The sequence below is a fragment of the Xenopus laevis genome, chromosome 7L, assembly GCF_017654675.1.
Source record: "Xenopus laevis strain J_2021 chromosome 7L, Xenopus_laevis_v10.1, whole genome shotgun sequence".
Taxonomy (NCBI): Eukaryota; Metazoa; Chordata; class Amphibia; order Anura; family Pipidae; genus Xenopus; species Xenopus laevis.
In genome coordinates, this window is record NC_054383.1 from 114,086,643 (window position 1) to 114,230,821 (window position 144,179).

At 39.0% G+C, this 144,179-nt stretch overlaps 4 protein-coding genes and 1 long non-coding RNA gene across 5 annotated transcripts; all 5 read left to right on the forward strand.

Moving 5' to 3' along the window:
• Positions 1-9,628: 9,628 nt before the first annotated feature.
• LOC121395617 (hemicentin-2-like) lies at positions 9,629-28,155 on the forward strand. Its single transcript, XM_041569578.1, has 6 exons — positions 9,629-9,698; positions 19,808-20,062; positions 23,646-23,774; positions 24,058-24,131; positions 25,885-25,917; positions 27,897-28,155. Exons 1-6 carry the CDS (start codon positions 9,638-9,640, stop codon positions 27,942-27,944), a joined length of 600 nt encoding a protein of 199 aa, XP_041425512.1. The 5' UTR covers positions 9,629-9,637; the 3' UTR covers positions 27,945-28,155.
• Positions 28,156-49,297: 21,142 nt separating this feature from the next.
• On the forward strand, positions 49,298-52,219 carry LOC121395774. The gene is made up of 3 exons (XR_005962670.1): positions 49,298-49,419; positions 51,462-51,523; positions 52,186-52,219. It is a non-coding gene; the product is annotated as an uncharacterized LOC121395774 (long non-coding RNA).
• A 7,611-nt stretch (positions 52,220-59,830) lies between these two features.
• Positions 59,831-78,463, forward strand: LOC121395502 (carcinoembryonic antigen-related cell adhesion molecule 1-like; the record flags this gene model as incomplete). Its single annotated transcript, XM_041569072.1, has 8 exons — positions 59,831-59,900; positions 62,800-63,150; positions 65,674-65,940; positions 67,752-68,006; positions 70,270-70,398; positions 72,599-72,663; positions 76,976-77,008; positions 77,536-78,463. Coding segments are annotated over 8 exons (1,218 nt in total), but the record flags the coding sequence as incomplete, so codon positions are not given.
• Positions 78,464-94,665: 16,202 nt separating this feature from the next.
• LOC108695894 (carcinoembryonic antigen-related cell adhesion molecule 1-like) lies at positions 94,666-110,906 on the forward strand. Its single transcript, XM_041569579.1, has 8 exons — positions 94,666-94,728; positions 100,797-101,147; positions 103,258-103,524; positions 104,247-104,501; positions 106,640-106,753; positions 107,221-107,285; positions 109,467-109,499; positions 110,337-110,906. The coding sequence occupies exons 1-8, from the start codon at positions 94,668-94,670 to the stop codon at positions 110,382-110,384; spliced, it is 1,194 nt and encodes a 397-aa protein (XP_041425513.1). The 5' UTR covers positions 94,666-94,667; the 3' UTR covers positions 110,385-110,906.
• A 21,217-nt stretch (positions 110,907-132,123) lies between these two features.
• Positions 132,124-139,454, forward strand: LOC121395503 (carcinoembryonic antigen-related cell adhesion molecule 1-like). Its single transcript, XM_041569073.1, has 4 exons — positions 132,124-132,181; positions 134,372-134,716; positions 136,858-137,124; positions 139,327-139,454. Exons 1-4 carry the CDS (start codon positions 132,160-132,162, stop codon positions 139,452-139,454), a joined length of 762 nt encoding a protein of 253 aa, XP_041425007.1. The 5' UTR covers positions 132,124-132,159.
• The last annotated feature ends 4,725 nt before the right edge of the window (positions 139,455-144,179 follow it).

Below are 144,179 nucleotides of genomic sequence, written 5' to 3' on the forward strand. Positions count from 1 at the left end.
TCCAAATGCATAAATAAAAACCTTTAAAAAGAGAGATAATTAAACACAAACAATAGTTAAATTGTAATTGTTTTTATTAAACTGAAAAGCAGACCCAATCACATAGGGGAGTTTGGGAAAGGGAACATGTAGTATGCTTGCACTCTGTATTCTCTGTACTCTCTGTTGGAATTTAATACTTCTCTCTGAGGCATTTTTCAGCTGCTTCCTCCTCATTTTCAAACTGTTATGTGCGCTTGAATGGCGTACTTTGTATTTTAGGTGGAGGGCTTTGTATTCTCTCTAAAAGAAGAAAGGGAATTTTTAAAGAATTAAATGTGAATTGTTGTGACAAATTCACTTAGGGTTGGACTCTGCACCCATCTGCTGGCCATACAGCCTGAGCTCCCCACTGATCTTGCCCTCCTCTGGTGCCAATTGAGAGGATGGTTATGTGGTGGGGACCAGAGAGGGGGTTTTGGCTGGGGCAGGGGCGGTGAGCATGGAAGGGAAGGCGAGGGCCCCCCTGTGAGCCTCACTGGTCCGACTCTGAATTCACTGCAAATCTACACGAATTTATCAAGGCTGTAATTTATCCTTAACATACAATTATAAATATAATACAATAGAAACAAATCAATGTTTTCTCATTCTCCTCATTGCTAAGATGTTCTGTTTGTTGGTACAGTGTACACAGACTTTTGTGAGGAGGGCTTTGTATTCTATCTAAAAGAAATTAATAAATGAATATGATAATATTTTTCAATATCTTTTATTCAACCCAAATTTAATAGAAGAATGAGAAAAATGTATGCCCATTTTTTTTAGGATCTTAATCTCTGCTATTCTTAAGAGATTTTAAAAAAATCTCTTCCTTCTTTACCTTCGCTTTCCTCATCACTTGAAGGTGGTCTGAATTATTGTAGGTATGGGGTATGTTGCTTTTTCAGAGGGTTCTTCCCACTTTTCTCTGTAATAGAATGGGAATTTATGGTCACTCCCTGAGCAGTACTTATACAGGTATGGGATCTGTTATACAGAATGCTTGGGTTTTATGTATAATGGATCTTTTTAATTTGGCTCTTCTAGAAAATCATAGTAATAATTAAATTAACCTGATAGACTGGTTTTGCCTCCAATAAGGATTAATTATATCTTAGTTGGGATCAAGTACTGTTTTATTATTATAGAGAAAAGGGAAATCGTTTGTAAATTATTTGGATTATTTGGAGTCAATGGGTAAGGACCTTCCTGTAATTTGGAGCCTTCTGGATAAAAGGTTTCCGGATAACAAACCCCATACCTGTAGTGGCTTGATATTGATAACTGCTGAGATATTGATTTGAATGCCTCCTACAACAAAAAACAACTGGTGCTCCCTGCGGAATAACCATTATTGTAATCACAAGTGTAATATAAAATCTTACACAATCAGTTTTACTAAGAGGCCCATTTATTAAACTTTGAATTTGTCAAAGTTTTTATGAGGTAGAACTTGAATATTTAGACGGAAAAAAAAAGCTGAAAATACTCCATCTCAAACCTGAAACCACCATAAAAAGGGGGCACAGGACACAGAATATGTTGATCACTCATCATGTAGAACAGGTTGTCCAGGTGCACCAACCCCAGACCCTCAGCTTAGGGAGCGGATAAACCAGCAACATACGAAAAGTGGGGTGTCGGACACTCAGAAAGATTCCACAAGGGCTGCCAAAAAAGATGTTAAAAATATATTTATTGTAGATTCATTAAAAAAGAAACATTGGCCCTACGCGTTTTGTGCCCTCCAGGGCACTTAATCATGGGCTATCATGATTGAGTTCATGATTAAGTGCCCTGGGGGCACAAAACGTGTAGGGCCAGTAGAGATTCTGTTCCTTTTTTAATGAATCTACAATAAATATATTTTTAACTTCATTTCTGAGTGCCCAACACCCCACTTTGTCGTTGCTGTTTAAGCCTTTCAAGGTCATGTAGAAGTCAATGGCAGATGTCCCTGAAGTTGTTTCTTGACATAGTGATCTGTGCTGGATAACCTGATAAAGTCTGGGTTTTCGCCTGATTATGCGATAAAGTCTGGTTTTTAAATTATTGAGAAATAAATTCAGTTCATTTATGGGAGTAAGGTTGATTTTATTTAAAAAAAAAATTGATTAATTTGAGTTTTAGTAGATAACCCCCAAATGTTACGTGCTGACAGTATCTCCACAGTCAACCACAGTCTCTCTTACCAATGATAAACTCCATTTAAAGGCCAGAGAGAACTAGTGCAGTGGACTCCAGGTTCTGGGGAATTCTCAGTGCACCTCATGCCACCACTAAATGACCAGCTATATCTTTCCATTATGGTACTTTTTATTTTTAAGGGTAAAGGATTATTAAGGGGCCGATTCACTAAGGGTCGAATATCGAGGGTTAATTAACCCTCGATATTCGACTAGGAATTAAAATCCTTCGACTTCGAATATCGAAGTCGAAGGATTTAGCGCAGATAGTTCGATTGAACGATCGAAGGATAATTCCTTCGACCGAACGAGTAAAACCTTCGAATCGAACGAACGATCGAAGGAATATCCTTCGATCAAAAAAAGTTAGCCAAGCCTATGGGGACCTTCCCCATAGGCTAACATTGACTTCGGTAGCTTTTAGATGGCGAACTAGGGGGTCGAAGTTTTTTTTAAAGAGACAGTACTTCGACTATCGAATGGTCGAATAGTCGTACGATTTTTAGTTCGAATCCTTCGATTCGAAGTCGTAGTCGTAGTCGAAGGTCAAGTAGCCCATTCGATGGTCAAAGTAGCCCAAAAAAACCTTCGAAATTCGATTCACTCGAAGTTAGTGAATCGGCCCCTAAATGTTTGGTATCATGAGAATTGTCTCTGAGAATTATCAGTGACTAACAGTTGTGGTTATGGTGCACACACAAACAATTACTGCCTAAAACCACGATGTCTGTCTCTTGTGCAATGGACCTATTTCTGTTACCATACCCACAGAGACTGTACAGATTGAGGAAGATAAATCTAAGTTGTATTGCTCACAAGCAGCTCAATAAGCAGAGACACATCCCCTGTGTCTAACAGAGAATCAGCTTTACGTGAATAGACTCAATGCCCAGAAATGATCAAGCAGTGGAGACTGGGATAGAAGGTGGAAATGTCCCAATGGGGATTAGCTGCTTGGTTTCACTGGAACAATGACCCTGTTTGTATGTCTTGGTCTTTCTTTCTACCTTGTTATAGTCTGACTGGTTACTCTGTACTCTTGTTATAGGTCAATACAACAATGAACCTCTCCTGGGCTGGACAGGCGGCTCTGTTCAGCCCAAAGTGAAGGTTTCCCAACCCAGCAACAGCACAGTGTATACAGGAGATATACCTTAAAATAAAGCAGCTATATAAAATTAACCAACTGCATAAAGGCTATATGAGTACTAACTTATTATAATTTCTTTTCTGAACTTTAACTTTTTCATTAAGTGGACTTCTACTCTAGTACAATATTACCTTCCTGGGACATCATTGTTAATGAGCAACTGATCCTTCTTTTCTGTGATAGATATCACAAATATGACATACTCGTTTGTGAAATTGTTATGTGGAACAGCAGATCAATATTCAAAACTTTCTCCATATCTAGTTATAATACACAAAAGCCATGAATATCTTGTAAATTATATCCCTATAAACGGTGAGTTCTGATGTCATCAGTTATAAAAGGTGAGTTCTGATGTCATTTCTGTCACATGACTCACTGAAACTTGTGTATTATAATAAAGTACCCCCAGTTGCAAAATATGCAGATATTAGAAGTCACCTCGGAGTTCCATGACCTGTATAAAAATACTCGGCCTTCGGCCTCGTGTTTTTATATGGTCATGAAACTCCTTGGTAACTTATAATATCCTTATAACTTACAAGAGGGGTTGTATTATTTATATTTTTTTTGTTATTATTATTTTACTAACGGTCTTGTTTGTGCACCAGCCACATGGGAGTGGCTACTAAGTCCAAAGGGAGGGGGTATTTTGGTAAAGGTAGCTCTACCTGGGGTATAAGAGCTCTTGGAGAAGGTACATAGGAACTGAACTGTGCTAATCTGCTGTCAGGGGCACCCAGCGGCTCGCCCTTCTGCTTCGGCGCTGCACCCAAGATGGCAGCGCCAATGGCCGCCACGTGGGTTGCGGCGCTGGTGCATTGACGTTGGCGCACACAGTGTCGGACTGGGCCGGCGGGAAACCGGGAAAAAACCCGGTGGGCCCCGGCCCACTTGGGCCCCCGCCGGCCCAGTCCCGGTCCTAGATTGGCCCCCGAACGGCAGTAAAAGTTTTTCGGCGCTGTTGCGCATGCACGCGTTGGGGCTGACGTTCGCGCATGCGCATTGGGGCTGACGTTCGCGCATGCGCACTAGTTTTTGCGCATGCGCACGGGGCCCCGAGGTTCACAACCCGGTGGGCCCCGACTGCGCCAGTCCGACCCTGGGCGCACAGATGTGTGATGTCATTGCGCTTGCTAGTGTTCCTGGGTGTGCCATAATTCCTAAATTGCTGATTACTGGACTTATTACCCTCTGCTTTGTTCCTGACGACGATCCTTGCTGCCTGCCTTCTGAACTTTTGCCTGAATTCCTGACAACGCTTATTCTTAATCCCTTTAGCTACCGTGAACTGGACTTTGTTATCAAGTGCTTTCTCTTTGGTCCAGACCCCGTCTTCTGAGCCATAAGGCCCTGACAGTAATCAGTAATTCAAAAATTATAGCACACCCAGGAACACTAGCAAGCGTAACATATAATCGGGTATTGAACCCATGACATCACCGTCTTTTTATTTTGAATTTCACGTGTTGGCCATGGGCGATGCCATTTTGGATGTGGCACTAAAGCGGAAGGTAACACCATTGGGCGCTCCTGACATCTGCATTTGTTCACCCAGAGTGAAGTGTGGGCTGTGCCAGGGGTTGCATAGTCAATACAGGTTCCCTAGGGCAGGGTTATATTGCTTGAACTGTATTTGCATATTCCTACATTTTCAATATTATATAAAGTTCTATTGTTTTACAGCAAACTGTGTGGTTTATGTTCCTAGTGGAATCCCCCAGACGTGCAGTGCCCACTAGGCAGAGGCACTGTACTGTAAATCTCAGTTCCCAGTATCTGTCATGAAAAGCAAATTCAGGGCCCTGGATTGCAAAGATTTATTGCAATTTAAGAGATTGTATCAGCAACGGGTTACACTAGATATCAGTGAATTGAATAAATACACATGTATGTATAGATAGTAACATTTTAGATTAGAGCTCACTGCAGAAAAATTTCCCCACTTTCTTTTAATTTCTGTTTTTTTTTTAGAGTTGTATTTATCAAATGGTGAACTCTAACTTTCACTCATTGATAAATATGATTGTTAAAGGGATACTGTCATGGGAAAAAAAATTTTTTTCAAAATGAATCAGTTAATAGTGCTGCTCCAGCAGAATTCTGAACTGAAATCCATTTTTCAAAAGAGCAAACAGATTTTTTTATATTCAATTTTGAAATCTGACATGGGGCTAGACATTTTGTCAATTTCCCAGCTGCCCCTGGTCATGTGACTTGTGCCTGCACTTCAGGAGAGAAATGCTTTCTGGCAGGCTGCTGTTTTTCTTTCTCAATGTAACTGAATGTGTCTCAGTGGGACATGGGTTTTACTATTGAGTGCTGTTCTTAGATCTACCAGGGAGCTGTTATCTTGTGTTAGGGAGCTGTTATCTGGTTACCTTCCCATTGTTCTTTTGTTTGGCTGCTGGGGGGGAGAAGGGAGGGGGGTGATATCACTCCAATTTGCAGTACAGCAGTAAAGAGTGATTGAAGTTTATCAGAGCACAAGTCACATGACTTGGGGCAGCTGGGAAATTGACAAAATGTCTAGCCCCATGTCAGATTTCAAAATTGAATATAAAAAAATCAGTTTGCTCTTTTGAGAAATGGATTTCAGTGCAGAACTCTGCTGGAGCAGCACTATTAACTGATTCATTTTGAAAAAATTTTTTTTTCCCATGACAGTATCCCTTTAAAATCCAAAGGAATTAATAGAAAATGGGTGATTTTTTTTCTGTGGTGAGCTCTAATCTCACATTTTGATAAATCTGCCCCTAAATGACTGACTGACTATAAATCTTCTGTCTCATATATTCTCACTCTCTGACCTGCTCAGTCTTTATTTGCCAGTTAGCTGATGTCATCAGTGTTTGAAGCCCCCTAGGTCAGGGTCTATAATGTCTCCAGAGGGGATTTACTTTTCAGGCCACCCCAGGATTCTAGCTGCTTTAATTGTCATTCCAGACCTTCAGTCAGGGTGATGCCCCCTTCCTGTTTGAAAATCCAGAAATTATTATCCATACCCTGCCCAGAATGGTCAGAAATGATCTATAGTTTTAGCCAAAATACCGTATATGGCAACAATACAATTATCCAACAATTCTGATGACAAGTCAGAGGCTTTTTAATGTAGTTCGAGCAGACCCAACTACCATATTATGTGACCTGAAGAATTTAGCTGGAGAGGACTTGAAATTAATAACACCTTTATTTTTTGACAACTGGTTTCTAATATTAATACCATTACACACCAATATACTGGAACTTTTAAAGGGTGAGTATTTAATGACTGGTTACTCTGGCAACAATTCAGCCAACGAAGTGCAGATGCACACCTGGTCCCTCTTTAACGTTCACGGTGCATTTGTAACCTGTTTGGCTTGACATTAAACACGGGTAATAACCCTTGAGCAGATTACATGTGCTGGAGTACTCTATTTTGTACTCTGGCAACAAAACATTTCTAGTTTGCCAGACACACCTCTGTACCCAGATCAGGTTTTCTAAATGGGCAGCTGAACATACTAAAAGAAATCTAACAATGTAATAATCCTACTGCAAATAAGAGCTCTGGCAAGTGTATGTTTGTTTCCTAAAGTGGCATTCACCTATTAATAGACTTGGATACAGTACTAAATGAGTATCTGTTGTGCCATTGATGCAGAATACTCACCGAGATCTCACAAAGAACATTTCAGAGGTACTGAGTGGGTAAGTGGGGGTAATGTAGTAAAAGGTGCAAAATATGTGCAGGTCTAGTAACCCATGGCAACCATTCAGCAGATAGAATTTATAGGTCACCTGTTTAAAATGTAATATCTGATTGGCTACCCTGGGTTACTAGACATTGGCAAACTTTGTTACTCTTGTCCCGGATATGTGTATGACGGGAAGATGGCAGTCGTAGGTATGATAAGTAGATGCACAAAGTTCACAGTTATTCTATACAAAACAACAAGAGTGCTTCCTAGTGCTACATGGTTCCCATGCTCCTCCCTCTTACTGCTCTTCATGCAACTGGGCACTGCATCAGAGTAGGTGTGGCCTCTCAGAAATATTTCCTTTAGAAAGCCTACATCAAACCCTGCAATGTGCATAGATAACTAGGTGTATAATAGGGCATGGTAAGCACAAAGTGCAACAAAGCTTTAATAATTCCTTACAATTCCAATAGTATACATATCCATACATCTACAGCTCCTTTATAATATAGACATAAATAGTGGTAGTGAAAAGCTGCACATATTATTGCAACACATACATATATGTATTATTTAAGCTATTAAAATATTTATCTCCTGTTTATTAATGCAGAGCCAATGTCACTGCTACAATTACACAACATATATTATCCATATATGTATTATACCTACAGTAGAAAGCATCACATCTTACATCATTTATTTAGAAAGTGTGTAATAGTGCTAAACTCATCACTTAAAGGGATCCTGTCATCGGAAAACATGTTTTTTTCAAAACACATCAGTTAATAGTGCTACTCCAGCAGAATTCTGCACTGAAATCCATTTCTCAAAAGAGCAAATAGATTTTTTTATATTCAATTTTGAAATCTGACATGGGGCTAGACATGTGACTTGTGCCTGCACTTTAGGAGAGAAATGCTTTCTGGCAGGCTGCTGTTTTTCCTTCTCAATGTAACTGAATGTGTCTCAGTGAGTGTTGTTCTTAGATCTACCAGGCAGCTGTTATCTTGTGTTAGGGAGCTGCTATCTGGTTACCTTCCCATTGTTCTTTTGTTTGGCTGCTGGGGGGGAAGGGAGGGGATGATATCACTCCAACTTGCAGTACAGCAGTAAAGAGTGATTGAAGTTTATCAGAGCACAAGTCACATGACTTGGGGCAGCTGGGAAATTGACAAAATGTCTAGCCCCATGTCAGATTTCAAAATTGAATATAAAAAAATCAGTTTGCTCCTTTGAGAAATGGATTTCAGTGCAGAATTCTGCTGGAGCAGCACTATTAACTGATTCATTTTGAAAACATTTTTTTTCACATGACAGTATCCCTTTAAACAGTATAAATACTTAAAATATATATATTTTTTAAAAAGTACTAATTATTTTCTATTTTTCAAAACCTGCCCACTAAACCTCGAAAGATCTACATTTCCAAAGTTATTTCCAAAATGATGGAAGAAATGGCTTCAAATCAAAATTGATATCCATACCTTTTTGTCACACAAAACATTCACTTTGATTCCAACTTTAATAATTGTAAAATCTGCTCTATACTTTTCATTCACTTTATCTATTCAAAACCTGCTAAAACTCATACTGTTTTACTATTTTTTAACCTATTGGGAGCTATTATGGCAGCAATTGACTTAGCCTTTTCATTCACTATTAATGGCTTCATCTTTAGATGTTTTGAAACAGGGGAGATGACAGTCATTGTGAGTATGGTAGGAAGACGGCAGTCAGTATATAAAGGTGGCCATAGACGTTACGATTTTTAAAAGATCTTTTAGATATCATAGGACCAAGCTTATCTTGAAGGATCGTTTAAGTGTACAATTTGTCCATCATCAAAAATGACTATTTCAAGCGATATTGTCTAGTTGAAGCAAGGAAAACTGTGAGTAGCTGCCTACTTGACCCTGCAAACAATTGGACAATGAATAGGTTTCACTGTGAATGATGAAAATCTTCTAACCTGGCCGACCAGTTTTCTGACCGATGTTTGATGAAAAATCTTTAGATGAACGATCGTTTGGTGCTCACTAACCTCATGATCATTTGACGGATTTGTTGGGTGAGATTAAAATTGGTTGTTAGGGAGAAAAAAATGTTTTCTCATCGTCATTAGTTGTGACAAGTGACATAACAAGAGTGTGCCAGGGACAGGGGCGATCCTGGACCCTCCGCCGCCTGAGGCAGCAGCAGTTGTTGCTGCCCCCCTCCCCCGGAAATTCACTCTTAAAGTACCAGGAGCAGCTTTTTTGCTGCCCCTGGTACCTAGTGGGGCGCTGCCGCCTGAGGCGACAGCCTCAACTCGCCTCATTGGTGAAGCACCCCTGGCCAGGGACCCCACCAAAAGAATATTCAGAGGGGTCCAGCATGTTTGAGCTGCTCTGCCCTCCCTCACCACAACCCCCCTTTCTCGCTGCAAGGGGGGATTTTAATGCTTTAGAAGAATCAGACCCCACAGCCTCCGCTCTACTGGTTCTATAGTTAGGTCACTGATTGTGACATGCGAGGAAAGGAAGGAGTTAAATTGCAGATTAAACAAAAAATGAAGCCAACTTCCTCTTACTGTTAGAGAGAGAGAGAGAGAGACGATGGCCAGAGGGAAAGTAACAGGAGCCCAGACCCTTTGCATGAGGGGATATCTACTCACAGGTACAGTCACTTATATTACTCCTCTCTATATACACACACTTTGTATGCCAGACATAATAAGTATGGAGAGCTGTCTGTTTAAAAGCAGGATGTCCTGAGGGCAATATCTTTCATTCTATTATCATTTTATGATGTACGCACGTATATATGATACGCTTACCCACATTTCACATTTGGTTGCTAACAAGAGATAATAAAATGTATATCAGCAATATTGCTATTCATTTTAAATAACCAATTAACCCTCGATATTCGACTAGGAATTAAAATCCTTCAACTTCGAATATCAAAGTCGAAGGATTTAGCGCAAATACTGCAATTGCACGATCAAAGGATTTTAATCCAACGATCGAAGGAATATCCTTCGATCAAAAAAAGTTAGGCAAGCCTATGGGGACCTTCCCCATAGGCTAACATTGACTTCGGTAGCTTTTAGATGGCGAAGTAGGGGGTCAAAGTTTTTTTTAAAGAGACAGTACTTCGACAATCGAATGGTCGAATAGTCGAACGATTTTTAGTTCAAATCCTTCGATTCGAAGTCGTAGTCGTAGTCGAAGTAGCCCATTCGATGGTCAAAGTAGCCCAAAAAATACTTCGAAATTCGAAGTTTTTTTACTTCGAATCCTTCACTCGAATTTAGTGAATCAGCCCCTATCTGTTTAAAACAAACCATAAAAATATACGCCAACCCTTAAAAATGGTTCTGCTGGCTGCTTTGACTAAGTAAGACTTAGGGGCAGATGTATTAAGGGTTGAATTAAAATCCTTCGACTTCGAATATCGAAGTCGAAGGATTTTGCGCAATTCGTTCGCTCAAACGATTAAATCCTTCTAATCGAACGATTCGAAGGATTTTAATCCATCCATCGATTATCCTTCGATCAGAAAAAACTTGCAAAGCCTATGGGGACCTTCCCCATTATTGGAGGGACAGAAGTCTGCAGGGGTTTGAGGGACATTTAAGCTTAGGTAGCTTTGCTGGCTAGTAATCTACCTTCTACTGCAGTGCTCTGTATGTAGCTGCAGTGGGCAGCTGTCCTGCTTCTGATCTCATCTGCTGACTGCTGCAATAACAGTAGTCCTTGTAAGGACTGCTTTTATTTATTTTTTTGTTGTTTTACTACTACTACTACTACTACTATAAGAGCCCAGTGCTATTAGTCTAGCAGTGTTGGGGAGTGGGACTGGTGTGCTAATCTGCTGCTCCTAGTAGTTCAGCAGCACCAACTTTAATTTTTTTTTTTTTAATATTCATTTTTTTTTTATTTTACTTTTTTTTATTTTACTACCGCTGTAGTAGTGTATAAGTTGACCTTTTAGGCATTATTTGCCCTGTAGGCATTTTTTGCCCAGTGTGTTATTCAACCAACTGCCATCTAGCTGTGTGACCTTGTTCACATTCTGTCTAAATATCCATAATATTACCGTCTCCAGAAAAAACACCGGAGTGACTTTTTTCAAGCAGCCATAATATATTTTACGTAATCCGTATCCATCGCTGTAGTAGTGTATAAGTTGACCTTTTAGGCATTATTTGCCCTGTAGGCATTTTTTGCCCAGTGTGTTATTCAACCAACTGCCATCTAGCTGTGTGACCTTGTTCACATTCTGTCTAAATATCCATAATATTACCGTCTCCAGAAAAAACACCGGAGTGACTTTTTTCAAGCAGCCATAATATATTTTACGTAATCCGTATCCATCGCTGTAGTAGTGTATAAGTTGACCTTTTAGGCATTATTTGCCCTGTAGGCATTTTTTGCCCAGTGTGTTATTCAACCAACTGCCATCTAGCTGTGTGACCTTGTTCACATTCTGTCTAAATATCCATAATATTACCGTCTCCAGAAAAAACACCGGAGTGACTTTTTTCAAGCAGCATTCATATATTTTACGTAATCCGTATCCACCGCTGTAGTAGTGTATACGTTGACCTTGTAGGCATTATTTGCACAGTGTTTTCTTCAACCCGCCATCTAGCTGTGTGAGCTTGTTCACATTTTGTCTAAATATTGATAATATTATCGTCTCTAGAAAAACCACTTGAGTTACTTTTTTTCAAGCAGCATTCATATATTTTACGTAATCCGTATCCACCGCTGTAGTAGTGTATACGTTGACCTTGTAGGCATTATTTGCACAGTGTTTTCTTCAACCCGCCATCTAGCTGTGTGAGCTTGTTCACATTTTGTCTAAATATTGATAATATTATCGTCTCTAGAAAAACCACTTGAGTTACTTTTTTTCAAGCAGCATTCATATATTTTACGTAATCCGTATCCACCGCTGTAGTAGTGTATACGTTGACCTTGTAGGCATTATTTGCACACTGTTTTCTTCAACCCGCCATCTAGCTGTGTGAGCTTGTTCACATTTTGTCTAAATATTGATAATATTATCGTCTCTAGAAAAAACACTTGAGTTACTTTTTTTCAAGCAGCATTCATATATTTTACGTAATCCGTATCCACCGCTGTAGTAGTGTATACGTTAACCTTGTAGGCATTATTTGCACACTGTTTTCTTCAACCCGCCATCTAGCTGTGTGAGCTTGTTCACATTTTGTCTAAATATTGATAATATTATCGTCTCTAGAAAAACCACTTGAGTTACATTTTTTCAAGCAGCATTCATATATTTTACGTAATCCGTATCCACCGCTGTAGTAGTGTATACGTTGACCTTGTAGGCATTATTTGCACACTGTTTTCTTCAACCCGCCATCTAGCTGTGTGAGCTTGTTCACATTTTGTCTAAATATTGATAATATTATCGTCTCTAGAAAAACCACTTGAGTTACTTTTTTTCAAGCAGCATTCATATATTTTACGTAATCCGTATCCACCGCTGTAGTAGTGTATACGTTGACCTTGTAGGCATTATTTGCACAGTGTTTTCTTCAACCCGCCATCTAGCTGTGTGAGCTTGTTCACATTTTGTCTAAATATTGATAATATTATCGTCTCTAGAAAAACCACTTGAGTTACTTTTTTTCAAGCAGCATTCATATATTTTACGTAATCCGTATCCACCGCTGTAGTAGTGTATACGTTGACCTTGTAGGCATTATTTGCACACTGTTTTCTTCAACCCGCCATCTAGCTGTGTGAGCTTGTTCACATTTTGTCTAAATATTGATAATATTATCGTCTCTAGAAAAACCACTTGAGTTACTTTTTTTCAAGCAGCATTCATATATTTTACGTAATCCGTATCCACCGCTGTAGTAGTGTATACGTTGACCTTGTAGGCATTATTTGCACACTGTTTTCTTCAAACTGCCATCTAGCTGTGTGTATTATCGTTTCCAGAAAAACCAACTGAGTTTTTGTTGTTGTTGTTTTTTTAAAAATAATGCCAGGCAAAGGCAGGCCGCCACGCAGAGGCCGTGCTAGGGGCCGTGCTGCTATGCAATCCTGTGGCCCTAGCAAATTGCCCAGTTTTAAAAAGCCAATGACCCTGAACTCCCAAAATGCTGAAGAGGTAGTTGACTGGCTTACACAGCACACCCCATCCTCTACCGTTTCTAACTTTACCACAACATCCTCCTCATCCTCCACTGCTATGGCCACCCCACGTAACACTTCCTCCACCACCGGTGCCCCTTCTTCACTGGAGTCAGAGGAGTTATTTTCCCATGAGTTTCTTGAACTGAGTAATGCGCAACCATTATTGCCAGAAGAAGATGAAGGAGATGAGGACCTTACACCAGATTTAATTCTGGCAGAGAACACGATAGAGATGGACATAATGAGTGATGAGGAGGAGGTCCCCGCTGCTGCTTCCTTCTGTGATGTGTCAGAAGAAATTGATGCATCTGAGGAGAATGATGATGAGGAGATTGATGTTTTGTGGGTGCCTAGTAGAAGAGAGCAAGAGGAGGGTAGTTCAGATGGAGAGACGGAGAGTCAGAGAGGCAGTAGGAGAATAAGACTTAGAAGAAGCAGGGAGGACAGCCCGCAGGGATCAGTAGGGCAACAACATGTATCGGCACCTGTGTTCAGCCGGCCAACGCACCCGCCATTGCCGCCAATGCCGCCAACTTCTACTGTTACCGCCAGATCGCACACTTCCAAAAAGTCAGCAGTGTGGGATTTTTTTAATGTGTGTGCCTCTGACAAAAGCATTGTAATTTGCAATGAGTGCAGTCAGAAACTGAGCCTTGGTAAGCCCAACAGCCACATAGGTACAACTTCTATGCGAAGGCACATGAGCGGCAAGCACAAAGCACTTTGGGAGCAACACCTCAAAGGCAACAGGCAAACTAAAAGCCACACTCCTTCTGGTCCAGCATCTTACTGCTCTACCTCTGCTCTCCTTGACCCGTCTGAACCACCCTCCACTCCGCCTTCCACCTTGACCACCTGTTCCCATTCCCAGTCATCTGCCACCAGCCAAGTTTCTGTGAAGGCCATGTTTGAGCGTAAGAAGCCAATGTCTGACTGTCACCCCCTTGCCCGGCGTCTGACAGCTGGCTTGTCTGCACTCTTAGCCCGCCAGCTTTTACCATACCAGCTGGTGGACTCTGAGGCCTTCCGCAAATTTGTAGCAATTGGGACACCGCAGTGGAAGGTACCCAGCCGCAATTTTTTTTCTAAAAAGGGAATACCACACCTGTACCAACATGTGCAGAGCCAAGTTACCGCATCTCTGTCACTTAGTGTTGGGCCAAAGGTCCATATGACTACTGACGCATGGTCCTCCAAGCATGGTCAGGGCAGGTATGTCACCTACACTGCCCACTGGGTGAACTTGGTAATGGCTGGGAAGCAGGGAATGGGTAGCTCAACAACAACAGTGGAGTTGGTGTCACCGCCACGGATTGCACGCGGTTCTGCCACCACCTCTACTCCTCCATCGCTCTCTACCTCGTCTTCTTCCTCTTCTTCTTCTTACTCTGCTGCTGGGTCCTCCTTCTCCTCCTCCACACCTGTGCACCCCCAGCTCCCCCTAGGCTATTCGACGTGCCAGGTACGCCGTTGTCACGCTGTCTTGGGGATGACGTGCCTGGAAAGCAAAAACCATACCGGATCTGTACTCCTGTCATCTCTGCAGTCACAGGCCGATCGGTGGCTGACCCCACACCAACTGCAGATCGGAAAAGTGGTGTGTGACAATGGAAGCAATCTGTTGGCAGCGTTGAGACTGGGCAATTTAACACATGTGCCCTGCATGGCACATGTGTTAAATTTAATAGTCCAACATTTTGTCTCCAAGTACCCAGGATTCCAGGACGTTCTCACCCAGTCCAGAAAGGTGTCGGCCCATTTCAGACGTTCCTACACAGCCATGGCACGCCTTGCTGACATTCAGCAGCGCTACAACATGCCAGTCAGGCGTTTGATTTCTGACAGCCAGACTCGCTGGAATTCAACGCTCCTTATGTTGGAACGTCTGCTGCAACAACAAAGGGCCGTCAACGAGTACCTTTTTGAACTGGGTGGTAGGACTGGATCTGCAGAGCTGGGGATTTTTTTCCCCCGTTACTGGGTGCTTATGCGCGATGCCTGCAGGCTCATGCGACCTTTTGAAGAGGTGACAAATATGGTCAGTCGCACCGAAGGCACCATCAGCGACCTAATACCCTTCGCTTTCTTCCTGGAGCGTGCCGTGCGACGAGTGACAGATGAGGCTGTAGACCAGCGTGACGAGGAGCTGGAAGCGCGCGATTTCTGGTCGGAATCACCAGAACGAACCCAGGCACCTGCTGCAACGCAGGGAGAGGTGCCAGAAGTGGAGTCAGAGGAGGAAGGTGGCTTTGTGGAGGAGGAGGAGGAGGACCAACAGGAGCAGGCTTCCCAGGGGGCTAGTGGTGACCTTTTGGGGACCCCTGGTCTTGTACGTGGCTGGGGGGAGGAGACCGTGGATGATGCAGTCCTTGATAATGAGGAAGCGGAGATGGATAGCTCTGCATCCAACCTTGTGAGAATGGGGTCTTTCATGCTGTCATGCCTGTTGAAGGACCCCCGTATCAAGAGGCTTAAGGAGAAGGACCTGTACTGGGTCGCAACGCTACTAGACCCTCGGTACAAGCATAAAGTGTCAGAAATGTTACCAACATACCACAAGTCCGAAAAGATGCGGCATTTACAAACCAGCCTGCAAAACATGTTGTACAATGCTTTTAAGGGTGATGTCACTTCAGGAACTCATCAACATTCCAGGGGCAGAGGTGCCAGTAATCCTGCCACGAGCGCACCTGCAAGGACAAAGCCCTTTGGCCAGTCTGTAACGTCAGACATGCAAATGTTTTTCTGTCCAAGGCAGCGCCACAACCCTTCTGGATCCACCCTCAAAGAACGCCTCGACCGGCAGGTAGCGGACTACCTGGCATTAACTGCAGATATCGACACTCTGAGGAGCGATGAACCCCTGGACTACTGGGTGTGCAGGCTTGATCTGTGGCCAGAGCTGTCACAATTTGCCATGAACCTCTTGTCTTGCCCAGCCTCAAGTGTGCTCTCAGAAAGGACCTTCAGTGCAGCAGGAGGGATTGTAACTGAGAAGAGAACTCGCCTAGGTCACAAAAGTGTCGATTACCTGACCTTTATTAAAATGAATGAGGGGTGGATCTCGGAGGGTTACTGCACGCCGGAAGACTTGTTCTGACTTCTATGCAGCTGTCCTTCTCTTCAAGCCTCATGACTCCACACACAGCTGTCCTTTAGCGTCCTCCTCCCTCCGCCACCGTTACAAACTAGGGTGCAAACCCTACTGGTTTAATTTTTTCTGGCCTCTGTGCTTCAGTGGCTGCAACCAAAAAACTGGGCAAACAATGTCTACAAGGTCAACGTATGGCAAAAAATGACTATTTTCAGCATTTATATGGCATATTTTTTCTGGCAACTGTGCTTCAGTGGCTGCGTCCAAAAAAATGCATATTTTCTGCATTTATATGGCATAATTTTTCTGGCAACTGTGCTTCAGTGGCTGCGACCAAAAAAATGCATATTTTCTGCATTTATATGGCATAATTTTTCTGGCCTCTGTGCTTCAGTGGCTGCAACCAAAAAAATTTATATTTTCAGCATTTATATGGCATAATTTTTCTGGCAACTGTGCTTCAGTGGCTGCGACCAAAAAAATGCATATTTTCTGCATTTATATGGCATAATTTTTCTGGCCTCTGTGCTTCAGTGGCTGCAACCAAAAAAATTTATATTTTCAGCATTTATATGGCATAATTTTTCTGGCCTCTGTGCTTCAGTGGCTGCAACCAAAAAAATTTATATTTTCAGCATTTATATGGCATAATTTTTCTGGCAACTGTGCTTCAGTGGCTGCGACCAAAAAAATGACTATTTTCAGCATTTATATGGCATATTTTTTCTGGCCTCTGTGCTTCAGTGGCTGCGGCCAAAAAAACTGGGCAAACAATGCCTACAAGGTCAACGACGTTGACCTTGTAGGCACTGTTTGCCCAGTTTTTTTGGCCGCAGCCACTGAAGCACAGAGGCCAGAAAAAATATGCCATATAAATGCTGAAAATAGTCATTTTTTGCCATACGTTGACTCAACGTATATGGCAAAAAATGACTATTTTCAGCATTTATATGGCATATTTTTTCTGGCAACTGTGCTTCAGTGGCTGCGACCAAAAAAACTGGGCAAACAATGCCTACAAGGTCAACGTATGGCAAAAAATGACTATTTTCAGCATTTATATGGCATATTTTTTCTGGCAACTGTGCTTCAGTGGCTGCAACCAAAAAAACTGGGCAAACAATGTCTACAAGGTCAACGTATGGCGAAAAATTACTATTTTCAGCATTTATATGGCATATTTTTTTCTGGCAACTGTGCTTCAGTGGCTGCGTCCAAAAAAACTGGGCAAACAATGCCTACAAGGTCAACGTATGGCAGTTGTTTAAAGAGAACAGTAGATTACTAGCCAGCAAAGCTACCTAAGCTAAAATGTCCCTCAAATCCCTGCAGACTTCTGTCCCTCCAATACAGAGCAGTATCAAGCAGATTACTAGCCAGCAAACTTACTATCATCTGTCCCTGAAATCACTAACAGCTCTCCCCCTACACTATCTCTTCCAAGCACACACAGGCAGATTTTTCAGATACATTTTTGCCCTTGATCCCCCTCTGGCATGCCACTGTCCAGGTCGTTGCACCCTTTAAACAACTTTAAAATCATTTTTCTGGCCAGAAATGTCTTTTTTAGATGTTAAAGTTCGCCTTCCCATTGAAGTCTATGGGGTTCGCGAACCGTTCGCGAACCGCTCGCATTTTTGCGCAAGTTCGCGAATATGTTCGCGAACTTTTTTTCCGACGTTCGCTACATCCCTAGTGGGCAAGAATGGAAGGTTTAACCTTAACCTGGATAGTTAAGGTACTGCTGAGGGGTTTTACTCTGGGACACCATTTGTACTCTGTTGATTTTTGTTAAAAGGAATTCTACCATGATTGTTATGGTGTAGTCATTATTACTAAATCAAATTGTTTTCATTGAAAATAATCAATTCTATCACTTCTACATGTTATTATTGACCCATTAAATGCATTGTATTAGTAATATTGGTCTGTAAGAAGCCATCGCAGGTCATTATGGCTAATCCTATGCCAGCACTTCACATTGGAACTTCTTTCAGATAAGCTATTGTTTCTCCTACTCAATGTGTGTAAAGGAGCCACAGTCAGCCTTGGGTGTTTTACTATCGAGTGCTATTATAACATCTAAGGTTAGGTGGGGCATTTTTTTTGCAAACAGATGTAAGGGAGCTGTTATCCTGTTACCTTCCCCTTGTTCTGCTGACAAGCTTCTGGGGTGGGGGTGGAGGGGGTGATATCTCTCATCTTACAGTGCAGCATTAAAGAGTTACTGAACTTTGGAGCTTATAATACAGTATAAATTAAAGCAGGTTGCACTAGCAGACTGGCAACCCATATGTGCAGAGAAAAAGATTTTGCAGTCACACAACTTGAATTTTGTTCTATACAATACATTGTACACAAATATCACCCCCATACCCCAAACAATTTTGCTATTGTGAACATTTTGTAAACCCTTTGCCCCTCACGCAATAGTAGGATACCGATTGCAAATTTTATAGTTTGCGATAGTGCTCAGTGTATGTATTAAATAATGAAAAAGTTTGCTACCCACCACGTTCAAGCAGGTCTTAAAAGTTCGCAGTGCGCAATTAAGATTCGCAATGCAATAAAAGCCTCATGGCAAATATTACATTGCAACATGCAAATTTCTATTCTTATTTGCAAATTTTATTACACCCCCCCTTAGGGGCAAATTCACTTACCTGTGGAGATTCGGCAGACTTGCCTTCGCCGCACTTCGCCAGGCGTAGATTCGACATGGCTGTGCAAAAGCGAACATCCGAAGTTGCGCAAAAGTTACCGATCGTTTGCAAAGTTGCGCTAGCGATGTTTCTATCAGCAGTTCGAAGTTACGCTAGCGATTGGAAATTTGCATAAGGCGCGGAATTTAAGTTTGAATGGACGTATATGCTGCAGCAAATACATAACACTACACAAGCCCAGGGAAACTTAATAAAATGATATAGAGGTGTTCTAATGCCCTACACATGTGCCCAGTGTATATTTTAGGTGCCATATGTTAGGAAATGTGAGGGTAAAGGTGGGCACCCTAAAAAAAAAAATATCAGACTTTTTAATCTATCACCATATGAAAAGTAAAAAACGCCAGCGCTTTTTGGGGAAAATTTTTTAACATTATTTTTTCTAACTCATATCTACTCTATTGAACTTCGCTTGCTATGACCTGGAGAAGTAAACACTTGTGAAGGAGGTAAGGTTCAGGAAAAAAAAAACGTAGTAAATTTGCATAGTTTTGCCCCCTTCGTCAGAGTGCAACTACGCCAGCGTTAGGGTGCGAAGTTGTGCTAGTCTATCTACATCGCTAGCAAATTTTCGCCAGGGTAACTGTTAGTAAACGAACTGCCATTTAGTAAATTTGCCCCTTAGTCTTCTGCTGTCGCTAATTAAAGTCCAAGGTCTCAGAAATATCTGAATCTGTAGCTGTTTCTTACCCAATTCATTTACATTCTATTTTTTATTTATGATAAATGGGATCTTTGCTTCATTGCACTGGTTTATGATATGCGGGTCTCTTGTTATTGCAGATGGTCCAGAAAATCTGAGAATTACAGGTCCGCAGCAAGTGACTTCTGGGAACCCCATCTCATTAGATTGTTCTGCTGATTCTGTTCCTGCGCCAACCTACCAGTGGAAATTAAATTGGACTGTTTTAGAATTCCAGAATAACAAACTGAACATCCAACAGGCCACATCTGAGAATGCAGGAAATTATACCTGTATAGTGACTAATTCAGGGACAAAGCTCTCACGGGAAATCTCTATATATGTCACTGTGAATGGTAAGTTCTGATACCTGTCACTGCCCTCCAGCATGTATACAGCATGATCATTTATCCTCCTTATTCTCCATGCTGTCTCACGATTACTCTTTGATTCTTCTGTTTCTTTCTCTAGTCTTATGAGCACTACAGTCATAATCTACAGTACATTGCCAAGATTTACGGGGGAATGTAATAAAAATCGCTAACGGAAAAACTATTCGCAATGCGAAAAGTTATGCCTTTGCGCGAACAAATTTTGCTTTGTGCGAATTTAATATAGCTTTTGCGAGCCCGGAAACTGTTTAGCGACCACTTCCGACAGTGAAAGACCGTTTGCGAATTTTATAGTTTGCGCCAATGCGCAGTCAATGTAATAAAACTTCTTAATGAAAAAGTCGTTATGTTTGCTCCAAAAGATTACGACACCTTCAAGCACTTCTTATGAGTGCGCAATTAAAATTCGCAATGCGCAATTAAAATTCGCAATGCAATAACAGTTTAAGGAACAATATTGCGAGATGTGGATTTTTAGTCTTATTGGTGCGAATTGTTTTGCTCTTTGCGACTTTTATTACATTCCCCTGTTAGAGTCTAATCTGCCTTCCAGCCTCTTACATCTGGCTACTAGAATTCTTATGCTCTCGCATGTATTAAAGTTCCTGTGTCAATTTCACAGTATAAATGATCATGTAATAGCTCCCTTCCTTCTCTCATCTGTTCATTATACAGACAGACCTTAAAGCAGGGATCCCCAACCTTTAGAACCCATGAGCAACATTCAGAAGTAAAAGGAGTTGGGGAGCAACTTAAGCATGAAAAATGTTCCTGGGTGGTGCCAAATAAGTGCTGTGATTGGCCATTTAGTAGCCCCTATTTGGATTGTCAGGCTCAGCCTACATTGAGGCTCTGTTGGGCAGTGCACCTGTTTTTTTTTAGGCAAAACTTGCCTCCAAGCCTGGAATTCAATAATAAGCCCCTGCTTTGAGGCCACTGGGAGCAACATCCAAGAGGTTGGGGAGCAACATGTTACTCACAAGCTACTGGTTGGGGATCACTGCCTTAAAGGAATTGTTCAGTGTAAAAATAAAAACTGGGTAAATAAATAGGCTGTGCAAAATAAAAAATGTTTCTAATATACTTAGTTAGCCAAAAATGTAATTTATAAAGGCTGGAGTGGCTGGATGTCTAATATAATAACCAGAACACTACTTCCTGCTTTTCAGCTCTCTTGGTTTCCACTGACTGGTTACCCTGGCTACCAGGCAGTAACCAATCAGAGACTTGAGGGGGAGCCACATGGGTCATAACTGTTGCTTTTGAATCTGAGCTGAATGCTGAGGATCAATTACAAACTCACTGAACAGAAATGTCCCATGTGGCCCCCCTTCAAGTCGCTGACTAACTCAGAGTTATAGAGCTGAAAAGCAGGAAGTTGGATTCTGGCTGTTTTATTAGACATCTGTTCACTCCAGCCTTTATACATTACATTTTTGGCTAACTAACTATATTAGAAACATTTTTTATTTTGCACAGCCTATTTATTTACACAGTTTTATTTTCACACTGAACTGTTCCCTTAAAAGTACAAGTGTATATATAACAACCAATAGTGAAAGTATAATATCTATACAGTGTATCCCCCCATCGGACTCATTTGCACTGTAAATATTATTTCCCCTTAGCATCAGTTCAGTGTTTTTTGGTTTTGGAAAACAGGTATGGGGTATCCAGAAAGCTCTGATTTACAGAAATGCTCTCTCATAGACTCTATTTTATCCAAAGAATAATTTCTTTTTTTGCTTGATTTTATTGGTTTTTTTCCCAATTCGATTTATTTTATTTATAAATAAGGCAAAATTGGGGATGGGCTTTTTTATTTAAATTATGAGATAAATAAAGAATTTTAGTAAATGACCCCCTTAATGTTTATTAGTAGACTTAGGTATGAAGATCCAAATTATGGAAAGATCTGTTATCCAGAAAACCCCAGGTCCTGAGAATTCTGGATAACAGGTCTTATACATGTAGATGCAATATATCACCTCAGTGCTTGAGATTTTTTCATAATTTTTTAATATATATTTAAATTTCCAATTAAAACATATAATTAATACTTGCAATAACATCCTACGTGTTTCATGCCTGTTCATGGCACTTTCCAACTGGTGGTGCAAATGAAGGAGATTGACATTTGATCAATATATGTACAAATTACAGCTCTGCTTCAGTAAATGTAAATTTTTAAACATTTCTTAGATATTTTAAAGGAGAACTAAACCCTAAAAATGAATATGGCTTAAAATGCCATATTTTATATACTGAACGTGTTGCACCAGCCTAAAGTTTGAGCTTGTCAATAGCAGCAATGATCCAGGACTTCAAACTTGTCACAGGGGCAGGCCTGGACTGGGAGTCAAAATAAGCCCTGTCATTCCAAGTAAACAGAGGCCCAAACAGTCTCCTACCAGCCCAAACAGCCTCCTACCAGCCCACTATATGGTAACTTTCTATGGAGCCCCTCTGGCATTTGCCAGAACCCACAGATTGCCAGTCCGGGCCTGCACAGGGGGTCACCATCTTGGAAAGTGTCTGTGACACTCACATGCTCAGTGGGCTCTGAGCAGCTGTTGAACAGTACCATAACTAGAGAGGGACGGGCCCTGGTGCGTGACCCGCAGCCGGGCCCCCGTCCCCCTCCGCGCGGCCTGCATTTCAGTGGTGCACGGGCTGCTGGGGGGCCCTGATGGGGTGCGGGCCCTGGCCTGCTTGCACCCCCTGCTCCCCTGGTAGTTCCGCCACTGGAAGCTAAGCTTCGGGTCGTCACTAATTATCGAGCAGAAAATGAGGTTGGTCTGTAATATAAGCTGATGCTACAGGGCTGATTATTAAATTCTGATGCTAATTGCACTGGTTTCTGTGCTGCCATGTAGTAATTATCTGTATTAATTCCTAATCAGCCTTATATTGTGACATTTCTATTCTATGTGTACTGTATATTGTGAGTGGATCCCTAAGCACAGTAAGTGACAGCAGCACAGAGCATGTGCAGTGATGCAGCAGAAAAGAAAATGGGGAGCTACTGGGGCATCTTTGGAGACACAGATCTTTACTGCTAAAGGGCTGTGGTTGCCTTGGGCTGGTACAGAAGCACAAAACATAATGTACAGCATTAGCTACTTCTTTAGTTAAGCTCATTTTTGCAATGTATTTAACACACACATTAAATTAATTTGCTGTTAGGATGGCAGGTCTGGTCGGGCTTTTTGGGAAAAAAACTCAAAATTTATATATTATACCACCACCAACCCGACATCTCAAACCTGTTGAGGTCATGTATAAGTCGATGGGAGATGTCCCTATCCCAATTTGAAGTTATCATGGTCTGCACTGGATTTAGCCTGATAATCTGAAAAATGCGGGGTTTTCGATCTTGTCGAGTCTTTCCGCAAGACATAGTGGTGCATAATTGTGTACCATATTTTGTGATACACTTTAATGTATAGAACCAATAAACAATATTGCATTTTGTCATTTCTCACAAATATATATAGCAAGATAGCTTTTTTCACCAAATTGTTGCTATTTGTGTTCAATCTCACAGATAATGAACCTCATTCAGAAAACAGAGCTGTCATTTTAGCCGCCATCGTCTGCAGTTGCATCTTGGGTGCTGTACTCATCATCTGTGCTACGTTCCTTATTTACAAGAGATATATTCTTCCCATGAAAGGTGAGGCAGTAGTAAACAGGTTGGAAGTAGCAGCCAATCTGTCATTGGGAAAGTATGGGAAAAATTATTTCCAAAACCAAAAATTATACACAGACCAAGAGAATAGTCTTATATTGATTTTACTTGTAAGAAGAAGAATGTGATTTCACTTTCAAATTCAGGATTTAGATCATTACACGTGTAGGTCCATTTATGCAAGGTCAAATTGTAGTGGTTTTAGCAGTCTTGTTAATTGATGAACATATGTACTTATGCTTTTGAAATAATATTATCCATCATTTAGGACAATTAGGACAATCAGGTGACAGAGGAGAGGATCCATCCAGAATATATTATAACATTTCCAACATTTCAGAGGTAAGTAATCAGTGTACAGGTAGGAAATGCTTTGTAATACATAGTACAAGGCATGTTTCTCTATACTATTTACCATTGCCCCAGGACTACTAATAACAGTTGGGGGCAGGGTCGAAGTAAATTCGATCGAATTTTCGAAGTAAAAAAAATTCGAAGTAATTTTTTGGATACTTCAACCATCAAATGGGATACTACGACTTTGAATTTACTTCGACTTTGATTTGAAGTAAAAATCGTTCAGATATTCAATCATTCGATAATCGAAGTATTGTCTCTTTAAAAAAACTTTGACTTCAATACTTTGCCAAATTAAACCTGCTGAAGTGCTATGTTAGTCTATGGGGACCTTCTAGACCATTTTTCTAAGTCACACATCAAAGTAAAATTGTTCAATCGTACGCTAAAATCGTTCGAAACGTTCAATGCAAACGATTTAATCATACGATAGAACGATTTTACCTTGATCGTTCGATGGCTAAATTCAGTGAAAAATACTTCGATATTCGAATTCGAAGTATTTTAATTTGATGGTCGAATTTCGAAGTATTTTACACTTCGAAATTCAACCCTTGATAAATCTGCCCCTTGGTGTGGCATTAGAACAATTTGCTTAAATGTCTTCCAATTTAAAAATGAATGTTTAGCATTTCTTTTGAAAATTAACCTCTCACAATAACGTGGAAACCATGGATTCCTGTGCAAAAAAGTTTGTTGTTGCAAATCTCTCTTTCTGTTGGGTCAATGAATGCAGAGTAACTCTTCCAACACATTACTCATATCTGTGTTACTCTATCGAATCCCTGCTTTAATAGAGGAAATACAAGCAGAGTAGACAGTTACCCTTCCAGTTATATGTGACTTGCGAGCAGAAAAATTCTTGTAGTTTGGCTTCTTCTTAATTGATAAATACAATCAGAACTTGAACATTGTTTTGCCCCCCAACTTCCTACGATACTTGGGGGCCAATTCATCAACTTCGAGTGAAGGAATAGAAGAAAAAAAAACTTCGAAGTGATTTTTTGGCTACTTCGACCATCGAATGGGCTATTTCGACCTTCTACTACGGCTTAGACTTCGAATCGAAGGATTCAAACTAAAAATCGCTCGACTATTCGACCATTCGATAGTCGAAGTACTGTCTCTTTAAGAAAAAACTTCGACCCCCTAGTTCGCCACCTAAAAGCTACCGAACACGATGTTAGCCTATGGGGAAAGTCCCCATAGGATTGCCTAACTTCTTTTGGTCGAAGGATACCGGTAATTCTTCGATCGTTGGTCCTGAAGGAATTGTGGTGGTAATAGAAAGTGTTAATTATGTGAAAGCAGTTAGGTAGAAGTCACTGTAAATTAGCTATGGTCACTGGCCTCCAATACCATTGCTTTGCAGTTTTTAAAAAACTATAGTTAAAAGGATGTGCAGGCATCATTCGATTCCCCAAAAATATTACTTGGGGATAGGCCTCTCTTTTAGAGGTTCAGTGTATGACCATTTCCCTTCAGCCATTCGGAGCTCTCACGTGGATCAAAAATGTAATGGGGATATGGGTGATATTCTGGATACTTACTTATCTGCTTGTTTTTAAATAATATTTAATGACCCTCTATGTAGAAGTTTAATACACATGTTGTAATTGTTTGTTGAGTATATTGTATATGTGTCTACCAGTGTCCCTTGTTGTCACTGCATTATGTTCTCCATAAATTGCTAAAGGCAATATCTTTCTACCTTTCCACCTCATTTCCTTATTTTTAGGCTCATCCTGCAAAAGAAGAGAATCCATACATGGTATGTTACCCATATCTCTGAAATCCCATTTAACTCTAGACAACTTTATAATTAACCCCTGCAGTTTCTGGTCCAGTACCGTCTCCTGACAAAGCCACAGTCACTCTGTTGGCAGTTTTCTATGTATGGGTCAATGTTTGATGAGGCAGCCTGGACTAAGCTGTGCTTTGGATAAAGTCCCTGGTCACTGGGTTTGTGCAGACCCCTCATGTCATCCACGCTAGAATCATCGCAGAAAACCTGACGCGTTTCGACCACCGCAGTGGTCTTCATCAGGGGCAAAAAACGTATAAATACAAAAATAAACCAAAAGGCAGGTCTTTCGGTTTATTTTTGTATTTATAAGTGTTTTTCCCCTGATGAAGACCAATGCGGTGGTCGAAACGCATTGGGTTTTCTGCGATGATGTACGTTTTTACTGACATGATATAATAAAGTTTGACTTTTTATACAAGTCTGAGTGTGCAATGCATATATTTATTTATATGATACTTATCAGGAGGCTTTGAGTGCGCCTTTTGTGAACAAATGGTAACCATGGTTGCGTGTGTCCTCTACTTCCTACTTCTAGATCACATGCGGCCCCATGGCAACCCACTCAATTTGCCTTACACAGTTTACAAAATCATTGTACATAAAATATATAAAAAATATATAAAAAAATATATTAATAAATGAAGCTTTGTTACTACTTTTAAAAGCACGTCCTACGTTTATCTTCTTAGCATGAAACAAACTAAACTGTTCTAAATCATTTAAATCTTCTATACATTTCTCTACATACTAGGTTTGACACTGAGCTATAAGGATAATTGTTTTTTTCTTTTTTTCTGGGGGGGGGGGTTTATAAGCAATAATTGTTTTGCCCAAAAGCAATATTAACATTGACAGAAAGCTAATTTTATAGGAACGCTCTTAAATTTATATCTACATTGAGACCTTTAGGTGTGGATGTTTCTAACAAATGTATCCACTTGATTTCACATTGTAGGGTTTTTTTCACCAAATCTCCACTTATTTTTTATTTTTTCTATACCCTAATATGTTAAACCTGTGGGGTTCATTTTATGGAATTCTTTAAAATGTTTTGGAAACACTATGATTTTCCATTTCTTTTTTGATATTATTTACATGCTCCCGGATACATTCTCGTGTTTGATTTGTTTTGCCTACATATTGAAGGCCACAAGGGCATTGTAGGCAATACACAACATTCTCAGTTGTGCAATATATATATATATATATATAATACACAAAAGCCATGAATATCCTGTAAAATATATCCTTATAAATGGTGAGTTTTGATGTCATCAGTTATAAACGGTGAGTTCTGATGTCATTTCTGTCACATGACTCACTGAAACTTGTGTATTATAATAAATAAAGTACCCCCAGTTGCAAAATGTGAGGATATTATAAGTTACCTCGGAATTCCATGACCTGTATAAAAACACTCGGCCTTCGGCCTCGTGTTTTTATATGGTCATGAAACTCCACGTTAACTTATAATATCCTTATATTTTACAAGAGGGGGTACTTTATTCACTATATATATATATATATATATATATATATATATATATATATATATCAGAAAAATAGGTGTACACTGGGATTTTTGAATGGAACCAATAAATATGGAACCAAATATGGATTTTTAATCTTTTCAAAAATCCCGTTGTGCACCGATTTTTTTGACTATTGGATAATAAAGCTATTGAAGGTAGCACCAAGGTCTGAATTTTTTGGTAAACGGAGTGTATTACAGCTATGGACTGTGTATATATATATATAATGAAGGTAGATATCAGCACTCACGATATGGTGGTCATGGTTGCCTGGATGCTGTCCATGGTAAAGATATATAAAGTTGCAGAGATGAGGCCGCACTCGCAGGTCTTATGAAGAGGAATCAGATTTTATTAGGCACGACTTGTTGATTTATTTTAAAGCGTAATGACTTTACTTTAATTTTTCAGGGACTGGAGCACCCGTCTCACAATACGTACAGTGATCTGAAACGATAATGCAATACAGATAATTCATATCAAGTATCGGTGTGGAAAACACTCACAAAAGGATTATTTTCAGTATTCAAGGGGAACTAAAGGCTGGCTAAAATGAAATCACGTGCTGAGCACTTACAAGTTGAACATTTTGCGAGATTCAATATACCTCAATGCTGCAAAAAGCCAGAATCCGCCATCTCAAACCTGTTGAGGTCACGTACTGTATAAGTCAATGGTAGATGTCCCTATCCCAATTTGAAGATATCATGGTTTTCTCTGGGTTTAGCCCAATAATCCAAATAATTTGAGGGATTCAGGAGAAAAGTCTGAAAAATACTATGATTCTGGTGTTCGCTCACTTTTATCGAGTTTTAGCCCAATCTGATTTTTTCAAGTTATTTTAATGATTAATAATTGTGGATGGGAGCTTGGTCAAGCTTTTTTTAATTAAAAAAATGGGATAAAATGCTATTTTAGTAAATAACCCCCAACCCCTAAACTTGGCGGAACCTGTCTTGTTGAAACCCTCTTTGCTCTTTGTTTTTAGTGTGTGTGGTATTGACATGCATAAACTAAAAAAAGCTGTCTGAGGCATTTAGAGAAAAGGTTATATATGCATATGAGTTGGCAAAGGATTTTAAAAAATTGCCAGACAATTATACCTCAACCAATTCACCATCAGGAAGATCATTTCAAAGTGGAGACAATTACAACTTACTTACCAACTTATTCACTTACCCAGGCTAGGACATCCCAGCAAGTTTAGCTTGAGAGTAGAACTCAAAATGCTGAAAAGAGTCTAAGGGGCCGATTCACAAAGGGTCGAATATCGAGGGTTAATTAACCCTCGATATTCGATTGGGAATTAAAATCCTTCGACTTCGAATATCGAAGTTGAAGGATTTTAGCGCAAAAAGTGCGATCGAACGATCGAAGGATTATTCCTTCGATCGAACGATTAAATCCTTCGATCGAACGATTAAATCCTTCAATCGAACGATTAAATCCTTCTAAACGAACGATTAAATCCTTCTAAACGAACGATTCGAAGGATTATGGGGACCTTCCCCATAGGCTAACATTGAGTTCGGTAGCTTTTAGATGGCGAACTAGGGGGTCGAAGTTTTTTCTTAAAGAGACAGTACTTTGATTATCGAATGGTCGAATTGTCGAACGATTTTAAGCTCGAATCCTTCGATTCGAAGTTGTAGTCGAAGGTCGTAGTAGCCCATTCGATGGTCGAAGTAGCCCAAAAAACACTTCGAAATTCGAAGTTTTTTTACTTCGAATCCTTCACTCGAAGTTAGTGAATCGGCCCCTAAGAATTCCAGAATTTCATCATGCAACCTACAGATAACTTCATTAGTAAAGTTCAGGAATAAGAAACAGGGCAAGACTAAAGTTTGTCCGTAAACACCTACACTGATAGGCCCATTTATTAACATTCTTTTTTTAGTGTTTTTAGAGGTTTTAGAAACCATGAATAAACTCAATGGGGCAAAATTACTAAGTGGCGAAGTGGGCTTTTCTAGCAAAAATTATCCAAAAAGACAATTCGCAGGGACCGAAAAAGCTCAGCGCTAGCATAGTTTCGCCAAGCAAATTTTGACTCTTTGACTTCATAGTCTGTTTCGCCAGGTTATACCTGGTGAAATGATAAGATGAAGCTACATCCTCAACATTATTTTGTAAGCGACATCATATCCTGAATGCTAAAAAAGTCATAAAAAAGACAAAAGCTGGTGTTTTTTGTTGTAACTGATAAAAATATGTTTTTTTAAATGTTTTTAACCATTTGAAGCTCATGCCATATCTGATTTAGGTGTCTAGGACAACAGAGGATATCATTTGTCTTTATTTTACTTCCTTGGACATTTTTAATATTAAGGGGTAGTGATGGGCGAATTTATTCGCCAGGCACGAATTCGCGGCGAATTTGCGCGATTCGCGCCGAGCGAATAAATTCGTCAAAATTTTTTTTTTCCGAAAAACGGACGCCGGCGTAAAAAACAGGCGCCGGCGTCAAAAACGAGACGCAAATTCGCCCATCACTATTAAGGGGGAACTTCCAGCAATTTCACCAACACTCACTAATAATTACACATATATATGACCTATATGTACCCGCCATATTGATTTGAATTTTACTGAAGTTTCGCTAGGAAGAAAGTAACACTAGAGAAAATGTGCTTAGAATTGTCAGTGCTGGCAAATTTTCGGTTGTGCGTATTATGGTGAAGCCTTCCGAGGTGAAAATTTACCCTTTAGTAAATTTGTCCCATTTTATCTAAAACCAAGAATGTCATCTAATTTATTAAAAAAATTAGAATATAAAAATTAGGTACCAAGAAAAAATAAACCACCGAACAATGCGCTAAAAATACAAATTCCTCGAAAATATCTAAAAATGTTAGTTTTTTGGAAAATAACTATGGAAAAAAATAAAAAACCTCTAAAAGTCTGATTTGATAAAAATGGTCCAATAGACTCAGCACAGCTCCCACTCCCACTTCTATAGGACCTCATCTTTCACTTGGCAATTTTATTATTAGAGTTTTTTTTATACTTAATAAAAGTCCTATTTTTTTGAGTTTTTAAGAAATGGAAAAAAACCCCACAAATGTTTAGAGATTCTTGAGAAAAATAGAAATATGAATGTCAGTAAATAGGCCACAAAGAGTTCAGCAACAATGGGCTCTTGAGAGGCAAGGTAAAGTTATTTGGTCTTAGTACCAGTATCTGGCAAAAAAACAAAGAGAGCATCTCAACAGAAGGACCTGATACCAACTGTAAAGCATGGTAGTAGAAATGTTATGGTTTAAGGCTACTTTGCTGGCTTGAGCAACTCACAATCTTAGAATACACTATGAATTCTTTATGCTTTATCAGCCAAAAGTGGACCATGCATCATGACAATGGCTCTAAACATTCTAATAAATCCATCCAAGAACAACTAAAAAATAAGAAATGGTGGGTACTGGAATGGTCAAGTCAAAGCATGGATCTAAATCCCATCAATAACCTGTGGGGGTTTGAAACAGCCTGCACATGCAAGAAACTTCTCAAACATCACACAAACATTCTGCATGAAAGAGTGGGAAAGAAATCTCCCAGTTGATGTTATAGACTGGTAGACAGTTATAAGAACTGTCTACCTGAGTCTGTCCCTGCCAAAGGGGGCAAAACCAGATATTAGAGTCAATGGTGTACTTACTTTAAAGGGATACTGTCATGGGAAAATTTTTTTTTTCAAAATGAATCAGTTAATAATGCTGCTCCAGCAGAATTCTGCACTTAAATCTATTTCTCAAAAGAGAAAACAGATTTTTTTATATTCAATTTTAAAATCTGACATGGGGCTAGACATATTGTCAATTTCTCAGCTGCCCCAAGTCATGTGACTTGTGCTCTGATAAACTTCAATCACTCTTTACTGCTGTACTGCAAGTTGGAGTGATATCACCCCCTCCCTTTCCCCCCCAACAGCCAAACAAAAGAACAATGGGAAGGTAACCAGATAGCAGCTCCCTAACACAAGATAACAGCTGCCTGGTAGATCTAAGAACAACGCTCAATAGTAAAAACCCACGTCCCATTGAGAAGGAAAAACAGCAGCCTGCCAGAAAGCATTTCTCTCCTAAAGTGCAGGCACAAGTCACATGACCAGGGGCAGCTGGGAAATTGACAAAATGTCTAGCCCCATGTCAGATTTCAAATTTGAATATAAAAAAAGGATCCCTTTAGCTTCAAAGTGAAGTAAAATATTTGTTAGTTTTAGTAAATTTTTCATGTTATTTTTATTTGTTTAATTACATTACCTTTATTTTTATATAATGTTTGAATGAAATTAAAATATCAATATGTCTACATATGTTAAAAAAGGAAAAACTTTACATTTACTTACTTTTTCACAACTGATTTGATGATCTGCATATTGAATGGCGACGAGTATAGATGCAAATTCCTGAACCATAGGGGTGGTTAAAAGGGGTAAAAGGGGTTTTAGGGATTCTGTTGCGATTTTTATGTGCGATTTTTTATGTAGTTTTTGCTTCTAAATTACACTGTTTACACTTCAAATAAATCACTTTACCATATAAAATGTTATTTCTAAACACGTGTTTATGTTTTATGTTGTATTATTGGTGCGTTGGCAGCCATCTCAGGTCATTTTTCCTGGCCATGTGCTTTTCAAAAAGAGCCAGCACTTCATGATGGAACTGCTTTCAGTTATTGTTCCTCCTACTCAATGTAACTGGATTAGTCGTAATGGGATTTTTACTGCTTTTTGGTCTTCTGTATTCTCTGCAATGCAGGTGTCAGGGAGCTGTTATCTGGTTAAAGGAACTGTAACATCAAAAAAAAAAAATTCAAAATTTGTTAGTATACATCGAAAAATATACACCAAGACAAATAAAACTTTAAAATTGCAAAGCCTTTATTAAAAAATAACTCACCGAGACTCCACTTCCTATCCATCCTCAGAAAAGGTGACACGGCGACCATCCATCCTGTGGGGCTCGATTTCTCCTCCTGGCTATTCACTGACAGCGTGGGAAGGAGCAGCATAGCCATGGGGCACAGCCAGTCAGAGGAGCAAGTCAGTCGCAAAGCACTTTCCAAAGCACTGGGGACATCAGATCCACCACCACCCACATGCCCAGCAGCTCAGCCCCTGCCAGCCCTGCTCCCGCACCCTCAGCCCCCCCTGCTGAGACACTGGCGCTTTTTTATGTCTGTTTTTCTGAGCTTCCACTTCTCCCATCCCTGGGAGATGGGTAGGGGTTATGGGTATACCATTGTCTCAGCACCCCTCGGGACCCGCTATGACAGTGGAACGTATTTGGGCAACTTACAGATGAGCACGGAGAATCCGAGTCAGCGCGCTCTTTAGAGTCCCTGCGGCGGGGTTGCGTCTCATATGAGCAGCTGAAAGATCTAAGCGCTGGTTCGGGTTCTCTGCTGCCACCAGGGGCGCTTCGCCAATGAGGCAAGTTGAGGCTGTCGCCTCAGACGGCAGCGCCCCACTAGGTACCAGGGGCAGCAAAAATGCTGGACATCGCACAAGCATAACTCCATTTTGCAATGCAGCAACTGCCGGCACGCCGAGTTTCTGGTTATATCAAAGAGATTGCTGATTTCTTTGGCCATATTCCTATTTCTGTAGCTGTCGCTGCAGTGATCACTCAGAGTGCCGGCAGTTGCTTACAACAGTTGCAGTTGGTTACAATAACCACATGTGAGCACAACTCGTGCAATAAGATTTTAAACATACCCAAGTCATTAAAATCTTAATGTCCCCGGATTCATAACCATGTCCATTGTGAGACCACCCACTCAAACGACCTTATGGGTTTCTAAATGCTAAAAATGCAAAAAAATTAAAAATGCAAAAAAAATATTTTTTTTTCCCGAGTCCAGAATCATAAAAAATTTGAAAAAATTATAAAGAATATTAAAAATTAAATAAATACACCTCCATATATGTGTGTGGACATCTTCATATTTGTCCGTCAATTAGGGGCCGATTCACTAACTTAGAGTGAAGGATTCGAAGGTAAAAAGCTTTGAATTTCGAAGTTTTTTTTGGGCTACTTCGACCGGCTTATGGGCTACTTCGACCTTCTACTATGACTTCGAATCGAAGGATTCGAACTAAAAATCGTTCGACTATTCGACCATTCGATAGTCGAAGTACTGTCTCTTTAAAAAAAACTTCGACCCCCTAGTTCGGCAGCTAAAAGCTACCGAAGTCAATGTTAGCCTATGGGGAAGGTCCCCATAGGCTTTCCTAAGTTTGTTCGATCGAAGGATATTCCTTCGATCGTGGAATTTAAATCCAATTTAATCGTTGGATTCGAAGGATTTAATCGTTCGATCGAAGGAATGATCGTTCAATCGTACTATCTGCGCTAAATCCTTTGACTTCGATATTCGAAATCGAAGGATTTTAGTTCCTAGTCGAATATCGAGGGTTAATTAACCCTCGATATTCGACCCTTGATGAATTGGCCCCTTAGTCTCCATCTGCCAATTACATTACCAAAAATGACGTCCATCTGCCAATCTTAAAATGTTGATATGTAAATAGAGTACTTATACTAAAAATGTAAAAACATAAATATGAGAATAAATAAATATATATAGAAATAGTGGATCACCGGAGTAGTAAGATCAGTTGGATAGTGCCATAAAATACAACTAAGTTTGGAAACATGAATAACGTTAGGGTATTAAGCATAGTGTCAGTGTAGATGGAAACAGAGATATTATAGTTATTCACAAGGAAGTAGGAGGAACACTGCATTCTATGATCGGGAGATGTACACTGAGGGCCATTTTTAGAACATCTTCTCAACTTTTAGCATATGAGTAACACGACCACAAGGTTTTTTTTTTAGTATTGTGTGTCTATGTAGGGGAATGTTACAATGTTGCCATAAGAATAATGTGTTGCCATAATGACTAATGTATTACATATTGCTTTGTTTTTATCTTTACTCGCTATTGTGATTCTTCTTGGTACAAAGTATTTAGATGTGCACATGGGTAAGTTTTTTAATTTTATGGATTATTCACTACAACTTCAGTGGGATGTTTACATGAGTCGCTGGTTTTATGACGAGTTATGCACAGACATCATCTCTGCCGTTTTCCCGCCAGTATGTGTATTTAAGCCAATTTCACTGCTTGTAGGGTACTTTGAGAAAGGCCCTAGGGGGGCTGAAACATTAGTCCATACCTTTATAATAAATTATTACTTATTACTTTTAAGACCTGTATAAGTACAGGCATGTATACAGCTTTTTTTGTGAGTGCTGGCATTCCTTGGATTTTATTTTGATTTTATATATATATATATATATATATATATATATATATATATATATATATATATATATATATATATATATATATATATATATATATATATATATATATATATATATATATATATATATATATATATATAGGCACCAGTTTGTACCAGTTATTTTTGAGTCAAATGAATATCACGTTTAAGAAGCCCTGATAAATGCATTGTAGGCAAATAAAATTCACAGTGTAATAACTGTCAAATTAAAAGAGTTATATGCAAATTTTGTGCTAAATGTTTTCATCTGTGATAACATTTCTCCCTTTGTTAATAGATGAACTGATAAGAATTATTGTGTTATGACATTTCTTACAAAATATATCGCTAGACATGCTTTTTAACTAGATTTAACTAGAACATTTCTGAAAATAATGTAGTTGGATGAGTCAACTTTCACTGATAGCAATATTGACTATCATTGACTTACCATCTAGGTGTTAAAGGGAAACTGTCATGGGAAAAATTTTTTTTTTTCAAAATGCGTCAGTTAATAGTGCTGCTCCAACAGAATTCTGCACTGAAATCCATTTCTCAAAAGAGCAAACAGATTTTTTTATATTCAATTTTGAAATCTGACATGGGGCTAGACATTTTGTCAATTTCCCAGCTGCCCCTGGTCATGTGACTTGTGCCTGCACTTTAGGAGAGAAATGCTTTCTGGCAGGCTGCTGTTTTTCCTTCTCAATGTAACTCAATGTGTCTCAGTGAGACATGGGTTTCTACTATGGCGTGTTGTTCTTATATCTACCAGGCAGCTGTCATCTTGTGTTAGGGAGCTGCTATCTGGTTACCAACTTACCTTCCCATTGTTCTTTTGTTTGGCTGCTGGGGGGGAAAAGGGAGGGGGGTGATATCACTCCAACTTGCAGTACAGCAGTAAAGAGTGATTGAAGTTTATCAGAGCACAAGTGACATGACTTGGGGCAGCTGGGAAATTGACAATATGTCTAGCCCCATGTCAGATTTCAAAATTGAATATAAAAAAATCTGTTTGCTCTTTTGAGAAATGGATTTCAGTGTAGAATTCTGCTGGAGCAGCACTATTAGCTGATTCATTTTGAAACAATTTTTTTCTCATGACAGTATCCCTTTAAGCACCAGCTTTTTATGTTGTCTACCGACTTGTTGACTATTACCTGGTTTGTCTCCTGCTCTGCAAGATGCATTTAGCAATGCATTAGAGCCCACTAATATTATATAGCCATGAAACCCTTTAGGTGACTCTAGGCACTTACATAATGTTGTAAATTCCTTTGCACTATTACATTTATTTTATTACAAGAGATTTCATTAGCAATAATCTGGCAAAAAATATTTCTCACAAAATCAGTATATGGTAAATTATATTAAAAGAACGTGTAAGTGAAGCACACAAGCGAAATTAATGGAAATATAAACTTTTGCTGCACTTGGAATCTATTTTATTCATAATTCAGGACAAACAGGTGACAGTGGGGGAGGACGCATCCCAAATATATTATAATATTCCCAATGCTGCAGTGGTAAGTGATCAATTTACAGGTACATACTGCTTTAGTGCATAGCACATACATGAATACCATTGCCCCACAGATAGATTACATATAAAAAGATTTTTGCTGTACTTTTCTAGAACACTATGCAGTATATATTGGGTCATTGACAAAATAAGTAAAGGGGCTTGGGTGTATTCTGAATTCCCTTTGTCTGTTGCCTTTAAAACAATATAATAAATGATGTTTTATAGACAGTGATGGGCGAATTTGTCCCATTTCATTTTTGTGGAAAAATTTACGAATTTCCCATCAAAAATTTTCAAATGCGAATTTTGATGCCAATGTCAATTTTGACGCTCACGTTAAAGTCGATGGCTGTCCAAATAATGTTGACGCGCGACAGTTTTAACACCCGCGACTTTATCAATGGGTGCCCAATTTTTTTTTTATGCTGCCGAATTTTCGCCGGCAGCGGAATGCCTGGCGAATTTATTCACCCATCACTAATTATAGAGTTATAATGTCCAAATAAAATTCACAGTGTAATAACTGTCAAATTAAAAGAGTTATATGCAAATTTTGTGCTAAATGTTTTCATCTGTGATAACATTTCTCCCTTTGTTAATAGATGAACTGATAAGAATTATTGTGTTATGACATTTCTTACAAAATATATCGCTAGACATGCTTTTTAACTAGATTTAACTAGAACATTTCTGAAAATAATGTAGTTGGATGAGTCAACTTTCACTGATAGCAATATTGACTATCATTGACTTACCATCTAGGTGTTAAAGGGAAACTGTCATGGGAAAAATTTTTTTTTTTCAAAATGCGTCAGTTAATAGTGCTGCTCCAACAGAATTCTGCACTGAAATCCATTTCTCAAAAGAGCAAACAGATTTTTTTATATTCAATTTTGAAATCTGACATGGGGCTAGACATTTTGTCAATTTCCCAGCTGCCCCTGGTCATGTGACTTGTGCCTGCACTTTAGGTAAGTAAGTGATCAATTTACAGGTACATACTGCTTTAGTGCATAGCACATACATGAATACCATTGCCCCACAGATAGATTACATATAAAAAGATTTTTGCTGTACTTTTCTAGAACACTATGCAGTATATATTGGGTCATTGACAAAATAAGTAAAGGGGCTTGGGTGTATTCTGAATTCCCTTTGTCTGTTGCCTTTAAAACAATATAATAAATGATGTTTTATAGACAGTGATGGGCGAATTTGTCCCATTTCATTTTTGTGGAAAAATTTACGAATTTCCCATCAAAAATTTTCAAATGCGAATTTTGATGCCAATGTCAATTTTGACGCTCACGTTAAAGTCGATGGCTGTCCAAATAATGTTGACGCGCGACAGTTTTAACACCCGCGACTTTATCAATGGGTGCCCAATTTTTTTTTTATGCTGCCGAATTTTCGCCGGCAGCGGAATGCCTGGCGAATTTATTCACCCACCACTAATTATAGAGTTATAATGTCCATTTTACTTAGGATTTGTTGATTATATAGTATGTGTCAGTGTCTCTTTCTTTCATTAAATTAAGTTCTGCATGAAACACTAAAGGCAATTTCTTTACACTTCTCTCTCTTCCTTTTTTAGGCTCATCCTCCAAAAGACGAGGCTCAGTACATGGTAAGTTACCCATGTCTCTAAAGGGTAACATGGTGGTGCACTGTCTAGAAATGCTACCTTGCAGAAATAGGGTCCTGGGTCAATTCCAGCTGGGCATTATGTGCAAAGAGTGTGAATGTTCTGCCTGCATGGGTATTGATTGGGTGCTCCCGTTTCCTCCCACATTACAGAAAGATGCAGGAAAGTTAACTGGCTCTTTATAAAGTTCATTGTTATTAAATTGATGGTCCATAGTATGTAATCTCTACTGGGGTAGGGACTGATGCGAATGAATATGGCGGTGCTATATAAAGCATAATATTGCTGATATCCCACTTAACAAACCATAACCATATAGTTAAGTCCTGTAGTTTCTTAAGAAACCTTTATGCAATGTGAGAAGACACCTGCCTTTAAGGCACTGTGTGAAACGCCCATAATCTGATACAAAGTGTTTGGGTGACAGTCACAAAGCCATGAACTGCCTCAGATTTCTTACCATTCATAACTTTTCCACCAAAGAGACCTAAACCAAAAATGATCTAATAGGATCTAATAGATTTGAGTTGTGGGGAATACACTATTGTATGCACCCTGGGGTATCCATTATCCATTATGCTGCCCTTATATATAGTTCCAAAAAAGATACTGCACTAAATTTGAGTTATACACTAAATGGTGGTGTGTTGGGGGTTTCCCTATTGAGAGTCTGGGGATTTTTTTTAAAAAAAAAAGCTTTGTAACTCTAGGCAGTCTTGTTCAGTGGCTAATAAAACACTTAAAGTGCTGGCTTGAATAAAAAATAACTTGAGGGATGAAATATAATTTTGCCTGTTTATAGGTCTCCGGTAAGGCTTCACCTTGAGTATGCAGTGCACTAGTGCAGTTTTGGGCTCACGTCCTTAACCTAAAGAAATAGGGGAGAAATGTTGTACATTTTGTTTTGGGCTTCTATACCAGCCCAAAACAACCTCAGCCAGGGTCAGACTGGATCATTGTGGGCCCACCGGGACTGCAACCAAAAGGGCACTCCTGGCAGTTCCCAGGGGCCCCCCTCCCAACTTCACATACACAAACAGTGGCCGGCACATACATGCGCGAACAAAGTCTTGTCACTAATCAGGGGATCAGGTCTGGCCCAGTCCAACCCTGACCACAGCCCTTGCTTGCCCCAGCTGCTGTCACTTACTGAGCTTAGAAACCAACACACAAAGGTCTGATTATTATTACATAGCACCTCAGAAACCAGCACAATTACCATAAGAATTAATCTTCAGCCCTGTAGATTTATATGACAGACAATACTCATTTTCGATTTTCAACAATCCCTAAGCGTAGCTTCTTAAAGGAACAGTTCAGTATAAAAATTAAACTGTATAAATAAATAGGCTGTGCAAAATACAAAATGTTTCTAATATAGTTAGTTAGCCAAAAATGTAATGTATAGAGGCTGCAGTGACTGGATATCTAATTGACAGTAATAGCCAGCACCCAGCTTCCTGTTTTGCAGATCTCTAACTTTTAGTTAGTCAGCGACTTGAAAGGAGATCACGTGGAGCATGTTCAGTGAGTTTGCTTTTGATCCTTAGCATGTACGTCAGATTTCAAAAGCAAATGGTTATGACTCCCTTCAAGTCAATCATTGGCTACTGACTGGTAACCAATTAGAGAGCTGCAATGCAGAAAGTTGGGAGCTGACTTTTATGTTAGTTTTCCAGTCACTCCAGTCTTTATAGATTACACAATACTGGAAGCATTTTTCTATTTTGCACAGCCTACCTATTTAACCATTATTCATGTTTACACTTACCAATAAGTATGCACATGTCCCAAACCAGGGATGGACGATTTAAACCAGTGTCGGACTGGCCCGACAGGACACCGGGGATACCTGGTGGGCCCCTGCCGGGCTAGACCCCTCTCCAGATCTCTGGAGGCGCCGCACAGAGCCATCCGCGCATCGCCTTCTGCGCATGCACTTGGCACCAAACACCCAGGCGCCCAGGCACCTTCATGTGCGCGCATTCACTGCGTTACAGTAGGGGGGCGGGGGGTCGAAGGGGGCCCTAGACAGTAATCCCAGTGGGCCCCTGATTCAAACTATGAAGAAAGACTGTCAAGGTTGTTTTCTCTTGAAAAAAAGACACTTGCAAGGGGACATGCTTACTCTTTACAAGTTACATTAGAGGACATTATAGACAGATAGAGGGGGATCTGTTTTCCCATAGAAGTGATCAGTGAACCAGAGGCCATCCCTTTAAACTTGAGGAACTTAACTTTCTATTAATTAGATTAATGCCTAGATTAATGAATTAGATGAATGCCTTTAAGAGTTGCTTGGATTATAACATCCAAGGCTATTGCCATCTTAAAATCTACAGGTACAAGTTAGTATTTGTATTGGTTCTGTATATATAGTTTATATATGTGAATTAAAAGGTCTGTATAAGCAGTGCCAGTTGCAAGAGGGCCCAGGGAACAGGGGGGACCAAAATACCCGTGGTCTGCTTCCCTACCAGCAAACTTTTTGCATGCCGACTTTAAGCAGGCATGCAAGTGAGCATATATATATATATATATATATATATATATATATATATATATATATATACATACATATACATCCTGACGACGGTTCAAGGAGAACGGAAACGCGTAGAAGTGGGGGATTTTGTGAACATTCAATAAATAGAATTTACACAATATATCCGTGAGTGCTCCTAATATTCTCTATTTAATATATATATATATATATATATATATATATATATATATATATATATATATATATATATATATATATATATACCATACTTCATGAAGAATCTGCACTCTTAGGACTTTTAAAATAAAATAATCATTAATTAATTAATTAATCTGAGATTGAAGTTCTGTTAATAAATTCTTATTTTATTTTATAAGTCCTGAGAGTGCGAATTCTTTGTGAAGTCTGTCGGAAATATTGATGTTTCTGCCCTCAGGCATGTCGGCTTTTCCTGTGATTTTTAATGCACCTTTTCAGTAATTCACAAGATAGCTCTATGGTGTTGTTGGTCATTTTTTCATTATCTAATTTATTTACCTTGCACCTGAGGCAAACTCTAAAAGCGGAGTGCTGCCCACATGAAGGCCAAATGCTTTAATACAGGTCATAGAACTCCGAGGTAACTTCTAATATCCTCATATTTTACAACAAGGGGTACTTATCCTATATACTAAAGTTCAAGTGTCTCTGCGTCCAGTCCCTGTGTCCGTGGAACTGCACTACTGTGCATGTGCATGTTCTAGCGCCCGTTAATTTAACGGGCTTAATGTCTAGTTTATTATAATACACATGTTTTAGTGAGTCATGTGACAAAAATTACATCACTACTCACCGTTTATAACAGATTACAACACTACTCACGGTTTATAAAGATATAATTTACAAGATATTCATGGCTTTTGTGTATATATATATATATATATATATATATATATATATATATATATATATATATATATATATATATATAGGCAACATGTCTTGTCTGTATTCCTTGTTTCCTGTGCTCGGCTTTCTGTATTGGTGATTGTGGCTGTAGAGAAACATTGCTTCTAATGATAGCTGTATGTAGCTATGTGGTGACAATTAAATAAATGATGTCTATACCACAACTTTAAGTGGGATATTTTGTGCATTAGTAGTATGTTACAAATTTCCATGTAACCTAATATATATATACTAATATAACCACAATAACAATTACAAGAATATAATAATTAGTTCTTTTGTGTTGTTTTCTGCAAAAAGATTGGTAACTTTCATTGGACAGTACCAATACTTAGTACCAGAAACTTTGGAGTGGAGTAGATGCTAAACATACTTTGCTGCTAGGCTATTGATAGAGTTACTGTTTATAGATATTCTGTATACAGAATAAACCAAACTAGTGGAGAGAATAAAATGATCAATTCAGACTCACTGCAACTTAAAGGGCATTTAAAGGCAAAAAAATAAAATCCAATTTTTACTTGCTTTAATGAAAAAGAAACCTATCTCCAATATACTTTAATTAAAAAACGTGTACCATTTTTATAAGAAACCTGACTGTATGCAGTGAAATTCTCCCTTCATTTACTGCTGTGGATAGGAATTGTCAGATGGTCCCTAACTGCTGAGCAGGGAAACAATCATACTTATGAACAGCAGGGGGAGCTCCCGCCTTACTTCAGAACTCAAGCAGCTTTGTTTATGACAATCCCTAAGCAGCCCAGACCACACTGAGCATGTGCAAAGATGTTTAAATTATTTGTTTGATTAGGCTTGTGGTGCAGTAAGTTCATGTTTATATTTAGTATACAAAATACAGCATTTCTAGCCTTATTCTATGCTAGACTTTACATGCCCTTTAAGGAACAGAAGAATACAATTGTGTTGCTTTCAGTTCAGTGTTCTGTCCAACTTGAGGCCCATAAGGATGAATAGAGGAGAACGATTCCGCACACCAGGCCGTTTAGTAAAAGTAGAAAATCTTTATTAAATCATGGTTAAAAATACATGCTGTATCTTCCGCTTGACGCGTTTCAGGCTCAGCTGCCCTTAATCATCATGCTTATGATTAAGGGCAGCTGAGCCCGAAACGCGTCAAGCGGAAGATACAGCATGTATTTTTAACCATGATTTAATAAAGATTTTCTACTTTCACTAAACGGCCTGGTGTGCGGAATCGTTCTCCTCTATTCATCCTTATCGTTCATGGCTTGGGACGCCGAATTTCCAGCACCCGAACTTGGATTTATTGTGCCGGCTGCCTTCTAATCAACTTGCGGTGAGTCGGAGCGGTTCTCGCTCTCCTTAATGTTATCAACTTGAGGCCCAGCCATAGGCTGTACACTATCACTTAAGTCTCTCAGAGACTGTCCATACTCACAGTTCTGCTTTCAGACTATCCATGTTATGAATAACTTGGAAGGCTAGAGAACATCATTTTGTTTTAGAAGGATGACTGTACCCCTATATCAGTATTGTCCAATGTATTACATTAAGAGGTATTTTTTGACAGGCAGACATTTTCACCAGCTGTCGCCACAAAAAAACACGCATAAAGACTAATATGTATTGAAAAGAAATATAAGGTCAATTGACTTCACTGAAGATTTTTGCGAATTCTAAGCGAAATGGAACAGATTCACCCATCACTAGTTATTTTTAATTAATCCATTTATGGTTAGAATTGGGAGGGCCTGTTATTATAATACAGTAAAAAGCCTATAGTCAAGATCATTTAAAGATTGATTCCCCAATTTATGTTGCCAGTTAACACTCCCTGATATCAGACAAGGATACTGAGTGAATATTATGGCTAATGCAAGGCATTTATTTACATGTGCCATGGTCAGTATAATATTTAGGTCAGTTTAAACTATGGTCAATTTAGGTCAGTTTCAACTATGGAAATCATGTTGCAAATTGTTATTCAATAAGCTCATCACCCCAATGACCACTAATATAATTCATTTATGTTCTTCTTGTACACCCTTCATGTACTCAAAACCCCTCACCTTCCTTCAGAATTCCATCGTCTTATGCCAGTAGGTAGGACTGAATACCCTTCTCCTAGAATGGGGGGGGGGGCATAGAACTTTGAGTAAACTAATAATGACAGTCAGTAAGACGAGGTGGCTGTGAATGACACTGGGCACTGAGGGTCCTTTTTCAGAATACTGTAAATTGCATGTCTCTTCTTCTTATCATATAAGATTGTATTCTCATTGAATTAATAATACAGGACTATACTTGTCTTCCAGTCTGTGGGCAAACGTAAATAACCTACAGTCTTTGGTGCTTTTACCTCCTGATCAAAGACCAATAGAGCTTACGGATGTGCAAAGGTTTCTTTCCCCGAAAATATTGTTGCTTGGTAGAGAATTGTGGCAAAGGAACGCCCAGACACATATAACTAAGTCCAAAGCAAAATTACATTAGGGGAACCAAAACTTCAGATGGCCTCGTTGACAAGCCCCTGAAATAGCTGATCAGTCAGAGACAAACTGTTCCCCTGCAGATGTAAACCCTTCTGTAAATCTAGGGTCTCTGTTCCTTATTGTTATACCCTGCATCTATGTGCAACTTTTGTCAAAATAATGAATATTCATTATATTCATCAATAACCAGGTTTTCAATCCCAGGCCCCTTGTAGGAAATAGGATGATACCTGGAAATACACTTGGGGACCTGTTAAACCAAACTTGTAATCTTGGGAAACAGAAAAAACCCAGATTAAAGGTTGATTATATGCGAATGATGGATTTCTTTTCAAGGCTAAAAAGGTTAGGCCACACTCATCGACAAAGTACAGTGGGCTCCAGGTTCTGGGGAATTTCCAATGCACAAAATTCAAAAATAAAATTACCACCCATTTCATGTACAATTTTCTTTCTCTTAAAGGCAAGTCTATTTTTTGCTATTTTTTTCTCACTGAATATTATCAGGGAAAAGCAACCAGAAGAGAATGAAAACTGTGAGTGAGAAATGTCAGTGACAAACAGTTGTGGTTATGGAGCACGTAAGCAATTACTGCCTTAAACTTTTGTCTCTTGTGCAATGATCTGTTTTCTTTCAATATAACCACAGAGCTTTAAAGCAGCACATGGAGCAGTGACAGCTTTTGTCCATATTTAGTTATTACTATTTGCTTCACACAGGCAGTAGTTTCAGGAGATCTCACAGATCTATACAGGTAAATAACTGGACTGGTCACAGTATCTGTTATGTGGCAACAATCCAACCTCAGGGGTGACAAGTCGGGGGTCATGGCTGTACCTGTGACATGGAGTGACAACAGGCTTTTCCATTTAGTTAAAGGAGTCTCAAATTAATAAGACGTCTTATATTTTTTTAGTTATATGAACAGAAATTTATATTTGTTTAAATCTGTGTAACTTTTTTTCTCATGATTGAAGTTGCAGGGTGAGTTTTTAATGACTCTGGCTACTGATCATTAAAATAGTTAATTTCTACTGTGCTGGACACACCTCTACAAGCAAATTAAGTTTTCCGAAGGGAAAACCCCAGCAACATGGCAATTGAGCAATTGCAACGTATCCAAAGAACGAGGACAATGTAATGCAGAATATTGCAAATATTAGCTCTGGCAAGTGCAAATTTGTTTCTTAAAGTGGAATTCTCCTAATAGCAGACTTATGACACAGAACTAAATTATTATCTGAATGGGACAGGCAACCACTTAGCAGGTAGCATTTTGCTGATGTTCTTTTTGCCACATGAAAGTCCTGGGTGCAAACTTTTATACTCGGTATGTTTGTTGATGAAACATAAGTTCTGCTGAACCTGGTGATACTTTTATAACTTTGTATAGAGAATAACAATTCATCTTCTTTTATTAGCTTACAGGAGAGGAACATATGTCAGGTACAATTAAGGCAGCATTGTTTGTCCTGTTTAAAGTGATACTGTCATGGGAAAAAAAAAATTCAAAATGAATCAATTAATAGTGCTGCTCCAGCAGAATTCTGCACTGGAATCCATTTCTCAAAAGAGCAAACAGATTTTTTTATATTCAATTTTGAAATCTGACATGGGGCTAGACATATTGTCAATTTCCCAACTGCCCCAAGTCATGTGACTTGTGCTCTGATAAACTTCAATCACTCTTTACTGCTGTACTGCAAGTTGGATTGATATCACCTCCCTCCCTTTCCCCCCCCCAGCAGCCAAACAAAAGAACAATGGGAAGGTAACCAGATAACAGCTCCCTAACACAAGTGTAAGGAAATCCGCTTACCCTGGTGGTCTAGCGGTGTGCTCCTGGCATGCGGGGGCGTCCGCCGTGTCTCTAGCAGGGACGCCCGCCGCCTGCATCCAGGCGGTTCCTGTGCCGGCTTCCCTTAGGGCGTGCGCGCGGCACGCTTACATTATTTAAAGGCGCATGCGCGCTGACATGTGGCGTCAGCGCGCATTGGCGCGAAATTCAAAAGTATAAAAAGGGGAATTTGGTTTTTAGCAAATTGCCCGTTGTAGGTTCAATTTAGCTTGTTCCTGGGTGCTATTACTTGATTCCTGATATATCTACCGTGTTTGACCTTTTGCCTGTCTGTTAACTCCGAACTCTCCAATCTTGATTCTGCTAGTCTGTGACTATTCTGACATCTCCAATCCTGACCTCTGCCTGTCCATTGACCATTCTACGCTTTCTCTATCCTGATTTTGGCCTGTCTGATTACTCTACTGCTTGTGCTGGCCCGGCCTGCCTGTTCCTGTGGCTTCCTATCTTCCAACAGCCTTGTTGCCCCATTGCCTGCCAGAACTTATGCCTTGCACCTCTCGTTAAGTCCAGGTGGCATCTGAGTACGCCGAGGGCTCCTCCCGAGGCCAAAGGCGGTCACTTAACTGGTGAAGTCGAGCCGAGACTAGGGTGCTTGGCCTCTGTTCTGGTGTAGGGATGTAGCGAACTGTTCGCCGGCGAACTAGTTCGCGCGAACTTCGACTGTTCGCGTCCGCCGCAAGTTCGCGAACGTCGCGCGACGTTCGCCAATAGGCGTTCGCGTCAAAATCGGTCGCCCATTCGACCATTCGATCGCTAAAATCGAACGATTTTCGTTCGATTCGAACGAAAATCGTTCGATCGAACGATTAAAATCCTTCGATCGTTCGAATCGAACGATTTTCGGATGATCGAAGTTCGCGAACAGTTCGCGAACAGTTCGCAAATTTTGCCGGTGTTCGCGAACGGCGTTCGCGAACACATCGGCGGCGGTTCGCTACATCCCTATTCTGGTGTAGGGTGCCGACCGTGACAACAAGATAACAGCTGCCTGGTAGATCTAAGAACAACACTCAATAGTAAAAACCCATGTCCCACTGAGACACATTCAGTTACATTGAGAAGGAAAAACAGCAGCCTGCCAGAAAGCATTTCTCTCCTTAAGTGCAGGCACAAGTCACATGACCAGGGGCAGCTGGGAAATTGACAAAATGTCTAGCCCCATGTCAGATTTCAAAATTGAATATTAAAAAAATCTGTTTACTCTTTTGAAAAATGGATTTCAGTGCAGAATTCTCCTGGAGCAGCACTATTAACAAATTTCAATGTTAATAAATCTGCCTCATTGGGCTTCTAAAACAGAGCAGGACTGCTTCTCATCTTTTCCATGCGGTATTCAGGCCGCAGAATGAATGCATTTTAGTAGTGTACACCTGTACTTTGACTTTGAAAAGAATTTGTTTTTGCAGTTAATTATTGTTTAACCCATGCAGAATAGGTGACCCTCCTCTATGCCTGATGTGCACACAGTGTAACATTATCAGCCAGCCAGTTTAAATACAATCACAAAAATCATTCACATATAGTCATGCAATACTTAGGGGCAGATTTAATAGGCTATATTTGAATCTTTCGAATCAAAGTTTTAGCACATTCGATCGAATTTGAATCAAAGTATTTGGCCCAAAAAACTTAAGTTGTAGGAGGTCCCCCATAGGCTAAAACAGAAATTTGGCAGGTTTAAGATGGCGAATGGTCAAAGTCAAAGTTTTAAAGAGATAGCACGATACAGTTCGATATTCAAATAGTCTAGATAGGATTTTGGCCTATTCGATAAAAGTACACAAAAATAGCTCGGAATTTAAAAAATTTTACTTTGAATTTTCAGTTCGACCCTTGATAAATCTGCCCCTTAAAGTAGGAAGTTCAATTATGTGTGTCCATAGTACTACTAGGTATACTAGGATAACTGATGTTCCTTGCAGCATAAAAAGGCAAATTGAAACCAATAAGAACTACATAAACCAGACATGTCAATAACATTACAATGGAGTATTGCATTAACACCAGACATGCCAGTTAGATCATTGCAGAAAATGGCACTAACCCAAGGCATAATGAAGTGTTGCAGTACGACTCCCAGAAACCCCCACAAATAGTGAGTTTTTTAGTTAAACAATGGCGGGAACACATGCAAACAGGCTGACTTGAGCCTCACCCACAGCCAGGTAACCAGTTCTTGCTGATCAACTTTCCCTTTTCTCTTAACAGCTTCACTGTTCAGCAAGTATGCCCAGCCCAGCATATGTTGGCAGTCAGAACCTGCAAGGGTGAGGTTGGTCAGGAGTTAGGACTGAGAGGGTGGGGCTGCTTTGCAATAAAATTGCACTTCATCAGTGATTATCTGTCCTTCAGTCCCTCTCTCTTATTTGTAACTGGCTGCAATGGCCCTCATCACTCCATAAAGGATTTAAGAATGTCGGTTCTTAAGGGCAATTTTAAAACTGATAATGAAAGAAAAGTGTGGGAGTACAAACTAATGGAAACTTTCAATTCGCTGAAAAATGGACTAAACCTGGGCCTTGGATTTATGGCTAATTATGTGGACTAAGAAAGTCTGCACCAGGTCAGAAATACCAACATGTCTGGATATGGACTAAGAGATCATATGGAATTCTTTTTGATTGTACACTCCAATAATTCAGCTCTTATTTATATTCAGCCTCTTTGACCCACATTAGCTTGTACCTTATCTGCTTGTCTCTTGCAGATCCCCTCGTAAATGACTTTGACACCTTACACACAGATTGATATTCCTTTTTGTTGGTCATTTGACCTATGAGCTGAATGTTGTATATATACCAGAGAACACCACAGCTTCATTGTAATCAGCTTGAAAAAGGAACTAAAGTGTTCTGAAAGCTTGCTATAATTATATTACTTAGCCAATAAAAGGATCACCTTTATACCACTTTTGTTATTTTTTTTTATTGCAAAAGGGTTGCCCTGTATCATGAATATAATAAGATTCAAGTCTGCATGCTTCTTTGTTATAAATGTATAAAGAATGGATCAGCGCCTCTGGCAACGGAGAAAACAAACAACAGATATATACAGAGTATATAGTGTAGTATTTCCGAACTTTCAATCATACACGTGGGGGCACGTTTACTTAGCTCGAGTGAAGGAATAGAATAAAAAATACTTTGAATTTCAAAGTATTTTTTTGGCTACTTCGACCTTCGACTACGACTTCGAATCGAACGATTCAAACTAAAAATCCTTCGACTATTCGACCATTCGATAGTTGAAGTACTGTCTCTTTAAAAAAAACTTCGAACTCCTGCTTCGCCACCTAAAACCTACCGAGCATCAATGTTAGCCTATGGGGAAGGTCCCCATAGGCTTTGTAGCCAATTTCTGATCGAAGGAATTTTGTTCAATCGATGGATTAAAATCCTTAGAATCGTTCGATTTGAAGGATTTAATCGTTTGATCGAATGATTATTCCTTAGATCGTTCGATCGAACGAATTGCAGTAAATCCTTCGACTTCGATATTCGACCAATAGTAAATGTGCCCCATACTGTATAGTTTATATCTTACAGGTGTCTGTGCGGATCCACCAGTAGGTGTTTTGGCTGGAATAATCTGTGGCACCATTGCAGGAATTGCATTGATCGCCTGTGCAACATTTCTACTGTACAAGAGATTTATCCTTCCAGTCAGACAAGGACAGACAGGTAAGAGGATTTGCAAAGTAAAGGCAGCCATACACTAAAAGATCCACCAATTATTTTGACTTATTTTGATAATGATTGAAGATTTGGACAGCAAAGTCTTATACTTTTTCTGGTTTTTGAGTTATTTAGCTTTAGCTTTTTTTTCAACATCTCTCCAGCAATCCAGTTGCTAATTATCCTAGCAACCATATATTGATTTGAATAAGAGACTGAAATATGAATGAATAGAAAGATAAGCAATAAAGAGTAGCAATAACAACACATTTGTAGCCTTAAAGAGTATTTGTTTTTAGATGTGGTCAGTGACCCCAATTTGAAGGCTGGAAAGGGTCAGAAGAAGGCAAATAATTAAGAAACTATAAAAAAATAAAAATTAAGGTCACTTGAAAAGTTGCTTATAATTAGCCATTCTGTAATATACTTGAAGTTGACTTAAAGGTGAACCATCTCTTTACCCAACCTAATAGATATCTGACCACAAACACTTTTCAATAAGCAGGGTCATTATCTTTTGCCCCGGGGCAACCAATCGGATCATGAACAGGTCCTGTGCTGACCCAATAGAAAAGGACCATGTCAGGAGTTCTTGACTAATAGGATTTTCAAACCTGTCTGATAGTGATCTGACCCCATACAATTGTAAATAAGCAGTCAACTTGGTCTGGAGTGGCCATATTGGCAGCTAATATCAGTCCATGTATGGTCATCTTAAGAGTAATTTTTTTAAAACTAAGACATGGAAATCCTGACCACTCCATTAACCAGCCTTCACTGCAGTAGTAGCAATAGTTATTTCACTTAGTTTGTAGGTTCTTTGAAGGAGAGGTCAATCACACCCCAATCCTGCAACGGCACTTCTGCAGTTTCTCAGTACTGCCCTGTTTTCCTTACTAGTTTGTAAAAATCAGTTCATGGGCAAAGTAGTGCAGTGGTGTTGGTGGCTGCCATCAAACAACAGTTCAAGCAATAACTGAGCAGGAGCTTATCAAGCGAACTTCAAGCAGCGCAAGATGGTGCCCCCAAATCCAACACACAATCCTGCTTTTTCTGAAATGGTAATGTACTTTTACACAGCTTTTATACTATTTGGTGTGCCTGTTTGGCAGTGCCTTTAAAATTCAAAAAAGCGAGAATATGGCGAGTTATAAAGGTTAAAGTGTCAATGGGCATCCATTACCCCATTGCACTTCTGAAACCAGAACTTTAATCGCTGTTACTGCTCCTGGAACTTAGCAAAATCAGATTATCTATTTAATGGAGAAAAGACTTGGAACATTAGTACATTGCACATGTGCAAGTAAACGTTGTAACCAACCAGTAAATAGTTTTTATTAATTTACTACAAGATAGTAATATGGACAACCACTGCACCAGTACTAGTAAAATTAGCTCATTGGTCTTGATAGCACATAGGTTTCAGTTTGCCTGGTTTCAGCCTAAATGATTTCATTGATCCGAAAGAAAAAAAAATTCTAGACAAAAAAGTTGAGTGTCTAATTGTCATCAAAGATGATTAGGTAATTTAATTAATGAATTATCATTAATATTATTATTATTAACAATACTAATAACAATAACAACAACAACAATAATAATAATATTTTTTTTCTAATACACTTTTTTATATCTAGCATAAGTATATAGTGTATAATATGCTTATTGATAATATAAAGAAACAAAATAATTACATTTACCTGATTTGAAAAATTATAATATCCATTAATTGGGCAATAGTAAATTAGAAAAAAGATTTAATGGCAAGGTAAAAAAAAAACACTTCTAAAACATAATTTTGGGACCACGTTAAAAACAAATATTTTTTTATAACTAAGCATTATAAAAGAACAATGAAAATGTTTTACACTATTTCAACCTTTACTAGTGATAACGGTGGTACTGTTCCACTATCTAAATAGTTTGTTCATTTGTAGAAAGCAAACCTGTAATTACTGTAGCATGTAACGGGAGACATCTTTCACTTTACCTCTTATTTTGGTTCATTTCATTGTTGCAAGATAATTTTGTTTTTATTCAAACAACAGGACAAGCTGAGAGCAAGACTGATTCATCGGCAATGTATGACAATGTTATATATGCAACAAAGGTAAGTGTTCGTGTGGAGCTTTTTCTAACCAATCATTTTTATCCACATGTCTCACTCACGTGTTTCTTCTATTGTTTAAGAAACGTTTCCATATAATATATATATATAATATATATATATGTTATGTATGTATATACAAAAACTAGGACACTCACTCGACCTGTATACAGAGTGCTTATTTATTTTAAAATGACATTTTTTAGTCTGTGTTTTCTATGTTCTTCTAAAAAGATCCTTGAGTAGAGGCAAAATATTAGCTATAACTTAGCTAATGTTATATATATATTGTGATTGTGTATTTAGAAAACACATACTTCCCTGCACACATAAAAATGTACAGGGAAGTATGCATTGAAAGCCCTAAAATAGTTTCCCCCCACCAAAAGTCTGGGTTAATAGAGCCTGCATTCCGGTTGGGGGAAACAGTCGTTTTTGTTTTGTTTTTTAAATTGCTCCGCCAGTGCTAGAACACCTGCACCAGAGAGCTCCTGGTGCAAGCGGCCATGTGGGGTTGCAAGCATTGCTCACAAAAAAGCAAATAGTTTGAAAACTAAAAAAAAAAATGTTTAGAAAAGAGAAAGAGGAAATGTATCAATGTATTGCTGTGCTTGGTGACCACTAACTTCACAAATGTAGTTCCATTTATCTCTTCTTCCTTTAAGGAGCAAAACACCACAGTGGAACAGTCATATATGGTAAGCTGTTTCTCTGCAGATATATAACACATAGGGGCACATTTACCTAGGGTCGAAGTAAAATCCTTCGACTTCAAATATCGAATTCAAAGGATTTTGCACTATTCCTACGATCGAACGATCGAAGGAATAATCTTTCGATCGAGAAACAGTAAAGAGACAGTACTTCGACTATCGAATAGTCAAATGATTTTTAGTTCGAAACGTTCGATTCGAAGTCGTAGTCGAAGGTCGAGTAGCCCATTCAATGTCGAAGTAGCCATATTTGACCATTCGAAATTCAAACTATTTTTCCTCTATTCCTTCACTCGAACTAAGTAAATGGGCCCCTTAGACTTAACAATTATGATCTTTTATGTGACCAGTGGAGCTGAATCGTCAGATATAAAGATAGAAACAATAGAATACTACCAGTATCTGACAATTCAGCAGTAAACCCTGGCTGATGTTCGGGGACCTTCAAAGTTGTCCTATCAAAATTTTCCAACTTGGCCGTTCGACAAGCCAACCAATATCCAATGTTTTGCCAATACTTTTTGGCTTGTCTTCTGCCATACACCTACCGAATATACCTCTATGAAAAGGTTTGTTGTGAAAGTACTTTGGGGAGAGGAAAAGCCAACTCTGTTCAAAAATACTGAAACATCCCATTCCATTCCCATTTAAGTAGTCTCAACCAAATTATTGTTAATGCTGAAATATAAATACTCTACCAGATGTGGGTTTCTGGTGTGAAGACCAATTCTGATTCAGTTCACCAATGACCCTGTGGACCGTGCACATATAATATATTTCAGCAGGACCAATACCTATTATACTTAACAAACCCCATAACTAATATGGTATATGCAGTGGCATGTGCTTATATATTGCCAAAGCTTAAACCCATACAGGTATGGGATCTGTATCCAGAAACCCATTATTCAGAAAGCTCCGAATAACAGAATGGCCACCTTCCTTAGACTCCATTTTATCCAAATTTGTAAAAACTATTTCCTTTTTCTCTGTAATAATAAAACAGTTCTAAGATATAATTAATAATTATTGGATGTAAAACCAGTCTATTGGGTTTATTTAATGGCTTAAGGAATGAAGATTCAAATTATGGAAAGATCCATCATCCAGAAAACCCCCAGGTCCCGTGCATTCTGTATATATACCTGTATATATATTTATGGCTTACAGATGACATAAAATAAAATGCTGGTAAACAGATAGACAGTCACATTGATAAACTAAAGGAGGGAGGAAATGTTTATTAAAAGTGTATTTCTCTTTTGCAGGGGCTTCAGCATCGACCGGATCAAACCTATTGTGACCTTTATATAGGAGGGAGCAGAAAGGCATAATGTAAATTAGTGGTGCCTTCATTTACTGACAATATCAGTAGCTATTTTATTTTATTTTTTAAAGGGGTTGTTCACCTTTAAGAATGACCAGTTCTAAGCAACTTTTTCATTTGGCTTCATTATTTACTTGTATAGTTTTTAAATTATTTGCCTTCTTCTTCTGATGACTTTTTCCAGCTTTCAAATGGGGCGGGGGTGTCCGCTGCTTCCCTCGTCTTTGCACGATTCAAATATTTAAAGGTGGCATCTTCCTATTCACATTGCCCAACGTAGGTCTATTTTCAATAGTTCCTGGGTGCAATTCCAAGTCTATTTAAACTGTTCTTGATCCTGCCTGTGCCTGACCTTCTCCAGTTTGCTGCCTGTCTTGAACCTAGCCTGTTTCTGATCTCTCGGATCATGATTCTGTACTGCACTACTGGTGTGATTGACTCAGCCTGTGACCTAAAGGTGGCCATAGACTTAAAGATCCGCTCGTTTGGCAACATCGACAAACGAGCGGATCTTTCCCTGATATGCCACTAAACTGCATGGCTATATCGGGGGTAATTCGATCGAATTACGATGCGCCAAGCGGCTCCGACGGGTCGGTCGGGTAAAAATCCAACCTTCCCGATCGATATCGTGGCCAGGTATCGATCGGGAAGACCCGTCGGAAGCCCCCATACACGGGCAGATAAGCTGTCAAATCGGTCCAAACTACCGATATCGGCAGCTTTATCTGTCCGTGTATGGCCACCTTTAACTATGCTCTTGTCTCCTAATTTTGTACTGCTCTGTCTGATTGGTATCAACTTGGCCTGTCCCTTGACCATGCTCCTTGTTCCCTGTTCTTCCTGTAAACCTTTGGTTCCCTTGTGTGCCCAAAACTCTCTCCCTGGTCCTCTCACTTTAAGACCTGGCAGCATCTGAGTAGTGGAGTGCTCCTCTCAAAGCAAAAGGCAGAAAGGTGGAAGCATGAGCTGAGGCTGGGACCTTGGGGTTTGCTCTGGATTCGGGATACCATTTGCAACAGTATTAATTACTGCAGTTAATAAATTGGCAAGAATACATATGCTTGCACCGTCACTATTACATTCAGGTTAACCATATTGTCAAATAGCTTCCGGAGCAGGGTGGGGGTTTCCGGCTGCATCTACGACCGACACTATATAGTTACACTACTGAATCCATGCCAGAGGGTAGGTGGGAAGACTCTTCTCCTGGGACGAGGAGGCATAAAAAAAACCAAAAGTAAACTGATAATGCCAGTCAGATGATCTGAGGATGCTGTGATGGGCATTGAGAGTCCTTCTTTTAGAATATGATAAAGGTTAAATTGTGTGATTCCTGCAAAATGTGGCAATTGTGAAGACAGGTGATATGATATACGTCTGCATACACCAAGAAGATGATGTATGGCCTCTGAGTTTGTGGGCAAGAGTGATGGTGATAGTGATGTTCAGTTTGGAGGATAGATCTGCTATATGCACAGGATCTGGGCACATTTAACTGGGACATTATTTGATTTAAATGTCCAATTTATGCAGAAGATTCAAACATTACATCTTGTTCTATGTTCTGCTGGTTTGCAAAATATTCTCTTGATTTTTGTGTTGCTTTAGAACCCCACATTTTATATTTTTCAGGGGACCATAAAACAATTATGTAAAACTCAGAAAATTGTACAATCAGGGAAATTCATTATGCACTATATTTTGGTGAAACCGCAAAAAAGGGTAAAATGAAGGGCATGTTAAATTGAGGTTACACCATATATCTTATATCTTTAGGGGAAACCTAGTTAACGACAAGGGTTGCTATGGTTCATATACACAAAAACAAGAAAAAGGGAACTGAATAATGATCAGTCAAAAACCAAAATGATTGTGGGAGTGAAATACACTGGCTTCTCTAAATTGTGACTGTGTAAGAAAACTATTATTGTATCTGAAGCAACGTGTGTGCAAAGTTGCTCTATTAAAGCTGCCTCTTTTTCATTTAAACTTGTATTAGGTCGTCAAACACTGTTGATATTAAACTTCCAGAGGACCTAAAATATCTCAGTTAATAACACGGGAAGAATATTTGTGATGCCGGATACTAATTGGTTAAAAGCTTATTGTGTAAATAGATTTCCATTTGTAGAACTCAATAAATCTGCAATGTCTGGGTAAAGGGTTTTTTAATGGTATTTCCTCATTATTAGATTAGAAATGTCAGTGATGAAACAATTGTGGTTTTGGCATTAACAAACAATTACTGCTGTAGAAGTCACTTGCATGTTTTGTGGAATAAACTCCGTAACTCTGGCTCAGTAACCAGAGATCATACAGGGAGAGTATGGGAGTGTTTCCAGCACAGAAAAAAAATCTATTTTATTGAATCAAATTCACCTGGATAGACTGTTACAATTAATAAAGCAGTTAAAACAAGGACAGTAGAAAGATGTTATTACCCTTGCCCCAACTTGCCAAAGTCTGACTGGTTACAGGTCAGTACAACAAAGAACTTTTCCTTTGTATGCAAATTGTGCTTTCCAATGGGGAAGAGTTCCCAACCCAGCAACAGCTCAGTGTGTAAAAGGATAAACGTGCAATCAAGAAGCACATGCCATAACTGAGTATACAAGGATTTATAAATGCTGGTAAACGATCATTTATTTCCTGAAGTTCTCTTTAGGTGTACTCTATAGTGACATTGTGGGGCAAATTCATCAAGGGTCGAATATCGAGGGTTAATTAACCCTCGATATTCGACTGGGGAATGAAAATCCTTCGACTTCGAATATCGAAGTTGAAGGATTTTGCGCAAAAAGTTTGATCGAAGGAATAATCGCTTGATCGAACGATTAAATCCTTCGAATCGAACGATTCGAAGGATTTTAATCCAACGATCGAAGGATTATCCTTCGACCAAAAAAAGATAGCCAAGCCTATGGGGACCTTCCCCATAGGCTAACATTGGGTTCGGTAGCTTTTAGGTAGCGAACTAGGGGGTCGAAGTTTTTTCTTAAAGAGACAGTACTTTGACTATCGAATGGTCGAATAGTCGAACGTTTTTTAGTTCGAATCCTTCGATTCGAAGTCGAAGTCGTAGTCTAAGGTCGAAGTAGCCCATTCGATGGTCAAAGTAGCCCAAAAAACACTTCGAATTCGAAGTTTTTTTACTTTGAATCCTTCATTCGAGCTTGGTGAATTGGCCCCTACAAGTGTACAGTATTTAACATCAATGTTAAAGAGCAACTGATCTTTCTTTTCTGAAACGGACATCACAAATTATGACATTTTGTCCCTTTAAAACAATTTTGTAAAAACAAATTGTAAACGAGCAACACTAAGTGGGGCAGCAGATCATTATTATTATTATCAACAATTTATAAAATGCCAACATATTCCTCCATGTTGTACAATAAATGAGTCTATTACTACTTGTTTCACATGGACATTAGCTTCATGGTACCCCTTCTCATTCCATCTATATTCTGAAACTGCAAGAAATTATTTTATCCCCGAACTCCACCACTGTCAGAAGTTACTGTATCTTTAGTAAAGTTTAAGGAAATATACGGCAACAGTCTGAGTGATGACAAGTCAGAGGTTGAGTGATTGTACCAGTGGCCCAGGGTATATGGCAGGCTTTTCCATTTAGTTGAAGGAAAGTCAAATTCCATATTATCTTAATTTATTTGGACAGGATATAAAAATGGTAATGCCCATATGCATTCATCATTGTCATTTATTGACAACTTCTGTATCTAAAAGTAATACCATTTTTACATTTATTGTAATTAAACAGTTCTCTTGCTTGAAGTTGCAGGTGGATTTATTACTGAATGGTTACACTGGTTACAGAACAGTATAACTAAACATTCAACTATACAGCAATCAATCTGGCAACTGAGTAATACAATTACTGAAAGAAACAGAACAATGTAATCCTGCTTAATACAAATATGAGCTCTGGCAAGTGTAAGCTTGTTTTATAAACTTGAACTTCACTGATTAATAGAGTTAGACTCTGCTAAAATGTTACCTGTTCAGACATCACTCAGATTTTTCTGCCCTACAATGGATTTCACAAAAGTATAATGCAGTAAAAAGTTAGTTACAGGCCTAGTAACCAATCAGAATTCAGCATTTAGTGGTCATCTGTTTAAGAACTAACTTTTGATCAATTACAAGGTTGGGTTGGGCTGGGCATTGAGGAAGAGGATGTATGAGGCCACTGGTGGGAATTTGTCAGTTACAAACATATTCTCTAGCAAATTCTGCAAATACTTTTTATTTGTATAAACAATTACTTTTTTTTAAATCATACATGAGTGGAACATACTGTATTTTTTGGAGAATAAAGGCAGCATTGTCAGTTAAGAGTTTCATGTTTCCTTTATTGTAGCAAATCCCATTCTCTTAGTGGTTCAGGTTTCTTCTTAAGAGTAGACATTAAGTCATTACACAGATCAACTCTTTCAGTTGTGGATGACTATACCCATGAACATAACCTTTAACCATTTCATGTGTGTATAGCTGAGAGATGGCAGTTGGTGTGTTTGTATATGGTGGGGAGATGGCAGTCATTGTATGTATAGATTATAGATATTTGTGTATGCAGTGGAGATGGCCAACAGTGTGTGTGTGTGTATGTACAGTATACGGGGTCTGCATATGTTTATGGTGGGGAAATGTCAGGGGGGCTCATGTAAATAATATATCAAAATTGTGAGTAACCCATGACATCAAATCAAACTATGCTATCATCGTTTTAGTTGCAGCTGGCTTGCAAAGATAATAACTGATTGGTTGCATTTTGCCCACTGTTAGTAAACGAGCTCCAGTTTATCGACCAAGGTCCCCATGCACATTCCAGTAATGCCTTTGTCTTTTTATGAAGGCATCTGAGTGATAAAGAAGAAGCCGTCAAGGAGAAACGCGTCAGCAGTGATGTCACAGACGTAAGTGTGGAGATGTTTGTGTGGAAATTGAGACAAATTTTTCTGCCTTTATCTCATGTGACACTTTTACCTGATAAGCGCAATTTTAATATTTGTTTGTAAATGCAATATATACTATTTATTAAACGTTTTATAATGTTTACTGCACATGTCACTTTTTAGTGTTTCAAAAAAAGGAGAAGGAAAGCTGCAAGTTAGTCATTAATGCGGATGAAAGTCACTACGTGCATATTGTGGAGTATAGTGGGACAGTAGAGTTAATGCGAAGATCATATCGGTCAGTCTTTCTCACCATGTCCTAACTATCTCTTATTGCAATCACTTTAGACACTTTTTGATAAATGCATAGCATGTTTTAGGTTGTTTTTTCACTGTTTTAGGTGCGTTAGATTGGATTAGGGAACCTTTATTCTGACCCTGTATGAGAGTGTTTGTGGCACAGGGTGTGAGATTTTAAAACAGCTACACAATATATCTTGTTTTCCGAATGAAACTTAATTTTTGAGCATTCCAGAAACACAAATTTGGATATTAAGGGGCCAATTCATTAACTTCCAGTGAAGGAATAGAAGAAAAAAAACTTCGAATTTCGAAGTGTTTTTTTGGCTACTTCGACTATCGAATGGGTTACTTTGACCTTCGGCTACGACTTTGAATCGAAGGATTCAAACTAAAAATCGTTCGACTATTCGACCATTCGATAGTCGAAGTACTGTCTCTTTAAGAAAAACTTCGACCCCCTAGTTTGCCACCTAAAAGCTACAGAACCTAATGTTAGCCTATGGGGAAAGTCCCCATAGGCTTGCCTAACTTTTTTTGGTCAAAGGATAATCCTTTGATCATTGGATTAAAATCTTTTGAATCGTTCGATTCGAAGGATTTAATTGTTCGATTCGAAGGATTTAATCGTTCGATCGAACGATTATTCCTTCGATCGAAGCATTTGCGCAAAATCCTTTGACTTCGATATTCGAAGTTGAAGGATTTTCATTCCTCCGTCGAATGTCGAGGGTTAATTAACCCTCGATATTCGACTCTTGATGAATTTGCCCCAAAGTCTCTAGCAGTATCGCAATTTTCTTCCCCCATTGTTACACCTCTGAGTTCAGCTTTTGTCAATCAAGTTTTTTCATTTTTAAATAAATCTATATGTTTATTAGGTAGACTCTGTAGTACACTTTATGCGATATCCTAAAAGCACTCCCACTGGTTGTGACATGTGAGAAAAGGAAGGGGTTAAATTGCAGATTAAACAAAAAATGAAGCCAACTTCCTCTTACTGTTAGAGAGAGAGAGAGAGAGAGAGAGAGAGAGAGAGAGAGAGAGAGAGAGAGAGACGATGGCCAGAGAGAAAGTAACAAGAGCCCGGGCCCTTTGCATGAGGGGATATCTGCTCACAGGTACAGTCACTTATATTACTGCTCTCTATATATACTGTATATATATGCACTGCAGGGAAACAATCACACACACTCTGTGGCGGTTATTTACAAAACTTCAATTTTTCTAATTATTTTAGTAAACTATTTATTTTGAAAATATTTTATTTGATTTTCATGTTAAACAAATGATAACGATATGACAGCAAATTTTATGCAGATAAAAGACAAGTTATAATCGATACAATGGCATAAAATTATTAAAAACGAAATACCATTTAATGAGACTGACAACAACTAACTAAAATTAACTAAGCCAGTGGATGTAAACATATTGAAAGAAATAAAGAAAAATGACCATTCATTGACTGGAATGTCTGAAAGCACATCTTATAAATGGAGAAACCGTCCTATTTGATCACCTATATTAGAATGACAAGCTTCAAAAAAGGGAGACCAAATCAGTTTAAAAGAGTCAATGGAATTATTTCCTTTGGTTTTGGTTAATAAGGCTGCTTGCCAACTAAGCTGGTTCATAAAAGAAATAACGTCTGTTAACGAAGGGGGTTCTTTTAGTAAATTTTAGTAAAATAAAACTCAACCAAACTCCCATCCACTCTTTGGGGCAAATTCACTAACCCCTGTAAATTGCCAGCGTCGGCTTCGCTTATATCGCAACACTTCACCATGTGTAGATTTGCCAGGACAACGCTGATTCACTAAAATCCGAAGTTGCGTCCAGGGCGCCGAACTCTGACAAAGTTGCGCTAGCGTTACTGTGGCAAGCGAATCGAAGTTGCGCTAGCATTGGCTAATTTGCATACGGCTGGAAGTTAAAGTTGAATGGACGTATATGTTGCAGCAAATACATTACATTACAAAAGCCCAGGGAACCTTAATAAAAGAAAATAGAGTTGTTATATTGCCCTACACATGAGCCCAGTGTATAGTTCATGTGCCATATGTTAGGAAATATATGGAGAGCCGGGGTACAGACTTTTGCAGCCTTCACCCTGAAAAAACTAAAACACGTCAGCTTTTTTTGGGACTTTTTTCAAAATTTTTCAACTAAAAATTGAAGAAGCCCTATACACTCCATTGCACTTCACCTGGTATGAGCTGGCAAAGGCAAATCTGGCGGAACAGGTAACGTTCAGTAATATGCGCATCTTAGTGAATTTGCGAAGTAACGCTCTTTCTCACAACTTTGCCTGGTGTAAGAGTCTATCTCGCTAGAGTCTATCTCCTTCACTAGCAAAGTTACGCCAGTAAGTTAGTAAATTGGTGAAGTAACAAAATGAAGTGAATTTTCACTAACGTTAGTCACTTCGCCCTTTAGTAAATTTGCCCCTATGTTGGGTATGAGACCTATTAAGACCTGGAAAAAATATTTCTTAGGGCATTCTCTTTTAACATGCAGAAAAACATTGGGGGGCATTAATAAAGTTTGTGCAGCGCATATTTATTTGCAGATGGTTGTACTGCACATGCTTATTCCTGAACGCTAATATATTGCACTGCTCTGCCCATCTTTCCGTTTTTTCCGAATTCGCATTGTGAATAAATTTTCGCAAATGAGACGGGTGTTTGCATGAGTGGGCCCACTGTGTGAGGTTGTTGTGCGGTAAAATAGCGTTGACAGTAACTTAAATTTGCCGTTTGCGAAACTTGCGAATTTACTGTTTTGCGAATATTGTGGTTGTGGCACAATTCAAACACCATTTGCAATTTTTGGCATATTTGCAAAAAAAATACAATTCTGTTTGCACACTCTTATTCAGCTCTATAAATGTAACCATACGCAGGGCAAATACTGTATATTCACTGTGCAAACCTATATGTCGTGCTCAAAGTTTACAAATGAGTACTGTGCTAAAAGTAATTACAAAAATAAGATTACAAGGTAACAATCGGTATGAAAGAAATGCTTACTACACTACATAATTTAAAAAACCTAATTCGTTTGAGATACTTAGATTTATGCAGATAGATCAAATAATATGTTTATATTGCCTGAGGTTTCTTATACAGTAGATGGTAGTTGTAAAATGTCCAAAGGCTCTGATTCTCTCAGGGTGAGTAGGTGTTCTGAATTAATTAAATACATTTTAATAACGTTTCCTTACTCTATTACAAAGTGTATTAAGTTTATAATAATGTGCATGTTTTTACTTGATACAATTACACCAGCGTTGACAATATGGCGATTTATTTATTTATTTGTTTTGCACTAGGTCCAGGCTGACCAGCATTAAAGTGGTGGTTCCCTTTTAAGTTAACTTTTAATATGATATAGTACAGCTAATTCTAAGCAAGACTGGCCTTCATTTTTTCTTTTTATAGTAATTATTTTCCTTCTTCTGACTCTTTCGAGCTTTCAAATGGGGGTCACTGACCCCATCTAAAAACAAATGCTCTGTAAGTCTACATATTTATTGTTATTGCTACTTTTTATTACTCATCTTTCTATTCAGCCCCTTTCCTATTCATATTCCAGTCTCTTATACAAATCAATGCATGGTTGCCAGGGTAATTTGGACTCCTGAAATTGCAAACTGAAGAGCTGCTGAATAAATAGCTAAATAACTCAAAAACCACAAATAATAAAAAAAATTAAAATAACTTGCAAATTGTCTCCAAATATCACTTGCTACATCAAACTAAAAGGTAGCCAGCCATATCTTGTCATGTTATACCTGCAATGTCATATTTACAAAATGTGTCACAACACAAATATGCCAAACTTATCAATAGAAACTTCGGTGGAGTTTGATGAAGTGAAAATTTGCACTTTAGTAAATATGTCCCAAAGACATTGTTTAGCTAGATAGATACAGGGCTTAGATTTAATTTTCCGTTTTAAAATCCAGTTGTTGCCCATTATTACCAACCCCTGATCTTGCTTTATTGTCTCTTTCAGTTTGCCTCAGTGTGTGGATGGATTCAGCCCATGGAATTGGGGTTCAGCTGATCCCTCAGTATCCGATGGTTCGTCAGTCTGTTACCCTGAGTGTCACTGGAGTCACTGGCACAATACGACAGTTCACATGGTATAAAGGTTCAAGTACAGATGATAATAACCAAATATTTAATGTTATTCCAGAAACAAACTCAGTGACGAATGGGCCTCAGTATTTCTCTAGGGCCAGTCATTTCCCAAATGGCTCATTGCAGATCTCAGGCCTCGTTCCTACAGACCAGGGGAATTACACAGTGTTTATACAGACTATAGAGGGTACAGCACAACATACAGTTCTCCTGACAGTTTATGGTGAGTAACACATAACTTTATGTTCATAATTTACTTTGTTTCCACTTAAACTCGTTATCTCCTAACATTTTAATGTGTGTCCTAAATAAATAAATACATTGTATATGACGTATTTCTAGTAACCAGTTTTCCTTCAGTTTCCTTCTCACTAGTAACTGTTTGTATTTCAGGGTATCATTTTCTTATTGTGAGTCATCTGTTAGGAACAGAAAAATACTTAACCCTTTCAACACCAGCCAATATTTACACTTAATTAGCCAGGAATTTTGCGTTCTTTCACTTTAGGAGGATTTCCAAGGGAATCTTTTATTTTAGGTAGGAATCCAATAGGTGTCCCATACACACACTTGAGAGAGAAAAGTGCAATATTCATATTCAGCTTGATCGTGTCACAGAGAGAGTTTTGCTGGCTGCAATTCCAATTAAACCAAATGCAACTGAGTTTGCACATATCAGCAAATTGGGTGCAAGTTGTGAGTGCAGGAAGTAAATAGGAGCTGCAGCACTTCCTCATCTGTACCTTGAATATTGGACAACATAGTAAATAGGAAGATTTTCAAACCTGCCTGATCGCCGACCCATCCAGATATTGCTCAGAATCTGAAGCCTTATATACACATTGATGTCAGGGACAGGGTTCCCAATAATACGGCTTTAATAAGAAACAGACTAGCTTCTGTTTAAACAAACTCTAAAAGTCAGGCCTATATAACCAGAGTTCTGTGCTTCAGTGAGAAGGAACCTTTGGGGTAATAACCTAGGTGACACCTGCCACACATAATGAACTAAAGTGGAAAAGAAGCCCTGGAATGCATTCATTGAAGGTGCCCCATTAACTGCAATGGTAAACCTGCTGGTGAGACTATACATAAATCTGTCTAAAACCATTATTTGTGTTTTTGTTGTGATCAGGGCTGCCATCAGGGGGGCACGGGTGGACTATTGTCCTGGTAGATTTCCAGTTTTAAGGGGGGCCCAGCCGGGCTGCACTTCTAGGATTAGCCAGGCCCTTCTTGAGCAGGCATTGATGTAGGACGTCACCAAAGTGGCAGCCGAACCAATGATTTATTTTTACTTTGAGAGGAGACCCTGACCACTGTTTCTTTTTTAAAAAGATGGCCACTAGTGCATTTAACTTGTAGAGGGGATTTTGGTTTCACATCCAACAAACCTTAGTGTGCTTATTGTGGAGCTCATCCGACCTCGCCGCCCCTGTGATCGCTGCTCTCGCAAGAACCCGGTCCCTCCTCTACCGGCTCGAACAATGCTGCATATTCCTCTCTTCTGAGCACTGATCCAGATTGAGAGGGCATCCTATTATCCAAATAGGCTTTTATTCAAGCACACATATTAGTGTTACAGCAGTGGGGGGTACAAACTAGCGTTTCGTGCCTGTGACCTCAGAGGATGTATAGGGGACCCTGACCACAATTTTTTTTTAACGAGTGTAGGAGACACTGACAACCAATGGTTATTTTTAACTTGTTTAAGGAGCTCTGGCCACCATTGTTATATTTGACATAGTGATTAAAGGGCAAGTCAACCCCAAAATAAACATTTTCCTAATAAAAGAAAACATAATTCTAAGCAACTTTGCAATATATATGTATTATAAATTTTCAGGGCTTTTAAAGTTATTTGTAAAAACAATTACTATTGAAAGCAGTGTTACTATTTAAACAATGTTGCAAAAGTCTTAGTTCCCCAGCAGAGACAGGTCTGTTAATCAGCTGCCTTGTCTTACATTGTATCAACAGTCTGAGCCACCAGGGCAGAGAATAGAAAGGGACTGACACTGATTTCAATAGCAATACATATACAAATAACTTAAAAAAACATTGACAATTAATGTATATTGCAAAGTTGCTTAGAATTGTGTTTTCTTTTATTAGGAAAAAAAGGTTTTTGGGGTTGACATTCCATCAAATGGCTCTAATTTGTATATAAGAAATGCAGAAAAGTTCTAAAAAAGTGCAGTTTAGGTTAGAGCAGGTACCTGCTTAAAGAGTCCTTGAAGTGGTGGGAGGATTAATAATCCTTTGGCAAAAAGTGTTTTTGCTGTTTCTGTGCTCATGTCTTTGTGGCCTTTTTATTGAGGTGGGGTGCAATGTTCTCTTAGGTGTGCGCTTTTGCACATGCAGCAATTTGTGGTTTGCACAAACAATTTTATGTGAAAATACAAATTTTGTATTAATTCTGACATGTACACATAGTTTTTAAAAACTGCACAAGATTAAAATGAGCGCACAAAATAATTTTTTTAGTTGAGAAGGAATTCATTGGTGGGGCCTGGGACAGAAAATTTTGTTTGTACAGAGCCCTGTGATTCCTGATGGTGACCCTGGTTGTGAGTAACTTATTAACTTCATTTGTCTTAATTAAATTATTAACTTAATTTGATCTATTTTGACAGTCAGTGTACAAAAGAAGCACCAGTTCTAGTTGTTCCAAAGATGTTGAAAGATTTTCTTTGATCCCCCTTCCCTTGATGTTACGATACATTTGTGCCGTTTTTATCTCCAGAGCCTGTCACTTCCTCAGTGATCAGCACAAACAATAAGGAACCCCAGGAGAATGGGAAAGTCACCCTCACATGCAGTACAAATAATGCAGAAAAGATCCTTTGGAGCAAAAATGGTGTCTCTCTCCCTCCTGGACTGATTCTGTCTGCAGATAACAAGACTCTCACTTTCTCCAGTGTCTCTCGCTCAGATACAGGACAATATCGATGTGAAGCTTCAAATGCCGTCAGTAAGATTATCAGTGATCCCTACACACTAACTGTAAACTGTAAGTAACTACTGTATGGTCTTGTACAAAGCACAAGCTGCAGTAACTCACTAGGAGCATGTGTGGGTGCATGTACCTTTCTAAATAACTTCAATACACATTCAGCTTTGCATCAAAACTAGCACTTTTTGTCCTAAATGTGTCTAGGGATATATATAAAATTAGTGATAGTTTATCTATAGCCACTTCCAGTAACTTGCTTAGGGGCAGATTTATCAAGGGTCGAATATAGGGGCAGATTTCGCCAGCGTCCACTTCGCGTACATCGCAACACTTCGCCAGACGAAAATTTGCTCTGACAATGCTAATTCACTAACATGTGGAGTTTTGTAGTGTGAAGTGGACTTTTCAAAGCGGAGATGCGCTAGCGTTCATTTCTGCCTAGCGCAAATTTGTTAGAGGTCTTGCTCTAAGGCAAATTTGCATATGGCGGAAAATTTTAAGTTGAATGGACGTCTTTATGTTACATTTTGCATCTAATACATTACATTTCCACTGATAACTAGACATGTCCAGGGAACCTTAAAGGAGAAGGAAACCCCCTGGGCGCAAAACCCCTCCCCCCTCCCCTGTGTTGGCCCCCCTCCCTCCTCCCCCCTGGCCTACCTGTCCCCTTGGGCAAAAGCCCTAACTTGTTACTCACCCCTCTGCGCAGGTCCTGTTCACGGAGTTCACAGTCGCCATCTTCTCTTTTCCGATTAACTTCGTGACATTCGGCGCATGCGCAGTAGATCCGTACCGGTAAATGTTCCTACTGCGCATTCGCCAGAAGACGCCGGTCAAAGCAGGAAGAAGACGCACATGGGAGAAGATGGTGACTGTGAACTCCGTGGACAAGACCTGCGCAGAGGGGTAAGTAACAAGTTAGGGGCATTTGCCCAGGGGGACAGGTAGGCCAGGGGGGAGGAGGGAGGGGGGGCAACACAGGGGAGGGGTTTTGCACCCAGGGGGTTTCCTTCTCCTTTAATAAATTCAATAGAGTTGTTATAATGCCCTACACATGAGCACACTCTATAGTTAATGTTCCATATGTTAGAAAATGTATGGGGGAACCTGGTTACCCATAAAAAATGTTAAGGACTTTTGCAGCCTATCACCCTGAAAAAAGGAAAAGACGCCAGCGTTTTTTGAACTGTGATGCATTTTCCACTCAGAATATGATGTAAGTGACAGAAGATTAAGGAAGATCTATGCACTCCATTGCACTTTGCCTGGTCTGAGCTGGCGAAGGCAAGTCTGGCGAAAGAGTTATCGTTCAGTAAAATTTGCATTTCAGTGAATTTCATCCATTCGTTTAGTAAAATCCGCATTTTAGTGAATAACGTCCATTCGCCAGATCAAAAATTCCCCTGTCGATAGAGTGTGAATGACCGCTAGAGTCTTTCTCTTTCGATAGTGAAGTGACACCTGCTTCCATTAGTAAATTGGCGATGTCCCTGCGGGCGGTAACACTAGTGAATTCTGCCCCTTAGAGTTCATTAAAAACAAATTATGGCAGGATTAATCAGTATCAGTTAATGCCCAGGAGAGACTCCTCTAAGACACCTTATGTCCTCCATTTCAGATATTAAGTGATATAAAACTTCCTGCTGTATGTTCCACTATGTAGATTGTTAAGATACTCTTGACTGACTTTAGTGTCACACCACAGTTCTCAATATTCTCTGAATAACATGGGTTGCATGTAGTTGTAGCTCACTTAATCTAACATTCCATGTTTATTTGTAACTTATGGGATCTTTATCTCATTCCACTATTAATTGCATTTTCCTCTCATGATGTATGATTCATAGGTATTTTTGTTATTGTAGATGGTCCAGAAAATCTGAGAATTACAGGTTCACAACAAGTGACTTCTGGGAACCCCATATCATTAGAATGTTCTGCTGATTCTGTTCCTGCACCAACCTACCAGTGGAAATTAAATTGGACTGTTTTAGAATTCCAGAATAACAAACTGAACATCCAACAGGCCACATCTGAGAATGCAGGAAATTATACCTGTATAGTGACTAATTCAGTGACAAAGCTCTCACGGGAAATCTCTGTATATGTGACTGTGAATGGTAAGTTCTCATACCTGTCACTGCCCTCCAGCATTTATACAGCAGATATACAGGAAGGGTATCCAGGTTCCAGCAAAGTGCTTATTCTTCTATTTCTTTTCCTGCACCACTTCTGTTAATAGTTACATTTTCCTTTACAACACTGACAAGAATAGGCCCATTCTCCCAGTATTCAGATACTAACAAGCACAATGATTAGCACTGCTGCCTTGTAGCCCTGGGGTCCAGGGCACTGTCTGCAAGGAGTTTATATGTTCTTCTATTGTCTGTGTGGGTTTCCTATGGTGACTCTGGTTTCCTCCTAAACTCCTGATTAACAGGCAGGTTTATTGGCTTCTGATAAAGCTGACCATAATGTGTGTGAATGTGATAATGACCTTAGATTGTAAACTCCACTTGGACAGGGACTAATGTAAAAGATGTATAGATTATAGTGAAATTCGTGAAACGGCGAAAAATTTGCGAAACAATGCCGGCGTCTTGTTTTTTTGTGCCGGCGTCCGTTTTTTTGACGCCGGCGTCTGTTTTTGGCAAAAATGCGCCGGCATAAAAAAATCGAACGCCAGCGTCAAATGTTTTTTGACGCAGGCAAATTTTTGTGCCCGTTTTGCGAATTTATTCGCCGGCGGCGAATCGCTCAAATTCGCCGCAAATTTGCGCCTGAAGAAAAAATTCGTCCATCACTAATAAATAAAGTATAATAAAAAAAAAAAATAAAACTCATCGTACCAAGCCTTGCAATCTGCTTATTAACTGCTGCAACATTATAATTAGACCCAATTCATAAAAGAATAACAGTCATTCTTTTAAATTTCAAACACCCTTAACTCTGCCAAACCTTGCTATATACTGTATTTTACATGCACATACGTATAATTCTAGCTGAACCTACCCACCAATCACCAAAGTTTTTAAATAGTGCAACAAAAGATACATTGTACCCACACAACCTTATAATTTAAAGGGAACCTGTGTCTGAACCATTGTAGCTGAACAGAAAAACTTTACTTTACTTTACAGAATTAGATTCAAGCAGGGGAATGTAATATAAGTCGGTAAAGCAAAAATTATTCGCAGTTATGTTATGCCTCTGTGCGAACAATTTTTGCTCTGCGCGAATTTAATATAGCTTTTGCGAAACCAGAAACCGTTTTACCGACCACTTCCGACAGTGGAAGAGAGTTTGCGAATTTTACAGATTGCGCCAATGCGCAGTCAATGTAATAAAACTTCTTACTGAAAAAGTCGTTATGTTTGCTCCTAAAGATTACCACACCTTCAAGCACTTCTTAAGGGTGCGCAATTAAAAGTCGCAATGCGCAATTAAAAGTCGCAATGTGCAATTAAAATTCGCAATGCAATAACAGTTTAAGGAACAATATTGCATTGCGAGATGTGGATTTTTAATCTTATTGATGCACACTCTTTTACTCTTTGCGAATTTAATTACATTCCCCCCAAGATATTTTATTAAGATATTAAGGGAAACATTTACTGTTAATATGAATTAATTTTGTTCTGATAAGAAAAAAAACTAGAAACCTTTCTCAAACCTTTCCTAAGCAGAAGAACATCAGACTCTTTCTTCCTCCTGACAACTTCCTTGACTACTTGGTGGTCAGACTGGTCGGAAAATGACCAGCAGGTGCCGCGGGTGTAATATAATTCATTGATGTGAACAGTACATGTATCTTTTAATATCTTGGAATTAAAAAAAAATAATGAATGAAAATTATAAAAATGCTTAACTTAGCACCTGATCAATTTTACTTTCACTTAAAAGGTTTACTTATCCTTTTATGTAGGTACATTCATACATTAGTTGTTTATATTGTTTACCTGTCTGCAATACTAATGAATTATAAGAATATAGGACCTACTGTTAACCTTAGCTTACAGTTATTTATTGATTTTCACTATATTCATGTTGTGCTGTGAATATGATTTGTTTCAGCAAGAATGACACATCGCAACAGCAAAATCATTTTCCTATTTATGCAAACATTTGTTTTGCATTTATAACTTTTATACCTGTTCCTCCTTAGTATATCTAGTAGAAGTAAATCTACAGCAACTGGACTTTAATCAGCAAGCCCAGTTACTCTATATTTACTTCTACAAGATAAACCATACCATGAAAACCTTCATAGACATATTTCCTCCTTAGTCTTTTGCATTGAACTGCTAAACAGTATTGTGTTATTACAATCATAAACAAATTATATAGCAAGACCGCCTTTTTAACATATGTTCAATTTTACAGATAATCAATGTCAGTCAGGCAACTCTGCAGCCTTTACAGCCGCCATCATCTGTGGGTGCATCTTGGGGACTGTACTCATCATCTGTGCAACGTTCCTACTGTACAAGAGATACGTTCTTCCCCTAAAAGGTGAGGCAGAATTAAACAGGGTGGAAGTAAAAGCTGTTTTTTTAAAGGGGCAGAATGGGAGTATTAAAGGGGGACTAAAGTCTAAAATAGAATAAGGCTAGAAATTCTGTATTTTATATACTAAACATAAACATGAACTTACTGCATCACAAGACTAATCAAACAAATGATTTATGCTTTTAAAGTTGGCCACAGGGGGTCACCATCTTGTAACTTTGTTAAACATGTTTGCAAGACCAAGACTGTGCACATGCTCAGTGTGGTCTGGGCTGCTTAGGGATAGTCATAAATTATCAAAACAGCACAAGTCAAATAATATCTGCCAGAAGCCGATACAGCAAGACTGATTAATAATCAGAATATACAGACTGCAATGGGTCCTGTGTTGTCATGTAATCTAATGTGGATTTTATAGTTTTTGTATTGTTTAATACAAACTTTCTCCAACTCTGCAGAGCCAGTGACTGCAGCAAAATAATCCTCCAAATAGAATCCCAGTTTATCTGCTTAACTCTGGGTCCATGATCTTTGTCCCTGCTGCTGGAGTTGGAAACAGTAAAGGGGATGTAAAGGCAAAAATAAAATCCAATACATATTTCTACACAGTCACCAACTGCTCTACAGGGAAACAAACAAAGTTGCTTGAGTTCTGCATGGCTGGGAAGTAAGGTGGGGGCTCCCCCTGCTGTTCACAAGTATGATTGTTTCCCTGCAGAGCAGTTAGGGACCGTCTGACAATTCCTATCCACAGCAGTAAATGAAGGGAGAATTTAACTGCATACAGTCAGGTTTCTTATAAACACGGTACACATTTTTTAATTAAAGTATATTGGAGATAGGTTTCTTTTTCAGTAAAAAAAGTAAAAATGGGATTTTAATTTTTTCCCTTTACATGCCCTTTAAGTAATTTATAGAAAGCAAGTCAGAAGAAAGAGTCTAGAAGTACTCTATATTTTGGGCAATTTAAGTAAATTTCTTTTAAAGGAAACCAACAAAGAATTTTAAAAAAAGTCATGTTTAGTAGGAAAAGTATAGAGAACAGTAGCTTAACAGTAGCTGGTCATTGTAATATCTCTGATTAATGGTGTGAACACTTTGATCAGTATCTGGTAATCTGAATATCTCTGATAAAAATATGAAAATACTACGCTATAGTATTAATGCAAGAGAACGCTTGTGGTAAAAGAGAGAGGGCAGAAGTCTGAAAAACAGGACAAAGTGGGGAAAATCTCAAAAGCGTCAGAATAATGAAATATCTGAGCATAGGATGGACAAGGTTTGTAAAGTATGGGTGCCTCTATGATACATTGAGATACCTGAATATTTCCAAAGATAATAAGGTTGGATGAGTCAACTCTGATTGATAATCAAGTTGAATTAACCTTGGAAGAAGTAGCAGTAATCTCCTTTGTATCTCCCCTACAGGCTTGCTTACTATTCTAGGATTGTTGGCTGCTCTGCAAATGCATAAGAGCTCTCTAATGTAGTCTTCCTGGGCTTGGCAACGTTCATTGGATCTAGGCACATAAAGTTGGGCATCCCTGGGAAATATTACTTTTTTAATATTAAAAGATGTTTCAGTGGTAATATGACAAAAAATCTTTTTTTTAAACCAGTATATAGTAAATTATAGTAGGATATTGTCAGTAGAGAAGACAAGATAAAAAGAATATGAGATCTTTTCAGTGGAGGACATATGTGTCCTAGATGTATCCATCATTATTCAGAATTAGACTGAATGAAGCAATTTGACAGGAACACTGGGTATGGGTTATCTAATCTGAGTCTTTAGGGGGGCACAGCAGCAATTAGGAATAGACATTTACTGTATGTCCACAAGTACAGCGCGAAAAGTGCAATTGTCATGTTTTTTCACAATGTAGTACTTTTCCAAGAATTTCATCATTGTTGTGGTTGCGGGTGGGGGAGAATTGTGGGTTGAAAGTAATAACATATGGTAACCAATCAGATGATTGCTTTCAGTGCTCAACCTGCAGCTATCTGAAAAAAGATAATCACTGATTGGTTGCTATGGGTTACTGCCCAGGTGCAAATTTACCCACTGTTTGTAAATGAGCCCTAGTATCTTTGACAAAAAATTTTTTTTTATCCATGAATAAATTCCAGCTTAAAATATAATTGGGAGTCTGATTAAAATACATAATTTTGCTGCTTTGCGACTCTTTTTACCTTTGTTTAGGACAATCAGGTGTCGGAGGGGAGGACCCATCCCGAATATACGATAATATTCCCAACACTGCAGTGGTAAGCGATGAATGTACAGGCATATACTATAAATATATTTCTTCGTACCCCACTAAAATATTTCATATAGAAAGATATATAATGTATGTCACAAACATATATTCTGCTGAAAAAGAACAGCTGCTAATTGCAATGGGTTTGGCAAAATTGTCTACTAAACCTTTTCCCAATGTCTCGTTTCCCAATCTGTTTTTTTCTAAATCTAATTCTGTTGGATAAATGAAGACTTTACTCTTGTCTCTATTTCTGTGACTACAGCACATATTTATATATATATCTATATATAATGTTACCAATCCTGTTTCTGTTGGGTAAATGGAATCAGAGCAGGCAGTAACCCTTCCAGCACTCTATTTGTGAGTCCATTACTCCCACCCTAACTTTGTTCCCCCTGTTGAAATTTGTTGATTCCCTATATTTCAGCATAGTCTAAAGCAGGGGTGTCCAGACTATGGGCCGTGGGCCAAATGCGGCCCGCAATCCATTTATAATTGGCCTGCAGCAAATTCCAAAAATATACCAGAATAAGGCCCCACATGAAACCTGGCGGCATTGCATTTTTTGGTATGCTGTGGAAGGGCAGCTGGAGCAGGACCTGTAGGGAAGAGTAGGTGGAGTGCCAGTTCCCTTGCAACCTGTCACCAGCTACAGCCGCTACTAACTTTTCCAAATGAGGTTGGTGCGCCTTGGTGTGCTTTGCGATTCCCAATCAGTGCTACTGCTAACTTGCATGGCCGGACTCACTACTTGTCCCGGTGCTGACACGGAGGCTGCTGTGGGAGTAGAGAAGGGGGGTTGTGCCGGGGACGAACAGAAGCTTTTGACGCCAGTGCTGAGTACGGAGTGAGTAGAGGGAGAGAGGCAGCTGGTTGCATTCCACTTCAGCAAGGCAGCAGCGTCTGTCTTTCTCCTTCCACTGGCTGCTCTCTTCCATTCCTTACAATGTAATTCTCCTACCGCACACCTGTAGATCCCCAATCCTGCAAGCTGGTGGTGCGTTCCTTCCGTTGACCCGGCCTGTCCTGATGAAGGGTGGGTGTTCCCCCCCGAAACGTTGATGTTTGGTGGCTGAATAAAAGGGATTATTCCCCGACTGCACTAATCGGTGTGTGTGCGGATCCGTTTCTTTTACACATTGGCTCTTCCATTCCTTCCCATTGGCCACTCACATTTTTTCATGCTTAGTGATGGGCGAATTTATTCACCAGGCGCGAATTTGCGGCAAATTTGGGCGATTCACCACCAGCGAATAAATTCGTGAAACGCCCGCAAAAATTCGCCGGCAAAAATTCTCCGGCGTCAAAAAATGTTTTCGTCAGCGTCGGAAAAAATGGGCGCAGGCGCCAAAAACGGGCGCCGGCGTCAAAAAACGAGATGGCGAAGTGAAACAGCGCAAATTGGCCCATCACTATTCATGCTGCCTGTCTGGGTGCGACTTGCAAGCCACAGGTGCAACCGTTACTGCTGGGGTTGAACATTATACATCCCCTAACCCCAAACCTATACTTTTTTTTTATAAGAAAAGGGACCCAGATCTGCCGGTGATTCATCAGATATACACAGTACTGTTCTGGCTTTATTCAAATGATCTAAATATAAATTATCATGTATTTTAATCTATTAGGTTTTTGTCTATGCGTTCAGATGTCTGCAGTGTAGTGGTAATATCAATTCTATGGTGTAATGTGAATTTCCTGAGGTATTTCTAGTCTGATTCACAACATGTAAGGGTAGGAAGGTGTTAACACCGTCACTATGGAAACCCAACTTGATCCAAAGATTAAAGTCCACACTCTTGATCATAAAACAAACTTGAACTGTTTATTGGGTACACTTTCTTTCATCAGATGACTCTTCCACACATCAGGGCATACAGATATACAATCCACGGCAATGATACACTCCTTTGCTGGCTAAGCCGACACTCCAAATACACAAAGGATTTTCCCCGGAACCTTCCGAAGGACATCCCTTTCCAGGGTTACTCACCACCTCCCTGCTTCAGCCGGGCTGACACCACGCCAGTGCACCACTGACCTTTCAGGGTAGGACTTTTCTTGTGACACCTTGCGGTCCTACAAGTCCGGCATACGACCTATGCCCCTCTGGCCTACTCCGGATAGGACTTTTCTTTTCCCCCTCCTTCAGGATGTCCTTTTTCCTATAATCTTCCACTTGCACCCTAACTGGCTTAGCCTTGGCACATATGCCTCTACCTTCTTGTTGGGGTCTTAACTACCCATGCTAAATAGTCCTGACTATCTGAAATACCTAGTATTTCACACTTGTGCCCTCACTCTATCTTAATCCAAATGCATGTAAACAACCCTTTGGGTGTGTCTCCCCTTTAAATACCTTCTTCAATTAAAGGAAAACTATACCCCCCAAACAATGTAGGTCTCTATAAAAAGATATTGCATAAAACAGCTCATATGTAAAATCCTGCTTCATGTAAATAAACCATTTTCATAATAATATACTTTTCTAGTAGTATGTGCCATTGGGTAATCATAAATAGAAAATTGCCATTTTAAAAAATAAGGGCCGCCCCCTGGGATCGTAGGATTCACTGTACTGTATGTTAGGTCACATGAGTCAATTAACAGACAGAGTTGTGTCTTTTGCTTCCACACTTCTTCCTGTTACAGTTAGAGTTGTAGTATTTCTGGTCAGGTGATCTCTGAGGCAGCACACAGACCATCACGAAATGGTGGCTCAAGGCAAGAGATGTAAAAGGGCAAGATTTACTTATATATTCCAGTTTGGTAAGATTCTTTAATATGCCACTTAATATGATATGAACTATCTGTTGCTTAAAGGAGAAGGAAAGCCCCAGGGCGCAAAACCCCTCCCCCCCTCCCGTGTTTTGCCCCCCCTCCCTCCTCCCCCCTGGCCTACCCCTCCCGCTGGGCAAATGCCCCTAACTTTTTACTCACCCCTCTGCGCAGGTCCTGTCCACGGAGTTCGCAGTCGCCATCTTCTCCCACGCGCGTCTTCTTCCTGCTCTGATCGGCGTTTTCTGGCGCATGCGCAGTAGGAACAGGTACCGGTACGGCTCTACTGCGCATGCGCCGAATGTCACGAAGTGAAATCGGAAAACTTTGTGACATTCGGCGCATACTGTACATGTGCTTTCTCTCTGTTATCCAGCATGGAACCTTTACCATTCATTTACATGACAACACATTTTACACATTACAGTCTTCCAACACATTTAACACTTTCAATCACTTTAACATTTTTTTACAGCACTCACATTCACTTTACACATTCAATACATTTTCTCATGCACACAATCCAATCACCTTCTTACAAACAAGAGGAGTGCATCATTTATATAGTACAGTGCTGAATTATCTTTTTACTTGATTTCATTGCTCTGACACATTCCCAAAGTGTCACACTGATAGGGATTAAAATCATGACCCCGGTAGCACAGGGCAAACATTCTAACTATGACTCCACTTTGCTGTCCATGCAGCAAATTTGCTATTCTCTGAGTATGTTAATGCCCATTTATCCCTTAGATATCAACATGGATACATTTGCCATTTCCAAGTGAATATTACTGCTATGGTTCGCGATTCCTTGTTTAAATGAGGTGCGGAGAATAGGTCCAAATAGACTCCACTTCTCCACTTCTTAAACGCTGTGTACGCGCCCACCTCCAATAGTGAATGATCCTGGAATGATCCTGATCGCAAGCTAGCTACCTCTGAAGGGATAGAAGCATCAGGCTGAATGGTTCGGCCCAGTGTCGGACTGGCCCACCAGGATACCAGGAAAACTCCCGGTGGGCCCAGGTGTCAGAGGGCCCTCATGATGCTAAACTTTTGGACTATAATATGGCCATTCCCTATTTCTATGAGACAAAGAGGCTAAATAGATGGAATAATTGATTATAGTATGTAAAGAAAACAGACTAGGAGAATAGAGGTTGATCGAGGAGGTGAAGAATAATAGTACTGAGAGTGGCCCCTGGTCTAAGGTTTTATGGTGGGCCCCTGGTCTAAGGTTTTATGGTGGGCCCATGGTGTCCCAGTCCAACACTGGTTCGGCCCCCACACATTTCCACCTCACCAAATATGGCCCTCGTTGCACCCCTGCAATATGCTAAAGTATGGTGATCCAAATTATGGAAAATGCCAGCTCCAGAGCATTCTGGAAAACAGGTCCCATACACCTTGTACACAGAAATGTAATGCACATTTTCAAGTTTTTGGAGATTGTATTGTATATGTTTCCACCAGTGACCCTTTCTGAATTAAGCTCTCCGTGACGATTTCTTTCCGCTTCTCGTTTCCTTTTACAGTCTCAGCCTGAAAAAGAGGAGGGTCCATACATGGTACGTTACCTATATCTTTGGGATCCCATTTAGCCACAAGCCATTGCCCTACACTTAACAGTGGCAGTTTCTTAGACATTATTGTCATGTAATGTGAGGAGACACCTGCCTCCAGGGCACCAGTTTAAATGCCCAGCTTTAAGCATTCTCACTATTATAGCAGAAAACGTTTTTGAAATCCACTACTTGTAAATGACATGACCTGCCCAAAATTGATTTACTTTCACAAATAATCAGCGATAGAGAACTAAGCCAAAAATATGTCAATTTAACCAGTAGGGTTATATTATTGGAATCACACTGGTATTTCACTAAGTATCTATTAATTTATAATATAGTGGTAGGGAGTTGTGGGTCATTAGCAGTATGTGTGTGTGTGTGTGTGTGTGTTTTGCACCCTGGGCCTTTTGAGAAGGGACAGTAAACGACTGCTTATTTCCAATCCATTCAAGTCATGTCTACTGATGACCTAACTAAAACAACTACCAAATAGAAGTGATGCACAGCAATTTGTTTTTATGTTTTAGGGACTGGAGTATTCAACAGAGAATACATACAGTGACCTCAAACAATAACATTATATGAATAATTTATATGGATGGAGAAGACTTCTAGTGGCAACAATCAATTTCTGCATATTACATTGTCTGTGCACTGTTGCACGATTTATTTGATTGACACCATAACCAGTGACCAAAGATTGCTGCAAAGAGGGGGTTCAGTACAGTTTTACCAATCAGAAGCCTGATAGCATAGGACGCCATGCCTTATAGTGCTGTCAGTTCATTGCACTGGCTCACGTGGGACAGAGCCTATATATTCTATGGGTGTGGGCGCTGCAGGAATGGGCACAATACAGAGCCGGACTCCGCAATGTTGCTCCATTCCTGCAGAAGCCAACCCTGTGAACTGCCAGTTGTCGATCGCTATGCAGCAGGATTCTGATTGGTGAGGCTTGCTTTACATGGAATGGAAAAGCTTTTTTTTTTTATGCTTTCTATATATTTATTTTCATTATCTACCAGCTCGTAGGACCCCTATTTTGTTCTTCACTGCAATCTTTATGATATTTTTCATTGTATTGTTTTGAGTATGTTTTGAGTCTGTGTGCCAACGTTTATAATAAAGTGGTAAATAAAGTGGTGGGTATGTGCAAATACTGCACCATTCCTTTTTCTTTCTTCTGCTCTTATTCCTGAACCACATCTCTCATAATGACACTTCAATTAGACTACTTTTATGCTCCCCTCTTCTGTGCAAAGTCCCCTCTTTCCTTCACTCCATTTTTTTAAAATATTACAATAATAATATTATAATATTATAATAATATAATAATATTGAAGCCTTGGTTTTTAATGCAGACTAAATTGTATTTATCTCTATCTTCAAGTAAACAATATATGGCTACTAGTTCATGCTGGTATTATAATTATCATAATTCTTCACTGAAAATCTAATATAAAGGATAAAGCTGGCCATAGACGCAAAGATCTCATCGTACGAATCGAGGCCATCTTAAGTAAAACCTTTAAAATAAGTGAATGTGAAATTGATAACAGTGCGATTATAAGCATTTTTGCAATTTATATTCATTATTTATTTTTTGTTTAATGTCAAGATATTAAGGGGTACATGTTCTGGTAAATTGAAATAATTATGTTACAACAGAGTCAACTGCTTGTCAGTTTGTGACCACCAAGTAGTCAAGGAATTTGTCAGGAGTAGTGATGGGCGAATTTGTCCCGTTTCGCTTCGCCACAAATTTCACGCATTTCAGACGAAATTCGCAAAACTGGTGGAAAATTCACAAAACGACGATTTTGACACTGGTGGCAATTCGCCGGTGTCAAAATGGGTGGTGGCGTCAAAATTTTTTAGACGCTGCCGAATTTTCACTGCTGATTTATTCGCTGTTGGTGAACTGGGCAAATTTGCAGCAAATTCACGCCTGCCGAATAAATTCACCTATCGCTAGTCAGGAGAAAGAAAGAGGGCTGCTCTGTGTTCTGGTTAGGAAAGATGTGAGAAAAGTGAGGTTTCTAATGTTTTTTCCGAACCAGGAAAAAGTTTACAGTGGAAAACATCTTTGTACTGGATTTATTAATAGTAACTCAGCATTAAATAGAATGAAGGAAGTCTATACATTTCAAAAGAACAAAGGGTTTCAAACAAAGTCGATAAAATGAGTCATAGTCAGTAAAAACACTTTTTATTGATAATTTGCAATTTGGGTATTCTATTTAAGAAAAAGTTTTCATGCAGGCATATAATCAACATCTCTAAACATACCTCACATATTTTTGGAAATACAAAGAGGGACAAAAAAGTTGTGCTGCAATTTTTTTTGACCAGGCCCATTTTGTGGCCACACCCCCTCATTACCATGTTCATTTTATAAAAATTGGCAGGCTATGAAAGTTTGAACTTATTTCTGTTTTTTTTTTAGTTATTACAGTTTTGCTAATGAAGGTGAATTGCCCTTTAAGCTGTGAGTCTAACTTCTCCCAAGAGACCTGTTATCTTATATTGTTACAATTACTTATTTGCTTATCTCTAAATTGTTACAAAAGTATCTTATCTGTTGCTCTGGCTGTTCTGGGCTCTCTGCCAAAAGCCAATTAAGTTAGAAACATTGTTTCTTTTTCTGCCGGTTCGGTGCAGAGTAAATCATGACTTTCCAGTATAAACAAGGGACTGAGGGTTGAGCTGTCAAACGAGGGACTGTCCCTCTAAAAACGGGAAAATTGAGAGGTACTGTATGTCAAAACCATAATCCAAAAGCAGAGTCCAGTTGGTAGCCATTGGCAGGCTCAACACGGTGGGAAGGCATCTTGTCAACTGGTGAAAATATATACTTTTGCTGCTCTGACTATTTTGTGGGTATTTTATTCATCATTTAGGACAATCGGGTGTCAGAAGGGAGGGCCCATCCTTCCCTCCTAAATATATTTCCCAGCACTGCAATGATAATTGTACAGGTATGGGATCTATCATCTAGAAACCCAGTATCCAGAAAGTTAAGAATTAAGGAAAGGCCATCTCCTATTGACTCAATTTTATCCAAATAATCCAAATTTCCCTTTCCTTTTTCTCTGTAATAATAAAAAAGTAGCTTGTACTTGATCCAAACTAAAATATAATTAATTTTTATTGCAAAACCAGCCTATTGGGTTTATTTATTAAAGGTCGAATTTTAGTGGAGTTAGAGATTTTTGAAACCACGAATAAACGTTATTTCTCTGAAATCACAAATGCCATGAAAGTTATTAAAAGATCTGAATATAAAAAGTACAAATGGAGTTTTTGGAGAAATGAAAAAAAAAACCCTCACAATTTTGGAGAAGAAAAATATGATTTGTGAAAAAAAAGAAAATGAATGTTAGTAAAGAGGCTCCTAAATGATGTTCTATTAGACTTAAGGTATGGAGATCCAAATTAAAGAAAGATCCCTTATTCGGAAAACCTCAGGTCTCTGAGCATTCTGGATAAATTTTTCCCATACCTGTATACAGTATCCATTTCTCCATACTCTTTACTATTGCCCAACTGATAGATGATATGTAGAAAGATTTATGTCGTACCTCTCTAGCACACATATAATCTGTTGACAGGTAGAAAATGCAGAAAAGTCTACCAATCACCCTTTCAGAATAACAGTTTCATTGTTTTCAAATTAACCCCTGGAAACCACAGATTTTTGTGCTAAAATTGTCTTTATAATAATCATTTTAATAATTGTATAATAACCATAATAAATACTCATTAAAAATTAATAATACATGAGACAAAAGTAAGCGTAGGACTGGCAGATATGGGATGACTTTGACGTAGTTCGCCATCTTAACCCTTTAAGTGCCAGCAGAATTTCACATTTTGGTTACGCGAAATGCCAGCCGTTTTTGAAACATTTTGTGCTCTCTCACTTTAGGGGCATTTTCTGAGGGGAAACCTATAGTTTACCTAGGAAAACTATACATTGTTTTTTTCGGTAGAAACTGAGCTTTCTAAATCTGCCTGAGTTTTCATGTATTTCCACCTGTGCAAAAAAATTTATAGTGCTAAATACCAAAAAAAAATGAAAAATTACCATTTTTCATCGTATATCAATTTATACAAGAAAAATATTTCATTTTACGGATGAAAATCCAACTGATTTGGAAAGCCTTATGTCTCTCGAACGTGCCAATACCAGATATGTATAGTTTTAGGGAGATTTAGGACTTCTGTACCTCAAAAACTCCCGGCAGTATATTGCCGAATTTTGAAAGCACTAAGGCAGAAAACGGCATGCTTTAGATTCCAAGGCAAAAAATCCTGAAACCGTAGGTTTACCCCAGAAAACCATACATTTTTGAAAAGTACACATTCTGCCGATTACAAAATGGGTAACTATGTCTCTCTACTCCCAACTACCAAACATAAAAGCTTGTCTGAACATAGCGGTTTTTCAAAAAAAAATTCAAAATTCTGAAAAATCATTTCAAAGGTTTTATTTTGCTACTCCGCATATCCCAAACTATATTAGGTACCAAGAAAAAGCACCTGAAATATGATTGCCAGGGGTCCACTGAACAGTTTGATACCCATTATGCATAGGTTTACCAAAGTATCTGGCATTTAGAGACACCAATATGAAGTTAGCGCATCCAAATTGATCAGGACTTTACTTCAGCTACTGAGAAAGCAACACATTGACTGCATTTTTTGTGGGGTAAAAACACAGAAATATATGTTTACCCCCCAAACCCATATATTTTTGGAAAGTACACATTCTACCGAATCTAAAATGGGTACCCACGCCTTTCTGCTCCAAACTACTGAGTCGCAAGGCTTTCCCAAAATTGTCGGTTTTGGTGAAATATGTGAAAATTGCCTCAAACCTTCAACTTCCCAGCACCATATCACCCATGTATCATTATGCACTAAGAAAAAGCACCCTAAATATGATTGCCATGGTTCCTCTGAACATTTTGGTGGCCATTGTTCATAGGTTTACCAAAGTATCTGGCATTTAGAGGCCCCAAAATGAAGTTAGCGCATACAAACAGTCCAGTGGGTAACTTCAGCTAATGAAAAATCAACACATTGACTGCATTTTTGTGGGGTAAAAACACAGAAATATATGTTTACCCCCAAAACCCATATATTTTTGGAAAGTACACATTCTACCGAATCTAAAATGCGTACCCATGCCTTTCTGCTCCAAACTACTGAGTCGCAAGGCTTTCCCACAATTGTCGGTTTTGGTGAAATATGTGAAAATTGCCTCAAACCTTCAACTTCTCAGCACCATATCACCCATGTATCGTTATGCACCAAGAAAAAGCACCCTAAATATGATTGCCAGGGTTCCTCCAAACAGTTTGGTGGCCATTGTTCATAGGTTTACCAAAGTATCTGGCATTTAGAGGCCCCAAAATGAAGTTAGCGCATACAAACAGTCCCGTGGGTAACTTCAGCTAATGAAAAATCAACACATTGACTGCATTTTTGTGGGGTAAAAAAACAGAAATATATGTTTACCCCCAAAACCCATATATTTTTGGAAAGTACACATTCTACCGAATCTAAAATGGGTACCCATACCTTTCTGCTCCAAACTACTGAGTCGCAAGGCTTTCCCACAATTGTCGGTTTTGGTGAAATATCTGAAAATTGCCTCAAAGCTTCAACTTCTCAGCACCATATCGCCCATGTATCGTTACGCACCAAGATAAAGCACCCTAAATATGATTGCCAGGGTTCCTCCAAACAGTTTGGTGGCCATTGTTCCTAGGTTTACCAAAGTATCTGGCATTTAGAGGCCCCAAAATGAAGTTAGCGCATACAAACAGTCCCGTGGGTAACTTCAGCTAATGAAAAATCAACACATTGACTGCATTTTTGTGGGGTAAAAACACAGAAATATATGTTTACCCCCAAAACCCATATATTTTTGGAAAGTACACATTCTACCGAATCTAAAATGGGTACCCATGCCTTTCTGCTCCAAACTACTGAGTCGCAAGGCTTTCCCACAATTGTCGGTTTTGGTGAAATATCTGAAAATTGCCTCAAAGCTTCAACTTCTCAGTACCATATCACCCATGTATCGTTACGCACCAAGAAAAAGCACCCTAAATATGATTGCCAGGGTTCCTCCAAACAGTTTGGTGGCCATTGTTCATAGGTTTACCAAAGTATCTGGCATTTAGAGGCCCCAAAATGAAGTTAGCGCATACAAACAGTCCCGTGGGTAACTTCAGCTAATGAAAAATCAACACATTGACTGCATTTTTGTGGGGTAAAAACACAGAAATATATGTTTACCCCCCAAACCCATATATTTTTGGAAAGTACACATTCTACCGAATCTAAAATGGGTACCCATGCCTTTCAGCTCCAAACTACTGAGTCGCAAGGCTTTCCCACAATTGTCGGTTTTGGTGAAATATGTGAAAATTGCCTCAAAGCTTCAACTTCCCAGCACCATATCACCCATTTATCGTTACGCACCAAGAAAAAGCACCCTAAATATGATTGCCACGGTTCCTCCAAACAGTTTGGTGGCCATTGTTCATAGGTTTACCAAAGTATCTGGCATTTAGAGGCCCCAAAATGAAGTTAGCGCATACAAACAGTCCCGTGGGTAACTTCAGCTAATGAAAAATCAACACATTGACTGCATTTTTGTGGGGTAAAAACACAGAAATATATGTTTACCCCCAAACCCATATATTTTTGGAATGTACACATTCTACCGAATCTAAAATGGGTACCCATGCCTTTCTGCTCCAAACTACTGAGTCGCAAGGCTTTCCCACAATTGTCGGTTTTGGTGAAATATCTGAAAATTGCCTCAAAGCTTCAACTTCTCAGTACCATATCACCCATGTATCGTTACGCACCAAGAAAAAGCACCCTAAATATGATTGCCAGGGTTCCTCCAAACAGTTTTGGTGGCCATTGTTCATAGGTTTACCAAAGTATCTGGCATTTAGAGGCCCCAAAATGAAGTTAGCGCATACAAACAGTCCCGTGGGTAACTTCAGCTAATGAAAAATCAACACATTGACTGCATTTTTGTGGGGTAAAAACACAGAAATATATGTTTACCCCCCAAACCCATATATTTTTGGAAAGTACACATTCTACCGAATCTAAAATGGGTACCCATGCCTTTCTGCTCCAAACTACTGAGTCGCAAGGCTTTCCCACAATTGTCGGTTTTGGTGAAATATCTGAAAATTGCCTCAAAGCTTCAACTTCTCAGTACCATATCACCCATGTATCGTTACGCACCAAGAAAAAGCACCCTAAATATGATTGTCAGGGGTCCTCCAAACAGTTTGGTGCCCATTGTGCATAGGTTTACCAAAGTATCTGGCATTTAGAGGCCCCAAAATGAAGTTAGCGCATACAAACAGTCCCGTGGGTAACTTCAGCTAATGAAAGATCAACACATTGTCTGCATTTTTGTGGGGTAAAAACACAGAAATATATGTTTACCCCCCAAACCCATACATTTTTGGAAAGTACACATTCTACAGAATCTAAAATGGGTACCCATGCTTTTCTGCTCCAAACTACTGAGTCGCAAGGCTTTGCCAAATTTGGCGGTTTTGGTGAAATATCTGAAAATTGCCTCAAAGCTTCAACTTTCCAGCATCGTATTGTCCATGTATCATTACCAGCATAAAGCATCCTAAATATAAACATACGGGTCTACTAAATAGTTTGATGCCCAATGTGCATAGATATACCAAACTATGTGGCGCACAGAGACCCCCAAATGACAATATGTATAGACATTTTCACGGCTGACGCGCTGGCTGCTGCAACATAACCACCCGGTGTGTGTATTATGCGACATTAGACCACCTAACAGTACAGAGACCCCAGAAAACCATATATTTTCAGAAAGTACACATTCTGACGAATCCAATATGGGTAAATAAGTGTTTCTACTACAAACTGCCAAACTGCAAAGCAATGCTGAACATAACGGTTTTTATCAAATTTCTGAAAATCGTCACAAAGCTTGAATTTTACCCCATTATATGCCCCACATTTCGTAACTTATCAGCATAAAACATCCTAAATATGAACGCCAGGGGTCTACTGAACACTTTGATGCCCAATATGCATAGATATATACCAAACTATGTGGCGCACAGAGACCCCCAAATGACAATACTGTATATACATTTTCACGGCTGACGCGCTGGCTGCTGCAATATAAGCACCTGGTGTGTGTATTATGCGACATTAGACCCCCCTAACAGTATAGAGACCACAGAAAACCATATATTTTCAGAAAGTACACATTCTGACGAATCCAATATGGGTAAATAAGTGTTTCTACTACAAACTGCCAAACTGCAAAGCAATGCTGAACATAACGGTTTTTATCAAATTTCTGAAAATCGTCACAAAGCTTGAATTTTACTCCATTATATGCTCCACGTTTCGTAACGTATCAGCATAAAACATCCTAAATATGAACGCCAGGGGTCTACTGAACACTTTGATGCCCAATATGCATAGATATACCAAACTATGTGGCGCACAGAGACCCCCAAATGACAATAGTGTATATACATTTTCACGGCTGACGCGCTGGCTGCTGCAATATAAGCACCTGGTGTGTATATTATGCGACATTAGACCCCCCTAACAGTACAGAGACCCCAGAAAACCAGATATTTTCAGAAAGTACACATTCTGACGAATCCAATATGGCTAAATAAGTGTTTCTACTACAAACTGCCAAACTGCAAAGCAATGCTGAACATAACGGTTTTTATCAAATTTCTGAAAATCGTCACAAAGCTTGAATTTTACCCCATTATATGCTCCACGTTTCGTAACATATCAGCATAAAACATCCTAAATATGAATGCCAGGGGTCTACTGAACACTTTGATGCCCAATATGCATAGATATACCAAACTATGTGGCGCATAGAGACCCCCAAATGACAATAGTGTATATACATTTTCACGGCTGAAGCGCTGGCTGCTGCAATATAAGCACCTGGTGTGTGTATTATGCGACATTAGACCCCCCTAACAGTACAGAGACCCCAGAAAACCAGATATTTTCAGAAAGTACACATTCTGACGAATCCAATATGGGTAAATAAGTGTTTCTACTACAAACTGCCAAACTGCAAAGCAATGCTGAACATAACGGTTTTTATCAAATTTCTGAAAATCGTCACAAAGCTTGAATTTTACCCCATTATATGCTCCACGTTTCGTAACGTATCAGCATAAAACATCCTAAATATGAACGCCAGGGGTCTACTGAACACTTTGATGCCCAATATGCATAGATATACCAAACTATGTGGAGCATAGAGACCCCCAAATGACAATAGTGTATATACATTTTCACGGCTGACGCGCTGGCTGCTGCAATATAAGCGCCTGGTGTGTGTATTATGCGACATTAGACCCCGCTAACAGTACAGAGACCCCAGAAAACCATATATTTTCAGAAAGTACACATTCTGACGAATCCAATATGGGTAAATAAGTGTTTCTACTACAAACTGCCAAACTGCAAAGCAGTGCTGAACATAACGGTTTTTATCAAATTTCTGAAAATCGTCACAAAGCTTGAATTTTACCCCATTATATGCTCCACGTTTCGTAACGTATCAGCATAAAACATCCTAAATATGAACGCCAGGGGTCTACTAAATAGTTTGATGCCCAATGTGCATAGATATACCAAACTATGTGGCGCACAGAGACCCCCAAATGACAATAGTGTATATACATTTTCACGGCTGACGCGCTGGCTGCTGCAATATAAGCGCCTGGTGTGTGTATTATGCGACATTAGACCCCCCTAACAGTACAGAGACCCCAGAAAACCATATATTTTCAGAAAGTACACATTCTGACGAATCCAATATGGGTAAATAAGTGTTTCTACTACAAACTGCCAAACTGCAAAGCAATGCTGAACATAACGGTTTTTTATCAAATTTCTGAAAATCGTCAGAAAGCTTGAATTTTACCCATTATATGCCCCACATTTCGTAACGTATCAGCATAAAACATCCTAAATATGAACGCATGGGGTCTACTGAACACTTTGATGCTCAATATGTATAGATATACCAAACTATGTGGCGCACAGAGACCCCCAAATGACAATAGTGTATATACATTTTCACAGCTGATGCGCTGGCTGCTGCAATATGAGCACCTGGTGTGTGTATTATGCGACATTAGACCCCCCTAACAGTACAGAGACCCCAGAAAACCATATATTTTCAGAAAGTACACATTCTGACGAATCCAATATGGGTAAATAAGTGTTTCTAATACAAACTGCCAAACTGCAAAGCAATGCTGAACATAACGGTTTTTATCAAATTTCTGAAAATCGTCACAAAGCTTGAATTTTACCCCATTATATGCCCCACATTTCGTAACGTATCAGCATAAAACATCCTAAATATGAACGCCAGGTGTCTACTGAACACTTTGATGCCCAATATGCATAGATATACCAAACTATGTGGCGCACAGAGACCCCCAAATGGATATATAGTAGATAAAATTTACAAGGCAAAACAAAATAAGGCAGTAAAGAGTGAAATGAAAAAAAATCCAATAAAACCACAAAAATCAATGTTTTTTTTCCAGAATAGTGTTATCGGCCGTCAGAATCACAGTTTGAATATTTTAGCTGGGCCAAACAGGTTATACGGCTAGAAACAAGTGAACACAACATATGCAGAGCTGAAAATGCAATAAAATGGCTAAAAATTCAATAAAATGGCTAAAAATGCACCAAAATACCCAAAATTGCAATATAATCACCGAAATAACATACAAAAGATATTGCACAGTACGGTTAGCGAATACGCTATTCGTAATGGCAATAAAACATTTTTTTCAGCAAAAAAAAGAGACGATGCGATAAGAAAAAAAAAAAAAAAGCCACAATGCCATGTATGTGCGTGTGCGTGTGTACAAATGGTAAATTACATGTTATGTGCGCGTGTGTGCGTGTGCACATGTGTGTAAGTGCAGTGAGTGTAAGTGACCCCCCCAATCCCCAAAAATGTATGTGTAAGTGTGTGTAAGTGTGAATCTAAGTGTGTATTACTGTAATAAGTGTGTGTTGGTGTGTTTGTGTGTGTAATTGTTGCACTAACCTGAAAAAGTCGCTGAAGACTGTTGCACACGATGTGGAGGGGTCCCAGGAAGACATCTGCGACGATCTGCGTGTCTCTGTGCTGTGGGGGCGGAGCTGATCGGCGCAGTGCAGGCTGCAGCAGCAGGACACGTAAGGAACACGTGCCTGCTGCTGTTTTTGGGCCCCTGGGCGATCGCGCCCCAGGGGCCACTCGATCCCCTGCTCTGCTCGTTGCCTAGGGGCAGGGGATCGAAGCGGAACGGAGCGAGCGGCTCTAACAGCCGCTCCTCCGCTCCAGAACCCGGAAGTGCTGCAGAACGTAGAATCTACGTTCTGTGGCATTTCAAGTTACTTTTCCACAGAACGTAGATTCTACGTTCTGTGGCACTTAAAGGGTTAAATATATTGCAATATATGGACAAACAATCCCTGTTTTGTTTAAAGGGGAGGCAGTTATAGTAATGCACAAAATGCCTTAGGGGCAGATTTATCAAGGGTTGATTTTGGAGGTGATTGGAGCTTTCTAAATCAACTTGAAATTCGAATAAAAAAGACCAACCAAATTTATAAAAAAAAACAAATTTTTTAACTTCGAGTGAGTAGGCTGTATTCAATATCGAATTCGGATCGTCTTATATTCGAAGTCCACCAAATGACTCCAAAAAGGTTCTAGGAGGTCCCCCACAGACTAAAACAGCAGGTTTTACATGCCAATAGTCAAAGTATAACAAAAGATACATGTTTTGTTTACCTTATAATTTAATGGGAATCTTTGTCTGAACCATTGTGAATAGCTGAATAAACAAACTTCCCATTCATATCCTATTTCTGTCTGTAAGTTACTTTACAGAATTAGACTTCAAATATTTTATTAAGATATTAAGGGAAACATGTACTGTTAGGGGCAGCAGATTTATCAAGGGTCGAATTTTGAATTTGAAAAACTTCGAAATTTGCATTCAAAAAGACCAACCAAAATTAAATCAAAGGTTTTTTTAGACCGAATTGGTCTGTTTTCGATTGAATAGGTCCGTTTTCGTATGTTCCAAAAAAAACTTAGATTTTTCAAAGTCCATCTATTAACTCCAGGAGCTCCCCCATAGGCTAAAACAGCAATCCTGCAGGTTTTAGATGGTGGAAGTTGAATTTTTATAGAGACAGTAAATTTTGATATTTGAATTTTAGAATTTTTTCCCTAGTCGAAGTACACTAAAATTAGCTCGAAATTTGTATTTAAAAATTCAATTTCTAAATTCGACCCCTTAATGTCCTAAATATATTGATATGGTGGAATGCGGAAGATCTCTTTTCTTTGTCTGTATTCATTTTGTAATCTCACACTTAAAGCAACCCCACTTAATAATTTAAAATTTCTTAGTATTAAGGGCAACGTTCCCTTTCATTATATTTAAAAAAGTAAATTGTGTAGTAATCAATACAGTCCCCCAAAATGGAAGACATATGGTGCCCACTGACTTTCCTTATAATCAGCAGAAAATTGTGGTAAATGATCAGACAGAGGCAGGATGTTGTTGCAAAGGTTGAGGTGATTTATTTAACACACAACATGTTTCGAGCAAGAGCTCTTTCTCAACTGATCATTTACCACAATTTTCTGCTGAATTTATTGCTTCATTGGGCGGAATCTGTGGTTAAAGGTCTAATGAACTGAATCTATTCCTTTTCTTTTGTTTGACTTTCTGTATAAGGTTACGTCTGCATGGATCAAGTCTGAGCTCATTGGCCATTTGAGGGGTGTGGTCACAAAGTAGGTGTGGCAACATTTTTTACATCCCTACAGATGGTAGATCACCATATATGTCTTTCTGTTTGTTTAGTGGGAGCCCAGTTGGTTCTATTCAGAAGTTCTTTTTCCATCTCATGGGCCTGTTGTACTGTCACGTTCGGCACCCTATATGCAGAACCCAAGCTAAGCTCCCTGGTCCCGGCTCTCACTTCTGCCTTTAACCATCGCCTTTCACCTCGGGAGGAGCCCTCGGCTAAATGGATGCCGCCAGGTCTTAACAGAGAGAGGAGCAAAGCTAATGGTTCTGGATGAGCATAGGGGCACGATCATCTCACCAGGATACTGGTAGGAAGAACACCACCAGGAACAGGCTGGCCGGGCCAGCACAAGCAGATAGAATAGTCTTTGAGTCTTTGAATTTGGAACCCCACTGAATAACCTCCCCAGTTACCCAATCAATGTGGGGATTGTGTACCTGTAGCCATGGTTACCCTAGAATTAACGGAGACGAGGAACCATCAAGAACGTTAAAAGCTAATTCTTCACAATGCACATTGTTCACACACATGGATAATACCTTGGATTTTTGGGTTACCAGACCTGACCCCAGTGGTCTCCCAAGCGCAAAGACTCAGGTCTAGCTTCCACTCTAATGGACGCAGAAACAGTAGAACCCATATTTTATGTTTTTCAGGGGACCAGAAAAAAATTCTGTACAATCCTGGAAAATGTAAAATCAGGGAAATGTATTATGCAATATATATCACTGGGATAACAAAAATGGTGTAAAAGAAAAAGGAAAACTTAAAAAAGGGCAGAGTAATATTCATTGTACAGGTATGGAACCTGTTATCCAGAAATCTGGGGACCTGAGATTTAAATAATGAGGGATGACAAACTCTTTGGTAATAACTTATGATTTAACATAGGAAGAAAATGCAAAACTGGCGTGGAATGTGTGTCCTGTCCTGTCATCACTTTCTGTAAAGAAATTTGCATTTGGTAAATACATTTTATCTGCAGTCCCTTTGTTTAATAAATTTACAAAGTTATTTTCAACTTTTAAGGGTAAAGGATCATTTCTGTGGTCTCAGAATTTCCTTTGGGGAAAACTGTCAGTTGTCTTTCAGAAATGTCAGCAACAAACAGTTGCAGTTTCAGCCTACACAAGCACTTACTGCCATGAAATGGGGACCATGTTTTGTGCAATAAACCTCTTCCTGGCTCCATAACCACAGAGACAGCACTAGGAGAGCACAGCGTGTTTCCAGCATAGGAAGAAAAATCTGCACAGGAGCAGTGACACATCCCCTAAAAACATATCAACTCCCTCTGAATAGACTCAAGCAGTAGAAATATGTTATTTCTCTTGCTCCACCTTCTTAGAGTCTGACTCGTTACTTTGTTTGGTTACAGGGCAGTACATCAAGGAGCCTCTCCTGGGCTGGACTGTATACAAATTGTATACAAATTGTGCTTTCCAAGAGTTTCCAACCCAACAACAGCTCATTCTGTACCAGGAATATACCTACAAGCAGGGGGCACATGCTCTAACCAACTACAAAAAGAATTTATGGGTGCTGAAAAATTATTGTTTCTTTCCTAAAATTCAACTTTCCCTTTAATAACATCATTAATGTCATATTTTTTCGATAATGACATTAAAAGTGTACTGTATTACTTGCTGGGACATCGGTATTAAAGAGCAACCGATCCTTCTTTGCTAAATAGGACATCACAAAATATCGCAGGACCTTTGCCCCTTTAAAACTAATTTGAGAAACAATTTACAAACCAACAACAAAAATTTTTTTGCAAACTGTTACGTGGGGCTGCTGATCATTACATTTTTTAATATTTGCCCTTCTGTTGTTATAACTGTTTGCTTCACATAGACATTAGTTTCATGATAACTCACAGATCTGCTCCTGGTCATAACTGGTCTATGTAGAGTATTTGGTAACCCTCGCTGATGAAATTATAAATTATAAATTTAAGACTGCTCGAGAAATGTTGAAGGAACCCCTATGCAAATTAAAGAACTCAAGTGGGACTTTGTGCAAAAAAACATGTTAGTTGAGGTATTTTTCCCTAAGTTGGCTTTCTATAAAAAAAAGCTTTGACATACTGGGTAGACAGTGTAATCATAATTTTACTCTCTGAGCGAATGAGCTGAAATGATCAGAGCTTAAAACCCCTAAGGGTCAGGCTCTATAATGTGCCTTAGTCAAGAAAATGATTCTGCTTTTTTTTTGTTTTGTTTATTTTTAGGCATTTTTGATGGATTTCATGCCTTTGCTTTTATTATTATGGCAGATGCCTTGTTTTGGGTTTGGGGGGGGTCTTCTTTATCTTTTGGGAGGGATACGGGGTTAGGGAGGTGGTGGGCTCTAGATATTTTTTTTTTGGTGGAGGGGAATGGAAGCCAGATTGGACAGAGAGAAGAATTTGAAACTGGCTATCCATTGGGTGTTGTTGGAATTGGTGAGGTTGTGGGTAGGGGAGGCGGTCAATATGGACAAAGGGGTGGACTTTGATAGTTGCCTGTCCTCATATGGGTGGAATGGGGAGGGAGTCTTCTGGTGGTGGGTATCTTAAGTGGACTTATTTAACCTGCCATTCATTTTATGTTAGTTTAAGAATTGTATTATGGGTTGTTTCTTTATTGAAAGCATTTATTTTTATAAAAATATCTATAATGTGCCTTGGGGTTGGCCATTTATGCCTTCCAAGGCTGTTTTAATTGTCATGGCAGTCCCCAAAAGTAAAGTGACTAAAGACCCTAGTGACTTAAACCCTTTCTCATCCTGTCTGTATTCAATACATTGCTAGAAATTATTTACACCCCTCCCAACCAGCCCAGCACAGCCAGAAGTAATCTCTAGTAAAGCTCTAACCAAATATATGGCAACAATCCAACCTGAAAGGTGACAAGTTAAAGGCTGTGATGGTACCAGTGACCTGACGTACAGCAGGCTTTTTCATTTAGTTAAAGTAGAGTCAAAATCCATATTATGAGACCTGAAGAATTCATCTGGACAGGACATGAAAATGATTAAACCCAAAAATATATTTGTATACTTAGGTTTACAAATATTTATTTGGGGGGTGTCTCTTGACTGAAGTTGCAGGTGGATTTATTACTGACTGTTTATACTGGTTACACAAACTGGTTTCCCAATGGGGAAATCCCAGCAATTAAGTTAAAGTAGGGGGCTTGTTAACCTTCCAAACACTTATTTTTAGTTCAGCTGTTTTAGATAATTCACTAGAAATAAAGACCTTTTTCAATTGCTTTCCACTTTTTTTTTTTTTTACCAATTATCCAGAATTAAATGTTCCTGTCTCCTGTCCAGTTTCCCCTTTTACTGGGTGGAGGCGTTGTGATTATCATCTTAGTTAGCCAATAAAGGTATCACCTTTACACCACTTTGTTATGTTTCATATCAAAAGCTCTTCCCTATAACCCTTTTACTGCTCAATCTTGGGTAATTGCCTGGGCACCACTTTTTTAATTCAGATGATTGTGTTCTGCATAAAGGTAACACCGAAGCATCAAGTGGGCACAGCACCTCGGGGTCTTACTCTGACTAAAATTTAAAAGATGGGGAATGAAGGGGCAACTTTTAAATTAGGCAATTTGCCAAATCACACAGGGTGCTGCATTAGACTGGCCATTATGCTTCTTGGAACACACAAATTGCACTAAACTTGATTCAGTATGTTTAATCCTGGCTTCCATAAATACAATGAAAAATAAAAAAGAAATCACACTTCAGAAAACCATGTACCCAGCTTTTCCAGTTTCCATAGGGAACCCACTGTATGATTTCCCATTTATTTCAAGTTCAGTCCCATTGAAATGGTTTTATGCAGAATATGTAAACATATAATATATAACCATTTCTCATCAGTCAGGGCCCCGATGGACCCTCTACACTCCCAAGCCCTCCTGTAGTTTCACAATTTACTTCTCCCATTGTTACATCTCTGATTCCAGCTTTTGTTAATCATATTTTTTAGTTTCTTTAAAGGGGAACTAAAGCCTAACTAAAGAAGTAGGGCAGACATGTTGCACATTATGTTTTGGGCTTCTGTACCAGCCCAAGGCAACCACAGCCCTTTAGCAGTAAAGATCTGTGTCTCCAAATATGCCCCAGTAGCTCCCCATCTTCTTTTCTACTGATTCACTGCACATGCTCTGTGCTGCTGTCACTTAGGGACCCACTCACAATATACAGTACACATAGAATAGAAATGTCACAATATAAGGCTGATTAGTAATTAATACACATAATTACTACATGGCAGCACAGAAACCAGTGCAACTAACATCAGCATTTAATAATCAGCCCTGTAGCATCAGCTTATATTTCAGGGGAAGCTCATTTTCTGCTGGATAATTAGTGACGACCCCTAAGCTTAGCTTCTCAACAGCTGCTCAGAGCCCACTGAGCATGTGACCAAGATGGTGACCCCCTGTGACAAGTTTGAAGTCCTGGATCATTGCTGCTATTGACAAGCTGAAACTTTAGGCTGGTGCAATAAGTTCACTATATAAAAGATGGCATTTTTAGCTATATTCATTTTCGGGATTTAGTTCTCCTTTAAATAAATCTATATGTTTATTAGACTCTGTAGTATACTTTATGCAATATCCTAAAAGCACTCCCACTGGTTTTGACGTGTGAGAAAATGAAGGGGGTAAATTCCAGATTAAGCTAAAAATAAAGCCAACTTCCTCTTACTGTTAGAGAGAGAGAGAGAGAGACGATGGTCAGACAGAAAGTAACAGGAGCCCGGTCCCTTTACATGAGGGGATATCTGCTCACAGGTACAGTCACTAATATTACTCCTCTCTTTATATATGCACTGTGCTGCAAATAATCATACACACACGCTGTATGTGGGACATAATCATGGAGACCTGTCTGTCCATATTCTTAGGGGATTATTTTTCAATCTTCAACCAAATATTGTGTTAATAAAAGAACATAATGTTAAAATCAATAAGAAGCTCTCTACGCTACGTTACACATAAAACCTAATTAGATTTATGCAGGCAGATAAAACAATATGCTTATATTATGCTTATCTGATATGTGTATCAAAGAGCACTGTTTGTCTTTCAGGGTTTGTGAGTTTGTTCTAAATCGTTTAAATATATTCCAACAATGTTTCCTGACACTACTTACCCTGACCCCAATAAGTTTAAGCATTAGGATCTGTAAACTGCCCCAAATCGATAAAACATATATAGGTGTAGGATACAGTACATTATCCGGTAACCCATCAACCAGAAACTCCAAATTAAAGAAAAATCACCCATTTTTTCCAAATAATCCACATTTTTAAAAATGATTTCCTTGTTTCTCTGTATTAATGAAACAGTACCTATTCTTGATCAACTCAGCCTATTGGGTTTATTTAATTATTGGGTTAATTGGGTTATTTCCTAGTAGACTTATGGTACAGAGATCCAAATTACAGAAAGATCCATTATTTGGAAAATAGTGATTACTAGGGTACTGAGATTATAAGGTTTTGTTGGGGTCAATAAAGATAGACAAATTGTGGAATTCTAAATATTGATAGTCATTTTGCTAAGTACATCTGGCAAAATATCTATACATATTTTATTTATAAACATAGAACTACAATTTTAGCACCTCATTATTTATGTTATATACTCAATACTAATATCCCACATATATCAATGTTTTGTGCCATAAATTCGCCATAAATTGGCCCAGTCCAACCCTGCCAGCTCTATATCTCAGCACATCACATTCACAGTTATTTAATTCAGAAATGTAGTCTATACCCAAGGTTGCTGCAAAGATATGCCTGATGTATAGACTCAAACTTTGGTGACATTAGATGAAGGGAACATGTATAGTTTGGTAAATTGTTTAAAGGGTAAGGTATTTTTAGTAGCTTAAATATAGTTATAGGTATTTTTAGTAGTTGATATAAAATGTCTCAATGTCCTTAATATATTGATAATGGGTTGAGTGCAGGGGATCTCTTGCATTTGTTTATATGAATTTTGTGGTCACAGTCTCATTGCACCCCCGGCTTAAAAATTAGTGGTGAGCACAACTTTCCCTTTTTTGCTAGGACTCCTCTGCAAGACAGTAGAATTTCAAACTTGTTCAAGGCTTTAATATATAGTTAGTGAGTTAAATGGCCCAGTGCAAATAGAGAGAACAGTAACATTGCCTTACAAATCCTTATACATATTAAAACTAGGGGGATGTGCCTACACATAGGGCCATTTTAAGTGCTCAGTTATTTTACAAGCCTGTTTGTGTGAGTGCCTGCCATCTTCTGTTATGGGTTGAATACCTCCACCTTGAGCTGGGGCATGTGCACCCAGACCCCAATTACTACTGGTGAGACAAAAAAAACCCATCGGCCTTTCATTGGGATTTTTTCTTTGTAAATCCATTTTAAGACCTTGGTGGACCATGGGCAAAGAGCCAATTGGACGGCTGACAACACCCTCCTGCGCGCAACACACCAACATTTTTTTTACGCCATGTCCATTTTTTTGGCTGCACCGCTTCATACAGCACCCATTTTACTTAAACACAACCCAGATAGGCCAGTATAATTACTATACAAATGGAATAATGAGGATATTAACCCTCAATGTGCCAGTATAATACTATAGAAAATGAAAAACTCAGCATATTAACCCTAGGCATATTAACCTCAGACATGCTAGTGCAATTACTACAGAAAGAGGATAATCAGCATATTAATCAGCTTTGCCAGTGTAATTACTGTAATAATGCCAGTAAGATCACTGAAAAATGTCCACTAACACTCCATTAACTCCACACATGCCAGTACGGTCATTGGACAAATTGAAAGGATTTTCTTACACTTGCACAAGCAGAATACCAGTAGTGAAGTTTTCTTCTTCCCTTGTGGTCCAACAGCTGCTTGCCATGTACTTTCTCTGCGTGCTCAATACACTGCAGAAAAATCCAAGATGGCCATTTGCTCCACAGTGGAACAAATGGAAAGAACAGAAAAATGATGGGGTAAGGAGGGTAGTGAGAGCGGGGGTGGCAACTGAAGAGGAGTAGGGAGGGAAATAAATTCAGTGGGCCCTAAGCAGATGTCCAATTGGCCCCATGGTTAAAGTGAACCTTGTACACATGCCTTTGCAGTAACACTTTATGGAGGATTCTGAGCTGCAGTTGAAATATCCACGCATAGAGAATAACAATGTCACTGGTATGTCCAAAAGGATTGTGCATGTGTGCCAACAAATTCTCATTTGAAATGTGTGTGTGCCGCTGGAGTGTAGGGTCTAAAGGCCACAGAGTAAAACAGCAAGGTGATCTATCATGCACAGTGGAGGGGAGAATTATAGCGTGTTCGCATATGTACCCAGACACTTATCACCATTATTCCAGAATGTTAAAGCATTTGGACACTGAGGAGTCACTGAGACAAAAAAAAGTCACCATAAGAAAAAACGCTCATTGACTTGAATGCATTTGGAGTGAGAAAAAATTGTTGCGAACGTAAAAATTGTTGTGCCGTAAAAAATTTTTTACGCCCATTAGCCCAAATCACAAATTTTTGGGTGAAGCGAAATGGGACATCGATATTGTTAATGCTTGTGGCAGCATAATGTCACACACTTGTTAAACAGGACTTGTCTATCAACCTCTTGAAGTGGGATTAACCTCCCCCAACCAGGCCCGGACTGGCAATCTGTGGTTTCTGGCAAATGCCAGAGGGGCTGCCATAAAGTCCCATAGAAATCAGTATTTAGTGGGCTGGTGGGGCTGTTTGGGCCTCTATGTGGGCTGATTGGGCCTCTGTGTTCCTGAAATGCCAAGGCCCATTTTAATTGTCAGTCCGGACGAGCCCCCAACTATCATTCTCTTTTAATCTGGGGAATTCTCACAGCTTGGCTTTTTCAGCAATAATGGAGCAGAATAACAGCATTGCAGTCTTGCAAATGTCACAATCTGTCTACCATTTGTGATATTACTCCTCTAATAATATTTAAGGTTTCTGAGTGAGGATAACTTGAACTATGTTAATTAGTAGATTATTTTGTTAGGCTCTAAATAGAATTTTATAGAGGCCTACAGTACAGGACAGAATTATAACTTAGCCATACTTCAGCCATTCTGTTATCTACAGCTAAAAGTATGCAGTCACTGTTGTTTTTCATAAGTCATGTAAGTTGTTTACATCAAAAAGGGATCATATCAGCCACTAACATGTCTAAAATAGTCTAGAATGTGACCCAGCAGTCCCCATATATGCCAAAGGAGAAGAACTGATGTAAACAAGAATCACAAACATGGATTGGGCAGAATATATGAAAAACAAGAACAATCAACAATAATTGGTTGAAAGAATGGACTGGGAGGGATATTGTGGACTGAGAGGGGGCATGAATGGTTATAAAAATAAACCGAAAATAATGTAGTGTTTGGAAGGCATTGTATTGTGTACATCTGTGTTCACTGCTGGTGTATGAAAGCTTGACTACTTGCCAATTCTTGCCAATGTCGGGTCTTGGTCATATGTTATCTGGCTTCAACATATGACACAGCTCCGTTCAATTGTGAAAGTTTAAAAAGCCTTTATTGTTTACATGGCTTTTATGATCTGCACAATACAATGTTTCAGGCCTGCTTCCAGCCCTTCAAGTTACTGAAACATTCGCTGTGTTGCAATTTATACATTTCTCCAACAGCACCATCTTTTGGTTACAAAGTCTAACTTTACCGAAAAAAATATAAAAAAAGTATAAAAAAAAAATTGTATCAATTATCTCTTTAGGTTACTTTTAGATTGCTAATTCTGACTCAGTCTCATAATTCTTATATATGACTTTTGTTAATCCTCACAGATCAATCCAAGTCTAAAAAAAATAAAATACAATATATAAACAAATATTAAAAACAACCTAAATTAAAAGTTCTCACCGTAGAAAGGGGATTTATCTAAAAATGGGGTGTAGATCATATTCACGGTTAAGGCCATGCGATTCCATAGTTTCCAATAAACGGATCCCCTTTGCTTGTCTTTTTAATAATTCTTTAATTCTGTAACCACCTCAGTGAGATGATGGGACCTGATCAATTATTTGGAATTTCAGTTGGTGAACCCCATGGCTTTTATCCACAAAGTGTGCAGAGACCGCCTGATCTTTTTTCTTTTAATTTAATAGCAGATTAATGTTCCCTTATTCTCTCTGTAGCCTTCCTAGTGGTCTGACCCACATATAAGAGACCACATGGGCATTTAATTGTATAAACAGAATTAAAGAATTATTAAAAAGAGAAGCAAAGGGGCGTAACTACAGAGGAAGCAGACCGTGAGGCTGCAGGGGACCCAGGAGGTATAGGGGCCTAAAGAAACTCTCATTCATATGAAATTTCAATAGGTATTGGTAAAACAAGTCAACCTCTAGACATTTTGGGGACCAAAAAAATTATTTGCTTTGGGGCCCAGTGACATCTATTTACGTTACTTGGTTAAACTGTCCATTGTCTATTTTCAATAGTGATCTTATTTACGTGAGTGGAGTTAATTAGTGATCATATTGGCATGTCTGGGGTTAATATGCTCATTATCCATTTTCTGAAGTGATCTTATTGGCATAGTTGAGATTAATGGAGTGCTTATTGTTTATTTTCTGTAGTGATCACATTTGCATGCCTGGGTAATTATGGTGGCTGGAAAGTTCATTTTTGGGGGTCCAAAGCTGCACTTTTGCTTTTGGTCCCATATTTTGTTGAGATTGCTTTGGTTTGCCATTAGTCTTAAAGGGGTTGTTCGCTTTTAAATTAACTTTTAGAATAATGTAGGAAGTGATATTCTCAGACAATTTGCAATTGGTCTTCATTGTTTATTATTTGTAGTTGTTGAGTTATTTCGCTTTTTATTCAGCAGCAATCAAGTTTGCAATTCCAGCAATCTGGTTGCTAAGGTCGAAATCGCCCTAGCAACCATGCACTGATTTGAATGAGAGGCTGGATTATAAAATGGAGAGGCCTAAATAGAAAGATGAGTAATAAATCTGTAGCCTTACAGAGCATTTGTTTTTTACATGGTGTCAGTGACCCCCTTTTGAAAGCTGAAAAGAGTCAGAAGAAGAAATAATTAAAAAACTATACAAAAGAAAAAATCAAGGCCAATTGAAAAGTTGCTTAGAATTAGCCATTCTATAGCATACTAAATGTTGACTTAAAGGCGAAGCACCCCTTTAACAACAAACTCTAGCTACAGGGCCCCAAGATATTGTTCTACTAGTTCTATTCTATTGTTCTACTAGCAAAGGTATTGTTGGGAAATCATGGATAACTATGGAGAATTTGCTGATATAATAAAATTGGCTAATAAACAAAATCCCTACCTTTGCTAGTATATTGTTATAATTTATTTAAAGGAGAAATCAACCTGTGGGTAAAAACCCTACCCCCACACCAGGTAGCCCTCCCTCCCTCCTCCTCCCCCCCAGGCTAACTACCCCCCCCCCCGGGGAAATGCCCATACTCCATACTTACCCTCGGCACAGATTCTTCCAGCGAAGTTGCACACATTCATGTTCCGTGTTCTCTGTAAGCTGACTGAGAGGTCTGTATTTCTGTGCATGCGCAGTTGGAGCAGTTTGCCGGTTTGTGCGGAATTACACCGAAATTGCCGATCTCTCAGTCAGCTTACTCAGGAGCTGGAAGATGGACGCGTGGAACTTTGCTGGCAGAATCTGGGCTGAGGGGTAAGTATGGAGTATGGGGTATCTCCCGGGGGGGGGGGAGTTAGGGCTACCTGGGGTGGGGGGTAGGGTTTTTTCCCCCACAAGTTGATTTCTCCTTTAAAATGCAGTCATCTTCCTGTTTGCTTTCTTCTCTCTTTCAGTTTGCCTCAGTGTGTGGATGGATTCAGCCCATGGAATTGGGGTTCAGCTGATCCCTCAGTATCCGGTGGTTAATCAGTCTGTTACCCTGAGTGTCACTGGAGTCACTGGCACAATACGTCAGTTCGCATGGTATAAAGGTTCAAGTGTAGATACTAATAACCAAATATTCAATGTTATTCCATCTCTAAATTCAGTGACACATGGGCGTCAGTATTTCTCTAGGGCCAGTCAGTTCCCAAATGGCTCATTGCAGATCTCAGGCCTTGTTCCTACAGACCAGGGGAGTTACACAGTGATTATACAGACTGCTGAGACTTCAGCACGACATACAGTTCTCCTGCCAGTTTATGGTGAGTAACACATAACTTTATGTCCACATACTTTGTCTCCACTGAAACCAAAGTTCTCCTCACAAATTCACAATATAAATGTGTGCCCCAGATGACTAAGCTGTACATTATATGAAGCTGGCAGCCAAAAATATCATAAAGCTTTTTTTTTTCATGTTTGCTTCTCACTAGCAACTCTTTGTGTCTCAATTATTTTCCCATTGTGACTGAGCCATTTGTTAAAACCGAGGAATACTTGACCCTTTCAGAGCATGCCATTTTTCACACAATTTCCCAGCTGATTCTTTTAATAGTTTGCTCTTTTGCTTTAGAGGCATTTTCCAGATTCCATGATTTTTTACCCACATTGCAGTGATTTGCAAATAATTCCATCATTTTGTGATTACACAGGGAGTTGTGGCAGCCACAATTACATTGTATGTGTTGAATTGAACGCCATTGCTTGTTAGCATGTGCATAATAGCAAATTGGGTGCAGGTGTTTTGCGACATCACAATGTTAAAAATGTTAGCCTATTGTCTGTTGCACCTATTGACTGTGGGAACAATGGAGTTAACTCCACGTTTAGGGTCAATAGTCACAACGACACATGATTCGGTAAAGAGGCTTGACGGACACAATGGCATTTAGCTCAGCTATGCAAGAAACATATAGTAGATCTCTCAGATATATACAGTGTCAGACTGGGATGCCAGGGGCCCAGCAGAAAACCTTAGACCGTGGGCCCACTTTCCAAACTATTATTCCTCCTCTCCTCACTCAACATCTTTATTCTCCTAGTCTTTAAGATTTACTTAGTCTATTCTTCCATTATTAAGCATTTTATAATGAATAATTATAATGAAATAAGGAATGACCATGAAATTGGCCACTTAGTTAGAAGCAAAAGGGCCCACTAACATCTGTGCCCACTGGTAGTTTTCCTGGTATCCGGGTGGGCCAGTCCAATACTGGATATATAAAGTTATGCTGATGCACCCTAATACACCTCTTTAGCAAATGTGCCCGTTTCACCAGCAATACTGAGGCTATTCAAAATGCAAACATCTCTATTTTTAATAACAGCACATTCATCAGACATGGCTGACGTTATTAAAAACTGGCAATGCTTTTTTTGCCTTAATTCACTTCCTCTGAACAGTATTTAAATTTAAGAAACACTTTTCTTCCACATCCTGGCTTAAAGGTAGTGCTTAAAGGATACGTAAAACTTAAAAATAAAGAATGTATTCTAAGCACTTTTGCAACGTACTTTCATTATTTTATTTTTTTAATTCAAAGATATTAAAAGATTCATATACTGTTACTATGAATGAATTTTGTTACAACAGTGCCACTTGCTGGTCATTTTCTGACCAGTCTGACCACCAAGTAGTGAAGGAGGTTGTCAGGAGAAAGAAAGATTCTGCTCTGATGTTTTTCAAGATTTGAGAAAGGTTTCTAATTTTTATCCGAAGCACATCAGAGCAGCCTCTTTGTTCTCCAATAACTATTATATTTGTACTTCCTAAGACCATGGGCGTTGTATTTTTGAAAACACATTCAAGACCCTTTTCACTATTGTCAACTTTTCTTATATGTTGTGTGTTTGGGAGGAAGCATGCGGTGAACAGACGTAGAATAAATGTGCAGATCTGTAACTTGGCAACAATAGCAACAGAACATCATGGTAATTCTTGCAAATTCCAGTAACTATAGGGATCCCACTATTCAATGTCTTTATACACCTTAATTACAATATAAGCTTTTATTCTTGGCTTATACTTACTGTTTTGCTGTTGTTTTCTGCCAGCACCTCATACACAACACTGTGTGGAATGTTGCACTTGTTTTATGTAAACTGACCAGTAGATGGATATTAGTCAGGATCAGCCAGCCTCCATACACACCCCAGGGACAGGGTTCCCATAAATAAGGATTTAATAAGTAACAAACCAGCTCCTAGCATACCACACACTAGAGCGTTCTACTGACATTGTATCTGAGAATTACAGTTCAGCTACATGCTTTCCTCAATTATTTTAATAAGGGTTTAGCTGTAAATCAACTGTGATTTCCCTTGATCCTCTTCCTTTCATGTTACATAACTTTGTGTTGTTTGTATCTCCAGAGCCCGTCACTTCCTCAGTGATCAGCACAAACAATAAGGAACCCCAGGAGAATGGGAAAGTCACCCTCACATGCAGTACAAATAATGCAGAAAAGATCCTTTGGAGCAAAAATGGTGTCTCTCTCCCTCCCAGACTGATTCTGTCTGCAGATAACAAGACTCTCACTTTCTCCAGTGTCTCTCGCTCAGATACAGGACAATATCGATGTGAAGCTTCAAATGCCGTCAGTAAGACTATCAGTGATCCCTACACACTAACTGTAAACTGTAAGTAACTACTGTATGGTGTCATAATGTTTAATCTGGCTCTCACTGATTAAAAGCCCAGTATACACTCTGATATTCCATGTGCCAATCCCCGTTGAATAAAGAGGAAGGGACAGGGGCGACGAAAATCATATCATGGCCATAAACATTATTTGGACCAAAAAAGGACAGATACCATTTACAGGCCATTAATTGCATGGCTACATTTCTATTGTTGCAAGTGATCAGGACATCAGTAAATAGAGGAGTTGCAGATCCTCCTTGTTTCCTCATCTGCAGATGCAGCACACACAGGTATATATGGTGCATCTGCAATGAAGAATGTCTACCATGCCTAATTCCCAAACTGATGTGTGTTATATTATATTGTGATCAGCAGGCCGTCAAACATGTACTGGATATAGTCTCAGTTCTCCCAAGAGACCTGCTTATTGTATTAGTTACAAATGTATCTCTATGCAGGTGCTGGGTATTTTGGCCTTTCAGCCAAAAGTTTCATATTTGATTAAGTTTTAGAAACCTTGTATCTTATTTTCTGGCATCAGTGAAGGAGATCAAAGTGAAATGCAGGACATTTCAGTAAGAAACCAGGACTGGAGGCTGAGCTGGCAAAATTGGGACTGTCCCGTGAAAATCGGGACAGTTGGGAGGTATGTATTTGGCTGCTGCCTATTGTATTTTCCTCCCATGGTTTTTGATATGAGGGTCTTTTATTATTGCAGATGGTCCAGAAAGTCTGAGTATCACAGGAAGGCTACAAGTGACTTCTGGGAGCACCATCTCATTAGAATGTTCTGCTGATTCTGTTCCTGCACCAACCTACCAGTGGAAATTAAATTGGACTGTTTTAGAATTCCAGAATAGCAAACTGAACATCCAACAGGCCACATCTGAGAATGCAGGAAATTATACCTGTATAGTGACTAATTCAGTGACAAAGATCTCGCCGGAAACCTCTGTATATGTGACTGTGAATGGTAAGTTCTGATACCTGTCCCTGTCAAACAAATATACAGCAGGTATATAGACTGAATAAAGAGGCACCAGTAAAGTGTTTATTTATACATAGACATTTGTATGAAAACGTGTAAAACATTTTACACTGAAAAAAGAGCTGGTGTAAAAACGAATGTGCAGGCCCGGATTTGCGGCAAGGCCGCATAGGCCCAGGCCTAGGGCGGCAAAAAAATAGGGGCGGCATGCCGCCGTTCAACTACACCAGCTGCGCCGGCGTTTTTTTGCCGGCGCGCTGGGAAGGCGGGCGCTAGGACCGCGCGGCCGCCTGGTCGGACCGCGCGGCCTAGGGGCGCCCAGAAGTGAAATCCGGCACTGCAAATGTATATATATATATATATATATATATATATATATATATATATATATATATATATATATATAAAACAGTTTTTTTTTAAGTTGCAAAGTGAGGTACTGTAAAGAGAGTCCTATATGGCAGATGGTAAGTAGAATGATGTTCAAACTACAGACAATTTAGGGTCATAGCCCTGTTCTTCACATCTGCTCCCCACTTTAGATTCAGCAGAAATTCTAGGAGTACAAAGAACTGTGTCTCAAAATGTAGCTAAAATAACTCATTGAAGTCAATGAAATAAATTCATAAGGCAAAGAACTGCTGAGATCTTTTATTTTCTCTCTCATACCCTTGCTCTGCTCAGGATAGAGATCAGAAGTCCAAGATGTCCTCTCTCCTTCCTGAACAGAGCAACATCAGATCACGTCTATGTTTTCCATCTGATGGTGTTTGTCTTTGATTGTACAGTTACAGGACCTGACCAGCAGCTGGCACTGTTGTTATAGAATTCATTAGATTGGCAGTTAATAAAAACTTGCCATGTAAATGCAAAAATCTTTTAATCTCTTCACTAAAAAGAAAGATATCTTGAAGAAGGGGGTCATCGTTTCTGTGTAGTGCAGCAGCCAGCCATCTAAAGATTTCAGTATGCAGGAGTCACAGAATGGGAAATTCAGCAAAAACAAATTGGATTTTTATAAAAACAGTCCAAATTTCTTAATAAAAGGATGTTGGAGATATTTCTTTTTTGAATGAGGAGCTTAAAAAACTTTCTTTTTGTTTTTAGTTTTTGCCTGTACAACCTCTTTGAATAGCTTTGAAACTGAAAAAATAAATAATTAATGTAAATTGCAAACGTTTTTGGAAAAGTGCCCTGAGCAATTTACATTACATCTGAAAATTCCAAAAGGTCCACAAACCTACAGTATATAGGCCTAGTTATACTCTTACATATAATTATTTACTGCATAATATATATATATATATAATCTTGACAAAGGCTCTAGACAGTAGCTGAAATGTTGATTATTTTTAAGCATGAAATAAAATTGAATTTTTTAAAAAATCCCAGGAGTGCTATATCCGATTCCACGTTCTTATATATATATATATATATATATATATATATATATATATATATATATATATATATATATATATACTCACAAAAGAAAGAAAACCGCACCAAACAGGACTTAATACAGTGTCAAGTTTAATAAAAATGTATTTTCTAAAATAAATTTTTATTAAGCTTGACACTGTATTAAGTCCTTTTTGGTGCGGTTTTCTTTCTTTTGTGAGTATAATATCGTTGCTTAGAACCAGCACACAGGCATTGGAAGTTTATTCGCCGGGTGTACCAGTTCCAAATATATATATATATATACAGTATACTGATGTCTCTGAAATCCTTTTTTTAAAGGTGCAAACAGATTTTTTTTTATATTTAATTTTGAAATTTGACATGGAGATAGACATATTGTTAATTTCCCAGGAGCCCTCAAGTCATGTGACTTGTGCTCTGATAAACTCTTTACTGCTATACTGCAAATCTAATCTAAAGGGTTGGCCTTGGATCCTTATTATTTTCTATGAGAAAAAAGGTCCCCTGCTATCTGTCTATAATGTCCTCTTAAGTACTTGTAAAGAGTAATCAAGTTCCTTGCAAGGGCCTTTCCTCACATTATAATTCTTCCACCTTTTTTATCAGTTTAATTTCCCCCTTGTTCTTTTAATACAGTTAATTAATAAACATTATTGTGTTATGTGCAGCCTTTTTTTACCAAATGGTCTTTTTTACAGATAATGACTCTGCAGGCTTTACAGCTGCCATAATCTGTGGGTCCATCTTGGGGACAGTATTCATCATCTGTATAACAGGACTTCTCTACAAAAAATATGTTCTTTCCCAAAAAGGTGAGGCAGAAACAATTAATATATGTTTGTTTATAGCAGAACAGACAGAAAAGGTAAAAAGGAAACTACGATGAGAGCAAAGAATTTGCAATAAGCAAAACTGGCAATTTCATGCTTAGGGGCTCACTAATATATTCTGTCTTGATTTGTGACCATTCAGGTGCCTCTCATAATATTCCCCTGTGCAATATGGCAAATTACTCAGCATTGGACAGTATGAAGGCAGTCTGTAAACTTGCCAATCTATGCTGAGACTTCGATGGGGGCAAACAGGGAATAGATGTAGACAAAATACTTTTTGATAATAATATTTCAGTCATTATATTTAACAAAAAGTTGTTGTGCAGGGATATGATAAAAACCTGAAATACATAATCCAGAATCAGGGTCCAATTCCCGGGCAATGGCAGAATCAACACAGTGGGCAGGCATCTGAACATCTCATAAATATATTATCCATCATTTAGGACAATCAGGTGACATAGGGGAGGACCCATCCAGAGTATATGAAAATATTCCCAACACTGCAAAGGTAAGTGATCATTATACTTATATTTCTCCACAATATTTACTATTGCCTAATTTATATATTACATATAGAAAGCTTTTTACTGCACATCTCTAGCACACACACAAACAACCTGTTGATATGCAGAGAACAGGACTAATGACAAATAGCTTGGATACAAAAGCTTTTCTGTGTAGCATTTATTTGGTAACTCACCCTTTACAGCTTCATTATTCTGAATGATACCCTGAAAACCTTAGACAGAATCTTGTGCTAAAGATTTCTTGTTTACAAAAATATACATTTTAAGTGAGAATCTGTAAATTATATAGATGAATAGTAAAAATATTTATTTATTTACTAAACCTCAGATTTATCTGGTTGGGTTTTTTGGGACAAAAACTGAAATTTTTTATTGTGGAAAAAACCTAAAGATTTGCTGCAAAAAGACCGAATCTGAAAATTTGCCATCTCAGACCTGTTGAGGCCCTGTATGAGTCAATGGGAGAGGCATCTATCTTAATTTGATGTTTTCGTGCTCTGGGCTGGGTAAAGTTCAAGCAAAAACTCAAAAAAAGTGAGCGATTTGGGGGGGAAAAAAATGAAAAATTCAAGCAATTTGGGATTTTGCTCGATTTTATCAAGTTTTTCTGCGATCCGATTAATTTGGGTTATTTTATTAATAAATAAGGTCAAATCAAGCATGGGAGTTTGGTTGTGGTTTTTTAAAATAAAATATGAGAAACATTTGGATTTTAGTAAATAACCCCCTGCACATTTACCATGGGTCGAATATCAAGGAATATCGAGCTTAGTAAATATGCCTCTAAGAGTATAGCTAAGCCAATGCTGGTAGTGGTGGGCACTGTAAGGTAGGGCAGACAAATTTACCATCCTAATGCTTGCCCTTTATATCTATTTCTATAAATATTAGGCATCTACTGTTGCTAATATCTATTTATGCTGGATAAATGAAATGAGAGAAGTCAGTAACCTTTCCAGCACTATTATATGTGAATCCATTGCTCCCATATTAACTTTGTGCCTTTGTGGTATATTGAGAAATATTTCAGAGAGGAAGCAGAACCTATTGGAATGTTATGATTCCCTATATTTTTGAATCTTTTGAAGTAGATAAGTAAAACTGACAGAAAATAAGAACTTGAAAATGTATTTTTCTCCCCAAATCCTTATGACACCCAAGCTTGCTACAGTATCAAAGGCAGCATGCAATGGGTATTGTCAGACAACCTGATTCATAACTCCTATTGCTGTTGAACCCAAATGGCCTAGAAGTTTAGAGATCAGCCGTTGATGTGTGATCTCATGCTATAGACCTTGGTTCAATTCCCTATGGCAACCACTTGTGATGCGTGTCCCAGCATGCTATAGAACTGATTTAATAACCTTCACATTTTACCACAATTCAATTTTTTCTGCTCTGAAACTCATGAATTCAAATTTTTGGTATTTATTACGATAAGACAAACTCAAACGTAAAACTTGGCCTTCTAAAAACTTGTCAGTTTGTGTAGAAATCAATGGGAGCTGTCCTAGGCAAACATTTAGGCACTTTTTTAAAATTTGTTTTTGAGTTTTTCTAGTTTGTAGACACTTTGAAAATGACGAGTAGAATACTAAGTTGGTGTATTCAAGTTTTATTTTTCCACGGTTTTATACTTTTTTTTAATGATGAAGGTTTTCTTTATTGTTTTGCAGTCATCTAAACTATATTTTCAAAAAAAATGTGTCATTCCATTCCTCAAAAATGGAAGACATATGGGACCCAGTGACTCTCCTTGAAAGGTTTAGTCAACAATCTTGTCCCTTTGGCCGTGCAGAGCACTCATAGGGGTATATTTAATTTATCAAAGAGTGAACTTGCCACAGTCTGCTAGCGTCAAATACCACCTTTCTCCATTCATTTCTATGGGATTTTTAAAGGCGTATTTATGGTGAACTTTCAAGTCTTTAAAAATTCCATAGAAATGAATGGAGAGAGGCGGAATTTCACTCTAGCGGACTGTGGTGATCTCTAACTTTGATAAATATACCTCATAGAGTTCGGTCACTAACAAAACATGTCATGGGGTTTGAATTAGTATTCTGGGTTCCCATTGGTCTGTTGGTTAGAAATAATATAATTTAACCTGTATGTAGAAATTTAATAGTGTTTTTTTTCTGCCTCTCATTTACTTTTTTTAGGCTCATCCTGCGAAAGAGGAGGGTCCCTACATGGTACGTTACCCATAATTCCAAAATCCCATTTAACCATAACCCTATATTTCATCCCTGCAGTTTCTTGGACATTATTGTCATAAATTGCAAGGAAGCAATTACCTCCAGAGCACAATTTTAAATAAATGCCCAGCTTTAAGCATTGTCACTATTATGGCATACAAAGTGTTTTGCGCACTGCTATGTTTGGTGACAATCTCAATAACATGACCTGCTACAAATTGCTTTCTTTTCATAAAATTCCACCAAAGAGAACTGAGCCAAACATTATAGGTAGATTAAAGTGGTAGGGATATATTATTAGAACCACCATGGCATTTCAAAAAAGAACATTATAAATATAGTGGTAGGGAGTGGTGGGTCATCAGCAGTATTTGTATGTATGTGTTTTGCATCCTGGGCCTTTTGAGTAGGGAACAAACAAGGGAAAGTTGTGCTCACCACTATTTTTTAAAACCATTAGGCGGGGGTGCAGCGAGGCTGTGACCACAAAATACATATAGACAAATACAAGAGTCCTCTGCACTCAACCCATTATCAATATATTTAAGACAGAGACATTTTGTGCATACTGCTACTAAAAAATGCCTTACCCTTTAAACAAAACAGGGATTGTTTGTCCATATATTGCAAAATATGGACAAACAATCCCTGTTTTGTTTAAAGGGTAAGGCATTTTTCAGTAGCAGTATGCACAAAATGTCTCTGTCTTAAATATATTGATAATGGGTTGAGTGCAGAGGATTCTTGTATTTGCGTTTTGAGTTGGGACAACGAACAACTGCTTATTTCAAAATTGTTGTGATTGACAGCAAAATATTTTATTTTTTGTTTTAGGGACTACAGTACCCATCTCAGGATACATACAGTGAGCTGAAAAAGTAACGTGATACAGATAATTCATTTCCACTCTTGGGTTGCAGAAAAATTCAAGTTTGAAAACTTCAGTTTCAGCAAATGACATTGGCTAAGCACTGGTGCAAGATTTCTTTCAGTTGAATCTCCTGACATCCTTCTCATCACCTTCTCCTCCCAATGACCAATGCTGCAATGAGGGGTTCAGTTATGTATTTGATGTACTTGTTTACCAATCAGAAGCCTGATAACATAAGAAGCCATCCCTTATAGTGCTGTCAGTTCATTGCATTGGCTGATGAAGGACAAAGCTGCATCCCCAAGCCAATACCTGCAATGGACCTGGGGGGAGGGGGGCTCAGGAGTTGTCATAATACTGAGCTGGACTCAAGGTTCCTTCCAGAAGTCAATGCTGTGAATTGTCAATGTGAATGCTTCATATACAGGAGGATTCTGTTTGGAGAGGCCTGATTCACATGGAATGTAACATTTTTTTTAAAGGGGGTGGCCTTCCTTTAAGTTAACTTTTATTATGTTATAGGATGCCCAATTCTAAGCAACTTTTCAATTGGTCTTCCTTTTTATATTTTTTGAATAATTTGCCACCTTCTTCTCTTTCCAGCTTTCTTAGATGACCCCATCTAAAAAACAAATGCTCTGTAAGGCTACAAATGTATTGTTATTGCTACTTTTTATTGCTCATATATTCTATCCTCACCCACTCGCTTACTACGCTCCTCTACTGACCTGCTACTCAACTCTTCTCTCATTACCTCCTCACATGCTCGCATTCAAGACTTTGGAAGGGCTGCACCCCTCCTCTGGAACGCTCTCCCACGGTCTGTCCGACTTTCTCCCAACCTTTCTGCTTTCAAAAAATCTCTGAAAACGCACTTCTTTCGAGAAGCCTACCCTCACTCTGCTTAACTACCAAACGCAACACCACATACAATACCACATTTCTCACCCACTTACTTCGATCTTGCCCACTCCCACACCTTGTGTATTACTCCCTTCCCTTTAGACTGTATGCCTATGCATAGGGCCTTCCTCACCTTTTTGTACCTGTATTGATTGTGATGTTTGTTACTCCATATATTCTATATAAGTAATTCATGTGATGTAGTTGTATAATCACATTCACTTTACAGTGCTACGCAATATGTTGGCGCTATATAAATACATGTTAATAATAATAATAATAATAATCTGGCCTCTCCTATACATAGTCCAGTCTCTTATTCTAAGCAATGTATGGTTGCTATGGTAATTTGGACCCTAGCAACCACATTGCTAAAATTGCAAACTGGAAAGCTGAGGAATAAAAAAAAACCCTCATAAACCACAAATAAAACATGAAAACCAATTGCACATTGTCTTGGCATATTTATTTTCCTTAACCACCCGTATTCTGTTATTCACTGCGATAGTTTTCTATGATGTTTTTCATTGTAAAATACATGGGATCTATTATTACAAATATATGTACAGTATAAATAATATGTGAGGTCGTTGAAAATTTCTGCATTGTCAGTGCTGAGCTTGTCCTCCCTCTCACCCTGTGTTGGTGATTGTGAATGTAGAAAACCCGAGCAACATAATTTCTCATGATAAAATATCACAAAACTGTTCTGTTTAATCAAAATGATTTATGTTATGTAAAATTATAATGAAAGTGCTGATCAGTCAGGGCCCATCTAGTCCCCCAGTAGTTTTAGTATTTGCTTCCCCCATTGTCACACCCCTAATTCAAAACAGCCTTTGCCACCAACATGCTCTTAGAGGTTTTTGCATTGTGTTCTTTAGTTTTGATGAATATGTATTTTATGGAAAATATTTTTACACAATACCCTAAGGCGGTTATTTACTAAACTCTGAATGAAAAAATCACGAAAAATTCATGATTTTTTCCCCTAAAATCTGACTTTTAAAAAATCATGAATTTTTCGGAATTTATTAAACCTCGAGGATGGAAAAGTCCAAATCTGAACATCTGGCATCTCAGACCTGTGGAGGTTGCATATAAGTTAATGGGAGAAGTCTCAATGAATTTTTGATGTGCGCTGGGTTACAGGAAATACCCCAAAGTTTTCAGGTGAAAATTATGAAAAAAATCGGGGAAATCTGAAAAATCCTATGAAAAAGACAGAAAAATTCAGGAAATTAGTTTTTTTTTCCACAAAGCTAATTTTCGTGAAAATGTCATAATAAATAAGCCTGAAAAACCCGAGTGGATTTGATTCGGAGTTTGTAGCAGAAAATATTGGGATTAATTCGGACTTGATAAATAACCTGAGAACACGTAATTCTTCAGTTAAAAAGTCATCTCTTTATTCGCAGACATTTACTGCACAACATGTTTCGGCTACAACGACCTTCATCAGGTGCATAAAATCAACTGACACAGCTATTTGACCCCTCACCAACAACTGCATACCAGCTCCACAGTGTTGCCAGGTTGATACAAACATATTAGAAATAATAGTACTGCCATCTTGTGGCCTACTAGTAAATAGCACCAACAAAGAGTTGCAATTGTATTGTAGCAATGGTAATACATTTTGTCACAATGTATACAAATGTTTATAACGGTAACAAGGTATTGTCCTACCAGTGCCAAGTCATTCTCAGTATTATATATACGTGTATGTTATTCCATAGTGTATCTGAAAGAAAAGAATGGAATTTCAATTAGAAACAACAATTACAAAAAGCATTTATAGCTCATAGCTTCGTTCATTCCCCTAGGTTCGACTGTGTTCATTCTATCTATCCATCTTGCCTCAGTTTGCAGAAGTAGGCGTTTTCTATCTCCCCCTCTTTGGGGTAACTGAACCTTCTCTAAAACTAGCCACCTTAATGTTGCAGGATTGTGCTTATGTAAATAAAAATGTTTGCCGACAGACGTATGAGTTTTTTTGTTATCTGGGTCGTAGTTGGAAATAGAGTATTTATGTTCCCTGATCCTGATTTTTATCTGTCTTGATGTTTGCCCAATGTACATTTTCCCACAGGGGCATTTAAGTGCATAGATCACTGAGTCAGTATTACAAGTATGATATGCTCTTATGGGGATCTTATAACCCTTCAATGGGTGCGTTATACTGTCACACTTGATTATGGAACTACAACAACCACATCCCAAGCAGGGGAACTTGCCAAATGTAGGAGTACTGAGAAATCTTGTTTTATTCTCTGTCTCGTAAATATCAGTCTTTACCAACTTGTCTGCCAAATTTTTCCCTTTCTTATAAGAAAATAGTGGGACCGCTTTACAGTGTTTACCAATCAAGGGGTCCTTTTGTAAAATGGACCAATGTTGCAAAATTAGTTTTTCACGTTTTTTGCTAAGTGGTCCAAATTGGCTCACAAATGGAATTCTTTGATCAACAGCCGACTTGTCCTTTGTCTTCCTTAGGAGACTTGTTCTATCTGGTTTTAGGACCTCATCTCTCACTTCACATAATGAGTTATAGTCATAACCCTTTTCCACAAATTTGTTTATTAGTTTATTTGCACTACACAGGTAACTCTCATCATTAGAGGATATACGTCTCACCCGCAGGAACTGGCCTTTCGGGATGCCTTTAATAGTGTTCGGCATATGATTAGTTATGGGCGAATTTGCGCCGGTTCGCTTCGCCGGAAAATTTGTGAATTTCCCTCGAAATTCGGGAAACGGGGAAAAATTCACGAAACGATGCCAGCGTTTTTGACGCCGGTGAAATTTTTTTTTTTTTGCCGCCGGCGAGTTTTTTTGGGCACATTTTCGCGGGCATTTCGCGAATTTATTCGCTGACGGCAAATAAATTCGCCCATCACTACATATGATAACTGTCAGGGCACAAAATGTTGTTCCTTTCTGCAGGTTTAGAGTACAGGTCTGTCGATATTTTCCCATCTACATTCGAGATCTCCACCTCCAGATAATGGATGCTAGATTTGTTATACTCTGCTGTAAATTTTATGGAACCATGTGCATTCATATATTCAATGATCTGTAATAGTTCAGCATCACCCTTTTTCCATATAATGAAAACATCATCCATATATCGAAAGTAGCAATGTATGCAATCTGTGAATAGTGGATTATGTAATATCAATTTGTGTTCCAGGGCCACCATAAAGATGTTGGCATAACTAGGCGCCAAATTACTGCCCATGGCGGTCCCTTATACTTGTATGAAAAATTCCTTGCCAAACCTGAAGTAATTATACAATAGTCAGTAGTTCCAATAGGAAAAAAATTATAGAATGTATAGTCTTAGTCTGGAGTAGTGCCTCCTCTACATAACGTATTCCCCTCTTCATGGGGAATTGATGTATATAAAGACTGGACATATATACTACATAGCAACCAGTCTGGGGACAATTGACCAATGTCTTCTAGTCTACATAGGAAATCCGTCGTGTCACGTAGACACTGAGGGATTTTCTTAGCTATTTGCTGTAAATATACACCAACAAATTGCGAGAGGGGCTGTAAGACTGAACCCACCCCAGAAACTATTGGTCTGCTGGGTGGGTGTTCTAAATTTTTGTGAACCTTGGGCAATAGGTATAAAACCGGGATTCTTGGATGTGTAACAGTCAGAAATTCAACATTCTTTTTAGTAATTATTTTGGTGTCAAAAGCAGAATTTACACATAAGTCAATTTTTCGTTTTATATCCCAAGTAGGGTCATTTTGTACTAGTCTGTAACGGGTCTCATCCTGTAATTGGGATTGTGCTTCTGCTACATTGGCATCTTTATTCAAAATAACTATTTTCTTATAAGAAAGGGAAAAATTTGGCAGACAAGTTGGTAAAGACTGATATTTACGAGACAGAGAATAAAACAAGATTTCTCAGTACTCCTACGTTTGGCAAGTTCCCCTGCTTGGGATGTGGTTGCTGTAGTTCCATAATCAAGTGTGACAGTATAACGCACCCATTGAAGGGTTATAAGATCCCCATAAGAGCATATCATACTTGTAATACTGACTCAGTAATCTATGCACTTAAATGCTCCTGTGGGAAAATGTACATTGGGCAAACATCAAGACAGATAAAAATCAGGATCAGGGAACATAAATACTCTATTTCCAACTACGACCCAGATAACAAAAAAACTCATACGCCTGTCGGCAAACATTTTTATTTACATAAGCACAATCCTGCAACATTAAGGTGGCTAGTTTTAGAGAAGGTTCAGTTACCCCAAAGAGGGGGAGATAGAAAACGCCTACTTCTGCAAACTGAGGCAAGATGGAGAGATAGAATGAACACGGTCGAACCTAGGGGAATGAACGAAGCTATGAGCTATAAATGCTTTTTGTAATTGTTGTTTCTAATTGAAATTCCATTCTTTTCTTTCAGATACACTATGGAATAACATACACGTATATATAATACTGAGAATGACTTGGCACTGGTAGGACAATACCTTGTTACCGTTATAAACATTTGTATACATTGTGACAATATGTATTACCATTGCTACAATACAATTGCAACTCTTTGTTGGTGCTATTTACTAGTAGGCCACAAGATGGCAGTACTATTATTTCTAATATGTTTGTATCAACCTGGCCACACTGTGGAGCGGGTATGCAGTTGTTGGTGAGGGGACAAATAGCTGTGTCAGTTGATTTTATGCACCTGATGAAGGCCGTTGTAGCCGAAACATTTTGTGCAGTAAATGTCTGCGAATAAAGAGATGACTTTTTAACTGAAGAATTACGTGCTCTCCGGCTATCTTTTTTCTTATTAGTAACCTTTTGCACTCCAGCACGGGGATTGCAGTGCGTTGAGAAGCACATTCACTCGGATGAATATATAAAGGACTTTTTCGATTTGTAGCTTGATAAATAACCCCCTATAACTCTCCCACTAAACCACAAACTGTACTATTACAAAAAAAGACAGACTTCCTCTCACTGTAAGAGACAGACACCATGGCCAGAGAGAAAGTAACAGCAGCCCAGGTACAGTCACTTACATTATTCCGCTCTATACTGTGCTGCAAATAATCACACTTTGTATGTCAGACATAAGTATGGAGATGTATGAAGTCTGTTTGGCAGCAGAATGTTCTGAAGGCAGTCTCCTTCAATCTGCATTAGGGCACCTATCACAGCCAAAATCAAACACATATTAACAATCTGACCAGTATGCTTTGATGCAGGGGTCAATTTTCGAGTATCACCAATTTTTTTAAATTTTTTTTCCATTTCGCAAAACGGGAGAAATTCACCCATCACTGTTGTTCTTACAATTTTGTTCACAAAAACTCATTTTTTCTCTGATACCCTGTAAAAAGCAAAAATTATTCGATTAAATAAAGAATAAATTAAAAAAAATACAGAGTTTTTTTAAACGATCAGTTTATAAAAACCAATTGCAAATTCTTAGACATTCCCAAAGTTCACCTTTCCCTTTAAGTGAATTCTATGCTCAGCGTTAAAGAGACATTGATGATGTGGGACAGCAGATCATCCAAGAGTCAACATTTAGCCTATCTCTAGTTATTACTGTTTGCTTTATACAGGCAGTAGCTTCAGGGGATCCCACACATCTGTACCGGCAAGTTACAAAACTGGTCTTAATTGATGGTAGTATGTGGCAATCTGCCTACATGAAATGAAGTGACACACCCGTGTACACCCACGTCATGGCTTTGCACTTTTGTTATTTATTACTTACACATCTAGCTGCTGCTTTACAGGGACTGTGTCAGCGTAATGTAGATGTATGTATAGACAGATATGTAAAATGTAATTGAGTAGTTCATTAACATTAAATCTCTGTATGTAACACCACCTCAGTGAACAGAGTAAAAAAAATATAATTCTTCAAACTGTGAATCCTCAGTCTTTATTTGTCAGTGGGTGTTGGTTTGAAGCCTGTATATCAGGGACTATAATGTGTTTTGGCAGGGCTGATTTACCCTTTATGCAACCTGCTGCTAGTCCTGGAACTATGTATTAGGGTTAGGGATGCACCGAAATCACTATTTTGGATTCGGCCGAAACCCCAAATCCTTTGCTCAAGATTCGGCTGAATACCAAACCGAATCCTAATTTGCATATGCAATTTGCATATGCAAATTAGGGGTTGGAAGGGGAAAACATTCTTAACTTCCTGACAAAAAGTCACGCGATTTCCCTCCCTACCCCTAATTTGCATATGCAAATTAGGATTCGGATTCGGCTGAAAAAGGCCGAATCCTGCCCGATTCCCGAACCGAATCCTGGATTCGTTGCATCCCTAATTAGGGTACAACTAGGAAGAGGTGCTACAGCCTTAGACACATGGCTCCACTGTCTTCTCTAGCACCACCTTCAGTGGCGTAACTAGATATTAATGGGCCCCACAGGAGATTATTTTTTAGACCTGCAGGTTGACCAGTTTTACCAATATTTATGATTGTATATGAATTAGGACCTCATGGGACCCCTATACCTCCTGGGCCCCCTGCAGCTGCAGGATCTGCTTCCTCTATAGTTATGCCCCTGACCTCCCTGGTACTGCAGAAACATGCGGCGGAGGAGGGGTGCTGGTGAGTGATCCCAATGGGGAGAGGGGACCAGGAGGTAGGATGGCTTGTGGCTTTCAGCAGGGGGCTGATGAATAGGTTCTGCCTGGCTCTGCCCACTGCCAGTGTATTATCTCTTGACCCTTTTATAAATCTGTCTTTATTAAATAAATTAACAGGATTTATAAACCCCACCCTCACCCAGTCAGAATTTACCTGTTGTAAACCTGTAGTAAACCTTAAACCAAATCTATGGCAATGATGTCACAGGCCGTGGCTGCACCAATGATCAAGGGCACAGACAGCTTTTTTTAATTTAGTTAAATAGATAGTAGTTAAGCCATATTATATAAACTGAAGCATATTGTTTTAAAAATACAATACTGTGCAAAAGTTTAAAAAAAAATCAAAGTTTTTTAAAAATTGTCAAAATGGTAATGCTTTCAAAAACAACATCAAGACTAGTGTTTAATCCTAAAACAATGTTGATAGGTAGGGAATTTCTTGTCTCATGGGTGACTTAAAGACGTCATGTAAAATCAAGTAAAATAAAAGAATCAATGAAGGGAAGTAAATTGATATTAGTTTAAAAAGTTTTCAAATAAAATTAATAACAGCCACTTTCACTCCGCTGGGGTATGTTTATTAGCAAAAAATTATTTTCAGATTTCAAGTAGTGGCATGTTATTGACTCTAATTGCTTTGGTACCAAATGGACCACATTTTATGAAAGTTTCATGCTACAATATTCTTCATTATATTTCTCTTGTCTTAGTTGTTTTAGTCTCTGCAAGTAATCTCAGACTGACTCAATGTTTCTAAGATCAGGAATCTGTGGGTGTCACACCATCATGGACCTGTTATTCCCCAATTCCTGGCTCACTCCCCATGGGCATTCATGAATATTTTAAGTTCCAGATCTATCTTACTACATTATTTTATTAAAATGTTGAGTTTAAAAAAATGCATAGGAATGTAACTGTGCTAAAACTAGATTTCAATGTTGGTGGGTAGAGCCAGGCAAAATACAGTATAATGGAATCAACTTACCCACTAAGGTGCAGGTACACATGATTTTCAAACGAATGTTTAACACACAGAGCCAACCCTTAAAGATGTTCAAATATCTTATTGTACAGTATTACTTTGTTTTTTGCTAAAGGAATGTTTAGAACTCTAATCTCTGTCAGACACACCTCTGTAAGGAAATTAGGATTTTCAAAGGGGAAACCCGAGCAACATGGCAATTGAGTAATTACCAATTATTAAAAGAAACAGAACAATGTAAATACACCCCAATGCAAATATGAGCTGTGGCAAGTGCATGGTTGTTTTCTAAAGGTAAACCGTATTTATTAATACACTTAGGGGCCGATTCACTAACTTCGAGTGAAGGATTCGAAGGTAAAAAACTTCGAATTTCGAAGTTTTTTTTGGGCTACTTTGACCATCGAATGGGCTACGACTACGACTTTGAATCGAAGGATTCGAAGTAAAAATCGTTCGACTATTCGACCATTCGATAGTCGAAGTACTGTCTCTTTAAAAAAAACTTCGACCCCCTAGTTCGCCATCTAAAAACTACCAAAGTCAATGTTAGCCTATGGGGAAGGTCCCCATAGGCTTGGATAACTTTTTTTGATCGAAGGATATTCCTTCGATCGTTGGATTAAAATCCTTTGAATGATTCGATTCGAAGGATTTTATCGTTCGATCAAAGGAATTATCCTTCGATCGTTCGATCGTACTATCTGCGCTAAATCCTTCGACTTCGATATTCGAAGTTGAAGGATTTTAATTCCTAGTCGAATATCGAGGGTTAATTAACCCTCGATATTCGACCCTTAGGGGCCGATTCATCAAGAGTCGAATATCGAGGGTTAATTAACCCTCGATATTCGACTAGGAACTAAAATCGTTCGACTTCGAATATCGAAGTCGAACGATTTAGCGCAAATCCTACGATCGAACGATCGAAGGATTATTCGTTCGATCGAACGATTAAATCCTTCGAATCGAACGATTCGAAGGATTTTAATCCAACGATCGAAGGAATATCCTTCGATCAAAAAAACACAGGCAAGCCTATGGGGACCTTCCCCATAGGCTAACATTGAGTATTTAGCCCCAGTCCTTGTGGGCCCCTACGACCAGATTCCCATCTATTTTTTGCCAGAGCACCGGTTTTGCAATGGGCCCCGCAGCAATGCCACTATCACCTGGGCTGGCTACCGAACTGCCTGTCAACGCTGCTGCCTGCAGCCTGATTGTGCTGTGCTCTGTGCAGGGTGGTTCTGCCTTGCGCTGCACTACTGCGCATGTTTCAGTGTGCGAGTGCAATGCGCCTGATGATGACGTCACTGACCTGGCTGGCGTCCAATGCGTCCTTCTCGTGGGAGGAAGAAGAGAGTTGCGCGCGTGACGCGTCAGAGAGGGAGAGCCTGAGTTACTGCTGGACTGGTGTGGTGGATCCTCCTGGCTGGCTGAATTCACTTTGGCTGCCTGCTTGTGCCTGGGCTGGGCAAGTTAAAGTTGTGCTGACAACCTTAATCACCCTAGGGGGTTGGGGTTGGGGGGGGGGGGGCATGGACTGTGTAATAGGCAGCAGGCTGCCACTGCTCTGACAGCCATTGTCAAGTCATTGCTCAGCTATTCTGTTCCCCTGCTCTGCATTGATTGCAGGATAGGTGCCGTGGTAGGTGAGTTTCCCTTCTGTGGATTAACTATATATATATATATATATATATATATATGTATGTATATATATGTATGTATATATGTATGTATGTATATATGTATATATATACATATATGTATATATGTATATGTATATATGTATATATGTATATATATATATATATATATATATATATATATATATATATATATATATGTGTATATATATATATATATATATGTATATAAATAATATATATTTTGTATATATATGTATGTATATATATGTATGTATATATGTATGTATGTATATATGTATATATATACATATATGTATATATGTATATGTATATATGTATATATGTATATATATATATATATATATATATATATATATATATATATATATATATATATATATGTGTATATATATATATATATATATATATATGTATATAAATAATATATATTTTGTTAAGGTTATTTTATGTAAGGCCAACAAGATTTGAAGAGCCACATGAGATTTATATATATAACCTGTGCAGTGTAGGCACAAGTTCATGGCAAAGAGAGACCCACACTTGCTAGCAATTTCTCATAAACTGCCTCTAAAAGGAAAGAATTGGTTAGGCTGCTTTTAAAGGGGCTGTTCACCTTTTCGTATGACGTAGATAGGGATATTCTGAGACAATTTGTAATTGGTTTTCATTTTTTATTAATTGTGGATTTTGAGTTATTTAGCTTTTTGTTTCAGCATCTCTTTAATTTGCATCTTAACCAATCTGGTAACTAGGGCCCAAATTCCCCTAGCAACCATGCATTGATTTGAATAAGAGGCTGGAATATGAATAGGCCTTAATAGAAGGATCAGTAATAAAAATTAACAATAACAATACATGTGTAGCCTTACAGAGTATTTTTTTAGTAGGGAGTCAATGGCCCCCATTTGAAAGCTGCAAAGAGTCACAAGAAAAAGGTTAATAACTATAAAACTATAAAAAATTATGAAAACCAATTGAAAAGATGTTTAGAATTAGCCATTCTATAACAAAATAAAAGTTACCTTAAAGGACCAGTAACATAAATGCTCCCTGCGCTGCCTCTGCCAAGCCATCCCTTTCCCATGGTCCCAGCGCAGCCGACACTGGTGGCGGCGTAGTGCAGGAAGCGGAGGGGTAGCGGCTGGGGCAGGGAGTAAATTGTATGTAAAGGCTCATATAAACTGTACGTGGAAACTGGGATCGTAGCATGCGATCACCTGCAACCACTGCGATTCATGTGCACCTGCCGCCAATGAGTGCGCAAAGCTTTCTGCGGCCAATGAGTCACTGTTGCATCAGCCTGGCGCTGAGTGTTTATTCCCGTAAAACAGGGATTAGTGGAAGCCATGGCCAGGAACATTTTGGCATCTACGGAACGTAGTGCTTCCTGCACTACGCCGCCACCAGTACTGAAGTGTCGGCTGCGCTGGGACCATGGGAAAGGGATGGCTTGGCAGAGGCAGCGCAGGGAGCACAGTGTCAGCAGCCAGTCACGGGCACACAGCGAGAGCAGCAGCCACAGACACGAAGCAGCAGCCATGAAGTGGGGACACGACTACAGCTCCTACCCCAGGACTTTGCACATCGATCCAGCCGGCTCCAAGTTCTCACCAACTGGAGTCCCCTCCAGCAGAACTCACTTCCCCACAACAGTAGCAGAAAGAAGTGTGCGTCGGGAGACCAGGAGGTGGATGAAAGCGATGCCTGTCAGTGACTAGCCAGGGAGAAGAAATTGATCGTTGCAGGATGGATGGTCGCCTTTTCGCCGTTTCTGAAGCAGACAGGAAGTGGACATTCTGTAAGTTATTTTTTAATAAAGGCTTTGCTATTTAAAAGTTTCTTTTGTCTTAGTGTTTATTTTTCGTTGTGCACTAACGAATTTTTTTTTTATTATTTGAAGATTTTATTTTCATAGAAAAAAGAAAAACTCTTACAAGCATAAAAGTAACACATGAGCGAATGGTTCAGTTACAGTATCGAAGAATGGAATAACAAGACTTGTAGGCACTGCTAAAGACATATCTTTGAGTCACCAATAAACCTATGTATTGAGCATATAAGCGAATAATTGTCAGTATTAGTGCTGTCGTCACGTGTTCAAGCTGTAGTATGTGGTAAGTATTGGCCAATCCGCTATCAATGCTTTGCAGAGATCCAAGAGGGGAGGAAAAAAGTAAACAATAAAAGTAGTAGCGAGGGGAAAGAGGGAAAAGAAAGTGAGGAAGTTCAGAGAATGAGAGCAGAGGAGCCAAACCAGTGAGTCAGTTCGAGTCTGTTTGGGTAGTCTCGAATTCAGCCCAGGGGAGCCGCAACAGTGCAGGTTAGTATACTGTACCCTATACATATGCTCTAATGGTTTACTTTGGTTTTTTTTTTTTTTTTTTTTTCGGATAACAGCATTGGACCTAGAGGCTCCCAGTAAGTAAATCCTGCCCTGCTCAAGATAGTTCAACGTAATGCCATACCTGCAGCTGGCTTGTAGGTGGGGAGGGAGGGAGAAACAGACACTAGGAGGGGGGGAGAGAAAGAAGGGGGGAAGAAAGGTTAAGAAGAGAGACAGATATCATAGTTACAATGCATATTTACCAAATGACAACTAAATTCCCACAGTGTTCAAGTAGTTCCAGAGTCGGGGGAGTGTGAGTCAGATTGGGTTTCCTCCAAGTATCGGGTCCACGGGTACCACTCCAGCTCCCCCTCATAGCTCTTATCAAAAAGAAAATTCCTGATGGTTTCCATCGCTCGGATCCAGTTTACCTTAGTAATCAGTAATCGTAGGCCAGGTAATTGTGGCCGTTTCCAATTAGCTGCTAGGAGAGATCTTGCTGCTGTCAGGATGTGTGTGGCTAATTTATGGGATAATTTAGAATTAATGTTCTCGATTTTCATACCCAGTAGAAATGTGTGTGGGGTTGCCGGAATAGTGCAATTCAGAATCTCGGAGAGCAGAGAGGCGATCATCTTCCAGAAATTCTGGGCTACTATGCAGGTCCACCATGTATGTAGAAAGGATCCTTGTTCACCACATCCTCTAAAACATGTGGCATGTTCCGGGTTTCCACTAAATTTACTTATACGTGTTGGGGTGTAATACCAGCGATAGATGATTTTATATGCTCTTTCACTGGAACTCGCACAGATGGATGTTTTTTTGGCATTTTCCCAGATATATGACCATGCCTTATCCGCAATTGGGAGACCCAAATCCGTTTCCCATTTAGTCATGTAAGGTTGGCGTATATCAGTGGTATCTGATGATATGTGGCCGTACAATGTGGATATCAAATGTGTCGGGTACATACGTTTGAAGCAGATATTTTCAAAGTATGTCATAGAGTGGGTGCCCTGAGATTTGGTTTCGGTCTCTACAAAGTGTCTAATTTGTAAATATCGAAAAAATTGCAAATGGGGAATGTTATGTTGCTCCCTAAGTTGTTGGAAGGAGAGAGTAGTTTGATCTGGGCAGAAATCCGCTAGTGTGACCATATTTGCATCTATCCACGGCCTAAAATCGAGGGGGTGGCATCCTGGTAGAAAGGTCTTATTGCAAAATAGTGTTCTATATCTACTGTTACATGTGCTCAGTTTCATCTTAAGGGCAATGGAGTCCCATAAATCTAGGGCTTGTTGCGAGGAGGGTAAGAGGTCCTTGGGGGTGTCTCTGTGCGCTCTAGGAACCCAGAATAGATGAGCTAATTGCATGGGTGCTGAGAAGTGATTTTCAATCATCTTCCAGGATTCCTCAGTAGGAGCGTGTATGTGCACCATGGACTCCAATCTACTTGCCAGGTAGTATCTATATACGTGTGGAACCCCAAGACCCCCTAATGACTTCGGTTTGGTCATAATCATTGACTTAATTCTGGGTCTCTTGCCTCCCCATATAAAGGTCGAAATAGTTTTCTGAAGTGAGAGAGCTATTTTTTCAGGAAAGCTAATAGGTAGAACTCTGAAGAGATATAAAAGTCTGGGTAACAGAGTCATCTTCACAGATGTTATTCTCCCGAACCAAGACAGAGAGTAGGTATGCCAGACGGAAAGATCCTTCGTAAGTTTATCTATTAGTGTTGGATAATTAGCTTTGTATAAAGATTTGTAAGACGGAGTGAGATTGATACCCAGATATTCTAGATGATCGCTTTCCCATTTATAATTGAAGTTAAGCTGGAGTAGTTTCAGTTCTGATGTGGGTATTGTTAAGGGGAGAGCATGTGTCTTTGTAGAATTGATTTTATATCCTGAAATCTGCTGGAAGTGTTCTAGGGTACGCAGCAGGTTAGGTAGCGAAGTTTGAGGAGAAGTAAGTGTAAGGAGAATGTCATCGGCGAATAAATTTATTTTATGTTCCTCATCGGCCACACGGAATCCTTTGATATCCGGGTTTTGTCTAATGGCATTAGCCAGGGGTTCTAGGGACAATGCAAAGATTAATGGCGACAGGGGACATCCTTGCCGAGTACCTCCCTTGATCTCAATAGGTGTGGACAGCAGGCCCATGCTAAGCACCCGTGCGGAAGGGGAGTCATATAGCTGTCTGAGCCCGGCAAGAAATGATCGAGGTATATCCAATTTTTCGAGGACTGCAAACATATATCTCCAATCTACCCTGTCGAATGCTTTTTGTGCGTCTAGAGATAATAGAAGGGAGGAAGTGGGGATCTTATGCGCTATGCTTATCAGATCGATCACCGTGCGTATGCCATCTGCTGCCTGCCGTCCCGGTATAAACCCCACTTGATCCCTGTGAACTATCTTGGGAAGTAGCACAGCAAGTCTGTTGGCCAGTATTTTAGCGAATAACTTGATATCAGTATTTATCAATGAAATCGGTCTATAGCTGTCACAATTATAGGGGTCCTTTCCTGGTTTCAATATCATCGTTATGGTTGCCGATTGCATAGGTTTTGTCAAGGGTGATCCATCTAGGAGCGATTGGAAGAGGTCTTTTAAGTGTGGGCCTAAAAGTGTGACAAATTTTTTGTAATACCTTGCTGTGTAGCCGTCGGGGCCTGGGGCTTTATTCGGTTTGGAAAGTTTAATCACCTGCTCAATCTCCTCTTTTGCTATGGGTGCAGCTAGCGTGTCTCGGTCTTCTGTAGTGAGTTGAGGTGGGTTCCACTTAGACAAAAAGTCGGATTCCCGGGCTAGGTGGGCGTGTGGGGCTTTATCTGCGGAGTACAATTCCGTGTAGAAATTACTAAACATATTTAGAATTTGTGCCGTGTCTCTCGTCACAGTCCCTTTTTGAGTCCTAAGTGCATGGATCGTTTGAGTAGTGTGGAGGGCTCTCAGTTTGCGTGCCAACATTGTATGGGGCTTGTTTGCATATTCATAGTAGTGGTATTTAGTTCTACGCATTGCGTAGGCAGCTTTTTCCGAAAGCATGTGAATTAGGTTGGTTCTGAGTTCTTGTATTACCCTGTATTTTTCTGGGGTTGGGAGTTTTTTATGTGCCGTGGCCACATCATGGAGCTTTTGAGATAACTGTTTAATCTTCTCCTCCTTGACACGTTTTATTCGGGAGGCATGTTTAATCACTAACGAATTTTTAAACATTTTTTTTTATGTTACTGGTCCTTTAAAGGTGAACCACCGCTTTAATTGAAAAGATTGAAATACAAGGCCAGAATTCTAGTAGTAACATCATGCGTTCGGTTACAAAGTAAGACTTAGTAAAATATCTGGCTGTAGAATCCATGACAGTTAAGAGTATCGCATATTGAGTAGGCTGTAAGTCAAATGAATAAAGAGTGCATTGTCTTCAGAAGCAGAGCTTGGTGGTGGCAAAACTCCCTCTCCTGTCTCCCAGGTGGCACATCATCATATAACTAACTTGAGGACATTACTGGCTATACTGAAGTCTCAAATTGTGACCCCCCCTGCTGCAGCACAGGTACTTACTTTGGTCAAAATATAAAAAAATAAGTTATTAAAAAATGTGTATAATTATTTTTTGTCTCACTGTTACTAGGGTGGGGATCAGCAGACAAAAAGTTGCAAGTTTTTTTAACCTCTTAGGGGATAGTGCACCATTTACTATGTTATGGAATGGACAATTTTTAGCAAGGTTTCAATTGGTCTTTTTTTATTTTGTATAGTTTTCAAATTGCATGCCTTATTCTTCTGACTCAAACCAATGGCTGAAATGCCAAAAATACTAAGTAATTAAAAAAACATAAAAAATTAAGACCAATTGCAAATTGTCTTAGAATATCACTCTCTGGGTCATACTATTCGTTGTCATGCTTTTTATGGTGTAGTTTTTATTTCTAAATTACATTATTTACACTGCAGGTAATTTACTTTCATTCCTGAACCAGAAAGTGTATTTAGTTGTAATATTGGTGTGTAGGTGCATCTCAGTTCATTTTGTCTGGTCATGTGATTTCAGAAAGAGCCAGCACTTTAGGATGGAACTGCTTTCTGGCAAACTGTTGTTTCTCCTACTCAATGTAACTGAATCAGTCTCAGTGGGACCTGGATTTTACTATTGAGTGTTGTTCTTAGATCTACCAGGGAGCTGTTATCTTGTGTTAGGGAGCTGTTATCTGGTTACCTTCCCATTGTTCTTTTGTTTGGCTGCTGGGGGGAAAGGGAGGGGGATGATATCACTCCAACTTGCAGTACAGCACTAAAGTGTGATAAAAGGGTTACTTTGTTTGTATTGCATGTGCACTTACTTAAAAGGATTCTCTTATGCTTTTGTATTTATGACTAATATTTTAATTTAATATTGTCACAGCCATTCCAGTTTTGTTTTAAATAAAAATGTTAATTTTTATATTTGCGGGCGCTATTTTGTACGGGAGGGTGGGCCCTTGAGATGAGGTTTCCTGGTGGGCCCCAGGCACCCCAGTCCGACACTGCCACTATTCAAAAAGGGATTCATTTCTTAATCTGAAAATGATGGGCCTGTCCGTAGTGGTAGGAAATGTTTTGAAAGGGAGATGAGATACTTATATATATACATTGCAATACTATGGGGGTGATTTATCATCATCATCATCATCATCATTTATTTATATAGCGCTGTCAAGATACGCAGTGCTTTACTGCAGTTATAGCAAACAGGGAATAAATGGTGGATAACAAACAAGGATTACAGAATACAATAGGGTTTACAAACTAAAAGGTTAGTCATTTGTCATTTTTGATACAGCAATGATTAATTAAGGTACATCGAATAGGCCTCTTTAAACAGATGGGTCTTTAAGGAGCGCTTGAAAGTTTGGAAAGAAGGAGAAAGTCTGACAGCTTGTGGCAGAGAGTTCCAGAGAAAAGCAGAAGCCCGAGAGAAGTCTTGTAGACGAGAATGGGCAGAAGTAACCAGAGGAGAAGTGAGGCGAAGATCAGAAGCAGAGCGTAGGTTTCGTGAAGGAGTATTTGGAGATTAGAGATGAAATATAGGGAGGGGTTTCATTATTAAGGGCCTTGAATGTGAGTGTAAGTAATTTGAATTTGATTCTAGAAGAGATTGGGAGCCAGTGAAGGGACATACATATGGGAGCAGCTGATGTTGAGCGGCGAGCTAGATGAATGAGTCTAGCGGCCGCGTTTAGAACAGATTGGAGTTGTGAAAGGTGACTTGTTGGAATACCTGTGAGGAGTAAGTTGCAGTAATCAAGGCGGGAGATGATGAGAGACTGAATCAGTGTTTTAGTTGATTCTGAACTGAGATAGGGTCGTATTCGAGCAATGTTGCGCAGTTGAATACGGCAAGATTTTGCAAGTGTTTGAATGTGTGGTGAAAAAGACAGATGAGAGTCTAAGATGACTCCTAGGCAGCGTGCCTGTGTGGTGGAATGAAAGGTGGTGTTGTTTACGGTGAGTGATATCTGAGGGACAGGGGAAGATCTTGGAGGAAATATAATGAGTTCTGTTTTAGAAAGGTTCAGTTTCAGGTGGCGCTGTGACATCCAGGAGGAGACAGCAGAGAGACAGTCTGTGACTTGGGAAAGGACAGAATTAGAAAGATCAGGAGTAGACAAGTAGAGTTGGGTGTCATCAGCATAAAGGTGATACTGAAGTCCAAATGACTGAATGAGTTTTCCTAGTGAAGTTGTATAGAGCGAGAACAGCAGGGGGCCAAGAACAGAGCCTTGAGGAACTCCAACAGAGAGTGGGAAGGAAGTAGAAGTAGAGTTAGAGAAGGAAACTTTAAAGGAACGGTCAGACAGATAAGATGTAAACCATGAAAGAGCAGTGTCCCGAATGCCAGATGAGTGTAGAATGTCAAGGAGGAGTGTGTGGTCAACTGTGTCAAAGGCTGCAGAGAGATCTAGTAGGATTAGAATGGAATAATGACCTTTAGACTTTGCCAATAGAAGATCATTGGTTACTTTGGTGAGTGCAGTTTCAGTCGAGTGTGATGGGTGGAAGCCAGATTGCAAGGGGTCGAGGAGGGAGTTGTGAGTGAGATGCTGGATCAGGCGTTTATAAACAAGCCTTTCTAGTAATTTGGAGGCGAATGGAAGAAGGGAGACCGGTCGATGGTTAGTGGGAGAGCTGGGATCAAGGGAAGGTTTTTTGAGGATAGGAGTGATTAGTACTTGTTTGTATAATGATGGAAAGGTACCAGTAGAGAGTGAAAGATTGAATAGGTGGGTAAGTGCAGGAGAGAGTGTATCAGAGATTGGGTGGAGAAGGCGAGAGGGTATTGGGTCAAGGGAGCAGGTGGTGGGTTTTGAGCTGGCTAGAAGTTTGCTGACTTCATCTAGAGTTGCAGGGGTGAAGGAGTGCAAAGTAGATGTGAGTGGACTGCACGCTGGTCTGAGATTGTTGTCGGATGGTATGCTCAGCCTAATGAGATCGATTTTTTCATTAAAGAAATGAGCAAGGTCTTGGGCAGTAACATTAATAGGTGGAGGAGGTGGAGGGGGGCATAGGAGTGAGTTAAGTGTGGCAAACAACTGCTGTGGTTTGGAGGACATAGTAGATATTAGATAAGAGAAGTAATGTTCTTTGGCTAATGATAGAGCTCGGTTATAGCAGGAGAGCATGAATTTGAAGTGGGTGAAGTCAGGATCTGTTCGCGACTTTCTCCACCGTCGCTCAGCTGATCTACTACATCTTCTGAGGTACCGTGTTACACTAGTGTGCCAGGGTTGGGGTTTAGCTGGCCGGCTGTGACGGGTGGTAGAAGGGGCAAGGGAGTCAAGTGCTGTTGAAAGGGCATCGTTGTAGAGAGAAGCTGCCATATTGGGACAGGAGAGAGTATTAATATGAGATATGGATTGTGCTGATACTGTTGATAATTGTTGTGGTTCAAAGGCATTAAGGTTTCTGTACGTGTGGGTAGAGAGAGATGGTTGTGAAGGTGCAGGTGAAAGCAGTATCTGAAAGGAGAGTTTGAATTTGAAATGAAGGCGTAATTCAATTCTTTTTAACTAAAACTCCCAAATTTGTATTATTGTTTCAAAACATGTAATGTTTGGTATTTTGTAAGCAAATAAATCTTGAAAAAAATTGAATGTAAAACCTAAAAGCTTGTCCCAGTCAAAATGTAAGCCATTTTTTCAATTTGAGATGTTGAAAGTGGTGAGTGGAGTATGAAAGGAATATGCCACTTTTCCATTTTCAAAGGAATATTGGTTGTGGAATGCTCTGTCAGATGATGTTGTAAAGGCTGAATCTGATTTTAAGAGGGGCTTGGATGTTTTCTTGGACAAGCATAATAGCCAAGGTTATTATGATACTAAAATCTACAATTAGTATAGATATTGGTATATATAGTTTATGCGAGTGTATGGAGGGGTCGGTGTGATTGTGTGTATGTAAGGACACTGGGTTTCATTTGGAGGGGTTAAACTTGATGAACTTTGGTCTTTTTTCAACATAATTTTGCCTCTTTATAGGTCCCTGGTAAGATCTCATCTTGCAGTGCAATTTTGGGCTCCAGTCCTTATTCATGAGCTGGAGACATGCAACTAAACTGGTAAAATGGATGGAAGATTTTAATTCTGAGGTAAGAATGTCAAGGTTGGATTGTTTCCTTTTGAGAGAAGACATGTGTGAGGGGACATAATGGCTCTTTACAAGTACATAAAAGAACATTATAGACATAACTATAGCAACGATCATGCACCAGAGGTCACCCCTTAGACTTGGGGAACAGAATTTTTATTTAAAGTAGCTTAGGTGGTTCTTCACAGTTAGTACAGTGACGTTGGGGATGCCCTTCTGGGTGAGGTTGTGATTAGGGATGGGCGAATTTGACCAGTTTCGCTTCGCCAAAAATTCGCCGCCGGCGAAATGACGCAGACGACCATTAAAGTCTATGGGTGTCAAAAAAAATTAGTCGCGCGGCGAAACTGTTTTGACGCGCGTCTTTTTTTTCGACGCACGCTGCCATACGAGTCTATGGGCGTCATTTTTTCGGCGAAACGTGGCGAAAAAATTCGCCCATCCCTAGTTGTGATACAGATTCTATTAATGACTTTAAAGGAGAATTCAACTGAAAAAGCCCCCCCCCCACCCTACGTAGACCCCACCCTGGGGAAATGCCCCTAACTTTTTAATACTTAATAATGATTCAGGGTTTACAGTTCACTGCAGCCATCTTCCGGGTCTTCGTGTCTTCTTCCGGCGCTTCATCAATTTCCTTCCATATTGGCGCATTCTCTTTTGTCACAAACCGGTAAAAAGTTATGACCATTTCCCCGGGGATGGGGGGCAGCTAGGCTGGGGGTAGGAGGGAGGGGAGTCTACATAGGTTAGGGGGGTAGGGTTTTTTTTTTAGTTAAGGGTTGAATTCTCCTTTAAGATTAGCTTGGATGATTTCTTATACAATCATACTATCCAAGGCTATTACAATCTTAGATCTACAGTTAGTTTAGTAAACAGTAGATACAGAGAAATATAGTTTATATTTGTGAGTATGTAAACAGTCTGTATACGTTTTGTAATATATATGCACTAGAAGTCATGTGGAACTTCATGGACTTTTTTATTTTCCAAACCAAATTTATTTCTAACTATGTATTTCCAAAGTGTACAAACCACCATCAGGACATGGAGTATAACCAGTAATGAGGCAAAGCTGGGCAAGGAGGGAAAGAATGTAGACGACTACTGGCAGAAAAGTGCAGGATACGCTTTATATTCTGTAAGTTTCTTAGGAAGAGATGAATATTGTAGAATTTCAGGACACTTTTCTTTATTTTGAGTAACAATTAATTTTTTTGGTTCAATAAAGGCACCGTAGTCTAAGTAAAAAAAATCTATTTAATTTAGTAAATCTGGGACTGGTTTTAGCTTATTTCAGCAATGCAGGGCGGAGTACTTTTCAGTCATTATGCAAGTTTACTTTTTCATTTTGAGGTTTTGGATGATTACTATGCAAATAGACTTTGGAGTTTAACATTCCATCCATTTAATATGATGATAATAATAATAAATATAACAGGAAGAATCGGAAATACGCTTTTGTGCAACATGCAGAGAACCCTCCCACTGGTTGTGATGTGAGAACATGGGTTAAAATATAGAGTAAAGAAAAGCTAAATTAGATTTCTTACTGTGTGAAAGGGACAATGGCCAGAGAGAAATTAACAGCAGCCCAGACCCTTTGCATGAGGGGATATCTGCTCACAGGTACAGTCACTTATATTACTCCTCTCTATACTCACTATGCTGCAAGTAATTATACACACACTTTGTATGCCAGACAAAAATCATAAGGACCTGTCTGTCTAAGGATGTTCTTAGCAATTCGTCTTTCCATCTACAGCCAGATATTGTGTTAACAATAAAATACGGCAACATCAAAAACAATATTAACAGAAGACATGCTCAGAATAATCTACTATGTACAAAACCTCAACTAACTACTCAAAATTACAGGCAAATGCTTATAGTACAATAATATTGCCTGAGGTTTCTTATAGATGTCAGATGTAAAAACTCTGTGTCTAAAGCACCTTCTCCCTTTCCTTTCAGGGATAGGGGTTCTAAATTAATTAAATATATTCTAGCAGTTTTTCCACCAATAATTACCCACAAAGCTCACTTTTCTGCAACATGGTTTATAAATTGTCCCAAACCCATGAAACTATACAGGTATGGGACCTGTTATCCAGAATGCTTGGGATCTGTGTTTTTCTAGATAACAGATCTTTCTGTAATTTGGAGCTTCATACATTAAGTCTACTAGAAAATCAAGTAAACATTAAATAAACCCAATAGGCTGGTTTTGCTTCCAGTAAGGATTAATTATATCTTAGTTGGGATCAAGTACAAGGTACTGTTTTATTATAACAGAGAAAAAGTTTTAAAAAAATTCGATTATTTCCTTATAATGGAGTTTATGGTAAACGCCCATTCTGTAATTTGGAGCTTTCTGGATAGCGGTTTTCCTGATAACGGATCCCATACCTGTACTTAGTTGGCATAAGAGGAACAGCAGGCCCAGTGACATTTGAGAGGGTCTTGTTAGGCTCCTTATTAAGGTGCAGTTTCAGTATATTGCATGTGTGCAAATAGCTTTGAAATGCTTTTGAGGATGAAGTAGGTGGTGGGACTTGTAGAACACCAAACCTTTTTACTCCAAAAATAAAACAACACTAAAACATTTTTAAAAAATTAATTAAACAGCATTGAGAATGCCTTGCCCATTTTGTGATCTCAGATACAGGTATGGGACCTGTTATCCAGAATGCTCGGGACCTGGGGTTTTCCAGATAACGGATCTTTCCGTTATTTGGGTCTTCGTGCCTTAAGTCTACTAGAAATTCATTTAAACATTAAATAAACCCAATATTCTGGTTTTGCTTCCAATAAGGATTAATTATATCTTAGTTGGGGTCAAGTACAAGCTACTGTTTTATTACTACAGAGAAAAAGGAAATCATTTTTAAAAATATGGATTATTTGGATAAAATGGAGTCTATGGGAGACAGCCATTCCGTTATTCGGAGCTTTCTGGATATCGGGTTTCTGGATAAGGGATCCTATACCTGTACAAATAAATAAAACTCTTGCAGGGAGCCAGCATTGCTTCTGGGTATGCAAGACAGTGAGCTGTATTTTTCTCCATTCATAGACATTAACTCTGCTCAGGGGAGGTGCTAGGGAATAGACAGACAAAAATGTTACTTTACATATGCAGGGGCAGTGTGCAAACTACAATTCTCATGTTTTTACCTAGAATGCCCGATTCCCCCCATAAAACCCCAGCATAATTGTAGCCATGAGCGGCAGTTGTGTCTGAAGCAATGATGTTTGAATCGTCAAAACAAGCACGTCCAAACAAGTTCTGTAATTTGGAGCTATCTGGATAACAGGTTTCCAGATAACAGATCCCATTACTGTAGTGGGAATGTCATTGTCTCTCTGGAACAACAACTGCACATTATTCTTTAAACAGGAGTACACGGAGTATATTGATGTAACCTGCTGTGGGAACACTTGAGCTGCGAACTTTAAGATAGTAATAAGTGCATTTGTAAGTGATTTGGAACAACAGTCAGGACAGACGCACCGGCACTGAGCCAAACTATACGGAAGTTCATGGATAATATTTGTTCTTAATGAGTGGCATATATTCGCGCAAAGCTTAGATCCCTTTTTTGCAAGACTGTAACTATTGCATATACAGTAAGAGGAATGACCCCTATGGAGTCAACAATAGATGGAAATCCTATTTGCAATTTGCAGGGTTGTGTAATTAGCAGACTTGTTCACTTGTACAGTATAGACAAAACTTTCCCTTTACAAATTCAGTTCTTGTGCTTCTTCTTAAGTCCTCTACTTGTTCTTCTGATCTTAATTTATTTTCTCTTTCAGTTTGCCTCAGTGTTTGGATGGATTCAGCCCATGGAATTGGGGTTCAGCTGATCCCTCAGTATCCGGTGGTTAATCAGTCTGTTACCCTGAGTGTCACTGGAGTCACTGGCACAATAAGAGAGTTCACATGGTATAAAGGTTCAGTTGCAGCTGCTCCTAATCAAATTTTCAATGTTACTCCATCTCTAAACTCAACAAATGGGACTCAGTATTTCCCTCAGGCCAAAGGGTTCCGGAATGGCTCATTGCAGATTTCAGGCCTTGTTCCATCAGACCGGGGGAATTACGTAGTGCAGGTACAGACTGGGAGTGTAACACAAGTGACAGTTTTCCTGCCAGTTTATGGTGAGTAGAGTGTGTGCTTCATGGTCATAATGTCATTTGTTTCCAGTTTTATCCTCACATTTTGAAATTATAAGCAGATAAACAATTTGTATATGACTTAGTTCTTACAGCCATAAGAAGTTTTAAAGGGGATTTAAAACCCCAAAATATGAACGGTGTAAAATTATTCAGAGTGGTCCTCTGAGCACTACTACATTACTTTCATTTTCTGCTTAAAGTGGTTTCTGACAGTGTTATACTTCTAGGCAGGCTTGGCTCAACAGCTCTCTTTGAAGACCTGGAGTGCCAGCAACTCAGTGGAGCTCATTTATTAACCCAAAGCAGCCAATCAGTGGTTAACTTTTTAAAGCCAGCTGCAAATAAAACAATGAATACAACAATTTGATTGATTGCCATGGGTTACTGCCCATAGCAAATTGGCCCAGTGTTGATAAATGACCCCCACTGCCTTTGCACTTTCTGTTTCAGTTTACTCTAGAGTTGCTGACTCCTAGTTGAGCCAGAAGGCTGATATTAGCATGTTAACATACAACTATCTCAGAATAGAAAGCATTAAAAATAGAAAGTTAAGGCAAATGGCAGGAGTGATCAAAGATGCACCTTGATTAAGTTTGCATCAATTGATATTTTAGGTGTAGATCCGCTTTAAGTTTCGATTTTCAATTTCCTTCCAATTTCTTCTCACTAGCATCTGTTTGTAAGACTTCAAAAAAAAAAAAATCCATCACCATTACAAGTTACTCCTCCATACCATCTTGCGTTTTTATTAAATGTCTCTTCGTCAAATACAGTATGGTTGAAGTCAGTAACAAAAAAGGGAATTCCAGCTACCCTTTCTATTGTTAAAATGTCCTGAAGGCTTGAATGGTACTGTGTATAAAATAAACTAAAGGCTTGGATGGATTGTCATCTTGTTATCTCAAGTAGAAAGCCTTCTATTGGTAACATAACAAAAGTACCACATATACTTATGAGTAGGGATGGTAAAATTTAAAACAGAACTCCCATTCCTCATTCTCAAACATTATTTAACATATTCAAACAGATCAAACCTAATGACTGTCTATTGATTAATTAGAACACACAGTAATTGACTGCCATTTGTCTGTAGTTCAGTGAACAATGGTGGACAGTAGGCTACTAGGTTCGACATCCCCCACATTTGACAGTCTCTCCATTGCATAACTGAATACAAATACTTCACCATAACCACAGAATCCAGAAAGAGAAGGTATAACAAGCCCAAGTATTCCTAATCAAATCATATATACATTTAAATGAAAACGTAACTTATAGGAAGGGCATATATTACATTTAGATGAGCGCTATAACTGCTCACAGGATAGATCCAAACCCACACTACATTAGGAAATCTTTAGCTTCAAAGCTGTGCATATTGTTGGGAGCAGATGTACATGGACACTCAAGACAATAAAGAACGCTAATGTACAGCAATGATCTGGTCTCCCATTTCTATTCAGCCCAAAAGAGCAAAAATAAATCCAGTAAAGACCACAGAAGCATCTTCCAGTCTCATATGTTAGTATCAGCAACTGAAAAAATCAAATTGGTCTGCACTGATTAAAATCAAGCATATTATGTATGAGAATTTGTTTTATTTGCACTGCTTTTTGTACAGTTCTTGGACACCATTTCTCCGAAGTTCTTAAACTATTCTCTCACTTTGACTTGGTAACTGTAGAGAGTGTGAAGTTCACTTCCTTATTGTGCAAGACATCCCATAGAGGTAACCTATGCTCTTTGGGAGGGGGGGTATTCCCATTAGGCCAAGTGTATTAAGGGTGATCCCTAGGTCCACTAGAATATAAAAGAGGGGTAGGGGGAATACCATAGTTCTTCCGCTTTGGACGCTACCTTAAGGCAGGAGGGGGATGTGCTGGAGGGCTTGAGACATGAGGGATCCACAGTCCACCCTTCCAGGTTAAAAATAAAACATAAGCACTCTAATTATTCCAATATTTCTACTTACCTTGCATGTACTGTAAGATTTACATTGTAGCTATATGCCTTCCTCCATCTTTGTAGTGAGGGCTTAAAGAGAATGTATGTAATAGTGTTCTAGTTGGAAAGTAAATGTGCAAGGAAAGGCTTTCATTACTTTGTGTTGTTTGTATCTCCAGAGCCTGTCACTTCCTCAGTGATCAGCACAAACAATAAGGAACCCCAGGAGAATGGGAAAGTCACCCTCACATGCAGTACAAATAATGCAGAAAAGATCCTTTGGGGCAAAAATGGTGTCTCTCTCCCTCCCGGACTGATTCTGTCTGCAGATAACAAGACTCTCACTTTCTCCAGTGTCTCTCGCTCAGATACAGGACAATATCGATGTGAAGCTTCAAATGTCGCCAGTAAGATTATCAGTGATCCCTACACACTAACTGTAAACTGTAAGTAACTACTGGATGGTGCCTGGTGTTGGTGTTACGTGAAATGAGACAAAGACATATCGAAAAACAAAAATATGACAGGATGGTCCCCTATAGTTTGGGACCTGTTATCCAGAATGCTCTGGACCTGGGGTTTCCGGATAACAGATCTTTCTGTAATTTGGATCTTCATACCTTAAGTCTACTAGAAAATCATGTAAACATTAAATAAACTATATAGGCTGGTTCTGCTTCCAATAAAGATGGATTATATCTTAGTTTGGATCAAGTCCAAGGTACTGTTTTATTATAACAGAGAAAATGGATTTTTTTAAAAAATAGAGTCTATGGAAGGCAGGCATTCTGTAATTCGCAGCTTTCTGGATAATGGTTGTCTGGATAATGGATCCAATAACTGTAGCGTTATACAACTTTGCCAAAAATAAATTGCAAGCACGTTCAAGTAATTATGCCTCGTTCATAAGGTCAGAAACTTTAGCAACCAGATAACTCAAAGACAGACAAAGGCAAGGCAATGTTTCAGGCAATGCTTGAGATAAGGCTGTTGCACAACATTTTGCCTGGTCTTTTAGCACCAATAAACACCTTCACAATATTCTGCTGCAGTGTAGTGATGGGCGAATTTGCGCGATTCGCCGCCAGCGAATAAATTCGCAAAACGCCCGTGAAAATTCGCGTCAAAAAAGGGCGCCGGCATCAAAAACGAGACGCCGGCACCGTTTCGCGAATTTTTCGGCAAAGTGAAACGTCGCAAATTTGACCATCACTACTGCAGTGTGACTATCTTCGAGTTATGTGTTTCCCCTGGAAGTGGGGTAAACAGCTTGCACCTGATGCTACAAAAAGTTGTTGGTATAATTTAGCATTTCCTCTATTACCTGTGTTTAGCAACCAGACAGTTTCATTCCAAAATAAAGAACAACAGAACAATAAAGCTTTAAAAAAAAATTGTAAAAAGTAAAATAATAAATTACATTTACTTAGAATGGCACATCTACGTCTCACTATCTATATGGACCTAATTCACATGATTTAAACAGTAAAAGGGTTAGTCTGAAGTGTGGGTAATGGTCAATAATCTAAACTCGTCATGACATAAGTTTAACTCTTTACTGCTGCGTCTGCACTCGGAAATAATATGTAATTGTAGTGTCATACACACTTTATACCACCACCAGGGCAAATGAGATAGGGCAATGACAGCCTACTATAGCCCGATACCTTTTGCTGATCTTTCACGCTCTAGTGTGTATAGGACTAGCTCCTAAAAGAAACACATTTTCTGTGATAATATAGGTTCAAGAATTCTCTCAGTATTAGGGATGCACCGAATCCACTATTTTGGATTTGGCCGAACCCCAGAATCCTTCATGAAAGATTCGGCCGAATACCGAACCGAATCCGAACCCTAATTTGCATATGCAAATATGCAATTATGCAAATTAGGGGTTGAAAGGGGAAAATATTTTTTACTTCCTTGTTTTGTGACAAAAAGTCACACGATTTCCCTCCCCACCCCTAATTTGCACATGCAAATTAGGATTAGGATTCGGTTCGACCGGGCAGAAGGATTCGGCCAAATCCAAATCCTGCTGAAAAAGCCCGAATCCCGAACCGAATCCTGGATTCGGTGCATCCCTACTAAGTATATTATCTCACTTACTTTCATTAGTATCTAAACGACAGGCACCTTCAAACAGCAGCCTTTCAGAAAGAGGGCAGTTGATCTTGATTTGTTTCATGAAACAGTAGCTCTGATTCTGAGAGTATGGTAAATTAGGGATGGTAGTGTAGGTTAAGGTTAAGAAAATATTAGTTCATGTCAGTAATGATTTTCAAAGAGACCCATTGAGTCGACCAATGGGAAGATATATACCAAGAGCAGAAACCCTATTGGGAAACCTTACATTCTCTAGTTTAAGTATCAAGTGGATCGTGTAGGAAGGTTTGATAGAAAACCTTCTGCTGTATGATGATCTAGATCTATATACTGCTGAGTGGCCTTTCAAAACTATCATTTAATCAATCATTTAGCATATTGTGGTGTTGCTGATCAAACAACTATATCTCAATAATCTTTAAATCTGATTGCATATCTTTTCCAATCCACTTACATTCTATGTCCATATTTGACATATTTTACATTCTATGTCCATATTTGGGATCTTTGCCTCATTTCACTTGTTTCATCATATTTTGCAGATGGTCCAGATAACCTTAAAATTATAAGTATGAATGCCAGGAAACCACTCTCATTAGAATGTTCCTCTGATTCTTTCCCATCACCAACCTATGGGTGGAAAATCAACGGAACTATTTCAGGAATCTGAAATAAAACATTGCGCATTGAACAGAACAAAATCAATGCAGGTCATTATACCTGTATTGTGACTAATTCAGCGACAAAGCTCTCCCAAGAAATCTCTGCAATTGTGATTGGTAAGTTCTGAATCTTGTCACTGTCCATCAGCAAATATACAGTAGGTATACAGAAATGATACACAAACCAGCAACACTCCATAACATTGCCGAGATCTGTTTTTTTCTCTCATATAGAGCTACTAAAAAGCTTGTCCATGGTTTATGTCAGTGGGGAGTGAATGGTATTTAATGTGTGCAATATAAATAGAGCTACAGTAGAATGTTTTTGACTATATTTTCAAATTTACATGGCCCCTTATGGAGAACCCAACAAAATATAGGACGACACATGGGATCTTGGGCATAAAATGTAAATGTACATATGCAAAAGTGCAGAATTTCTTGTATTTGCTTGTATACTTGTATTTACTTTAAATACCTTATATGCATGCTTATATGTTCAATATACTTCAATAATTGATTAATAAATTAAATTTTTGTTGTCAGGTTGACAGAACAGTATTAAATATGGCTTTCCTAACATTGAGCAGCCTTAAAAAATCCATACACCTTCTTACAAATGATTGGAAGACACAATGGTGCTTTGTGAAATGCATTTTGTTGTAGTGTGTCATTATTTTGTGAGATGGTCTTGTACGGAAATCTTACCCTGGTAGTCTAGTGGGGGGACGGCAGGGACAGCCCGCCGCACCGCGCTGCTGCTCCTTTTGTGCCGGTTTCCTAATGCGCATGCGCACGCGCACTTACGGGTTTAAAGGCGCATGCGCGCTGACGTAGTAACGTCAGCGCGCAATGGCGCCAAATTTTAAAGTATTAAAGGGGCATTTCCACTGTTTGTCATTGCCCGTGATAGGATTTGTTCCTGGTGCTGTTAACTATTGCTATTCCGTTTGAATCTGATCCTGATTATCTGTTTTGACCCCTGCCTGCCTGTTTGACTATTCTGATCTCTGGAACCTTACCCTTGCCTGCCTTCGACAACTCTTCCTGCTAAATCCCTTGATTGACAACCCGGTTTGACCCTTGCCTGCCTGACGATTCTTGATATCTGCCTGCCTCAATCCTGCCTGTCTGACGATTCTCTTGCCTGCTCCATTTGTACCGTGACCATCGGCCTAACTGACTTTTACAACAGTCGTGCCCCTTTGCTTGCCAGAACTCCTCGCTTTGCTCCTCTCGAAAAGTCCAGGTGGCATCTGAGTACGCTGAGGGCTCCTCCCGAAGCCAAAGGCGGTCACATTACTGGTGAAGCCGAGCCAAGACCAGGGAGCTTGGCACTAGTTCTGGTTTATGGTGCTGACAAACAGCATTGTATTATGACATTTCTAAGGTAACAAAATGTATATACTGTATACAGTTTTGACCAACATTTTTCATTGTATGTTAATTTTTTACAGAAAATGAACTCCGTTCAGTAAACTGGAAAACCTTGACAGCCGCCATCATCTTTGGCCTTATTTTAGGAGCTGCATCCACCATCTTTATTACATTTTTGCTATACAGAAAATATGTTCTTCCTCTAAAAGGTGAAGCATGAAGAAATCATGGAGGAATAAACATCAGGTCTCTTTTTGAAATTGAGACAGTATAGGGATATTAACTACATTAATACACAGAAAAATGAAAACCAAGTTTACATGTTATCAAACAGAGAAAATCATTTTATAGATATAATTGATAGACTAAAGGAGTTAAAATAGTTGCTGTATTAATGCAAGAGAAGGCTCATGGTAAGAGAGAGAATGAGTAGTTGTTTGGGAAATACAAGGGTTCAAGTGTTGCCTTTATGAGACAAGGAAAAGGTGTGGGAAATTCTCAAGCAAAAGAGCAATTAAATATGTGAGTGTGGGTTGGGAAAGGTATGCAAGACATGGGTGCCTCCATGACAAACCTGAATATTCCCAGAGTTTGGCTTGTATGAGTCTAACTAATAACAATATAGCTTCAGCAGAACTATTGGCTTAACCTTGTACAGTTGGGGGCACATTTACTAAGGGTTAATAAACCCTCGAATTGACCCTCGAAAGTAAAATCCTACAAATTTAAATATCGAAATGGAAGGATTTACTGCAAATACTACGATTGATCAATCGAAGTAAAAAACGTTCGATCTAATGATGAAATCCTTCAAATCGAAGGATTTTAATCGATCGATCAAAGGATTTTTCTTCGATACAAAAAACCTTAGAAAACTGACGGGGAAGGTTGAATAAAAAAAAAAGTGCCTAAAACCTATCTACAATGTCGTAATAGGCTAACATGCAACTTGGTAGCTTTTATTTGGCGAATTATTGAGTTGAAGGATTTTTTAAAGAGACAGTACTTTGATTATCGAATGGTCGAACGATTTTTACTTTGAATCGTTCGAATCATTCAATTCGATCAAATTCAATCGAATTTGACCAATTTGATGGTCGAAGTACCCAAAAAAATACTTAAAAATTCTAATATTTTTGCATTCGAACTATTCACTCGAGCTAAGTAAATCTGCCCCTTAATGTATAACTTGCATTTATATTATTTTTGCCAAAGTGCATAACCTTGCATTTATCAACATTGAACCTCATTTTCCAGTCTGCTGCCCAGTTTTCCAGTTTAGACAGATCACTTTGCAAAGTGGCAGCATCCTGCATTGAACCTATAGTTCTGCACAATTTAGTATCATCTGCAAAAATAGAAACAGTACTTTCAATGCCCACCTCCAGGTCATTAATAAACAAGTTGAAAAGCAAGGGACCTAGTACAGAGCCCTGCGGTACTCCACTAACAACACTGGTCCAATTAGAAAATGTTCCATTTACCACCACTCTTTGTAGTCTATCTTTTAGCCAGTTCGCTATCCAGGTACAAATACTATGTGCCAACATTCCTTAATTTAACCAGTAACCTTTTGTGTGGCACTGTATCAAATGCTTTAGCAAAGTCTAAGTAAATCACATCCACTGCCATCCCAGAATCGAGGTCCCTACTTACCTTCTCATAAAAAGAAATTAAGTTAGTCTGGCAAGATCTATTACGCATAAAAAGCTCCATAACTTAGGTCTTCAAAAATTATATAAAAGTTGATTAAACACAATAGGATTGCTTTGCCTTCAATAAGGATGAATTATATTGTTAGTTGTGATCAAGTAAAAGGTACTGCTTTATTATTACAGAGAAAAAGGAAATCATTTTTAGGAACTTAAATTATGTGAGTAGTCAGTGGTAGATGACCTTCCTGTAATTCAGAGCTTTCCGGATAACAGGTTTCCGGATAACAGATCCCATACCTGTATCAATCATTGTTGCTTTTCATTTGGACTAAATGAAGTTTTCATTATACTGGTTCCTGTTCTGTTTCTGAGTTACTGGGCAAGGAGTGGCATCTGCCCTCATGGGGCCTGGGGCAGCTGCACCTGAACAACTGGAAGTACAATGTGTGGGTATATATATTTTAGCCAATAAATAGATTGTGCTTCCAGTTGGGGTGCTGGATCCAGAGCTTTGTGCACTTGCTTTCTGAATCTTCACGGAGGGCATAGCAGGGAATAGGTTTAAAAAAAATTTATTGACAATAATATTTATACATTTCTTAGTTATCGTTACAGAAAATTTAAATGAAGAAATGTGTTGTAGCTTAAAATCTAGAAAAGAATATTAAGAACATTTAGATGGGTTAAAGTCCCGTTGCTAACTCAACCCAGAGGGCAGACATCTTTTTAATTGGTGAAAATATATATTATCTCATAAATATTCTTATCCATCATTTAGGACAATCGGATGACAGAAGGGAGGACCCAGGGCAAATATATGATAATATTTCCAACACTGTAGTGGTAAGTGATCATTGAATAAGTATATATATATATTTCTCAATACCAATGTTCAGGAATGTAATGCTTTGCAATGCATAATGTACAGATATCGCCATGATATTTACAAATGCCCCATTGATTTACACTGTGCCTTTACAGCACATCTATACATAGCAGATTGAGAACATGATACTAATGTCAAGAATCTTTGGCAGCAATCTTTAGGGTAAGGCCACACGTGGAGTTTCGGGGAGATTTTGTCGCCTGGAGACTAATCGCCTCGTCTTACTGAAGCAACTGTGGGCGACTATTGAAAACACATTGTCGCTTGTGCATTAGCACAGGCGACTTTTAATTGTAGCCTATGGGGAAAAACGCTGAGGCACTTCAGGGAGATAGTCGCTCAAAAGACGAGGCGATTAGTCACCGAATCTCCTCGTGTGGACTAGCCCTTACCAAAATTGTTCAGAATGTCTGTCTGCATTTTTTCCCCTCATCTTTTCAGAATAACAAAAATTAAACCCTGGAAACCAGGTTTTTAGGATTTCTTGTGCAAAAAAAAGTGTTTACAAGAAAATTATTTCAAGTGATCCCCCAAAACTAGGCAATTAGTATAGGTGATAAGTAAAAATAATTATAATTGGGGATATAGATTAGGCCACTGGTTAGTACTGTATTCTCATTGGTCTGTTCACTTACAAAGAATATAATTTACCCTCTATGTATCTATTGTATATGTGATGACAGTATTTAACCTTTTACATATTACATATTTGGTGGACATGCCCAAACATTGCTAACTTTTGGACTGAAGTAGCACAGCTAATGGAAAAAGTAACAACAGTATCCATTCATTTAACACCAGGATTATCCCTTTTA

Bases quoted from the DNA above. Each gene is read 5' to 3' on its own strand.
- LOC121395503 (XM_041569073.1), top strand. From the start codon at position 132,160: ATGAGGGGATATCTGCTCACAG. The intron at 132,182-134,371 runs GTACAGTCACTT...TTTCTCTTTCAG, and splicing joins GAGGGGATATCTGCTCACAG to TTTGCCTCAGTGTTTGGATG. The intron at 137,125-139,326 runs GTAAGTAACTAC...CATATTTTGCAG, and splicing joins CTACACACTAACTGTAAACT to ATGGTCCAGATAACCTTAAA.
- LOC121395617 (XM_041569578.1), top strand. From the start codon at position 9,638: ATGGCCAGAGGGAAAGTAACAGGAGCCCAGACCCTTTGCATGAGGGGA. The intron at 23,775-24,057 runs GTGAGGCAGTAG...TCCATCATTTAG, and splicing joins ATATATTCTTCCCATGAAAG to GACAATTAGGACAATCAGGT. The intron at 24,132-25,884 runs GTAAGTAATCAG...CCTTATTTTTAG, and splicing joins ACATTTCCAACATTTCAGAG to GCTCATCCTGCAAAAGAAGA.
- LOC108695894 (XM_041569579.1), top strand. From the start codon at position 94,668: ATGGTCAGACAGAAAGTAACAGGAGCCCGGTCCCTTTACATGAGGGGA. The intron at 94,729-100,796 runs GTACAGTCACTA...TCTCTCTTTCAG, and splicing joins GAGGGGATATCTGCTCACAG to TTTGCCTCAGTGTGTGGATG. The intron at 103,525-104,246 runs GTAAGTAACTAC...TTATTATTGCAG, and splicing joins CTACACACTAACTGTAAACT to ATGGTCCAGAAAGTCTGAGT.